We start from the raw sequence: 144179 nt of genomic DNA on the forward strand, positions 1-144179 counted from the left end.
CAACCTCTCCAAACTGCGTCATTTTCTAACCAATGACACCACCAACCTCCTGATTCACTCCCTGGTTATCTCTCGCCTTGACTACTGCAACTCCCTCCTCATTGGCTTACCTTTTAAATAGACTATCCCCCCTTCAGTCCATCATGAATACTGCTGCCAGATTCATCGACCATACAAACCGCTCAGTGTCTGCTACCCCTCTCTGCCAATCCCACCATTGGCTGCCACTCGTCCAACAAAGTAAATTCAAAATACTAACAATAAGTTACAAAGCCATCCACAACTCTGCCCCTAGCTACATCATTAGCCTAGTCTCAAAACACCAGCCTAATGGTTCTCTTCGTTCCTCCAAAGACCTCCTACATTACTAACCTAGTCTCCAAATACCAACCTAATCGTCCTATTTGGTCCTTCCCAAGACCTGCTGCTCTCTATCTCCCTCATCACATACTCGCCTCCAGGACTTCTCCCAAGTCTCTCCCATCCTCTGGATTACCCTGCCCCAATCTGTCAGACTATCTGCAAATCTATCCACTTTTAGGCAATCCCTGAAAACTTTTCAGAGGCGCCTACCCTGCCCCCACCTAACAGCCCACCCCCCACGGTTATTACCCTTCATATCACTTAACCCTCCCTCCTAGACTGTAAGCTCTAACGAGCAGGGCCCATCCGATTCCTCCTGTATTGAATTGTAACTGTACTGTCTGTCCTAATGTTGTAAGGCACTGCGTAAACTGTCAGCACTATATAAATCCAGTATAATAATAAATGAAGCCTTAAAGTGGTGGTAAAGGCAGAAGGTTTTTTTATCTTAGTAGTGCATTCTATGCATTAATATATATAATAAAAAAAAAAAAACCTGTGTGCATCAGCCCCCCTAATACTTGAGTCCATCTTGATCCAGCAATGTTACACAAGAGACTTGGCTGTCTGGACTTTCTTTCCTCATTGGCTGAGAAAGCAGCAAAGCGCCATTGGCTCCCACTGCTGTCAAAGACGGTGAGTTAATAAGGGGAGAAGGGGTGGGGCCTAGCTCCCATAGCAGGCTGCTTGCTATGGAGGCACTCAACAGAAGGGAGGGGCCAGGAGTCCTGAAGAGGAAGTCGAGAAGAGGATCAGGGCTGCTCTGTGCAAAACCACTGCACAGAGCAGGTACGTATAACATGTCTGTTGTTTTTAAAAGAGACTTTACTATCGCTTTAAGCTAATGCTAGCCATAGATGGATCTTCTTTCTTTTTTTTTTTCAGTCAGCCACATGTTCAGGGTGGATAGAATCCTCCCTGCTGCACCGTTGTATTCTGATGGCGGGGACTCCCCTGCTGTCAGAATACACTGATCAGTGATGCAGCCGATTGGCACTGATCGAGTAAAAATTTTCCAACAAGCTCGCCGAGAGTGGTTGGTGCTTAGATCAACTTCTCTGGAAGAGGAACAGCCATAGATTTATTGAAATTCAGCTGGTCTCTGCTGAACCATCCAAATTTCAATCTATCTATGGGCAGCTTAAAGTGATTGTAAACGTTGTAAAACAACCCATTCAGTTAAAAATGAAATGAAACGCAAAACATTTGTGCATAGATATACATTTTATTTTTAAAAAAACAAATACATTTCTCTTTTAGAAGTGATCACATTTCCTCTGTTCTCATCTGCATAAGAGCCCATTCATTGGCAGGCAACAGGAGTGATCGTATATGTCGCAAGGGTGAATGAAAGCATCACAACTGTGACATGTAAGCACCCTCTTCTGCTGCAGCTTAAAGCGGAACTAAACCCAACAATGTAATAGCTTCCCAAAACCATTACATTTAAGGCATAACGTCAATAACTTTCATAGCCACTTCTGCTTTCAACCAAACTGTCAACTGGAGTCATAACTGATCACATGTGCGCCACCATGGCAATTGCAGATCAGACAGAGGCTAAGGCTGGCCATAGACCTATATATTATCTGCAGATGGGCGGACTGACCACTCATGGGGCCCCCAGGCAATCAGAGATTATGGGGCCACACAGTATACACAAACACACACAGTATAAATCACACAGTATACACATACATGTACACACAGTATACACATACATGTTTCTATTGGCTGAGAAGGTACTGGAGAGGTGGGGCAGCTATAATCTCGTGATTTTTAGACTAAAAGGATGTTTGTAAGGGACATTTCAGAGACAGATGTAAAAAAAAAAAACAGAGATTTTTACATACTGTCCCTGGTTTTACTGAGGCTGGCAACCCTGCTGGGGCCCCCGGGCAGTGCCCGAGCGGCCAAATGGTCAGTCCGCCCCTGTCTGCAGATTTTCTATGGCCAGATGGAAAACGTGGAACAGATTCCTCCATCTACGCTAAACTGTGTGGCTGCAAGAATCTCCCACTGGCCCAAGCTTCCATATCTTACTAGTCGGCCTCACAATACCTGAACATTCTGATTGGGTGCAGGCATTGTTTAGGTTGAGAGGTATCAGGGCCAACTAGCAAGATACTCCAGCTTGGCCCAGTGGGAGATTCCTCCATCCACACAGTTTAGCATACATGGAGAAATCTGTTGCATGTTTTCCATCTAACCATAGAAAATCTGCAGATCGTCTATAAGTGTATGGCCAGCTTAAAGCGGAGGGCCGGTTATAAAAAAAAAAAAAAAAAAAAAGTCAGCAGCTGCAAACACTGCAGCTGCTGACTTAATAAACACACTCACCTGTCCAGGGCGCCCGCGATGTCGGCCGCCCAAGGCCGACCCGTCCCTCGGGTCCCGGCGCCGCCATCCCTTGTAAGGGAAACAGGCAGCGGAGCCTTACGGCTTCACTGCCCGTTTCCTACTGCGCATGCGCGAGTCCCGCAGCTACTGCGCATGCGCGAGTCCCGCAGCGCTTTCTGAATGGGACGCGCTGTGTTCTGGAACACACAGTTCCCAGAACACAGCGCGACTCATTACCCAGAAGACGCCGCGATGAAGAGAGAAGACAGAAGATCTCCGCGGAGGAGGAAGAGGAAGATTAGGATAAAGTGCCTAGCAACAGGCATTTCTGGTAAGTAAAAAAAAAAAAATTTTTTTCATTTTTTTTTTTTAGATTTTTTGTAATTTTTAACATTTTTTTGTTTTTCAGGGTGGCCCTCCCCTTTAAGATGGCAGTTTCCTTGGCTGAGAAGGTTATGGGGGTTCAGTTCTGCTTGTGGGGGGGGGTCGAAGGTCTCAATGAGCCCTTTGGGTCTATTCACATTATACCAGCTTACTGCGGTTAATGCACATCGTGCTAATGTGGAAGTAAATGCACCAATTTAATGGTTTCCCAAAACAGTCATGTAATGTGCTTATGTTAACTGTCAAATGAACTGTCAAGCCAGCATATGGCTGATGTCATAACTGATCACATGTATGATACCATGGCTACTACAGATCAAACCGAGGCTAAAATGTCAGCTTCCTTGGCGGTAAAAGATAGGAGGGTTTGGCTCCACTTCAAAACAGCCCATTTAAATAGGATGCCAACATGGCATAATAGACTGATTTTTCTGCCTTGAATCAATGCAGATTACTGCAAGGACACATAGAAAGAAATGGTTTTCTATGTGTCTCATTCTCACACTGTTGTGAACATGTGCATTGCAATAAAATGCAATCTGTCTGCATCCTAATTCAACATGCATGAACGAATGTAAAAACAACGCAACTGATAGTAAAAATATATATAAAAAATAGTTTTAAGTATTTAGACCCTTCCGGGATCTGTCTCTTCACAACAGTTTATATGAAAATACGTGCCAACATGCATAGAAATGTAATTTAAAGCATGTGAAATTCTCATAAACGCAACCCAGGAGTGTTGTAGAGGTGTGTTGGTGCACTATTAAAATGCACACGCTGGTGTAAATTGAGCCCACTCTTCTACAGTCCATTGAGGTGTGTTAAGGCACATGTGTTAATGTGCATTGTAGCATTATGAATAAGGCTGCCAACCCACCTTAATGGACAAATTAACTTACATGTACCATTTTGCCAAGGCACAGTATGGCAGCCATTGTTCTGTGTGCTGGGGTACCATTTACAATGAATGGCATTGTAATACAATGTACACACAAACACATCCAGATCCATAGCCCTGCTCAAAACTGGCCTCTCCTGCACATGGATTACCTGGGTGCTGGGCTATGGCAGTCCATTTTCACTCTTCACTGAAAATAGGGAAAAAAAAATCAGCCGCACTACAATTTGCTCTTCCTGCAGTATTTTTAATAATCTGTGAATTGACTGCACAGAATGATGTCTCCAAACCAAAACCAACCTTCCTTGGTGCTTTTCACCTAGGGCAGGGATATGCAATTAGCGGACCTCCAACTGTTTCAAAACTACAAGTCCCATGAGGCATTGCAAGACTCTAAGAGCCACAAGCATGACACCCAGAGGCATGATGGGACCTGTAGTTTTGTAACAGCTGGAGGTCCGCTAATTGCATATCCCTGACCTAGGGGCTTCCCCTATCTTTTTGTTAGCAAGCCAAGAGTGGTGAAACGCGTCGAAGGTTGGTTTTGGGTTGGAGACATCAATCAATTCACTGATTATTAAAAATACTGCCTCCACTATAGTTGGTTGATATACCATAATATTATACTGATATTAGGCCCCAAATCAGCGGTAGATTAACCATAATGTTCCACTATTGAAAAGAGAATTGAATATACTAGCAACTCTACATACATTTATAGATGGATAGAAGGTAGATACTTGTTTAGATAGATAATTATTTATTTACTGTATTGATCTGTCCTAATTTAATTAACTAAACAATTACATGATGTCATATGCGACTAGAAATATACTTTCCTGTAATAAGATTATCTTAATGTTACAATGTAAAAAAAATTTCTTTACTCATTACATTCAATGTTTTCTGATAATCTTTAATAAAATACTTGAACAAGAAAAATTGTGCATGCACGCAGCCATACATTGATCCATGTTTCTGTAACATGTAAAATGAACGCTGTTAACGCATGTTACTGCAATTCATACATATGAATAGACCTTAGAGCCCTTTCACACTGACAGGGCGGCTGCGTTAGCAGTAAAGTGCCGCTAGTTTTAGCAGCGCTTTACCGTAGTTTTAGAGGTGCTTTTTGGCTGCTCTTTTAACCCCTGCTAGAGGCCAAATAAAGGGTTAAAAGCACCGTTGCCATTGATTTCAATGGGCAAGGGCACTTTAGGAGCGGTGTATACACTGCTCCTAAAGCGCCCCAAAGATGCTGCTTGTAGGACTTTTTTTGTTTTTATTTTTAAAACGTCCTGCCAGCACAGCGCCCCAATGTGAAAGCACTCGGGCTCTCACACTGGGACTGCAGGAGAGGCATTTTTCAGGTAATATTTTGTCATCACCTGCTCAGCGGGGGATCAGCTGACCGATCCCCTGCTGAGAAAAGCAGAGTCCGCTGAGCAGACCGCCCATATGAAAGGACCCATGGGGTTAAACTTTAGGGGACGAGAAGCAAGGTGCAATACTTCTATTCCTCGTCACTCTAGTAATCTGTGTGATTCGACTCCTCTAGCCTATTCCATAAGGCTCTATTGGTCACATAATTCTTTTTTTGTTGTTGTCATTCCTGGAGCTGAGCTTTTAAATAAATGGGCAGTAAGGGCTTGTTCATATGGGGAGCAGTAAAAACAGGTGACTGAACTGTGGATATACTGCTGTTAATTTGGATTAGAGTGAGGAAGGGTTAGAACCCGTCATGTGTTATTACTGTCTGGGGCTTCATTAGAAAGATATTGCCTCATTCACTATCCCACGGACAACCTTTTCACCAGAGGTATGAAAACTCTCCAATAGCAACACAGACAGAAAAAACATGTGCGTTTAAGTTAAGTAGCGGAATACTAGAATCTCTGTCAGCTTTTTATTGTTGTCTGTGTTGACAGGGGTTGTAATCCTTCACAACTTTCTCCAAAAATAAATAAATGGGGGTACGGTTACACTTAAGCAATCAGCCCCCCACTGCTACAATTTAATTGTGTAGAACCATTAGGGATTTATCCCTCTCTCTTCTGTAGAAATGAATGGGCGGAGAGGATAAATTGGTCAAAAATCACAAATTTGTGAGATTGGGTTACAGTTATTCCTTTCAAGTATATGTTAACCTTTTCCTGATCATGTAACATATATATGTGTTAGCAGGAATAGTGGGCCCTAACGCTCAGCTGCCACATATATGCGTCCACGGTGGTCTTCAACCTTCATGCGTTCAAGGTTGTGTCTTGAGAGCACTCTTACAAGCCCACCGACCAAGCTATCTCTGACAGTTCCTAGTCACGGCTTCTGATTTAGAGCCAGCAGAATGGGCTTCTAAATATGCAACTGCTTTGAGAGCAAATCGCAGGGGTCACCTAGTCGCAAAGCCACTCTGCTTCCTGGGATTAAAGCCCCCTTAAAGGGCTGCAAAAAGATGGCGATAAGGGAATAACCCCAATCATGACACTAATAATGATCAAACAATCTTTGACAATTGCATCAAAGGGCAGTTTTTGCACTAGAAGCTTGTTTCAGTCTCTTGTGATTTAGACCCCATTCACTCTTTGGAATAGGGCCACTAAAGATAACATGCGTGAGCCCCAGAAGGGGTTCCTGCAGATTAGCGGTGGGGTGCAGAAGCTTTACTGAAAGCAATGGGAGGCAGACAGCTCCCACAGCTAATTCGTGGCTGTTCACGTCTAATCACTCAAGCAGTGATTATCTTTGAAGGATCAGCCCAGGAGTCTTCACAAGTGTAAATGGGCCCTTACCTGTGTAACCCTTACTTTAACCTAATGACGCTGGCCTAGGAATGCACCTAGCCGGTGAGTCTGCATTAATGGATAATACCCGTGTGCAGGGTTGGAATTAGGTTGTTTGAAACCTTGTGCACACTATTAGTAAGAAATCCCAAGATCCTCCCCGTTTACAAGCACCAAAGCTGACACAAACTATTGGCCTTATGAAAAGCATTCCTCTCTGAGCTTTTATATCCTTATTTTCTACATGCCTATCATTATTCACAGTCCATAAAGAGGCCATGTTCCAAAACAACTTGTAAAAGTCACCGCACTCCCTTGGAAGTTTAATAAGCACTAGGCTGACTGTGCAGCTGGCTTTGTTACAAAAGATGAATAAATACACACAAAATATGATGGCATTACTGGCTTCAGACTTGGGCCTTCTTCACATAAGCCGTTTGGGGGGGTGGTAGCAATGGCCAGTTGAGCCAGGGTTTTACTGCCCCTCTTGTGCCCCAAAGGCAGCCCAATGGGGTTGTACATGGCAAGATCTTGCATAAATGATCAGTGATTTTATTATGGAAACGTGCACATACCTTTACAGTTGCTAACAGACAGTCAGCATCTAACTGCGTGTAACTTCATGCCAAATGTGGGAAGAAGACTTTAGTTTACTTCTTAACAAGCTTCCAAGACAGTGCCCTGAGTATTACAAAGCAGACAGGAAAAGAACAGCAAGGTTCCACAACTGAAAATCTGAGGGGCCCTATGACCATAAGGGTGGAACAATACTGTCATATCAAGCTGCCCTTCACTAATCTTGTCTCAAAATACCAACCAAATCATTCTCTTAGTTCCTCTCAAGACCTCCTGATCTCTAGCTCCCTTGTCTACCTTGCCTTGTTACAACCGCACCTGACAGAGGCGTAACTAGAAACCTCAGGGCCCCATTGCAAGAAATCAGGAAGGGCCGCATGATTTTGATACTATATTTTTTTCCACTGTACAAAAAAGTAAAACATTTCTGTTTCTGATTTCAACTTACTGTAACTATCAAGCGGAAGCTTCTATTAACAACAACTTTATCCGTGCCCAAAAGTGCAACCTGTGTTCCCAATGCAGCCTGTGAAACCTGTGTCCTCAGTGAAACCTGTATCCCTAATGCAGCCCTGTGTCACCAATGCAGTGGTGGTACTGGGGGGGGGGGGGGGGGTGGTACTGGAAGGGGGCGGTGGTACTACTGGCAGGGGACCTCTTACTGATCCCATCCCCCCACTACCACTAGCATTGATCTCATCCCTATCCCCCCATCACCTCTGTTGTAGAGGTGATGGGTGGATAGGGATGAGATCGGTGGTGGTGGTGGGGGGATGGGATCAGTAAGAGGCAGAGCCGCAGAGGTGGTGGAGGTTGGGATCAATCCATTGCAATACAAAATGGTTACTGCCTATCAATCGATCGATTCCCTCTCCTCAGAAATTATCCTTCACTGCATGCCTGGCTGTGGATAGAGAGGCAGCACTCTGGTGCCCCTAATGGACCTAATGGATGGGCCACCACTGCTTTCTATGTTTATTGGACTATTCAGGTGGCATTATCCATTGTGTTTGTATTCCGTAGACAGGTTCTTGTCTAAGAATTAAAAGTGGGAGAAACACTGGCTGTAGCTGCTCTTTGTAGCTGCTGCCCTGCAGTGCTGAACTGTTTAACAGCTATAGTATCTCACAAAAGTGAGTACACCCCTTACATTTTTGTAAAATATTTTATTATATCTTTTCATGTGACAACACTGAAGAAATTACACTTTGCTACAATGTAAAATAGTGAGTGTATAATAGAGTAAATTTGCTGTAACCTCGAAATAACTCAACACACAGCCAGTCTAAACTGCTGGCAACAAAAGTGAATACACCCCTAGGTGAAAATGCCCAAATTGGGCCCAACTAGCCATTTTCCCTCCCCAGTGTCATGCGACTCAGTGTTACAAGGTTTCAGGTGTGAATGGGAAGCAGATATGTTAAATTTGGGCTTATCACTCTCACACTCTCATACTGGTCACTGGAAGTTCAACATGCCACCCCATGGCAAAGAACTCTCTGAGGATCTGAAAAAAAGAATTGTTGCTCTACATAAAGATGGCCTAGGCCAGTGGTGGCGAACCTTGGTACCCCAGATGTTTTGGAACTACATTTCCCATGATGCTCTGGCACTATGCACTGTAGTGGAGCATCATGGGAAATGTAGTTCCAAAACATCTGGGGTGCCAAGGTTCGCCATCACTGACCTAGGCTATAAGAAGATTGCCAAGACCCTGAAACTGAGCTGCAGCACGGTGGCCAAGCCCATACAGCAGTTTAACAGGACAGGTTCCACTCAGAACAGGCCCCGCTATGATCAACCAAAGAAGTTGAGTGCACGTGCTCAGCATCATATTCAGAGGTTGTCTTTGGGAAATAGAGGTATGAGTGCTGCCAGCATTGCTGCAGAGGTTGAAGGTAGGGGGGGGGGGGGGGGTCAGCCTGTCAGTGCTCAGCCCATACGCTGCACACTGCATCAAATTGGTGTGCATGGCTGTCATCCCATAAGGAAGCCTCTTCTAAAGATGATGCACAAGGAAGCCTGCAGTTTGCTGAAGACAAGCAGACTAAGGACATTGATTACTGGAACCATGTCCGGTGGTCTGATGAGACCAAGATAAACTTATTTGGTTCAGATGGTGTCAAGTGTGTGTGGTGGAAACCAGGTGAGGAGTACAAAGACAAGTGTGTCTTGCCTACAGTCAAGTATGGCGGTGGGAGTGTCATGGTCTGGGTCTGCATGAGTGCTGCTGACACTGGGGAGCTACAGTTCATTGAGTGACTCATGAATGCCAACATGACATACTGAAGCAGAACATGATCCCCTCCACTAGAAGACTGGGCCACAGGGCAGGGCACTATTCCAACATGATACCGACCCAAAACACACCTTCAAGCTGACCACCGCCTTGCTAAAGTAGCTGAGGGTAAAGGTGATGGACTGGCCAAGCATGTCTCCAGACCTAAACCCTATTGAGTATCAGTGGGGCATCCTCAAACGGAAGGTGGTGGAGCGGAAGGTCTCCAACATCCATCAGCATCCATTTTGTGATCATGGAGGAGTGGAAGAGGACTCCAGTGACAACCTGTGAAGCTCTGGTGAACTCCATGCCTAAGAGGGTTAAGGCAGTGCTGGAAAATAATGGTGGCCACATAAACTATTCACACTTTGGGCCCACTTTGGACATTTTCACTTAGGGGCGTACTCACTTTGGTGCCAGTGGCTTAGACATTAATGGCTGTGTGTTGAATTATTTTGAAATGGACAGCAAATTTACACTGTTATACAAGCTGTACACTCACTACTTTACATTGTAGTAAAGTGTCATTTCTTCAGTGTTGTCACATGAAAAGATATAATAAAATATTTTCAAAAAAGTGAGGGGTGTACTCACTTTTGTGAGATACTATATATCAGCATTAGGAGGGAGTGGCTGAGCAGGAAGAGTTCAACAGACTGAGTCAGTCAGCTCCGTACTGTAGGAACTGTAGTCCAGAGGAAAGAGACTGTACTATAATCAAGAGCGTGTGAAATGCATTTCACACGGAAATAGATTGCCAGCAGGAGGGGACAGAGCTGCATTTTCCCAGGTTGTACAGGACACAACTTCCTCTTTGCCATGAGGGAACCTGGAGAGCACACATTGCTGTCCTGTGTATGCATAATGGCGGACTGAACAGGATCCAGAGTGCTGAGGTCAGGTTTGCTGACAGTCAGAGTCACCTGGGTGCAGAGCCGAGAGTGGACTACTCGCTGTGTGGGACCAGATGATGAGCTGTAATATGGCTGGGACTGGTGAGCTGCTGCTGTTGGTATTTACTATCTGCTGCTAGAGAGATTGAGCCCTTTAGAAACTGACCATACAACCATCTTGTAGCCTTATTGCTGACTGCAGGATCGACTGAGACCATTCTCATGTGCACCACTGTACAACGCTAGCTGGCTGAAGAGTTAGGACTAAAGTTTGTCCTTTTACAGTTGCTACACAGAGACCTTTACCTATTGCATATGCTAAAAGGTACCCCCTCATGTGACATTGCACCACTCTTGCTGTGCCTTCTGGGAGAGGGCACTTAAGATGCGGATGTCACGTGTTTCAGGGTTCCGGTCCAGAAGTATTTTCTGACTGCATGGTCCTGGTCCTCCTGACCAGCCCCCAGGACGCCTGTGGCCTGGGGTGCGTATCCACCCGACTTTACTTCTCAGGGCTGGCTAGTCCGAGGCAAGGAAACTAAGGGAGGGATTCAGAGCTGGTCCGGTGCCGTCTCAGGTTGTGGAGAGGGCCAGCAACTTTGAAGTTATCCAGGGGAGGACTCTTCTGGAGAAGGCCACGCAAGGGTTGGCTTCTCAACAAGAGCCTGGTAAAGCTGAAGGACCTAAGCGAATCCAATTTTGTGCAGTATCGCCGGACCGGCTGCGAGATAGTGGTACCACACGAGCATTCTACAAGTTTTAAAGTTTCCTTACACGTGTTCTATCAAAGTCTGTGGCAGAGACTTGTTCCTGACTTAAGCACCCTGTTGGCTGCTAGGCCTGGTGAGAGAAGGACTATCCAATTAGAGTGAAGATCCAGCTGTGAACGGCTATTCTCTGTATTTACTCAAAGTAAGAGAGTTCTTCTATACCAGTGATGGCGAACCTTGGCACCCCAGATGTTTTGGAACTACATTTCCCATGATGCTCAAGTACACTTTTGAGTGCATAAGCCTCATGGGAAATGTAGTTCCAAAACATCTGGGGTGCCGAGGTTTGCCATCACTGTTCTATACTGTCTTTGACATTAAGAGTACCTGGACTTTTCACCTAAACCCTCTGATCCTATACTGAGAGACCGTTCGTTAACTATGCTTTTTGCAAATAAAAATCCCTTTAAGCAGATCTGTCGTCAGTCTCTATAGTTCTTGGGCCATCTACCAGGGGAAACCCCTACACGCAAATCGAGATGAAGAAGGTAACGGTAAGCCCATAAAACCAGCTGCTCCTTCGGGGGTAAGAGCTACATACAAATAACTATATAAAATACAATGGTAGTTGTGCAAGGTAAAACACTGGCCCACGGGGGCGTGGCCTGAACATGGAAGAGTAAAGACGTGCCTTGCCTGAGCTCCCGGCCGTCTCTCACCTCCACGGTTACTGCTGCTGCTAAATTGCACTATGCCCGCCTCAAAGAAGAAGTCCTTGCAGAAACTCAACAGAGCTACTCGACCGCCGACTCCCGCATCGCTATCGGGAGATATTGGGAGACTTTTTCAGTCCTCCCAGCACCGCTCCACAGGCCCCAATATGGCGGCGGAGCAGGCCCACGCGGATGCTGACCGGTCCACCTGCTCATCGCCGGATTTGGACTCAGAGACCTCCCAGGCTTACCTACCGGCTCCGCAGCTGGGTACACCCCTGGTGACCCACGGCTTGACACGGGACACTATGGAGACCCCCCGCTCACTACAGCCGATTGATGCGGACCTCCGCCTGCTGCTACAGGCTCTCCCCACGAGAGCAGACATCACCGCCTTAATAGATAGGGTGGAAGAGACACACCGACATGAGATGGCACTCGTCAGAGGGGAGGTGAAAGATCTGGCGGTTAGGGTTGCTGGCGGCGAACATTCTCTGTCGGCCTTGGAGTTGCGGATGGCGGCAATGGAGGCCTCGCAGGAGGCCCATGCGGACATGCTCCTCATGCAGCAATTGAGGTTGGAGGAGATGGAAGACCGCAGCCGCAGAAACAACCTGCGGCTGCGGGGGTTGCCTGAAGCGACTGGAGCAGAGGATTTGGCGGACACGGTTGCTGCAATCTTCCGCGGTATTCCGGGAGTGGAATTGCCCTCTAGACTGGAGTTTGACAGAGTACACCGCGCTCTGGGCCCCAAGTCGACAGATTTAACTCGGCCAAGGGACGTAGTTTGCCGGCTGCACCATTATAGCCTTAAAGAGGAGGTCCTGCGGAAAGCTTGGGAGGCCCCTACCTTAGAATTTGATGGAGCTGAGGTGAAGATCCTCCCGGACATCTCCCGTGCCACCCTCCAGCGACGGGCTTTACTGAAGCCTCTGCTAGATCTTGCACGTCGATGTGGTGCTACCTATCGCTGGGGCTACCCGCTCTCGGTGACGTTTCGTAAGGACCAACACACCTTTTCTCTTCGTACTGTGGATTCGCTACCCGCTCTGTTCGGTTTCCTGGACGTGGAGCCCATCGTTGTTCCGAATTGGCTGGCGTCTCTACCTCGTCCGCAAGGTCCAGAGCCGACCCGGGGACGACGGAATGACTTCCCACCTAGACAACAGCGACAGCGCCGCAGACCTAGAGCGCCCTCGGGGGAGGACTCCCGCGAGCTCTAAGGTACCCCTCCTTTGTTTTTTCTGATTTCTGACCAGCTGCCCCCCCCTCCTCCCTTCGGCTGTCTCCGGGGTTATTACCTCTGTCCTTTGTGATGTCCCGATGTCCCGTTGTTTTACGTTGCGGATGTAGACTTTGTGCATGGTCGCCCCCCCCCATTTCTTATTTTTCCTTAGCTCCCCTTCAGCAACTTTCCGGGCCTCCCCCCCTCCCCCCCCTCATCGTGGAGCCATTGCTGGAGTCGCCTCATTCGCCACCTCCATGTGAAGATGTTCCCCGGGTGCTAACATTTTTTATTTTGGGTTTCGAGCTGGACCTGGACTCTCCACTTCTGAATCTTCTGGGGGGGGTTAATCCCCCGTGCTGCTGTCCTCTTCATAGGGGATAGCGCTGTTAGCTGCCCCGGGGTTGGCACGGGGTAGGACTGCCTGCTAACCTTCGCTGATGTGCCCGCACTCCTCTACGAGCGGACAAGCTGACCGTCGTATTTTCCGACGGTTCCTCTATACCTTTTGGCGGGGACGCCTGGATGTGATCGATCGAACGAACGCTACTACGCTGAGTTCCGCTGCCCTGGCCACCCCTGTGACCCGATCGGATGGGGACTTCTCTTTACATGACCGGAACCGGGGGCTTGAACGTTCGGATATATGATGGCCCTTTTCTCTGCTGACTGGTGCTGGGAACTGATTGCCATGTTTTCTGGGCTTGGGAGGGGGGGCCACATTGCTGATGGGTGTTGCCTGTTGTCCGTGTTGGGAGGGGGGTGTCCGGGACAGAGAGGTTTCTGAGACTTGAGGGGGCGGCGGATTGTATGTACCCAGATGGGCCTCTGTTTACCCTTCTCAGCTGAGAAGAGTCATGTTGACCGCCTTCCCTGGGTCGCTGTTCAGTATTTTATCCTTCTGCTCTGTCTGTTCACTTTATTTGCACATTTGATTTTTGGTTTGATTCTGTATTTTGTTTGTTTTGGTTTTGATGTTTTGAGGTGTTCTGCATAGTGCATCTGTGATCTACTAGAGGTGGGTGGCGAACCTGTGGAGCTGGCTGCCTGGTTCCTGGTCAGTCTCGTCCCCACCATTAGGCTGGCATATCTCGCCGGGGGGTACGGTTTGTTCCCCCGGGGAGCTTATATGCTCATATTTCTATAGTAGGGAGATAGGGGCACTAGGCCCACTCCCGTGTTACGGTTCTTTGTTCTTCTCTTCCTCTCCTCCATTTGGTTCTCCCCTCTTCCTAAACTGGTCCCTGCCTTCTGACTTTCCTGTTCACATCTCTCCTTTCTATCTCTGCTTATTCCTATCTCATCCCTTCTGCTGCTATCTTTTCCCCTCCTCTGCCCTTCCCGCCCCTTCCCCATCCCCACTCTAACCCCGCCCCGGTCCCACCTGAACCCCCCCCCCCTCCCTTCCTATTAACCTTGTCTACCCACCCAGGTGTTCCCCCCCCCTTTCCGATTTGGTGGTTCCCCCCAATTTGATCATGTCAGTATCACATGTGAAGGTCCTCTCCCTTAACGCGAAGGGCCTTAATACGCCCGAAAAGCGTCGTATTCTTTTAGCTGATCTGCGAAGATTCCATGCGGATATCGCCTTTATTCAAGAGACGCATTTTAAACCGACTGCCCTGCCATATCTACGTAATAGACACTACCCGTGGGCGTATCATTCGACCAACCCGCTAGCTAAATCCAAAGGGGTCTCCATACTCCTCTCTGGTCATCTCCCGTGGCGGTGCCAGGGGTCCCTGTTAGACCCCTCAGGCCGATATGTATTTATTAAAGGGCTTCTTGGCCATGTCCAGGTAACTTTGGCGGCCGTTTACGCCCCTAATGAGCTCCAAGCCACTTTTCTAGAGAGGACCATGGACAAATTGCAGGAATTTAAAGAAGGGCAATTGTTGCTGGGGGGTGACTTTAATGTCCCGCTAGTCCCGTCTGTAGACACTTCGTCGGGTCAGACTTCCATGCCGGTTGCACAGCTTAAACGTATCGCAAAGACGCTACATAACTTACAACTCATAGATATTTGGAGACTCCAACACTCGGGTGAGAGAGATTACACGTTTTACTCCCCCATGCACAAGCTCTACACCAGAATTGATTATTTTCTGATCCCCCACTCCCAATTGCATGCGGTTGTTAGCTCCTCCATCGGTGACAGGACGTGGTCGGACCATGCGCCGGTTTTCCTAACCTACAGATTCTCAGATGCTCCCTCTTTGACGAATAGATTTTGGCGGTTGAACGAAAGCCTCTTACAGACCCCGGAAGTCTTGGAGGATGTTACCAACACTTTGCGTTGTTATTTTCAGGAAAATGACCTCCCTGACTGTGCCCCGGGAGTTCTGTGGGAGGCCCACAAAACAGTAGTGCGCGGGGTCCTCATAAAACATGGGGCACGGATAAAACGGGAGCGCGCCAAGCAGTTAGACCAGCTTTTGGCGCAGCTACACGTCTTGGAGGCCAGACACAAACATGCCCCCTCCCAATCCTCTGAAAATGACCTACTGATCGTCCGGAGGAAGATTACGGATATACTTTATTATAGGGCTAAGGCAGCTCTACAATCTTGCCGCAAGCTGACTTATGAGGCAGGCGACAAATGTGGGAAGCTACTGGCGAGACTGGTGCGGGAGCGTAGACTTTTAACTTATGTTCCTCATGTCATGGCGCCGGGGGGCCGGAAGGTCCACTTACCCATGCAAATTACCCGTGAGTTCAGGAATTTTTACTCGGACCTGTATAATTTGCGGGCGCATCACCCTCTTCCGACGGCTTTGGCCGATTACCTAGAGAGATCCCAGATGCCATCTCTGTCACCAGAAGTGCGGGAGGAACTAGATTCGCCCATTACCATGGCCGAAATCCGTAGCGCTATAGGGACGATGAAGCCGGGGAAGGCTCCGGGACCGGACGGCTATACGCTCCAATACTATCGACGATTGCTAGACCTGTTGGGGCAACCCATGCTTGCGCTTTTTAACGCCATAGGGATAGGAGGGGACTTCACTAGAGATTCCTTAGCTGCTCACATCTCAGTGATTCATAAAGAGGGGAAGGACCCGGCATCCTGCGGTAGTTACCGTCCGATTTCTCTCCTAAATGTGGATCTAAAAATTTACACCAAGGTCTTGGCTGCTAGGCTGGCAAGTCATCTCCAGCAATTAGTCCATTTAGACCAGGTCGGCTTCATTCCTTCCCGTGAGGCCCGAGACAGTACCACGAAGGTGCTCAATCTGATTCACGTGGTGAGGTCGGCGGGCACACCGTGTGTGTTGTTGAACACGGATGCTGAAAAGGCCTTTGATCGCGTGAGCTGGCCCTTTCTGTTTGCTGTGCTCCGACATGTGGGATTGGGGGAACGGATGATAGCGCGTATATCGGGGGTTTACTCTGGACCGACTGCGCAAGTTAAAGTCAATGGGACTTTATCAACTCCCTTCCCGATAACCAATGGGACGCGCCAGGGTTGCCCCCTATCTCCTCTCCTGTTCGCGCTATCCTTAGAACCTTTCTTAGCCACGGTGAGACTGAACCCAGACATACAGGGGGTTGTTCTGGGAGACGCGCAATATAAAATTTCGGCTTATGCGGACGATATGCTTTTCACATTGACTAACCCCAGCATTTCCTTACCGAACCTGCTCAGGGAGTTTGAGGTGTACGGCACATTGTCCAACCTAAAGATTAACTTCACCAAATCGGAAGCCATGGGGATACTGGTACCGCCACGGTTACTTCCCACTTTACGCTCTAGCTTTCGTTTTAAGTGGACGACGACCGCCCTGACTTATCTAGGCACTAGCATTTCTCCAGACCTCGCGGATCTGTACGGACGCAATTTCCCCCCCTTACTTACTAAGACGCGGCTGCTTCTGGACTCGTGGCAAAAGGGAACACACTCCTGGTTCGGTAGATGTAATCTACTGAAAATGTGCATTTTACCTAAATTTTTGTATCTGTTTCAGACTTTGCCGATCAAAATCCCCCCTGCCTATTTTAGGCAGGTGCAAGCCCTGTTTACCCGTTTTGTCTGGGCACAGAAGCGGCCTCGAATACCACGATCTCAACTATCCCTTCCGAAACAATGCGGGGGTATAGCGTTACCGGACGTCGGGCGGTATTACAGCGCCTCCCATTTGAGTAGAGTGATTGATTGGGGTCGTAACCCCACCACCAAATTGTGGGTCCAAATTGAGCAACGCCAATGCCCGGCTCCGTTGCAGTCTGCTCTTTGGTGTAGGGCCACGTTGCCGAGAGAGGTGAAGGTTCATCCCCTCATAGGCAATACTCTCTACCAGAGTGAGAAGGTAGCATTGCGATGTTCCCTGACAACCGCGGAGTCGCCGCTAACACCAATCCTGGGTAACCCTGGCTTTTTGCCGGGTCTGCCGACCACGCAATTCAAGAGGTTACGGGACTCCAACCTTACTAGGGCCCCTCAGTTTGTAACACGCGACGGTTGGGTCTCTATTGGTGACCTTATGGACCACGGGGGCCTTTATGGTCTGGATTTCTGGAATGCTGCGCGTCTACATCACTTCCTACAGTCCCTCCCGAACCCTAAGGCTTATTCCAGAGCGCTGACCGTGTTTGAGGAATACATTTCTGGCACGGAACCCATCTCCCGACTTCTCTCTAAGATGTATGCGTTATTGATTACCCCACCTCCTACGCACCGTATCTCTAGTCTCGTGAAATGGGAGGGGGATCTCGATCGCACTTTTACACCCGCGCAAGTTTCGCGGGTTTTACGGTTTACCCTGAAATCCTCAATATGCACTAAAACACAGGAGCTGAACTATAAAATCCTCACGAGATGGTACCTGACTCCCAGCCGACTCCACCTTATCTTCCCGGACGTATCGGCCTGTTGCTGGCGTTGTGGGGAGATGAGGGGTACAGTCCTGCATATCTTTTGGTCCTGCCCCAAGCTTTCTGACTTCTGGACGGCTGTCCGAAACATAGCCCAAAAGTTTACAGAATGGCAGATCCCGCATGACCCGGCGTTCTTCCTCTTACACGTATCGGATGTATCCCCTAAGATATATGCACGATCCATATTGCGTCATCTCACCAATGCAGCCAAATCTTGTATCCCTTTGCTATGGAAGCAACAAACCCCCCCCTCCGTGGCAATGTGGCTGCGGAGGGTGGAGGATATTAACAAAATGGAGGATTTGATTATGACTGCCCAAGATAGGCAAGAAGCATACCAAAGGACCTGGTCGCTTTGGAATACGTTTGTGTACTCGACTGAAGGCAGGAGCCTTCTGGTGCGTTGAGCGGAGAGGTGCGGATTGACGGGTATCCACGGGGGGAACTCTAAATCGCCCCCATTCCTCTTTCCTACTTGATCTCCTATCTTGCCCTCCCTTACTCCCCTCTTCCCACAATCCCCCTTCCTCCCCTCTCTACTGTTCCTCTACCCTATCCCACTCCCCCCCCCCCCAAGTCTCTTGTCTCCCCCTCTTTCTTCTGGGTGTGCGCCCACTTTGTGCCTCTACATGTGGTTGCGACCGAATGCCGGCTCATGTTAGCCTTGACCTCTATCTGTAGACCTGGGTCTGAGCTGTTAAGCGGCTCTGGTGTGTTTTTGGTCCCCCCTCCACACTTGGTTGAGGGAGTGCTACCTGTGGGGTCCACTCATTATTTACACTGTACTGCAGGGTTGGTAATCGCACTTTCTGTTACTGTGTTGTGCACTCAGGGGGCTGCGTCCTTCACTGTACATGTTGTATTTTCTTGTTTAGGGTCTCTACCCTATCTGTGTAAAAAATTTTGAATAAAACTTATATTTGCAAAAAAAAAAAAAAACACTGGCCCACTCCTGGGAAGGTAGTGTTGTGCACACTTCATTTTATGCACATTAGGATACACGCTTCAATTGACACTGGTTATTCTCACAAGCTTCTTTTAATGGCTGACTGCCGTGATTTTCCAAAATAGTGACAGCATATACCAGCAGGGTGGAAGAGTTAAGCCCACCAAGCACGATAGATAGACACTTAGCAAATAGTTGCTAAATGCCACAAATTGTAAGCCTCCAGAATTACCACATAACTGAATCAGCATTTCTATGACTCAGTCTTAGCATTTACTGTACGTAGTCTTAGCATTTACTGTATGTTGGGAGCTTTACAAATCTGGGAAAGAGAGGCCCCTAGGTGTCAGGGCTCCCATGGCACTTTGCAGGCTGACTGCAAGTGCAGACGTGTTGAACCTTCTTTTTAGGATCTCTGATTATTTAACAGCTTTAAAGCATAACTGTAGGCATACAGTATTTAAAGTATATATAGATGCCACCTTTTAACTAAGTAATGTATTTATGACAAAAAAAAAAACTTAAAATATATTGTTGTTGATTAAGTAAAGGGTTGCACTGTAAACCAATCAGGCTTTACAATAATTCTCTGGGTTGAATAGTTGTTTTGCAGCTCCTTCACTTTAAGATAATAGGCTGTTCCCACCAGCTGTACACATACCTGCAGCCACTGGGCTTTAACGCCAAACAGCCTCCCCAACAGTTTTCTGTGGGGAGAGCGCCCTCACAGTGCAGTAACTGAAATGTCATTGTAGCTCCTGATACATACATTGTTATGTACATTCCATGTTACCATTTTTAATCATGTGCTATGAATAAATTAATTTTCTACTCTACTGCTGTTATACGAGTTCAAGTGCCTTCAAAGTCCAAATCCAAGGGGAATTTTTGTCTTTTGCTAATGCATTCTATTGGCCAGAATATTATTAATTTATTCTGGCCATTAGAAAGTATTAACACGTGCGTTTGCACATTTTTTCAGCCCAAAGGTCCTCTTCAGATCAAGTAAGTTTTTTTTCTTCCTCTAAATGCACTTGCTTGTAAACTCCTGTAAGTATGTTATGTGTGACTGGACCAGTGGCGTAGTGTGGGTTGTCAGCGCCCAGGGCAAGGCAAGTAACACGTGGACTTTAAGCACTCAATGAGTCCCTTCGACTAGTACAGTATAAAACCCCTTACCCCCTATGTCACAGATCAGCTGCGGAGCTGATCTGTGTCTTACCTTTACTGCTGTAGGTCAGCTGGCACCTGTGACACTACACTGTCCACTATACTACACTGACCACCATACTACGCTACAATGACCACCATACTACGCTACACTGACCACCATACTACACTGACTGACCACTATACTACACTGTTCTCTCTCTATCTCTCCCCCCCCCACCCCGGCCACCAGTAACACGACTTTCACTCATCTTCTTCTTGTCCACGGTCCTGGCCTGCATCGGTCCGGAATATAGGAGGAGGAGGAGGAGAGTCTCCTCAGAAGACAGCGGCCGCAGCGGCTCACATTTTTTCTTGTCTTCCCTTGTGTTCTGGCTGCTGCCATGTTCAGTGTCTGGCGCACTGTGATTGGGCATATGGGGGGTCAGGTGCAGAGGTGGGACTTCAGGAGCAACCGCAGGACAGGCCAGCCCTACGCCTTACATGACCCCCATATGCCCAATCACAGGGCGCCGAACACTGAACATGGCAGCCAGAGTGAGGGGGACACAGGAACATAAAATTAGGAGGCGGCAGCCAGTGACACATACTGGCGCCCCCCTAAATGTCGTGCCCGGGGGCCACAGCACCCCATGCACCCCCCACGAAGGGTGTCCAAGGTGGACAAGAGCTTGTTTCTACTTCTTCCATCATGAGCTTAGCAGAGGGGTCTAAATGGTTGAGCACTTACACCAGCTGGATCAGCACATAGTCGCTATCCAACCACATCTACCAATATGTACGATAACCATATTAATTACACTAGAAACATTTATATATCTCAGTCATACTCCATTATCTATCTACCCTGATAATCTGTGGTTAGGAGAATGCAGCAACATACATACATACATAGAAATATAGCTCATAACTTATCTATCGCTATGTAGCACGTAACCCAATAACAACAATTCTTACATGAAATATACGCTGCCATGGCTGATGTGTAACATTCTCACACATTGCATGGGGTACAAGAAACTGTACCAGAATATCAATTGTCAGATGCTGGAGGAGGATAAGTGAGTTTGTACAATTTGAGCAATTCCACTTCATTTAGAAGAGGGAAGATTTATCCCTACTGCAGAGATTTCCTAACAAGCTGGTAGAGGTCTGTGAGCTATAACAAGCAATACCATTGTCAAATCATCTGGTTTTATGATGAAAGAATGGATCATGAAAGTAGATTATATACGGTATGTTTAATGCAAAAATAATTTTATTAGGTTGAGGATACTTTAGAAAAAACGTTGGATAAGACTATAACCATAAAATACGATCACAATGGCACTTGGGTAAACATATGCATTGTGGCCCTTTAAGTTTGCAGGGTGGATAAGGCTGTTCCGGAATTGGGTCAATAAGGTTTGGATGCTGGCAGGATAGCATCACTTAAAGTGGGTGTAAAGGCAGAAGATATTTTATCTTAATGCAATCTATGCATTAAGATAAAAACCCTTCTGTGTGCAGAAGCCTCCATCAGCCCACCCTAATACTTACCTGAGCCTCATCTCTATCCATCGATCTGTATGAATTCCTCAGTAATCCGGGACTCTTCCTCCCAATTGGCTGAGACACAGTAGCGGCGCCATTGGCTCCCACTGCTGTCAGTCAAAGTCAGTTAGCCAATCAGGAGAGAGGGAGTGGATGAATGGATACACATAGCTGCGGCTCGGCTCAGGTTCCCCCCATAGCAAGCTGCTTGCTGTGGGTGCACTCAACAGGAGGGCGGAACCAGGAATGCCGACAAGGGACCTGAGAAACCACTGTACAGCGCAGGTAAGTATAAATATTTGTTATTTTTAAAGAAAAACAAAACAAGACTTTAGTATCACTTTAAGGGCCGGTTCACACTGCAGGCGAGGCGACTCCGACTTGCCTCGCCGCGACCTGCCGTGGCCTCAGCGGCGATTTGCAAATGACTTCTGTATAGAAGTCAATGCAAGTCGCCCCGAGGTCGCCCAAAAGTAGTACAGGAACCTTTTTTCTGAGTCGGAGCGACTCGAGTCGCTCCTCTCAGAACGGTTCCATTGTACAGAACGGGGGCGACTTGCGAGAGCGAGGCGAGGCGAGTCGTGTCGCCTCGCCCGCTGTGTGAACCGGCTCAAAGAGATACATGTACGTACTAAAGAAGAGAAGAAAGTAAAAGAGATATTGATATATGGTTTCTAATAATAATAAATAAAGAACTATATTATTTTTTAATTTGGAGATGATGCTCTCGTTATTGGTGTTCTGGCGATGTCAGGTTAAAAAGGGGTAAAGGAATAAGATTATTGTAAAAATAGCTGAATAAATCTGCCTTCATGTTTAGGATGACATCATGTTTATATGTTTATGTAAAACAAAAATGTTTCCTTTTTTCCATTATTTTAGTAGGGGTGGACTTTTATGAAAGGATGTAAATTGATGAAGACATTTGAAACACATATTTTGAAATAGCAGTCTATACATTATCTCACAAAAGTGAGTACACCCCTCACATTTTCTTAAATATTTTATTATATCTTTTCATGTGACAACACTGAAGAAATTACACTTTGCTCCAATGTAAAGTAGTGAGTGTACAGCTTGTATAACAGTGTCAATTTGCTGTCCTCTCAAAATAACTCAACACATGACCATTAATGTCTAAACCACTAGCAACAAAAGTGAGTACACCCCTAAGTGAAAATGTCCAAATTGGGCCCAATTAGTAATTTTACCTCCCCGGTGTCATGTAACTCGTTAGTGTTACATGGTCTCAGGTGTGAATGGAGAGCAGGTGTGTTAAATTTGGTGTTATCACGCTCACTCTCTCATACTGGTCACTGGAAGTTCAACATGGCACCTCATGGCAAAGAACTCTCTGAGGATCTAAAAAAATAATAATTGTTGCTCTACATAAAGATGGCCTAGGCGATAAGAAGATTGCCAAGACCCTGAAACTAAGCTGCAGCATGGTGGCCAAGACCATACAGCAGTTTAACAGGACAGGTTCCACTCAGAACAGGCCTTGCCATGGTCCACCAAAGAAGTTGAGTGCACGTGCTCAGCGTCATATTCAGAGGTTGTCTTTGGGAAATAGATGTATGAGTGCTGCCAGCATTGCTGCAGAGGTTGAAGGGGTGGGGGTCAGCCTGTCAGTACACAGACCATACGCAGCACACTGCATCAAATTGGTCTGCATGGCTGTCATCCCAGAAGGAAGCCTCTTCTAAAGATGATGCACAAGAAAGCCTGCAAACAGTTTGCTGAAGACAAGCAGACTAAGGACATGGATTACTGGAACCATGTCCTGTGGTCTGATGAGACCAAGATAAACTTATTTGGTTCAGACGGTGTCAAGTGTGTGTGGCGGCAACCAGGGGAGGAGTACAAGTGTGTCTTGCCTACAGTCAAGCATGGTGGTCGGGTTGTCATAGTCTGCCGGCTGTATGAGTGCTGCTGGCACTGGGGAGCTACAGTTCATTGAGGGAACCATGACTGCCAACATGTACTGTGACATACTGACAGCGGCATAGCGTGGGGGATGCAGGGGGTGCCGTGGCCCCGGGCGCGACATTTAGGGGACGGCAGTATGTGTCACTACTGGCTGCCTCCTCCTAATTTTAAGTTACTGTGTCCCCCCTGCGCTCCGGCCACCATGTTTAGTATCCAGTGCCCTGTGATTGGGCGTATGGGGGTCATGTGAGGGCTGGCCTGTCCGCGATCGCTCCTGAAGCCTCTGCACATGACCCCCATACGCCCAATCACAGTGGGCCAGCCGGACACTGAACATGGCAGCTAGAGCATGGGGGAGAGAAGCAAAAATGTGAGCCGCTGCTGTCTTCTCCACCTCCTCCTATCTCCAGACTGATGCAGGCCAGGACAAGAAGGTGAGTGAGACTCCCTCCTGAGAGTCTTGGTACTGGCCCCCGGGGGGGGGGGGGGGAGAGACAGACTGTAGGCAGGACAGTATAGTGTAGTATAGTGGATAGTGTAGTATAGTGGACAGTATAGTGTAGTATGGTGGTCAGTATAGTGTAGTATGGTGGTCAGTGTGGTGTAGTATGGTGGTCAGTGTAGTGTAGTATAGTGGACAGTATAGTGTAGTATGGTGGTCAGTGTGGTGTAGTATGGTGGTCAGTGTGGTGTAGTATAGTTTAGTATCCAAGATGACCAGTGCCCTGTTAAAGAAGCTGAGAGTAAAGGTGATGGACTGGCCAAGCATGTCTCCAGACCTAAACCTTATTGAGCATCTGTAGGGCATCCTCAAACGGAAGGTGGAGGAGAGCAAGGTCTCTAACATCCACCAGCTTCATGAAGTCATCATGGAGGAGTGGAAGAGGACTCCAGTGGCAACCTGTGAAGCTCAGGTGAACTCCATGCCCAAGAGGGTTAAGGCAGTGCTGAAAAATAATGGTAGCCACACAAAATATGACACTTTGGGCCAGTAAAGAGCCGCTCCTATCTCTCCAGTGTGAAAGCCCAAGTGCTTTCACACTGGAGCGGTGCGCTTGCAGGACGTTAAAAAAACTCCTGCAAGCAGCATCTTTGGAGTGGTTTATACACCGCTCCTGCAATGGGGCAGTGCGGCTATACTGCCGGCATATTGCTGCTGCAGCAGCGCTTTGCAATGAAGCGCCTTAAAAAATAGCGGCATTTTACCACAGACGCACCCACCACACCAGTGGGTAAGTAGCCTTATACAAGCTGTACACTCACTACTTTACATTGTAGCAAAGTGTAATTTCTTCATTGTTGTCACATGAAAAGCTATAATAAAATATTTTACAAAAATGTGAGAGGTATACTCACTTTTTGAGATACTGTATATATAGGTTAAATGATTGTGGAAATTAACCAATATGAAGGGGAAAAAAGACAGAGGAAAAAAAAAAAAACATTGTCTTGTATTGGCCTTTTCAGTAGTCTGAAGCCTCATACGCATGATTGGATTGTTGGCCAAAACCGTGGACTTTTGTCCAAAGGGTGTTAGCCCAAACTTGTCTTGCATACAAATGGAAATGAATTGTCGGCCAACAAATACGAATGTAGTGACGTACTACATTGTTTTTCATCTCTTTAGAGACACCCTTTGGGCTCCTTCTGCTAATTTCGTGTTAGTAGAAGTTTGGTGAGTGTTGATTCGCCTTTTTATTTCATACTTTTCATTTCACGTTTTTCAGTTTGTTTCTGAACAGCCGTTCGTCAACCAGCCATGTTTCGGGATCGGAGGAGATAACATGTTATTTATTATTGGCTTTGGAGTTATTGCTTTGACATTATTTTTTTGTTTAAATAATGATTTAATTTGGTAGATTGTCTATATTTTTGGATGCATAGAATGCACTTTTTGGTTAAGTTCTATTGACAGATAGCATGTCTAATTTTATTTGTTTTCTTTTTTTAATGCACAATAAAAAAATTGTGGAGAATAATACTTGGCTATGTATTTTATTTTAAATGACAGTTTGGGAGCAGGCAGTTACATTTAAAAAAATACAATGTGAAATTGACACTAACATAGTTGTATCTTTGATCTTAAAAACTACGGGATAATGGTGTTGTGGTAACTTGCACAAATAAAAAATAAAAAAAAGCATATTATTCTTAATATCACTAGAAAAAAAAGCCTTTGAAAATTTGTTTGCAATAACTCCATCAGTATCACTAGAAAAGCAGCTTCATTATAATCCCATTAAAGAAGAGAATGTGCACTGCATTTGCAGATTTCATTATTTGGCATCACAAATGTTAATTCTCCATTACAGACGCTAGTTTACAAGACCGGCAGCTTCTGGCTCGTCCTTGCTTCCGAGCATGCGTGTCTGTACTTTTGACTTTTGTCCGACTGACTTGTGTACACACGCTCGGAAAATCCGACAGACATTTGTCCACGGAAAATTTTAAAGCCTGCAATCCAACAATTGTCAGCGGAAAATCCGACAATTTTCCGATGGAGCGTACACACGGTTGGATTTTCCACCAACAGCCTGTCATCACACATTTCCCATCGGAAAATCCGATTGTGTGTACGAGGCTTAAGTCAGAGGTTCTTCTCAACCTTTTTTCAGTCAAGGCACCCTTTGTGCATAATTTTAATCTCCAGGTACCCCATTATAAAATGTAAAAAACTAGACAAATATTTTTACTTAACACAACAACATCCACACATGGGACACCCAACATTAGAGGTGATTTATTCTCCAAAAGCAAATACACCTTTGCACACTGGTACTGACTAGTATTACTATATTTCTCTCCCTCACTCAGCTAATGTGACCCCAGTGATGATGAAAAGGGGCAGGAGAGGGGGTAAACAAGGATGCTGTGCAGGCGTCCAGCATCTCCCTTATCAACAGATCATGTCAGTGGTTGTTAGGATGCCAGCGGCTGGAAGGTTGTAATGGTCCACAATGAAAACTTGTGGATTTGTGTGACTAAAAGACAGGCTTCATGTCCACACTGGCTTGTATACAATTTTTGGGCAATTTTTAGGCATTTTGCCAAAGCACCCCTGAGGAAACCTGAAGGCACCCTGGTTAGAAAAAAAGGCTGGTCTAGGCCTTTGATGAGTATTCTATTGGGCCATCTTGCATCACTCATGGCCACCCTCTGCCTTATAATCACCATCAACTAAATAAAACCTAATAGCAAGTCTCCATACTGGTTATACATTTGGCACGGGATGGTTATTTTACTAAGGCTGGTGCCAAGTACTGTGCTTTGGCTGTCGCACAGTTGTATGTGTATTTTACGTTTGTTTAACAAACATTAAATGCTGTCCTATAGACTTCTATAAGGTTGTGTTTTTGTCACATTTTCTGGAAGCGCACCAAAGATGCCGCATGCAGGAGTTTTTGGTAAACCGCTCAAACAACTGCCCTGCAGCTGAAACACGGCGCACCAGTGTGAACCCGGCCCCAGTCATAACATCCTGCTGGATGAGAATAAATAATTTATGAGTCACACATACAATTTGTGACACTTGGAATAAAACTTTTCTTTAATCATAAAGGTTCTATTCAGAAACAATGAACTGCAGTAACCGTAATAAATGCATTTTTTAATTTGAGAATAACACAGCTGTAAAAAACCCATTCACTTATTTCTGTGTTTATCATTCATGAACATTAGGCCTTGGACAGTGTCTAACTGGTAGTGCTTTATTGCACAGTGTCCCAAGTTCTGTGAAGTACTCCTACAAATGAAATACTCTATTAATAAGGATCACACATCTCTCTCTGTGCCTCGACTTCCCGCAGCCCGTGAGCTGCTATTGTAAGCGAGACACACATCCTGGCCTGACAAAGGACGCAGTGTACAGCAGGGCGGAAGCTGCTCTTCCTTCCGCAGGTCATTCTGACCTTGTGGGTTCTGCAATCAGATGTTCCCTTCATTAGGCATAGAAGAAGAATTTATTCCAAGGAAAGAGAGGTACATGTTTCTGCAACACAGTATTAACAAAGCTCAAGTAATATTCAGTACAACCACAATGTCACATGCCAGCTGTTTCTATTTTAAGTACAGTCCACATTGTTAATGTGTATAATTGCCAATATTTCCATAAAAAATCATATACTATGTATTGATCTTATCAAGATCCTATACAGCTGTCATATTTACAAAGAATAAATATTGGTAAATCTTGAAAATGTCTATTAAGGCTGGGTTCACACTAGTGCAAATTGGATGCCAGTTTGCCCGCATCCAATTGGCATGACAGGAGATTGTGACCGGCTCTCTATGGAGCTGGTTCACACATCTCTGGGGCAGCTGCGGAGCGGCTTGCACAGGAGTCCTGTGTGTCTTTGGCTCTGTTTTAGGGCTGAATTCAAGCAAAAATTTGGCTCGGATTCATCCCTGAAACAGAGAACAGGGACGCACCAGACTCTTGTTGTCAGCCACATCCGTCTGTAGTGTGAACCCAGCCTAAAACTTAAAGTTATATGTCGCAGCTTACCAATTTTTTTAAAGTGGTGGCTGCATTTTTTTCAGTTTAGTCTTTTTCCCCCCTCTGTTTCACCTGGTGACCTGGCCAGTAACACACCTTCTGTATTATACCGTGCACAGACTGGACTTTCCAGCAGACTAGGTCCGACGGTCTTCCCGACTGACTTTTCAGCCGAGTTCCGACAGACTTTCCGAACTAACGGACTTGGCCACACACAATCACACCAAAGTCTGACGGATTCGACCAGGACGATGTACGACGGGACTAGAATAAGGAAGTTCATAGCCAGTAGCCAATAGCTGCACTAGCGTCGGTTTTCGTCCATCGGACTAGCATACAGACGAACTGATTTTTCGAGTCCGTTGGAAAGATTTGAAGCATGTTCTAAATCTGAAGGCCGTCTGATTTTTTGACAGCAAAAGTCACATGAAGCCCACACACGGCCGAATTGTCCAACGGATTTGTTCCGTCGGACCTTTGCTGTTGAAAAGTCTGGTCGTGTGTACACGGCATTAGAATGCCCCCCACTCTGGATGAAGGAGAAAAGGGGGCATCCCATATTTTACATGTGTAATACATTTCTTTTACTTTAGATTACTTTTAAATTATTGCTGAGCTTTAGTACAGCACCTGCAACAGTTCAGTCTGAATTATTAAAACTTTTAAAAATGTATTTTTTAGGTCGTTTTTTTTGTTATCCAGAGATACTAGGGCTGAATTGAGCAGTGGACGCAGTGGTGTAGCGTGGGGGGGCAGCTGGTCCACTTCCCCCAGGCGCAACATTTTTAGGGGAGCAGAAAGGAGTTTCTGTCCCCGGACAAGCCACAGTTCCATCCACCTGCAGCTCACCTCCAATGGCTGCTGCCGCTCTGTCCTCCTGATCAACCCCAGGTGTCATTGCAGGCAGTTTGCGACAGCCAGCTCGGTGCAGCTGTCCTGGAAGGAGGGGATCCGCACACTGCTAAGTCCACCTCCAGCCTGAGCTTGGCACACGCATCCTTTCTCCCACCCCTCTCTCCCTGCCTGTGTGAAGGAGATCAACAATATATGTGGCACCTTTATCGTGCCAAAGCACCAGAATAGAGCAGGAGAGGTTGTAGGATCTGGTAAGGGTGGAAGGCCAGTAGATGTGGCAGAAGCTGGTAATGGTGGCAGTAGCATGGGGTTTGGAAGGGGTGAAACATCTCCTTTTTAATCATGCCCCAATTCTTCATCCTCATTTTCAGCACCCCAACCCTGCTCCTTCGCTTCCTCAAAGGGATGATGATAGTAGGCAAAGTGTTCTGCAGGCTCTAAAACAGTAGAAAGTCATCTTCTTCCTGGTTTTGTGCCTACAGTGCCCAAAATATTAAACCATATAATGTATGCTCCAGCAGGAACTCCAGGGGGATCATGTTGCTAATCCGAGTCGCATTACGGCTTACCGTTCTGGTCATGTCTTCAAAAATGATTCAATGGCCTGTTTAAAAACACAACCAAGTTGGCAACTTTGATTCAAGAGAAGGAGTTCAAACTAATAACTAGGTGGCATAGGTGCCCCTCTGCTCTCTACCAATTTAACTGTATTGTCCCTGGCACCTATTGGTGGTGTTGCACCTTCAAAGGCACTATGTTTCCTACCTGGTGGGACATTCTGGTCGCGTATCCTTGATCTATATTGCAAACTCATGGCCATCCTCATGCCAAAGTCTCTCACCATTGCTCTCTTCTCCATGATCCCAGGATCCCTCAAGTCCACCAAAAAAGACGTCCTCTGGCATTTCCTAGCCACAGCCAGGACTGTCATCCCCCGCTATTGTAAAATAACCTCTATACCTCCTGTTGTGAAATGGGCAACTGAACTTGTTTCCATCAGAAACTTGGAACATATGCTGTCGTAGGAGAACTGCAGGGAAGAACAGTTTACTAAAACATGGACCTCCTGGTCAATGTTCTGCTATTCTTCTGAATTTCAGGATTGGATCATGGAGGAGGATACTCCTCCGCCCTCCAACTAGCCATGATGGAGTACCCCCTCTTTTCCTTGCCTCTCTATACCCCTTACCACGCTCCCTCACTTCACACGCCCTTTCTCTTCTTCTTTTCTTCTTGCTTAATCGACTGCTACGCTTTACTCTAATTTTCCTATTGGCTATATACCATATGGGTTCTCCTTGGCCACTTTCAATGCCCCCCCCCCCCCCATTTACCTTGTGTCCCTTTCTAGTACACTATCACTGAGAGACACAGCCCACTAAATCTGGCTATAGCCATTTATGTTTCCTCCTAGATACTCTGAGATAGTAATGCTTATTCTCTGAAATGTTATAACTGTCACCATTTGCACTTGAGCCTACCGATCAGTGTTCAATGTGTAAAATTCACCACTTTGTATGTAGTATACTCTACAACCTATGCACCTTTTACCTGTACTTTCCGTTTGAAAAAAAATCGTAAACTAAACTGAAAACACAATCATATATCCAGTTTGAGTCATGCTTTTAACCACAGAATGTTCATGTATGGAAACATTGCAAGAAATTACAAACAATATCCAGCTTTTATACAGGGCTACACAAACAATGCTAAAAGGAAATAACAGCAAATATTTTCTGCCTGATGCATTAACTGACCTCTGACATCACATGCCCTTGTTTACTGATAATGGCAACTGCTGCCTGCATGCCTTTTATCCCAGTCACAGGTGATGACAGAAAGATGTGTGCACAAGCCACACCCAGACTGGCTATAATGGAATATGAATACTGACATGGACATACATAATGCATATAGCATTGAGTCAGCCTCATTCCTAACTTTAGGATCACCCATTCATTCTTCAGCTATACGATTCAGACCTTACCAAAACATCACCAGAAGCAAATGTCCATTTACACATTATTCTTTTTTGGCTTAAACAACAAGTAACGCTATTTGGGCTGCTGTTTGTTATTCCACAGACTACTGGATCAGATTTGTTGAACAGTGATGTGAAGCTGATCTCCAGCCAGCACTAATGCAACACTTACACGGTCAATTAGGAACAAACAGCAGATTCCTGCTGCAAGAATCAGCAAATTCCTGCGGTAGGAATCATAAGTGTATACAAGCAGCTGCGGCCAAAAATCTGTAAAAAAACGAAAAAGGGATTATCAGCTCTGGACGCAATCTTCCTGCATCTAGGGCCAATCATTTGCCTCTAACCACAGGTAATTGCTTCATGTGCGATTACATGCAGAGAGATGCAGCTGCTGTCAGTCCGTCATTCATTTGTACAGGCTTCCTGGCCTTAGATGTTTGCATGCATCTGTGATTCCTGTCCAGTGCTCTAAATTTATTTCTTTATTTCAGTTACTTATATAGAGCCATCAATTTACGCAGCGATTTTACATATACATTTTACATTCACATCAGTCCCTACCCTCAAGGAGTTTATAATCTAAGGTCCCCATCTCATATTCATACATACTAGGGACAATTTAAGTTGGAATCCAATTAACCTAATAACTCAATGTAGCCTAAAAAAAAAAAAAAAACTAGTATACAGCTCCCCACAGCAAGGAATTAAATCACTGATCTTTAGTTAAAGGCAAATATTTCTGCTTATTCCTTACCCTCTAGAACAGGGGTCTCCAAACTTTTTAAACAAAGGGCCAGTTTACTGGTCTTCAGACTTTAGGGGGGCCGGAGTGTGGCCAGCGAGTGTGTAAAATGTCAAGGTACCATTTTGGGTAAACAATGCCCCATCTAAAGTATTAGGCAGAGGAAAAGTGCCCCATCATTGGTGTCAGTGGGAGGAATAGTGCCCTATTTATCATTGGTATCAGTAGGAGGAATAGTGCCCTATTTATCATTGGTATCAGTAGGAGGAATAGTGCCCTATTTATCATTGGTGTTGGTGGGAGGAATAGTGCCCTATTTATCATTGGTTTCAGTGGGAGGAATAGTGCCCTATTTATCATTGGTGTCAGTAGGAGGAATAGTGCCCTATTTATCATTGGTGTCAGTGGGTGGAATAGTGCCCTATTTATCATTGGCTCCCGCTGCTGTCAATTAAATCCAATGACATGGGCGCCAGGGCCAGAGTCCAGCATTCTGTGTCTATGCACGCAAATGCTCAACTCGGGAGCGCGCCCGCAAGGTAATCCCCCGGGAGAGCGCTTCTCCCAGGGGGTTTACAGATGCGGGGAGGAGCCGCAAACGCCACCGGGAGGACCCCAGAAGACGATGCTCGGGGACCACGCTCTGCAAAATGAACTGCACAATGGAGGCAAGTATGATATGTCTGTTATTTAAAAAAAATAAAACAAAGTTTTACAATCACTTTAACGTGTTAAACTAAGCTACTGTGCTTATTATCAATGATGAATAAAAGCAGTAAGGCTGGCTGTACATGCTGCAATTTTATTTCCTTCAATCACAGGTTGACTGTGTTGAAGGGGAATCCCTCCCACAATTGTATTCTGAACACAATGATCTCTGCTGCCGGCTACAGCCAGCAGCAGCGATCATATGAAAAAAACCCAACCCTGCTGAACCAGCCAAAATTCAATCTGTCTACGGCTGTCTTTAAATGTATTGTACAGCGTAGGGCTGGGGAAAAAAATAATTTAAATCTTGAATCAAGTTGAGAGGTCAAAGCGATTCAAAATTTCAGCAAATGGATTTTTTTTTTTTTTTTTCACCAGGACCGGAGCTGACACCGTGCCGGTCCTGAGGTGCTGTGTGCTGGAGTTTTTAGGTGAGGCCGCGGCTTTGGCCTAGTCCGCAAGGCCGAACACCGTGGACTAGGCCAAAGCCACGGCCTCGCCTAAAAACTTCTGCCCGCAGCTCCTCAGGACCGGCACAGTGTCCATAAAAAAAAAAAAAAAACTCAATTCGAATCGTGGATCGAGTTTTCTTTTTTTTTTTTCAGAAAAAATCGGCCAGCTCTAGTACAGCGCTCCTATTGTTGTCTAAACCCCCAACAGTCTCCATAAATTTTATCCAGGCCCCCCTGGTGCTTGCTGGTGTTGTAATGTTGACAATATATTTTGGTCCTGCAAAAGACTGAAACCCTACTGGACTAAGGTCAGAGAATTCTCTCAGAAATGTACTATACCAGATACCCAGCCTTTTTCCTGCTGCACTATTCTTCCATCACCACCAAATCATACAAGTCTATCCTTAAGCACCTCTTGAATGCAGCCAAATTCTGCACCCCCCTAAACTGGAAAGACCACAACCCTCCCTCAAGAGCTCTAAGGCTATGCAGAGTGAATTTTATCAGGTGAATAGAAGATCTTATTCTCTCCTCCCAAAATAAACACGACTTTCACAGAATGACTTGGTTCTACTGGACTGATTTTACGTTTTTTGGAGATAGCCAAATTTCTCTTGTTTGACGATACCTAAGCCAAACTATGCTTAGACTCCCACCTGAGGTGTACACTACCTACTCCTATTTTTTTCCCTCCCGTCCTCCTCCCATCTTCCACGCTGACTGTTGGTTTTCCTCTTTCCCCTTAGTCCTTCCACCACTATCTACACTAGTCCCCTTGCCTGCCCAGACACTTAAACCTTCTTAACCTTTCCCCAGACCCGATCCTTTCCAAATCTCATTCTATCAAGTAGCCTGACCCTACCTTGCCCAACTTCTCCCTATGCCTGTAAACCATGCAAATCATATTTGTTACAGATATGACTAAACAATTGTACAGCTGTTACTTTATCACTTAAGGAGGGTATACACACAGATTTTTTTTTGTTGAACTTGTGGGTTGTAATGAAAAATGAATAGAGCCCCACATCCAAGCAAGCAATGTGGATACAGGGATCTTCCACAACTGTTCTATCGTATTTTAATAGGGGGAACTGTCCCCTGTCAGAATACACTGATCAGTGCTACAGCCATTGGCGGCATGCTTGACTGAATGCTGTTGAACAGACATGACTACACACAGATCAAAATTTGTCAGTTTCTGCAGAACTGGCTGAATTTCAGTACATGTATACCCAGCTTTACTCATTAGACTTGATGCACTTTGCTGTATTGTTTTTGTTCTACTGAAAATACCATATTGCACTACTCTTTTTTCCCCCCAACAGCTGCACCTAGCTGCTCATAGCAGCAGCAAGAATCAGAAGATTTCCGCTGCTGTGATTTGCAGCAACCTATGTTTCCAGTGTGTCTAAAAACTATGAATGTTATAAAAAAAAAAAGCCCATTTTGAAACAGTGTATTTGGAAATATAGTGCCTAATGCAAGATGTTGGTAAACATTTTTTAATGACTATTCTGTGTTCTCCACCAATTTCGTAAATGATTCACCACAGTGCACATCCTAAAAGATTTGCTCTCATCAGATGATTTTGACTATTTATCTGTAAGTTGGTCAACACTCACATTTTAGCTTGATCCACTCGCTTTATTCCTTTATTATAAAAACAACTCACATTCCTATGTACTCTACAGCATTGTTTGACAAACACTTTACTGAACGCCTCTATCGCTATGCATTATGAGCTGGTTAATTCCAGATGGACTTGACGGCGTCACAAACTGCTCCCTTTCAACATGTTTCATCAAACTACGACTTCATCACTAGGGGTGCTTGTACTGCCATTATAGCAACCATATATACAAAAAAACATCCTCCGTCTCTTCATGATTAACCCTTTCAGTCTCTCCACATTATTTAATACCTCTAATCCAAAACATTTTTACAAATATTTGAAATGTATCTTTCACAAATATTGTAATTTCCATTATATTTAAATATAACAAAATAGATTAAAATGTACCCTACTTCATATGAATACACCAAGGATAAAAATGGTCTAAAATCCTAAAACCTATATTATGGTAGTTATGGGTTATACTGCAGGAGATTGATGCTAGACACGAAAAAACAAAGGCCAGCCCCTAAGGCCCATAAACCATTACTCATCCTGCTCAGTTGTAACCAGCTGTATTAAAAACCATGGCAAGCTAGAGCACAGGAGAAAAGGGCAGTGTGTCACTTAATGGAGTCCACACAAGAGATTGTATGGCTAGTACAACAATTCAAATTGAGGGATACAGTGTTTTTATATTTATGAATCATGGCACATCTGCAAGCAGTTCACAAAATAAAACAGAGGGGGGCAGGTAACCCAACAACCACAGAGCCCAAGCAGCAAACTAAGGGGAGGCTCCCTAGCCACCTACTTGCAACCAAACCAACTTCTACAAACATTACTCAGTGGACATCTGGGTCAAGCCCAAGATGCAATCACAGACCCAAAGGTACAGAGGACTGACAGGCCACCCAAGTTTCATCAGTAACTTGACAGTTAGGTCTAATAGGAAGTGGTAAACCTTAAACACTGTATACACCATAATGGATGATGGTGAAGCCACTGAAGAGGAAGTATTAAACCATTTGTGAACTGTAGCAGATAGAGCCCACACCATTAACGCCAAAATCAACCTATGGGCAGCATCCTAGAGAGGAATTAAAACTAGACCAAGAAGGCACCAGTAAGCCTCCTTGTATAGACAATAGGATAAGAAATGGCCCAACCAGACCTGGGAAAAACTGAACAGACTAAACAAAAGGAGAGGACGCAATATAGGCATACCACTAGGTATATTACATACTGAACTGGGAGTTTTAGACAAGGCGCTAAGCCTAAATTGTTGCGATAAACACTTTTCAAATTAAAGGGCCCTAGGAACAAAACCGTGAAGATCAAGAATAAGGTCACCCATTCACAGGTCTACCACATGTAATCAACGATCCTGAACAGCACAGGTGTCCAGAACTCCTCTGCAGGCCTAGGACCTTGTCGACACCATAATTACTTTCCACTTGCAGAAGGAAAAACCTCTGACTATTAGAAAAAGGTTATATGCAACACTTATCACATAGGAATAACCAGACCCAGGAAACCAGCTGACGCACCCTGCAATATTCAATGCAGATTTTTGTACCCTGCAATATCCCATGCAAAGAATGCACCCTGCAATATGCCATGCAGAGAATTTTGGATAGAACTCTCCTGTTCAGAGAGGATAGCCTTGGAGGAGATCGATGTTAAAAAGGATACTCCTGGAACACCACCTAGAATGTATTTAACCAAGTCTTCAAACTTGAGGTCAATGGTTTACTATGAGCTGCTGGAATAAAACGATACCAGCCACAGGGTTTAGGTCTTCTAATGGAAAAACCAATGGTGGCAAAATATGAAACTCGGAGGGCAGGTCAGGGCAGGGCATCCAGTTGTATTCCTTTAGTATCTACAGAGAGATGGACCGCAAGGACGATATCCATTGATGCTTAAAGCTTAAGAAGGCAATCAAGCAGGGAAGCCACCATTCTCATGACCTGAAATCACAGGAGATCCAGTATAGAATCCAACACATCAGAAAACAGCCCAGACAGAAATGGTAGACTGATGAATATAGTCACACGCTGTCTGGACTTGCAAACCACAGGGAGACAGTGACAGTCACTTCTGAAAAGAATACACTATACCACCGAGGTGCACTGGAACCAGAGACTCTCCCTGGAGAAGGGGACCCAATGAAGATGGAGAAGGTTTCTCCCCTAGACTGACCAGTGAAGCACAATTGCAATAACCAGGAATTACAGGAGATTCATTAATGTACCTAACACATTGGCAAACACTCTGAATTGCACTGACACACCAAACGGTCTGGTCACAAGCTGTCTGGACTTGCAAACCACTGGAGTTGGGGACACTGACAACTGGGTAAAATAAGAATGCATTAGTGTATACCTCTATGGAACCACCAGGATCTGATAACACTTTCCTGCTCAAAACAAAGAAAACACACCCAAACTGTGTGAAAACTGTCTGCAGAGGGAACACCTTAGTGGGCTGATGAACTGGGAAATCCTTCAGATTTAAAGTAGTATAAACTGCCTCAGGAGAGAGGCTAGCATGGGTTTCTGGTTGGTTAAGGCAAATAACTGAAAATCAGGCTGTGGGTCATCCTCCCTGAGATGGCGGGGTACAACAGAGAGCTCTGCCATGGGTGTGCCTGTTGCTGATTCAAAGTAGTCAGTCAACGGTGTCTGACTCCACCGAGGAATTGCTGAAAGATAAGCACAACTTTCACAAGCAGATTGTGACAATAGTTGTGTATGCTGCAACATAAAGGCCTAGGTGGCAAAGGAAAGGGCCTCTGCCATATGGAAGTTAGTGATAGGATTTGCAGGAAGCCAGGAGTAGCCTCGGCCAAGGTGAGCACCATGGATAGCACATAACAGAAGTCACAGGATGTACACTTACAGCTGCAAACATCTGTACAATGCTACCGGAGCAATCCAAAAGGAGAATGCTTAGTCTCATCAGCAGTTACATAGCAAACCACCTTCTGTTCAGTACCAGACATAGCAATGTCCAAAGAGGGTACAGAGCCTCAGAAAGTGTCATATCCAACTTCAATGTGGGGTAAGCAAAAAACCTACAGTAAGTGACATTCCAGGCCCACAACCTTAGGGCATGGCAGGACGGTCAGGCTGTGGAGCCATTTTTGCTACAGAAGTGCTGTGTCCTCAGCAACAGAAAAGCCAAACAGTATTGGTCACAGAGAGATGGGTGGAGATGCAACTCAGCCAGTTCCAAGCCAGGCATGCCTCTGCAGGAATCTTATTACTACAAGTCTGTCGCAGTGAGATCACCAAACATTACAACAATTCAGAAAAAAAGTTGCAGTTGGTGGTTGGAGAGACTTCCATTTTTTTACAATCAAACATGAATTTACCTGCGGCTGTTGACTGAAGGAAGAAGAATCCTCACAAGCAAGTTTTGAACAAACAGCAAAGCTGAGAAATACATCCAACTTCCTTGTGGCACCAAGTGAGACTAGACTTGTTTTTTGTGCTTAACATGCTATCTCTTGCAGATGACATTAAAACCCACAGTTCATAAATATAAAACATTGTCACTTAATGCAAGATAAAGAAATTTATTTTACTGATTTTTTTATTTTTTAAAGCACCGTCTTTGCACCAGCATTAAATAAACAAAGCATGTTAATGAGTCTAGAACTGTAAGCCCTTGTACACACGGTCGCAGATTCCGACAACCAAATCCGTCGGATTTTGTCCGACGAATTTTGTCCGAAACTGTTGCATACACACGGTCGGACAAAGTTATCGGAAAATCCGACGTGATTACGTTATTTCGTTAGGACGGGACTACGCTCACGCTAGTAGCCAATAGCTTTGGTCTAGGAATTTGATCTGAGCATGCGTGGCACTTTGTCCGATCGGAATTCTCTACACATGATCGGAGTATGTCCAATCGGAGCATTTTGATGGAAAATTTTACCGGCAAGTTGGAAAAGTTGGTCCGTCGGATACTCCGACGGAAACAGTCCGATGCAGACCACACACAGTCGGAATATCCGACAAAACGGTCCGATCGGACACATTCCGTCGGAATTTCCGACCGTGTGTACAAGGGCTTAGGAATTTCTGTAGGTTCCAACACCAACTGCATTGATTGTCCTCACATCTTTTGTTCTTTTAAAACCATTCCTTATAGTTGAATGAGGAGAGCATAAAAGTATCCAAAAACACCTCTAATCTGGATGTTAGGAAATCAAGCAAGATAAAAAGCTGTGTTTACAAGCCCATGGTGGAAGACTCAGAATTTAGAACACCAATCTACTAAGTGAATCTGCCCTGAATTTATTTAATGTATAACTTGTCATTAGGCAGAGTGCTAAATTACTTACTGCCTACTTCTATACATTCAGGCTGGGTTCACATTAGAACATGCAGTGGCTCACAGCAGGCGTCCGGTGCGTCTCTATTCACCGTTCCAGGTCCGATTTCAAGGCTGGAGAAACCCATGCTGTGCTTAGATGGTCAAATGTTGAGACCTGGAGTTCATATAAAAATCAAATGTTCAAGCTCCTCATGCACAAATACTTTTTGAGGGTAATGTAACAGATTTTGTTTCAATGGGGATAATTGCCAAGTGTATAATAATATGCAGGTGATAAGCAAAGTGCCAAAATCAAACCATAATTTCAGTACACTAAAAAGCGTTAATGAGTGAGTGCTTGTGTAAAAATAGAATTCAAAAAGAAAGCAGAAACTGGATATATACTCCTATAGGATTTTTTGCTCTCCCACAAGTATGTTGCCATGGATTGGCACCAGGTGAAAATTATGGTAAGTAATTTATATACTTTTCTGCTTTCCTGGCACCAACATGGCAGCATACAAGTGGTAGACCGAATCAGCCACACTTTTCTGTTTTAGATGCTTTACACACACATGAACTTTAATGTCATCCCAGTCTTAGTCTGTAGGGTTCAATATTGAGTTGGCCCACCCTTTGCAGCTAGAACAGCTTCAACTCTTCTGGGAAGGCTGTCCGCAAGGTTTAGGAGTGTGTCTATGGGAATGTTTGACCATTCTTCCAGAAGTGCATTTGTGGGGTTAGGTACCCTTGACAAATGCACTCCTGGACTAAAAATATCTAAAAATATCTAAAAAAAAAAAATGTTTTTCCCTCAGTTTAGGCTGATACGTATTCTTCTGCATATATTTTTGGTAAAAAAAAAACGCAATAAGTGATTATTGATTGGTTTGCGCAAAAGTTATAGCGTTTACAAAATAGGGGATAGTTTAATGGCATTTTTATTAATTTTTATTTTTACTAGTAATCGCGCCGATCAGCGATTTTTATTGTGACTGTGACATTATGGCGGACACATCGGACATTTTTGGGACCACTGTTATTTATACAGCAATCAGTGCTATACAAATGTATAGCACTGATTCCTGTGTAAATGACAGTGGCAGTGAAGGGGTTAACCAGGGGGTGGCAGTGTAGGGGTTAAGGGTTTCTAGGGGCCTGTTTCTGTGGGAGGCTGGGCTTTGTTCTGCCAACGTACATAGGCATGCGCCGGTCGGGAAGTGGTTAAAGTTCATGTGCGTGTAATGGCAGACATCCCAAAAGTTTTGGTAATATAGTATGTGTTACACGTCCTGGCCTCCCACCTCTCACATTTTTTATTTAACTTAGCATATTCTTGAATGGCAAACTAAACAACATGCATACTCCATACGTTTGACTGTACATTACATGCTCAAGATCATTACACCCCATGCACTCTGCCACTATCCCATTCCATATGTTGACTGCCTTGTAGATCAATGTTTCTCAACTCCAGTCCTCAAGTACCCCCAACAGGTCATGTTTTCAGGATTTACCTCAGATGAAACGGCTGTGGTAATTACTAAGGCAGATGAAGCTGATAAAATCACCAGTGCAAAATAATGCAAAGCCTGAAAACATGACCTGTTGGGGGTACTTGAGGACTGGAGTTGAGAAACATTGTTGTAGATGACACGCTCTGGACTTCCACAATCCACATTCTGCACTGTATATTACATACTTGAGACTGTCACATTCCATAAGCTGCACACTACATATTCTGGACCAACACACTCCATGCAATGCTCTGTATATTGCATTGGGGGTTATTTACTAAAGGCAAATCCACTTTGCACTGCAAGGGCACTTGGAAGTGCAGTCACTGTAGATCTGAGGGGGACATGCAAAGAAAAAGCAAAGAAAAAACAAACAAACAGCATTTTAGCTTGCGCACGATTGGATGATAAAACCAGCAGAGCTTCCCCTCATTTTAGATATACCCCTTAGATTTAAAGCAACTGCACTTCCAAGCGCACTTGCAATGCAATGTGGATTTGCCTTTAGTAAATAACAACCATAGTCTTCTATTAAATGTCTATTCATTTTAAACAGTCCTTGTAACCCACTAACAGTTAATATAAGTTGGTAACTGGACTCCACAACTTTTCTATACACACAAAAGGAAACAAAATTGGCTTCTCTTTTGGGAATCGTATTTACAAAAAAGGAGAACATATATATAGTCAGCTAAGCATTTTGTATGCTGTAAGGATAACCATTTTTATTTTTATAATTCAGCAGTGTTTCCATTTTTTTTCTTCTAATTTCCCTTATGCTTTACAGTGTTCTGGCAGTGTGTTTGTGAAATGTGCAAGACAACCCCTCCCCCTACCTTTTCCCAACGTCAAGGGTTTTCTCTGAACGTCAGACTGGATACTTTCAGGAAGGTCGGAATTTCAACATCCTGCACTACAGAGAGCTGACATTTACACTAAAAATTCATTTATAGACCTGCCAATCCATCACCTAGGTCAGTGTGACATTTACCAACAAAAATGTGACATGTACCCATTCACCCCTCTAACTTTTAGGCAGAGAAATCCATGTTAGGATACAGCTGTGGTTTACCAAGTTCATCACTGTTTATGTCTATTATAACATAGGGAAAGATTAAATACACACTGAGGGAAATTTACAAAGACTGAAGCAGCAATGCATGGCAACCAATCAGCTTCTAGCTAGTGTCTAGCTACCATAGGTGTGCACAGCCTATTGCGTTAGGGTGTGCACCCCAAAACACACATGCCTTTCTCTGCAGCCTCAGCTGCACAGGACAGTGAATGAACAGGATAGTGCTTGGTGCTGAGCGGCTTCTTGTTCATTTACAAACTAAAACATAGTATACAGTTTACTATTCTTCAGTTATAAATGGACACAGTGAGCGAATGTGTTCACTATATTCATTTAGAAAAGGAAGGTGCTGGTAAATTACATATTTACTAGCCCCTTCCCCCACTCCCCATCCCGAAACATCCCCCTGCAGCAGCAAGGGGAGGAGCAGAGTGGCACTGCAGAGTGGGGGTGCCAAAAGGGGGAAAAGACAGGGCAGTAGGGGGGAATTGGCACCTGGCACACCCATGCTAGCTACAATAGTTCCTAGTTTATTTCCACATTTAGAATTTTTTTTTGTTATAGTTGCTTTCAGGAACGATGGCAAGTTCTCAGGAAGAATCCAACCATGAAACAAAATATACATAAACTGTTTACTGTGTATAGTCTTGTATGTTAAAAAATGAACTTGTAAGGCTTTGAAACAGCACTGTACAGCAAGTTTTACAAAGCATCTGCAAAGCTTTCAGGCAATTTTTTGAAAGCCTTTAAAGCAGTCTTTACTTCCAAACAGAATGCAGGCATACCCCACTTTTAAGTACAAAATGGGGTTTATTTACTAAAGCTGGAAAGTGCAAAATCAGGCTCACTTCTGCATAGAAACCAATGAGCTTCCAGGTTAGAAGCTCATTGGTTTCTATGCAGAAGTGAGCCTGATTCTAAAAAATTCTAAATAAACCCCATTGTGTACTTAAAAGTGGGGTATGCCTGTAGAATGAAACACGTCCTAATGGGATAGGAAAGAGACCCTGTCACCCACTTAAAAAAATTGTAGAAAAAAAAGAAAAGAAAAATCAAGAATTTTAAATGCTCATCTGCAGTGTTTTTTTTTTTCCTTTCTATAGAAAAAAAAATGATTTGATTGTAACCTGCCTTTGAATTTGCTAGTAAATTTGACATCTGCAAGCAGAGTCAATTCACTAGAACAGCCCCCACCCCTCTTCTGGAAGGCTCTAATTATTCTCCATGCAGCTGCTGGACTCAGAGCAACGGGGGATACTATAGTATAGATTGTGACGGAGTGACAGTTCTGATCTCCGTTGGTTCTGATGACATCACATCCGAGATGCTGGCACTTAGAAGCACTCCCAGTCCTTTTGGATGTCCTCACAAGGGAAGCTTTTACAGGTAAATAACATGCAAATATGTTAGAGAGGAACGTCACCCTTACCATAAAGATGAGATAGGCAGTTTTAAACAAGCTTAAAAGAAAAAAGTATGGGTTTGGGGTTTTTCCCCCCATCATACTTACCTAGGTGGATGCTGCATCTGTCCCCCGACACCTCTACACTGACAACCGAGCGATCGAGCATCGCTGACTGTCAATCAGCATCTCTCCGCTCTGCTCCTCCATACTCACTGGAGCGCTGAGCTGTGGAGGGGTGGAGAGCGGCTGTCTTAGATTCTCAGCGGCTCGCTGAGACGGGCATTAGTCCAGGCACCTGGCAGATCCAGACTTCCATTGTCAGGATAATGCGGAGCCTGGACTGGTTTCTTGTGACGTCAATGTACAAATACCATACTGATGAACTTTTCCTAAAATTAATAGAGAGAAGCGGTTTAACCTTAAACTGTTCAGAGGGTTCTTTACTGTAAAGCCTCATACACACGATCGGACTTTGTACAAACTTTCCCGTGGACTTTTGTACAAAAGGTGTTGTCCGTAAATTTGTATTGCAAACACACGATCGGACTTTTTAGGCAACAAACATGAACGTAGTGACATTTCAACGTACTGACAACAAATAAAAAGAGGACGTTCAATTACTCCAGCACCACCCTTTGCTCAACTTCTGTATTGTTGTCCGATCTTTTACATTGGTTCTGAGCATGCGTGTTTGTACTTTGTACAAAAGTCCGATGGTTTTGCGTGCACACAATCGGACTTTGCTCCATTGGACTTGTTGTCAAAAAGTTTGTCTGTTCACACAGCCAACAAAAGTCTGATGAAAACCAAAAAAGTTTGTCCAATGGAGCATACACACAGTTGGATGTTGCCTTAAAACAGCTAATTTGCATATTTGTTGTTAAAAAGTTTGATTGTGTGCCATCGATAATTTCAAAAAATTATTAGATACCTAAACGACCATAACATACAGGGATATACAATGTAATATTGACATAAATAACACACACACAGGTTGGACTTTTTTTCAACCTCACCAACTACGTAACTATGTCAACAGAGACTTCAGTCCGCTCTCTGCTGAAAACGGGTCACAGGAGTGCAAAACAGATTGCACTCCTGTGACCCATAGGAGAAGCCCAGCCAAAGAAGCTTTGGCTGGACTTCTCCTTTAATATTGACAATATACAAACTGATACTTCTAAATAATTCACAGTTTTCCATTATTTGCATACCTTATTTTATTTTTATTTATATCCCCATTCTTCTCATGAAACAGAACAAGGGTACACACACTGCATCAGGCAAAAAATGGACACAACCAATCCACGGTGCTAATCCCGGCTCATCAGCAAAAGCATTATCAAGAAAAGAAAAGATTGATGGCACACTTAAATCCAAAATATGCTGTAGAAATTTCCTATTTGTCATGGGCCATACAAAATTGCAATGATGATCAGTTGACGTGTTTCACACGAAAAGAACCTTTGCTCAATGTATGGCCATAAGCCATACATGGAGCAAATTTCTTTTCTGCAACCACGAGGAAAGATATTTGCTTGACTCCCCAATCAACACAGACAGTGTTGACAGGGGGATTCCTCCCAATGAGCCATTGTATTTAATCTCCCGATGGGAAGCCATCCCCGCCGGAAGAAGACAGTGATTATTACTAGTGGCTATCGCGATAATCCTAAGAATGAATTTCTCATTTAGTCTAGGAGTTGAAGAACTGATTAAAATACGTACCCTATTCCTGCCTCCTGTAGGATTCCTCCCTGAGCACTTGACTGGTTGCGGCTCTACACAATCTATACTATAGTATCCCCCATTGCCATCCCCGCCGGAAGAAGACAGTGATTATTACTAGTGGTTATCGCGATAATCCTAAAAATTAACTTCTCATTTAGTCTAGGAGTTGAAGAACTGATTAAAATACGTACCCTATTCCTGACTCCTGTAGGATTCCTCCCTGAGCACTTGACTGGTTGCGGCTCTACAACTGTTGGGTATGTAATGATGATATCAGTGTTTTTTTGTTCAACCCAGCGGGCTGAATGAAAAAAAAACTGGAAGAGTTCGATAAGGACAACAGTTCTTACAGGGCGACTGCCCCCCTGCAAAATTACACTGGTCAGTGATCACACCCATTGGCTGCCAGCACTGGTCAGATGCTAGTTTTACAGCATGCCCGTTCGCTGGTCGGCTTCTGTTGGACAGGCTGGTGTACACAATGTTGGCTTGCTTCTGTTGAACAGGCCCGTGTGTACCAGGCTATATTTGGGTCAAAGCAGAGCACAAGCGTTTACCTTGCAGTGGGACTCCTCCTGCGAAGCAAGGTTTAAATATTAATGTTGTCTACTCTAGAGGGTTATATATTAAGTGAAATATCTTGTTCCTCACTCTCTGAGGAATAAGGTATTTCACGTTACTCATCACCCCTTTGAATATTTAAACCCTGCATTGCAGAGGAAGTCCCACTGCCAGATAAATTTCTATAGTTGGCTGTTCAACTTTACCAATGCTTTTTAAAAGCCTATTGAAAGCATTGGGGGTTATTTACTAAGGGAAAATTCACTTTACACTGCAAGTGCACTTGGAAGTAAAGTCATTGTAGATCCGAGGGGGACATGCAAGGAAAATAAAAAACAGCATTTTATCTTGCACATGATTGGGTGATAAAATCAGCAGAGCTTCCCCTCATTTCAGATCTACCACTTAGATTTAGAGCGACTGCACTACAAAGTGCACTTGCAGTGCAAAGTGGATTTACCTTTCATAAATAACCCTCATTGTTCTTAAACACACTGAAACGTGTATATACAAGGCCCGAGTGATATTCTGTCCAACTTTCCCAGCTTGGGCAGCCCATCCATTCACAGATCTGGCTCTCCCCCACCATTACCCTTTCAGTAACAAGCGTATACCATACTGGAAGAACACGTCATAAAGTATGAAGAGATTTGTATACCTACATACATATTTATATAGAGTTTTGATAGATTACAAGTTCTTGTCCTTTTAGAAGCACAGTTTAAATGAAGTAAAGTGTCCAGAAACAAAGGTTACTGGTATGGGAAACCATGTATTGAATGTGTGCCAGTCACAAGACACTTCCTAGCTGGAGACATTGCTTACATTTTGTATAGGCACCATCCAATTCCTACAAACTAAGAATATAATGTCCTTATAATGACCACTTCTCCATAGAATGGTCTTTACAGGGTAAAACATTTCTTCAGCCTACACTTACTACTCAATACCAGCTTGTCAGACTAAGCAGACAGCAGATCTGGACATGGTTATAACTTTTGGTTTTTGTGCGTGTGAGAGAAACAAGTAGATTGTCCGGCTGTCATTCTTGGCTTTCATACCAACTCACAACCCTAGAATAAGCATGATGTAAGGGAACTAAATGCCTGACCTGCATAGTAATTTCCAGGGCAGTGGATCGGAAATAACTTCAGGTAAAGGATCAGCAAAACAACCAGGGGGATGGCATTCTCAGGTGGGGATTGCCAATACATGCTTTTCTCCGATTCCCTTGACTAAATGAACAGTTATACAGGTGGTCATGCAAGACAGCACCCTGTATCAGAAGTTATTTTTTTAAGGCATTGTGCATAACTGCCTACCAGCCTCTGAAATTAAGACATGCAGCTGCTCAGGACTGTACACACTCCATGGTGCTGTGCTTGCCGCAAAAATGTAACAGCATGACGCATTTGGCAGGTGTAACTGCCACAGAAAATGCCCCATGCAAGTCTATAGGGCCATGTCACAACTGTCCCGCAACTGCATGCGATTTACAGAGTTAAATCAGGTAGTGAGGAAGCAACAGATCACCTCCTGACCTGTCAAATGCCCTCTGAGGAGTGATTCAACACATCGCTTTTCAAAAGGCACTTCAAATGTGAACGAGCCATTAAAGTGTTACTAAACCCACAACAGTAAAATCAGTCTGTATATGCAGTAAAGCATGCTTGTTCTATTCACTGTGGAACCTAAGGGGTTAATCCTCTGCACTGTGTAAAAAGGCTGTTTGATCCCGTCTCCTCACCTTCTTCCAGTGTCCCCAATTCATCTTTAGAGGGTAGGGGGACAAGCTGCACATGCTCAGTTTGGTGTGTATTGCTAGAGAGGTTTTTCTTTGGAGAATACATGTGATCAGCACAGGGCCAATCAGCACCATCCAGACAGAGGGTCAGGGGTCCTGCTTCCTCATAGGATAGCTAGAGCAGTAACTCCTCATACAAGCTTTAACCAGATACTGATAGAAGGCACAAGGCTGCTATATACTGCTGATGAGAAAAGGTATTTAGCGGTTTATATGTAAGAAAACTATTACATTTCCAGCTGGCTGCTGTTTAGGCTGTAATATACTGTAAAAGCTTGCGCTACGTACAGTATGGCCCCTTTCACACTGGGGTGGTTTTCAGACGCTAGAGCGCTTAAAACAGTGCCTGTGTAGCGCTTGAAAAAAACAGCCCCGTTCACTCCAGTGTGAAAGCCGGAGGGCTTTCACACTGGAGCGGTGCACTAGCAGGACGGTGAAAAAAGTCCTACTAGCCGCATCTTTGGAGTGGTGAAAGGAGCGGTGTATTCACTGCTCCTAAACCGCTCCTACCCATTGAAATCAATGGGGCATCGCGGCTAACCCTATCGCGGCTAACCCTTTTTCGGCCACTAGCGGGGGTTAAAACCGCCCTCCTAGTGGCCGCAGACCGACGGTAAATCGCTGCTATAAATAGAGCCGCTTTACCGCCGACGCCCGCACCACCCCAGTGTGAAAGGGGCCTATGTGCTACGGTGTTCTGGCAGCAGTACAATAGACTTTTCCTCTACTCTGGGATAAAGAGTCAATTATATCTTCACCACTTAGGAGAGTACAGGGCTTCCTCTAAATGGCCAAGGTTAAAAAAAAAAAAAGGGGGGGGGGGTTAGTTTGGCAGGGGAGAGACATCACAATCTCTAACTTGGCCAATCAAAGGAAACCTTGTGTTCTTTGAAAAATGACGAGGCTTCACACAAATGGTGGGGATGCATTACAACCAACTCTCTCTATAATAAGAGTGATGGAGGGATCTATCACACTGTTGCTGAAATACAGCGGCACAGTGGTGTAGTGGTTAGCACTCTCACCTAGCAGTAAAAAGGGTTGCTGGTTCGAATCCCAAGCACAAAACTACCTGCCTGGAGTTTGTATGTTCTCCCTGTGCCTGTGTGGGTTTCCTCTGGATACTGCAGTTTCCTCCCATACTCCAAAGTCATGCACGTAGGTTAATTGGCTTCTGTCCCAAATTGGCCCTAGTATATGAATGGGGACCTTGGATTGTGGACTCCTTGAGGGTAGGGACCAATGAGAGTGTGCAATGTACAGGGATAAGGGCAGGCACTCACTCTGGATGGGCTGGTGTCTTTATTCAACCTTACTAACTATGAAACAGCCTTGCTTACTGTTAATTGCACAAGCTACTACAGTGGATTACAGCAGAAGCTACTCTGTTTTGGCATGAAAATAAATAGTTTGGTCCAGGCTGGACAAATGAAAGTAATGAAATCACGAGGAAATCTAGAATAAATATTTAAATAAAATAGGTTCCAATCATTGGCATCCGATCTGGAATATCTGATTCTAATATAATTGATTTACCAAATATTTCCATGTATGTTTTTTAATTTAGATTACAAGTGAATATACTATGTCCGTTTTATGTGTCATTTGTTCATGGATATCACATTTATCCATAGGCACTCCGTGAGTGAAGATCTATTTTTATTTTTCCTGTGTTCACATAGGTTAAAAAATTCCTAATATTGGTTATTAATCTACATTCATGGCTGACTTATGCCTAGTCAAACTCTTTTAATTCCTCCTTCAACCATATATGGAAATATCCCATCCAAAGAAAAACCAGGGTGGCCAGAGGCCCTGCTCCTGGCTCATAGCTTATAATAAAAGATGAACATTTGACATTAAGTTTTTTGTGTGTGTGTGTAATATTTTTTTTTTTCCCCACTCTGAAAAAGGGATGGAGGTAGTCATCATAGTTCCTTGCAAAAATGCACAAAATAATTTCAAATTGTAAAAAGCTATTTTGTTAACAGATTTAAGTACCAGGGAGTCAGACTCTATAACAAGTTAAAAGCATTATATTCTTTCTGGGAAAAAACTTGATGGCTTACTTTGAGTTGCCCTCTGTATTCACACTGACTTGTTCAGTAAGTGAAAAGCAAATGATATAGAGGGAAGAAAAAGCTCATGTACAAGAAACTGAAGGCTGGTCATAGGTGGTCATCAACAGGCAGATCAGTTCATTGCAGTTTAAATAACTCAATAAATCTCTTCCCAGAATCTTAAAAACATACTAGAAAATGTATCAGTTCCTTCAACATTGCTTGTAGTGTGCGCATACGTATCACTGTAGGACCTTTAACCTGTAAACACGTCCATGGGATGTAAATGGTGTATCTATGGAAATCATTAGTGCTATACTGAAAACAGCAGACAGGAAAGAGGAAACATATCACCATAGTCATCATGTAGCAAATGTTAGGCTAATATTTGAAATATTTGCTCTAAAACAACGTGTAGTGCCAAATTTTATGGGCAATAAAGCTGGGTATGTATGTATCGAAACTCAGCTGGCTCAAAGAGGGGGGGTATCACCACTGTCAGAATAAAATAGCGCAGCATGGGAGATTGCTGCCTCCACATAACTGTGGAAGCAGTTTTGTTTTTTCCGTTCAAACCCTTGGTGAAACAAGAAATAAATAAAAATAAAAACTGTAAATCCGGCTAAAGAAGTAAAATTGTATAGACATGTCGTCTGCTTTGGGTGTAAAAAGGCTGCTTTAGTATGTGTAGGCATATCTACAGCCATGGCTATTGTTCTGCCACAGTATGCAGAGGATCAGTTAAAGCCCCGACTATTGGCCGAAATCAGCCAGTACAGTAGATACCGGTCGACATAAGGCCTGTGTGTACAGGGCCTTGCTTGACCAAAACTGATCTCACGCCAAGCTTCTGTCAAACAAGCATGCTGGAAAAACAGCAGCCGATCGGCATCCGGTCAGCACTCTCTGCCAATAGCTACAAGCGCTGGCTGATGCTCTGGGAGGGGCAAGTCCCCCTGTCAGAAAACAATAGCTGAGCAGGGAGATTGCTGTACCAACATCACATCGTTAATACAGGACCTTCTCACAAGCTCAGTATTTTTTTGCCATGTGTACCAGGCATAAAGGGGTTGTAAACCCTCGTGTTTTTTCACCTTAATGAAAAAACTGACACTGACCAGTCCCCCAATTTTACTCACCTGAGCCTGTTCGTTCCCACGGTGGAGACACGCTCTACCTCTCTGCCCGTTGTCTTGGCTCTTGATTGGATAGATTGATAGCAGCACAGCCATTGGCTACCGCTGCTGTCAATCAAATCCAATGACGTGGGCACTGGGGCCGAGTCCGGCATTCTGTGTCTATGGACACAAAAGCCAGACCCGGGAGCTCACCCATGCGGTAAGCCCCAGGGAGAGCTCTTCTCCTAGGGCAGGGATATGCAATTAGCGGACCTCCAGCTGTTGCTAAACTACAAGTCCCATCATGCCTCTGCCTGTCATGCTTGTGTCTCTAAGAGTCTTGCTATGCCTCATGGAATTGTAGTTCTGCAACAGCTGGAGGTCCGCTAATTGCATATCTTTGTCCTAGGGGGTTTACCAATGCGGGGAGATGATAGAGCTGCCGGGAGACCGCAGAACAGGTGGATAAACAAAACTGTCACTGATCCCTTAAAATATTAGTAAAACATACTCCTGCAAGTTAAGAGTCTCTACAGACAAACGTGACAGTAGCGCAATCCAGTAGTTTTTCATTTTTATTTCTGTGGGTGCCTCTTGAGCCTAATGTGGTGATGAACGTCAATTGGGCAAATTTTAGAGCCTGTGCCAACTGCCATTATTCCCCAGCTGCCAAACCAAGGCCAGGTTTTCTTTTTCTCCTGCCATGGTGAATACTGCAAGCTTGGCAGTGTCCTGCTCTTCCATTCTTTTGGTGTTAAAGCAGTTGGATCATACCTGCAGTTCAAACTGCTCCACTATGTCCATAGATGACTTTAGAGTCAGTAGTTGTACCTTCTACAAAACAGTGGCTAAATGAACCAAAATAAAGAATGGTGTATTGTGTTTATCTTCAGCTGCCCACAGGTATGAGATTACGTACATATGCTCGAACTCCAAATGATCATTCTTTAGGACAGGGGGTCTTCAAACTTTCTAAACAAAGGGCCTGTTTACTGTCCTTCAGGTGGGCTGGAGTGGCGAGTGGAAGGGGAAAAAAAAAAAAAATTACATAGTGCCCTTCGTTGGTATTAGAGGGAGGAATAGTGCCTAATTGTTTATATCAATCGGAGGAACTATGGCCTATTGCTGGTGTCAGTGGGAAAAATAGTGCCCCATCATTGGTACCAGTGGAAGAAAAAACACCCCAATTGTTGGTGTCAATTAGAGCAATAGTGCCCCAAGGGCCAGATAAAGGCAGGCAACAAGCCGCCGTTTGGAGACCATTGCGTTAGAACAATTTGTGACCTAAAACAGACTTGCATTGACTTCATCCTGGAAGAGCAAGAGGCCAGGAAAACAGTCTTGCCGATCAGCCCTCCCCTATATTTATTGATGACAGGCTAAAAATAAAAAATATAATAGCTACTCTGAATAATCAATCATCGGGATGACACAAACAATCAGCCAAGGTCTATGAACACTTTAACAGTCTTCTGCATTTCACATTAAACAGTAAATTTAAAACAAATTTCCATCTTGGCAGGAGGCAGTCTTATTAAGGAGTCATCAGCAGATCCTGTCACCTGTTCAGGTGTGCGCTTCAGGGGTGGGTTATAATGACACACAGGATGTGCACATTCCATATAATGACATAGAAGGCAGGAACAAAATTCCTAAAATCTGGAACTCCCACAGATAAAGGGTGCATCTACATTAACGTGTGTCATGTGTGTAATTATACAGTATCATCTTGGTCATTTTCCTGTACATGTGCCTGGCTAATCCAAAAGCACAGTATGTGCTTGCCTAGTCTGACGAATCATTGCTGTGGAATGGCTTTGCTGTATAAACGTTGGGTGTTGTAGATTTAGCACTTGAGTATTTACACAGGGCAGTTAATACAGGCCACACAGACGTTTGAATGCAGAGACCATTAATGTAAACGGTTAACACTGTGCGTCAGACTCCCCTTTACGCTGTACAGCCTTGTAAGAAAGCTATCTAGCTGTGACGTGGAGGGGTGGGGACTCCTGAGAGGTATGGGCTGGAAGGGAGGGAGGATAATCATAAAAAGGGAAAAACGCAGGGAGGGAGAATGAAGGGGAGGGGGAGATAGCTGGGGGGGAGGCCTTCCAAGAAAAAGCAGAACAGCCTGTAAGGGAGCTAGGACAAAAGGAGGAGAGGAGGGGGGTAGTAGGAGTTAACCTTTTCACTGCAGACTTGTCTGTTCGCATATACCTTGTGCGCCTGTGGTTGAAAAGACCAACAACCTTATTACCAGGAAGAATAAATTAAAGTCTCACTTCGAACAGGAAAGGCTATTGGCAGCCACAAAACCTTGCTGACATATGTGACGGACGGGGGGAGTAGGTTGTTCAGCAAAGAGACTTTGACATACAACTCTTGCCCCATTTTCTTTAGCAGATAAAAAAAAAAAAGGCAAATAATGCTAGTTGGACAACAGAGGAGCTAAAGGGTGTGCCAAAAAGTCTTTGTGAAATTTCAGACGCTCTGAAGCAACACGGAATGAGTTAACTCAAGTTGGGTTTGTCACGGTCATGGCCTGGCTGAGTCACACATGACGTGTACAGGAGGAGTTGGTGACAGAACCTGATATGACCTCAGAGTGACACATGGCATTAGGGCGAGTCTCACCTGTTCCCAAACTTGAGAAACTGCAGAAAGGCATTAAACATTACTGACAAAGCAAGTTAGGCTTGCCAACACATAGATAGATTGTGTAGCTGAGCATCACAATTATTTTTTCCGGTTAGTTGCATATCAAGCAAGTAACAGGAACATAGAGACTGTAGTCAATGAGCAGAGAAACAAAGCTGAGAATGAGTACAAACTAATTTACTGAAATAACTGGACCATAGGAGGAGCAATATTCAGCTCTTGACATTTTTAATTCAATTAAACTTTATGTAGCCCTGGAAAAAATAAAAAGTTTACAGTTGTGCTTAAAGCAGAGCTGTGTTTGATCTCTAGTGTTTTCCCCATGGACACTTATCAGCCATAACTTTATGACCAGTGATAGTTTACGTGAATAACTCATTACAATGGCATCTGAAAGGTCGGTGGGATATACTAGGCAGCATGTTGTCCCTAAACTTGATGCGTTGAAGGTGGGGGGGTATGTGGGCTGTGTAGCCGCAAACTAATCAGTGTGCCCATACTGACCCATGTCCACAGCCAAAAGCACCTAAGCAGCAGAACCAGACCGTGGAGCAATAGAAGAAGGCAAGCCAACAGAGATAGCATGATGCTTCAGGCAAAGTTCTGCTGGGAACCTTGTGTCCTGCCCTTCATGTGGATATTACATTGTCACCACCGGTGGGTTTTGGTAGGAGGTATATGTCAAAGTACACCCCTTTATGGAAACTGTATTCACAGAAGGCAGTGGCCTCTTTCAGCAGGGTAATGGGATCTGCCACACTGCAAGAATCGTTTGAGAAACACAAGGAGTTCAGGTGTTGACTGGCCTCCAAACACTTCAGATCTCAATTCATGAAGCATCTCTGGTGTGTCCGATCCATGGAGTTCCCACCTTGCAACCTACAGGAATTAAAACGGCCCATCAAGGTATGGAAGTATCTAGATCTCTAAAAAGGTATGCTGTGGTAGCTGGCACCAGGGTGTCAGTAGCAGATCCCTTAACAGTGAAGAGGGGGAGGGGCACATACTCAAGATTAGGTAGGTGGTCATAAAGTTATGGCTGAGTGGTCTATATGGAGAATACAGGAGTCAGTGACAAGTAACTTAAGGGAAAAGGTAAGTTCACAGGCTACCACACCTTTTTGAAGATGCACCATTTCCTGCATAACAAGGTGATCTCTTATCACTCCACCCAAAACAGAAGCACCAGCGGGTTTATTTGGTAGAGTACCCTTTAACCCAACTCCTGCATAAAGCATACAAAGCTCAAGCCAATGTCACTAGGAAAAAAAAAAGTGCATGTCCCATATGCCTTTTATAAAATATAACACAGGAGAAGGGGCACGCTGACCTAGTTCTTTACCACAACTCAATTTTATCAAGTGAAAAAGTAACAAGTGAATACGCATTTCAAGCACAGGCATGAAAGAAAGAAGAAAAAAAAAATCTGATGCGACCCCCCTGCAGATACACCATAATCCACTGATGGTATGGGAAGACCTCAGAGCATACAGGAATGGCTGATGAGTTTTGGGGGGTCTAGCTGTCGTCTTCAGAGCCAAACCTTGGCTTTGTTACTTATTCACCTAAAAAAAAAAACTGAGTTATGGTAATGCACTTGGGTCAGTGCACTCTCTTGGGTTTTATAGTTTGCCTAAGGATAAACAGTCCTGAAGGCAACAAGACGGCTGTGTAAGAATAGCCAAGAGGACAGCCCTTTTTTCCTTAAAGTAGAAGTACAGCCATAGCTTGTTTGACTGTATTTCTCCTGTGGATCACAGGAGTGCAGTTCGTTCTGCCCTCGTGTGACCCATTTTCCGCAGACAGCGGGCTGAAGCCTGCTGTCGGCAGATGTCACAGAGCTGATTCAGGCTTGGGTAAGATCGCGACAATTTGTGGATGCGCCCACATGCCTGAACCAGCACTCACCCCCTACTGTGAGCGTGTGGGTGGGTGGATTGCTCTCTGCTCATGGGGCTCTGGGAACAGAGCAATTAGTGGTCTTTGACTGCTCAGTTCTTAGTCTTACAGTCGGCAAGGGAACAAAGTGACATCCACCTAGGTAAGTATGATTTAAAAAAAAAAAAGAAAGAAAAGAAGAAGAAAAACAAACACACAAGCCCAACTTCTTTTAGCACCACGGAGGTTACCGTCTTTAACCACTTCGCGCATGCCCTATAGCCGAAAGACGGCTACAGAGCGGACGCCAACTGCCAGGCCGTCCTCCTGTTTACTTCCCCTCTGCGCGCCGCCGCGAGCGCGCATCGGGGAAGTTCTGTGCTGGCCATGTCCCCCGGACACAGCCAGTCACAGATCGCTGTAAACAGCCAATCACAGTGGCTGTTTACAGCGCGATCGGCGTGCCCAATGAGAGATGATCTCATATGTAAACTTATGAGATCCTCTCTCATCGCCACTCTCCCTCTTCACACAGACAGCGTGTGAGGAAGGAGAGATGGACTGCTGTGAGATCTCACAGCGGTTAGTGTAAAAAAATAAATAAAAAAAGGGAAAATAAAGTGCCCATCTGTCCCCACTGCCACCTGTCAGTGCCATCTTCCCCCACTGCCACCTGTCCTCAGTGCCACCTGTCCTCAGTGCCACCTGTCCTCAGTGCCACCTGTCCTCAGTGCCACCTGTCCTCAGTGCCACCTGTCCTCAGTGCCACCTGTCCTCAGTGCCACCTGTCCTCAGTGCCACCTGTCCTCAGTGCCACCTGTCCTCAGTGCCACATATCAGTGTCATCAGTGCCACGTCGGTGTCATGTGTCATTGTCCTGGTGCTCCAGGGCCTTCAAAAGTGTAATAGGTAGTCAACAAGTTAGATGTGTAATTTATGCTCCTAGAACATGCGACGGTGCTCCCTGCATGTTGGGCCTCTCTGTGTGGTCAGGCTGTGGAAAAATCCCACACATGTGGTATCGTAATACTCAGGAGGAGGAGTAGCAGAATTTATTTTGGGGCATTATTTGTGGTATACACACATTCCACGTGAGAGAAATAACCTATTACAATGACAATTTTGTGGACAAAAATTAAAATAAAAAAATCATTTTGCAAAGAATTGTGGGAAAAAATGACATCAAAAAGCTCACCATGCCTCTTACTAAATATACCTTGGAATGTCTACTTTCAAAAAAGGGGTAATTTGAGGGGTATTTTTACCTTCCTGGCTTGTTTGGGTCACAAGAAATTAGATAGACCACCAGTACATCAGATGTGATCAATTTTGTGCGATTCGCACCACAGCTTGTGGACTCTCCAACTTTCACAAAGACCAAATAATATCCACTCATTTGTGTTATTTTTACCAAAGATGTGTAGCAGTATAAATTGTGGCCAAAAGGACAAAAATTTCATTTGGGTACAGTGTTACATGACTGAGTAATTGTCAAAGTGTGAGAGCACCGAAAGCTGAAAATTGGTCTGGGCAGGAGGGGTGTTTAAGTGCCCAGTAGGCAAGTGGTTAAAACATACACCAGGTTTTTCTACCACTACCAAAAAAAATATATCAAAAACCATCACAGTATGAAAAATAGGAAAACTCTTTAGATGAAAAAAACATAATTGCACAACACTCAATAATGACTCAAGAACTCAACAATTTAGTTTTTTTTATTGTTTGGGGGACGGCAAGTGGAAGCAGTGCTGCTGAAGATTTACAATTCCTGAAAGAGAAAATTAAAATGAATCACAAATCATTTAAAAATATCTCTTTTGGTACATTTGCAGCTACTGACAGACATTAAAGCATTTTTTTTTTATCATATGTAAGCTTGGGGTATTACTGCCACCTTGTGGTATAACGCTATATGAGGATCCTAGTTAAAGGATGCATTGTACTTAAGAGATGCTTTGAGCTGCGATTACAAAAACGGGGTTATCCTGTATAAAATTCTCCATGCCCCCTCCCACCAACAATGCAGTTGAATGTAAAAAAAAAAAAAAAAAAAAAAAAAAAAAAAAAAAAAAAAACACACACTAAAAATGTAAAGCCATTTTCAAAAATAGACATGAGGTCCGTCCCCTTACTACTCTACACTAAAATATGTGAAAAATGAATGTGATGTTGATGTTTTTATCTGGTCTACTTTTCATATGCTACCAGCACACTGTGGTGTAGAACTTAAGATTGTAACTGTATTGAGACTTCCACACGTGCTAGAAAAGCCTTCTCTGTATACTCAGATTCCTCATATGCAGGATGCATATGGGACAAGAATATGTATTCAATCTGGCACATAAAAGACAGAAGGGGGCACATGCACAGAATGTCTGTGTATAAAGGATGCCTGTGAGGGGATGTGGTATGAGCAAAGAGCAGGGATGCCAGATGCAAGGTGGGTGAGTGATGTGTCAGAAGTGGGTGGAAATGCACAGAAAGACTGCCAGAGGTTAAAGCATGTTGTAGAGGAAGTAATCAGAGGGAACTGTTGGAAGGGCGATAGATGGAAAAAAAAAAAACGAAAGTAGTAGAATTAAAAATGGACGACAAAACCAAACAGCATTGTAGGCATCCAGAATATATGTACTACTCTAACATAACAGGTTAATATCAAGTTGCATGCAGGGTAGTGAGCCACAGAAAACAGCAGTGTAAGCAGTATGTGAAATAAAAGCAACCTTGTAACTATAACAAAATTTTGAAGTCAAGGCTTTTTAGAAACAATATAGTTACCATTCCTTCTGCTGCCACTGCAGAACGCCACTTCCATACAGAGAAAATCTTCTGCAGACATCCACAGGGAAACAGCCACCTCCGACAGTTTCAATCTTCGAGGTCCTCCACAGCTCAATGGTTCCTCAATGTCACTAGAGGACACTAATGATATGGCAGTCAGCAGGAAGAACTAGTGAGCTGCAGGGGACCCGGAAGTGTCTGTTTACCTGCAGACTTCTGTAGCAGAGTTCAGTGGTGTGGGCAGCAAAAAAGTTTTACATATATGCCTTGGTTTCAAAGCGAACTGTAGCTACAAACTCACTTTAAAAAAGGAAATTTGAGAAAATATGGGAGGCCACCATTTCTGACCTTTCCTTCTGAAATGCCGATTTACACACCCATAGATTTCTATTAAGCCTGTAGACTGAAAGATCCAACAGATGCCTCCATCCAAACATGGAAGTGTGTGCTCCTGCTGCGGCTATTATTCTTACTTGCACTGGCTTTCAGAATGCCTGAACAGTGCCTGTATCCGATTGGAAGCAGGCACTATTGTGTGGATAAAATTCCGGCTTCGTGGATTTTTTTCAGTCAAAAACCTTATATCCATGCGGAGAGCAGAGACAGACCGCTCTCTCTCTGCAGGTGATCAGATGTAAACAGACCGTCTGCCCATTTACACCCAACCAACATCCAATCTGCTAGACTGATGGGGAACACGTTTGGATTGTATCAGATGTCAGCAATTGTAAGCAGGCACATGTCTGTATACACCCGCCATTCCATAGAGGAGAATGGAGGGTCCAATTCGCTCCACTTGTGTGTAAGGGGACAAAGAACTTTGAGTGGATGGCAACGACAGGGTCACCCACTGATTGAATTTAGCCAGTTGATTAGGAACCAGCTGAAATTTGCTCAGTGTACAGCAGCATAAGCCCAGTTTCAAACTGTTATTTCCAATGCATTCCAGAACACACTACATTGCATGACAAGTAAAAGAACAACTTTTTTGGAGGCCATTCACACACAGCGGGTAAAATAAGTATTGAACACGTCTTTTTCTAGGTAAATATATTTCTCTCTTTTTTTGTAATTCCTTAATTTCTTTTCAAGATGATACAATTTAATAGTCAAAAAAGATGAGTGATTATAATAAAAACAGAAATGTGTAACAGGGTTAGATGTTATATCAGCATTGTCAAATATCGATTCCCCCAGTTAGGCACTCTGTAGAATACATGCGAGGTTGAGGCTGTGTGACGAAACAGTCTGTGCGCTATACCGGGGGGCTTCCAGACTGTTACCTTGATAACCCACTATGGCTAGTATAGCTACCAAGGCCATACAGTAAGAAACATTCACAGCTGTCTGGGACGGTTATCTCCCAAGTACCAGCTGAGCTCAGCCATGTGACACAACAGACGGGTGATGTAAAGTAGGATATTCATATAATCTGACTAAACCGGCCCATGACTGGGAGCACAGGGGGAGTGGAAGGGCGGGGGGGACAGGACTCCCCGGTTGGGGATAGGGGGAAAGGTAGGTAAAAGGGTAGCGCTGTAGAGGAGTGACGAGGGGGGGAGAAAGGAGGAGGATGGTGCCCCCGACTAGGGAGTAATTCGAGCTGCAAGGATTAATCAGGCAGTGCAACCTCTCGGAGGTATGCTTCGGTGTAGATGTAATTTTGCCATGGCCGCCATTGTCTCCCAAAAGGCCTCCTCCCTTCTGTACAAGGTGGCAGTGAGATCCTCCATGTTTCTTAGTTTGTTCACCTTAGGAAACCACAGGGATTTCGTTGGTGGAATCTCCCAATCTCCAGCACAAAGGGATGCATGCCTTGGCGGTATTTAATAGCTGAATGGTAAGGGAGACTTTGTATTTCTTGATGGATCGCTTAGAGAAGTGCAACAAGCAAGCCCCAGGATCCCAGAGTGACATCACTCAGGTGCTTGATATTGTGTGCCACCTCCAGCCAGTAGGGTTTGATTTTGGGGCAATACCACAAGATGTAGAGCATCGTTCCCTCCTCCAAACCACATCGCCAGCAAAGACTGGGGACTTGCGGGAAGATGCGATGCAGAGTAGTAGGCACTCTGTACTATAGGGTCATGATTTTATAGCAGGTCTCTTGGATGCCATGGATGACTTCTGGGCGAAGTGTAGGATCTTCTCCCTATGTGAATCATTGAAAGTAAATAGATTTCTAAAGGCGTCATTGACATGAAATTTTCACCACATGGGCAGTAACAACCCATTCAATCCATACACACAAAGAAACTAAAACAAATAGGTTCAGAAATTAAGTTATGTGTAATAAAATGGAAAGACACAGGGAAAGAATATTGAACATGCTAACTGAAATGTGATACTTCGTACAAAATCCTTGGTAATGACAGCTTCAAGATGCCTCATATATGAAGAAACTAGTCACATGCATTGCTCAGGTGCGATTTTGGCCCATTCTTCCACACAGCCTTCAAATCTTGAACGTTCCGTGGGTCTCTTCTATGCACTCTGATCTTTTAGTTCTTTTCATAGATTTTCTATTGCATTCAAATCAGGCGATTGGCTGGACCTTTCCAGCAGCTTTATTTTCCTTTCTTTGAAAACAATTGAGTTTCCTTTGTGTTTGGGATCATTGTCTTGCTGAAATGTCCACCCTCATTTTATCTTCATCATCCTGGTAGATGGCAGCAGATTTTTATCAAGAATGTCTGAATTTTCCATTCATCCTTCCATCAATGATATAAAAAGTTACGTATGCTGAAAAACAGGCCCACACCATCACCAAATTTGGGTGATGTGCAGCGCCATTTGACCTCCAAAACATGGTGTGTATTATGGCATCCAAAGAGTTAAATTTTGGTCTAGACTATATTCTCCCAGTATTTCATAGGCTTGTCTAAATTTTGTGCAGCAAACTAAGTCTTCATGTACACTGCCGCTGGTAAACGGACATTTAGGAGCAGTTTTTTTTTAGCTGCCCATAAACTCTCCTCTAGGTTATCTTATCAGTACATGTACACACAGTCGTGCATAGTAGTTTCTAAGCAGTTGAGTTTAGAAGCATTTTTTGGAAAGAAAAAATAAATTGCATTCAGGACATACGTTCAGAGGCATTTGATGTGTCAAACGCCTGTAACCGCTTCTAAACGTGGTAACTTGTGTTTTTCCGCATTTAGTCTACTGGCGTATTTTTTTTTTTTTTTTTTTTTTTTAAATGGTCAAAAGTTAACAATGCCTCTAAAACACAAACACGGCTAAAAGGCATGTAAACACTGCAAAACAGACTTTTTTAAACATTAGTTACTATCTGACAAGTTAAATCATTCAGGAGAGGTTGTAAAAAACGTCCTGTGTACAGGACAGAACCGCTTCAGCCCCGGAAGATTTTACCCCCTTCCTGACCAGAGCACTTTTTGCGATTCGGCACTGCGACGCTTTAACTGACAATTGCGCAGTCATGCGACATTGCACCCAAACAAAACTGACGTTTTTTCCCACACAGAGCTTTCTTTAGGTGATATTTGATCACCACTGCGGTTTTAATCTTTTGCGCTATAAACAAAAAAAAAAAAAAAAAAAGCGTCAATTTTGAAAAAAAAGCAAGATTTTTTTACTTTTTGCTATAATAAATATCCCCCAAAAAGATATAAAAAAAAAGTTTTTCCTCAGTTTAGGCCGATATGTATTCTACATATTTTTGGTTTAAAAAAAAAAAAAAAAAAAAAAAAAAAAAAAAAAAAAAAGCTCAATAAGTGTATATTGATTGGTTTGCGCAAAAAAGTTATAGCGTTTACAAAACGGGATAGATTTATAGCATTTTTATTATTCATTTTATTTTTACTAATAATGGAGGTGATGTGCGATTTTTATCGTGACTGACATTATGGCAGACACGGACAATTGACACATTTTTGGGACCATTGGCATTAATACAGCAATCAGTGCGATTAAAAATGCATTGATTACTGTAAAAATGTCACTGGCATGGTTAATGCGTTTCCTAGTTTGTGTTCCAACTGAAGGGGGATGGGGACTGTGCAGGGAAGATAACAGATAGCTGTTCACACTGTATGAACAGACGATCTGTAACTTCTCCCCTCAGAGAACCGGACACTGTTTACACACACAAGTTCTGGGTTCTCCATGTCTCAGCGGTGATCGTAGGAGCCCGGCAGTGATAGAGACCGGTGGGCACTCGCATTGGCTCGGGGAGGGGTGTGTGCTCCCACTAGTGGCCACAGGGCTAAGAGCTATCACACAACGTAGTTTTGCCCAGCCATGCCATTCTGCAGCAGTACAACTGTGATGGCTGGTCGGCAAGTGGTTAAGCTGTACATGCTTTTTCTTCAGCAATGGAGTCTTGCGTGGTGAGCATGTATACAGGCCATAGTGGTTGAATGTATTAATTTGTTTCTTTGAAACAATTGTACCTGCTAATTCCAGGTCTTTCTGAAGTTCTCCACAAGTGGTCCTTGGCTCTTGTGCAACTCTTCTGATATTTTCACTCTGTCAGAAATCTTGTGATGAGCACCTGGTCATGGCCAGTTATTGCGAAATTATGTTCTTTCCAATTCCAGATTATGACCCCAACAGTGCTCACTGGAACAGTCAGAAGTATACAAGTACTTCTGTTACCAATGCCATCAGTATGTTTTGCAACAATAAGGTTGTAAAGGTCTTGAGAGAGCTCTTTGCTTTTACCCATTATGAGATTTTTTTTGTGTGACACCTTAGCAATGAGACACCTTTATATAGGCCATCAGTTGAGACTGAACCAGCTGATATTAATTTGCACTGACAAGGGGCAGGATTGATTTCTAATGACTGAAAGATTTCAGCTGGTGTCTCTGCTTTTCATGTCTTTTTGCACCTCCCTTTCTTCATGCGTTCAGTACTTTTTCCCTGTTTCATTCAATTTTATTACACATAACTTAATAATTTCTGAACATATTTGTTTTGGTGTCTTTGTATGCATGAATTGTTACCCACGAGGTAAAAATTTAAAGTCAATAGCACCTTTAGAAATATATTTACCTAGAAAAATGTTAACGTGTTCAATACTTATTTTACCCGCTGAATACGCAATGCGAATCCAATGCAATTTTTAGACCGGTGTAATTTTTAGCTCTATAGACTTTAATGGTAACTGCATGCAACATGCTTCTCTAACCTCAAGTAGCATCATTCCAGTAAATTTTCTGCAAGTCTTTGCTTTTTTGTTCACCTCCCATCCCTGGACCACGTCCCAACAGAGAGAAAGCGCAAGTCCAGGAAAGAAATTGCAGCTGTCTCCAAATTGCATTAAAAACACATTGCGTCTGAACTGCATCAACTTACACTGCTGCTCCTTCAAATCACACTGCAAAATGGATTCAACTCGCAGTGCATCAGTGTGAACCTAGGCCAAATCACAGTCGCAGAACAAGCATGAAGATCTAAAATTGGAATGTCACTGACGTCTCTAATATGCTTGTTCTGGGTCAGTGAGTCCAAGTAGTAAAAGCCAGAGACAGACCGCCAACTCGAATTGTCAAGATCAGGTTGGCAAACAGCTTCCATATTTCTTAATAACAGGAATTTCAAGATAAATCTATTCAGGAGGTTAGTTCTAGGTCAATATACAGGTTTCAGTTAAGGAAGTTTTATTAAATCATGCATGCTAAATGCAGAAAGTGGGGGCATAATGACATGGATACATACCGGCTTTCATTCCAGGGCTTTAACAATGGCTTCACATGCCTCCACATTAACCAAAGCTTCTGCTTTTGCCACTTCATCTCCCGCACTCTGCAACACTGCCTGTGCTTTTTCCAGGTTTGATTTTGCAATCTGTCAAGAAAAGTTAAAAAGAAGCAACAGTCCTTATGTCTCCAAGTAGCTATATTTGCAGACGATACATGCAGGATAGGGATCGACCAATATCGTTTTTTTCAGGGCCGATAAGATACCAATTTTTAGACTGCCTTTCAGGCCGAAATCGGGTGACGATATTCTGTACATTTAAAAAAAAAAAAAAAATTTTTACACTTTTTTTACATTTTAGCGGTCACAAGGAATGTAAACATCTCGTGACAGTAATAAGCAGTGACAGGTACTCTTTCTGGAGGGATTCAGGGTCTATAAGTCTCCAAGCCCCTCTGCACTTTAAAGTATTCAAAAAACTTTAAGATCGGCATTTTTGAATACTTTCTATTTTTTTAAAACTGGCACCTTAAGATGCCAGTAATCCGGAAGCGACGTCATGACATTGCTTCCAGATTACTAAATCAGAGATGAAGCATTGGCTTTGTTTGGGCCTTCGGATAGCCAGCAGACGGGAGAGCCCGGGTGAGCAGTGGAAAGGAGGTCTATCTGAAAACAATATACTCTTCAGCCTCAAGTGGCATAGCATACTTGCTGCTGATGGCAATGACCTTTCCCAGGAAAATTGATCATTTTTTAGGGTAAAGCAGCCCACCACCACTTAGGTCTAAAGATTTTCAATTATCACAATTTAATTTGGGTTATCTTTTCTAATGCAGCAACCAATTTCAGCTACAAGGTCAGTTGTTTGCAGCATCTGTGTCACCCTAAGCCCCTCAGGCTTCCAAACTCTGGTTCTCTCCTGATGAGCTTATGAAAGGAGCGATGCCAGTAAAGATATTGTTGATGTAGCAGCAGAGGGGCTGAGGGCACAGCAACTGACTTGAGGAACAAAAAAAAAAAAAGAAATTCTATATACACATACGTGTATATAGAATTTTTTTTTTTTTTTTTTTTACACGCAAATGTGACAGTTGGCAATCCCAGCATTCCAGGAGTGGAACTGTTAAATAGATAGGCTTAGTTTTTATGATTTACTGCAGGGGATCTGGGCTTCAGAAAAATGGCAGCCTCCGGCAAGAAGTAGTAGAAATGCTGGAGGCAGTTTACAGCACTCACAAATTTTGGTAGCATAATTATTACTGTGGATCGTATGTTCCTTGCCAAGAAATATTATATTATTAAATTATGGGGAAAGTTCTGCTTTAAATGGTTTGGTTTAACCTTCTACCACTTTTGCTGGACAGTTTGGTCTGTTAAAGAAGGTTGAATGCTCGTATCAGCCAGGGGAGTTTTTTCACATTTTCTGGGCTTGTCCAGCAATTGGGCATTACTGGAAGGAAGTTCTCCAGGTAATAGCCAACATTACTAAGATTAGTATTCCTTATGATCCTAAATGTTGTCTGCTGGGGCTGGTGGAGCAGTTGATAATCCACAGAGCTAGGAAAATACTCATATCCTTACTACTATACTATGCACGCAAGGCCATCACGATGAATTGGAAGCAATCATCTCCCCCCTCTGTCACGTTCTGGAAGGGTCTAGTGAATGCTAGTTTGCCCCTTTATAGAGCTACCTACGAGGGTAGGGGATGCCCAAAAAAATTTGAAAAGGTGTGGACTTGTTGGTTAGCTGATAGCACTACGGCGACTGATGCAGTAACTAACCCTTAGACCAACATTAAGGTCCTGATATGGTAATAGACTGACCCAGGTATTACTTGTACTTCTATGCTTTGACATCGTGTACTTATGCTTTTGAGCACGGATTCTCCTGCTGTTAACCCTCCCCCCCATGGGGGCTTAGATACGTTTAGTTTTGTTTTTATCGGTCTGCCTGGTTGAGGCCTGTTGTTGCCTCAGAGGCAGACCGATCATGTTGTGTTACCTGATATGCCCTGCTGCGGTTGTAGCCGTAGCGGAGAGTTTGCCCCTGCGTGGGTACTGTTGGCCCGGGTGTGGGCGATTTTCTATGCTGTTGAAAAACTCAAAAAAGATTTTACAAAAAAAAAGAAGGTTGAATAATAACAGACTATGCTGGCCATACATTAAGCAATTCTCTTTTCTTCAACCATGGGCTGAAGGAAAGGGAAATCACCCAATTCCCTCATCAACACAACAAGGCTGGGTTCACATTGCTGCAGTGCAGGAACCACAGTGATAGCTGTGCAGGTTTCGCACCGCATCAGAAATCGTGTATAAATCGTGTATAATAATAAATCACAGGCAGTTCACACTGCGCTCTGAACAGCTGTGGGTGTCATTATAAAGTTAATGACGCCTCCAAATCGTATTTGCAGAATGCAGTGCGAACTGTGGAATCAGATTGCATGTGTCTGAACACCCATGCGATTCAATTCCAGTGTGGGGGGGGGGGGGGGGGGCCCTGCACATTGATTTTTTTGGTGTGGATCTAGTGCAAATTGAGCCATACATAAAATGTACATAAAGGAGTTCATTCACGCCCACGGAGCAGCGGATGTCAGCGGTGACATGTCCTAACACCCGCTGCCATCTGATCCTGTCTGTGAAATGCAGACAGATGGTGACCCTGTTTTCCATTCATCTGGCAAATCGGATGAAAACATACAGGCGGTCCGTTTTCATCAGATCTCCCCATAGAGGAGAGCAGAGCTCTGACAGGTACGTCTCAGCACAGTGAGTGTAGACCTGTCATCCACCTGCTCAGCGGATGAATCCTCCACTGAGCAAATGGACAAGCCCGTGTGAAAGGGCCCTTAAGGTGTACGTTTATGAACCGGAGAGCAACTATTGCATCTCATCTTCACTGTGCAGCATTTATGAAATTGTGATATGGACTGGAATTTATGTTTTCCATGTCTCATTGCAGCTCAGAAAGAAGCTGCCAGCTTAATATTTGTATTAATGTCTACATATAAATAAAAACCATTTATAATTGGCTCCTTTAACACAGGACTTTTATTAACTTTACATTTTTTATTTTCTAACCCTTATTTTGTCATCTTTTATACTTTATTTTTCATTCATGAGAATTTGAGCCCCTGATCTTGCAATATACGCTTATTGCGATTTTTTACCAAAATACTTTGCATATGTATTATAGCAGAAAGTAATCTTTTTTTAAATTCCACTTTTTTGTTTATAGCGCAAAAAAAATATCTGCAGAGGTCATCAAATCCCACCAAAAGCTCTATTTGTACATTATTGTGCAGTATCGCAAAAAATGGCCTGGTCATTAAGGGGGTAAATCCTTCCAGTAGTGGTTAATAAATGTATACCTTAATGTGCAGGCAAGCTGTCGGTTTTGGCTGCAATGAGCTGCTGTGAGGGGGCAGCGTGATGTGCATTTTAGCACATTATACAGTTCCCTCTTTCTGTCAAATCTATTTGAAGTGCACAATGCAACATTTCATTCACGTGTCCACAAAACAGCGCAGTAAACTGCGATGTTGTGCAGCAACACGCAGTACCTACCTTAGATCGATTTCATGCTGGGGCATTTTTCAGGGGGTTAAAAGCATCCCGCTTCTGCCCAAATAGCAAAGCCAGTTTACTTCGTAACATAGGAATTACGAATGCAAACAGTATTTTATTGTCCACATGTGTGCCTTTCACTCTATTTGCATCTGATGTTGTATAATGTATGCTGGTTTAACAGTCCATGTTTTTATAATTTTTTTTAACATGGTTTCACAATCCATGCCTATAAAGTCCCACCCTAAGGGGGAAAATCGTATTCGAATAGTGGCAAAGTGCCGCAATAACAGCAGTAAAGTGCCATTAAAACTTGCGGCGCTTTACCGCTACCGCCCCAGTGTGAAAGGGCTCCAAGTACTGTGATAAAACGTATGTCCGCATTTAATTGCAAGTCCCTGCACCAAATGTCTGGGTTGCATTGCAAACAGTACACTAGCATTGAGTGCCATTCATCCACTGTGAAAAAAAAAAAAATAGGATTTCTGTACTCACCGTAAAATCCTTTTCTCTGAAGTTCAATGACGGACACAGCATCTTCATCTTGACCTTAGGGTTATAAAATCTCCCCTTTAGGAGAGGACTAGGCAGAAAGTGTTAAAAACAGCAACACTTGCACAGTACCGCCCAGGGGGCAATCCTACTGGCTATAACCCCTCACACTGCATCCAGCAGCTCAGTTAGTCAAAAGCAGTACAAACAGGAGGGGTGGGTGCTGTGTCCATTAATGAGTACAAAAATCCTATTTACTCTTTCATTCATTGATGGACACAGCATCTTCATCGTGACCTTAGGGACGTCCCCAGTGTGGAAAAACAAAAAAAACACGAGGGGTGGGAATAGCAAGAAAATAACTCCACCCATAACTAGAGCTCCTCGACGGACATGTTGCAACCTTAAACAGTGCAAGCATCCGAAGATGCGCTAACATCAAACTTGTAAAATTTTGTGAATGTGTGAATGGACGACCAGGTCGCCTCCTTACACATCTGAGAAACGGAAGCTTGATGTTGGAAAGCCCAAGAGGCACCAATTGCCCTGGTAGAATGTGCCATGACAGGAAAGGGAGGCGCCCGCCCCCTTATGGCATAAGCCTGAACCACAATCTGTCTGATCCCCTGAGAAATGGTGGCCGACAAGACCACCAGTCCCTTCTTCGGACCAGCCACCGATACAAACAGCGAGTCCGACCTCCGAAAAGGAGCCATAGCAGACAAATACACCCACAGAGCCCGGATCATGTCCAAGGAATGCAAAGCCACCTCTTTGGGGTGTGGCGGCCAAGGACATAAGGACGGAAGCACAATGCCCTCATTTAGATGAAAGGCCGAAACAACCTTTGGAAGAAAGGCTGCGGGCGCAGCACCACTTTATCCTTGTAGAGCATCAAGTAGGGAGACTTGCAAGACAAGGTCGCCAACCCAGAAACCCTCCTGCCAGATGTAATAGCCACTAGAAAGACTACTTTCTGAGTGTGTCAATAAGGGAATCTCCCTAATGTTTTCAAACAGCGGTTTCTGAAGCACAGAGCACCAGATTCAAATCCTACGGGAGGTAGTGGTGGTCGAACTGGAGGGGCCACATGTCTAACCCCCTGAACAAACGTACTCAATGAATGAGTCGCCAAGGGTTGCTGAACAAAAAAAAAAAAAAAAAAAGACAGCCAAAGCGGATATCTGCCCCTTACTGGTGCTTAAAGCAAGTTTCTGATCCACTCCTTGCTGCAAAAACAGCAGGATCCTGGAAACCAAGTACGTGCGTGGACACCACCCCATCTCCTCAAACATGGAGATGTAGGCCTTCCACATACGATAAATCTCCTGAGAAGAGGAGTTCCGTGCCTTCAGCATAGTGGATATTACCGAATCCGACAGACCTCGATCCCTTAGTACTTGGCTTTCAACCGCCATGCTGTTAAAGCCAGTGACGGTGAAGCAGGATGAAGCATTGGACCTTGCAACCAAAGGTCCTCTTGCATAGTCAGCCATCAAGGAACATCCGCCAGCATTCGCACTATGTCGGCATACCACGGACGCTGAGGCCAATCTGGGGCAATCAGAATTACCAGAATCCCCTCGGCCTCCACTCTGTGAAGCAGACGTGGTAGAAGTTTGAGTGGGGGAAAGCATAAATCGGCAAATAATGTCCCCATGAAGCCACCACCAGGGATCTTTTGACCTGGCCACAAACATCTGTACCTTCCAATTGAGTCGAGAAGCCAGGAGATCCACATCTGGCGTGCCCCACCTTATGCAAAGGAGCCGTAATACATCCGGATGTAGCAACCATTCCCCTTGGTCCAGCATCTGACAGCTTAGGTAGTCCGCTTGCCAGTTTTCTACACCCGGAATGTACGCGGCCAACAGAGCCGGCACGTGCCACTCTGCCCACCGCAGGATGTGAGCGACCTCCAGTGCTGCAGCCCAGCTCCTTGTTCCTCCATGATGGTTGACATATGCCACCACGTCCTGACCAGACGTTCCTGCAACCTCTGTGACCAAGTGGAGAGGCACCGCCTGACATTCCAGGACGTTGATCAGCAGGCGGGATTCTTCCTGGGTCCAGCGACCTTGGACCGACTGTACACCCCAAACGGCAGCCCAACTGGTCAGGCTGGCGTTCATTGTGATCACCGTCCAATGAAGAGGAAGAACGACTTCCCAGACCGAAGGGCCGGCGACCTCAGCCACCAGAGCAGGGAATCCCTGACTAGCTGGCTCACCCCAATTTGACAATCCAGGAACAGAGATTTGTCCCATTAGGACAGGATCTCCTTTTGCAAGACTCGAGTGTGGAATTGAGCATACGGTACCGCCTCGAAAGTGGCTATCATGAGACCCAGGATGCAAAAACGCAGCAGCGACGACCACCTGCGGGACACCAACAACTCCACCGCAGCTTGTCCGAAGGGAGAAAGACTCTCGCCTCTTTGGAGTCCAGAAGCAGGCCCAGGTACTCCAGGCGTTGAGTCGGCACAAACACCGACTTCTGAACCAAACTCCCGAAGAGTTTGCATGGCGATTGCCACATCCTCCCTTAATTCTGAGGTGGAAACTGTCCTCAGAAGGAGGTTGTCCAGGTAACCCACAATTGCGATCCCTCGCTGCCTTAGCAAAGCCAACATTGGGGCTAGAACCTTGGTGAAGGGCCTCGGTGACAACGCCAGGACAAAAAGGGAGAGCTACAAATTGGTAGTGCTCGTCCTCGACAGAAAATCGCAGAAACCTCTGATGCTTGATGCATATGGAGACATGTATGCATATGGGGACATGTATGTATGCATCCTTGATGTCCAGGGATGCCAGAAAATCCCCCTGATGGAGTACAGCAACCAATGAGCGAACCGATTCCATCCAGTACCTTTGTACTTTCACAAAGCTGCTGAGGGCCTTGAGGTCCAGGACCGGACAGACCCCTTTCTTCTTTGGGACTACAAACAGATTGAAGTAGAAACCCTGAAACCTTTCCAGCGTCGGTAAAGGCACTATCACCCTGCGCAACAGCAGGTCCTGTACTGCCCCAAACAGGGCTTCCCGACAAGCCGGAAGATGATGAAGGTTGAAGGGGAAAAAAAAATCAAAAATCAGTTTGGCGGCCTAGAAACCAGTTCGCAGACCCACTGGTCGGAAAGCAGGGAGGTCCACCGGGCTGCAAACTCCCAAAGGTGACCCCCTAGCCGAGAGTTGGGCAGGGGCAAACCTTCATGTGGTAACAAATTTGCTTGCAGGCTTGTGAAACCAGGGATGCCTTTGTCCCTCAGCAGGCACCTTGTCGGACTGGGAACGCTCATCTGCCGACCTGGGCAGACAAAAAAAATAAAAAATCAGCTTCTGAGCGGAAAAGGAGGGCCCTTGCCTACGCCCCAGAAACATTCTTAATGTTGTCATCCAGTGAGGCTCTAAATAGCCTCTCTCCCTGAAAGGGCAAGTCCGCCAGCGCTTTCTTAGATGCCTGGTCCACAGACCAGCGTTTCAGCCAAATCAGGCGACGTAGCACTACTGCTGACACTGGCCGCAATGCTGACCCCACCACGTAAACATGGGCCAGGCAACCGCCTCTGGCCCTTCTGTCGGTAGGGTCCTTGAAAGCAGGAGTCCCTTGCACCGGAATTGTGGTCAACTTATTTAACCTGGATACCGAGGGGGGGATGTCAGTAATCGGAGGAGACATCCATTTCTTCAGGAAACTCTCCTCAAAGGGGTAATGCGTTTTGGGTCTGAAAATGCCAGCTGCGGGTTTCCCCACTCCTTGTAAATAAATTTATCAAAAAAAAAAAAAAAAATGGCCGCGACCCCAAGAAAAATGGCTGTGGATCGTACGACAGCCTCCGCACATTGCAGACACACCACAAGCACCCCCCTGGACCCAGAAACTGGGAGGACGACGAGCGGACCCCTAGCCAGGACCCAGAGCCCCCCCCCCCCCCCCCCCAGAGGACTCCCGGCCAGGTATGTGCACCGCACCCCCATGTGCCCAGTCACATAGCAGCCCATAGCATGGGGGGAGGGAAGGGACAGTGAGAGAAGAAAGGGAGAGAGAGACCCCCTAGTCGACCTCCCAGCTGCTCCATCCTGCTGAGACAGGTGGAACCACACTTACCCCTCCTGCAGGGACTGCTGGACGCATTCCACAGACAGACCCATCACCCGAGCAGTACGGGGTGGCTGTCGGCCATGGCACACTGACACAGACAGAAGTAGCCTGGTCATATGTGTGCCCCGGAGCATATAGCTCACCGGCCGTCCCTGAATCAGACAGGGCATGTTGTGGCCGACCCAGAGCATAGCTAAGGTCTGCTCGCGCTCGATGGCCAGGCTGGGGAGACTATCAGGATCTATATTGTCCAGCCTGTCACCCAGCCCGACTGTTGATTGTAGATCACAGGAATCAAAAATGCAGAAAAAAAAAACAATTCCCAGGTCCCACTGGGAGCCAAGCCCTTCTACTCTAGGCAGGAAAAAAACTGCACTGCTGGATGCAGTGAGGGGTTATAGCTAGTAGGACTGCCCCCTGGGTGGTACTGTGCAAGTGTTGCTGTTTTTAACACTTTCTGCCTAGTCCTCTCCTAAAGGGGTGATATAACCCTAAGTTCAAGATGAAGATGCTGTGCGTTAACAGGCCGTAAACGGAACTGAAGATGGTGATGTAAACTCATGTAACCTTAATCAGCTTTCATTATTTTTTTCTTGTGAAAGGTCCCCCATTTCCTTGAATTCTGTGCCACATATGCACGATGCCCTGTGGGAAAATGCTGCTTTGCCACACATTTCACAGAGCCTGCCTTCTGAGCTACATAGGAGTTAAAGTGTTTGTATGTAAAGGTTCCTTTAAAAAAAAAAAACATGGTATACTTACCTGCTCTGTGCAAGGGTTTTGCACAAAGTGGCCCCAATCCTCCTTTTCTGGTGTCCTCCGGCAGCACTCCTGGTCCCTCCTCTTTGAGTGCCCCCACGAAGAGTCGCATTCCATGGGGACCCATGTAGGCACGCTCCCAAGTCCTGCTGCTGTGTCCATCGACGCAGACGGGACTTGGCTCCGTCCCCGGCTCACATGTCACTGGAATTGATTGACAGCAGCGGGAGTCAATGGTCCTGCTGCTATGAATCTATCCAATGAGAACCCGAGACAGCGGCTGGAGCTGCTGGGCTCATGCTCGTCACTGGAACGAAAGGGAGGCAGCTGCAGCACAGAAGATTTTTTACCTTAATGCATAGAATGTATTAAGGTGAAAAACCATGAGACTTTACAACTCCTTCAAGGAGCAGTTTCGGGAGGCGGAGTCAGCACAGGATTTAATACTTGCAGTCAGCAACATACCTAGAAATCAAATCATAAACAGCAGAGGAAAAGCTGCAAAACATGCAGCGAATACAAAAAAAATAAAAAATTGTAGAACAATGGGCCAGCAGATAGGCAGCACTCATAACATGAAGATTTCTCAAGAAAGATTACATTGGATTGTCACACTGTTTTATAATGTTGATGTTACAGAAAGAGTGTATGCTGTGACCATAGAACTCTATTATACAGCGTAGTTCTTCTCAAAGCTTCATTAGGGCTGCAGAACCTGTCTCCCTATCTGCCAGAGAAGTGTTTGATCATTTATCCATGTAATAGCACAGCTTTGTACTTCGCTTTGTACTTACACTTGGATCCAACATGTCCAGTTTTACTGCTTCCTCAGCCAGCAACTGTACAGAGGAGTCGGCATTCACTGTCACAGACCCACTGCTCACTAAGACAAAAGAAGAGAATGATACAGTTATTATACTCCTATATGTATTCTGCTTCAACTCATCTATCATTTCATTGTCATTGTGGTACTTGCAGAGATCAGTACTTTTTAGATCTATCTAAATAAATGTAGTGGAATTAACCGATTTTCTGCAGTAATTTCTCATAAAATATGGTGTGACCCACATCCAAGTCACAGCAATAGACAAACACAATGTGCTTAAGCTGATAACACAAATGCTAATTTCTGGTGTCTTTACTGAACGCACCCATTAAACATTCACAATGCTGGTGGAAAAAGTGAACCTGTAGACTAGTTACTTCAAAGGAAAAACTAGTCAGAGTCCAATTAAAGAAATGATTTTGGAGGTGTGATTTAGAGCTAGTTTGATTGATAAGAAGCACTCAAACATTTTAACATTGCTGTTCATAAGAAGCATGAGCTGATATATACCATGCATCACAAAAAGGAGCTCTCTGAAGACATACAATCGAGAGTAGTTAATCAGCTTACAGCTGGAAAGGGATACAAAGCAATCTTAAAGTGTTTAGGCATTCATTAGTCCAGGGCTCGACAAACCCTGGGCGCCAGGTTGCATTTGCGACTTGAAGTAGCGACCTGGCACCTGGAGTGGCACAGCTGGGGAATTCAGACCCCCCCCCCCGGCGCGATCGCATTGAGGCACGCCAGTAATTGAGGCCGCGGCCTTCTGCAGTCCTATGGTTCCTGCTCGAATATGGCGCCCGCTTGTGGTGGCCATCGGTATGACAAGACAACCACCAATGCTAATGGAGCTTCCCCTGCCTGTTTTCACTGCCCGCCCATCTCCTTCCCTTTACTTAGAACTCCCAAACATTACATATATATTTTTTATTCTAACACCCTAGAGAATAAAATGGCAGTCGTTGCAATACTTTGTTACACCGAATTTGTGCAGCGTACTTACAAGGGCACTTATTTTTGAAAAAATATTTTTAAATGAAAAACTAAAAACAGTAAAGTTAGCCCAATTTTTTTTTCATATTGTGAAAGATAATGTTACGCCGAGAAAATTGATAACCAACATGTCATGCTTCAAAATTGCATCTGCTTGTGGAATGGCAAAAAACTTTTACCCTTTAAAATTTCCATAGGAGACGGTAAAAAAAATAAATAAAATCTACAGGGTGCATGTTTTAAGTTACAGAGGTGGTCTAGGGCTAGAATTATTGATCTTGCCCTACCAATTGTAGCCATACCTCACATGTGTGGTTTGAACACTGCTTTCATATGCGGGCACTACTCATGTATGCATTCACTTCTGCACGCGTGCTCGGCGGGACGGGGCGCGTTGAAAAAAATAATATATTTATTTTAACTTATTTTTTATTTTTTCATGTTCTTTAAAAAAAAAAAAAAAAAAAAGCGTAAAAATAAAAAATTGTCATTTGAAAAGAATAAAATAAAATGTCCCTTTTAAGAGCTATGGGTGGAAGTAAAGATTTGACGTTGCTTCCATCCTGCAATGACTTGGATACAGGCGGGGGGGGGGGGCATCTCCCCCCTCACTCATCTCCATGTCAGGCCAGGGACAGGTGAGGATCACCTCCGCCATTACCGACGGCCACGGTAAGCAGTAAAGGGCACCGGATCGCAGCAGGAGGGGGCGTTTTGTCGGTCATAAATAAAAAAAAAAAGCAAAATTTGTCAAGCCCTGCATTAGTCAACATTTAGACAAATGGTTTCAACATTTAGACAAATTGTCTAAAAAAAGAAAAAAAAAAAAAAAAGGACAGTTTCGTTACTGTGACTACTCTTCCTAAAAGTGCCCAGCCAAGATAACGCCAAGGCACAACACAAAATACTCAATTAGGTAAAGAAGGCACGCATTAACAGCTAAAGAGTTGAACACATCACTAAAACAAACATCCGTGTACATAAGTCTACCATATGCAAGTCTTTGAACAGGCAAGATGTCCATGGCAGAACACTAAGGCAGAAAGCACTGCTCAACTAAAAAACAAGCAAAAAACAAAACAAAAAAACAAATACACGGCAGCATACCTGAAGTTTGGCAAACTGCAAAGCTACTGGAAAAACATTGTGTTCTGAAGAAACAAAAGTTTAAATTGTTGGGGAAGAATATTCAACACTATATCTGTTCATCTGTCTAATGCCTCGTACACACGTTCCGATTATCAGACCACAAAAGTCGCTTTCGGACAGATCGTGCGATAATCTGATCGTTAGTACGCAGCTTTCGACAGCCGATCGCAACAGTCCGTCCAACCAAATCCGAAGGGACAAACAGGAAAACTTTGGTCGGATGACAGCCCGTCGTACGACAATCGTATAGCCAGTACAGTATGCATCCGATAAATGTCATTCGACAAACACCACGCATGATCGGAAGCACGAAAATAAACCAGAAGGACACACAGGTCACACGTATTTGACATCATTTAAAATACGTAGCTACGCACGACGGAAGATTGTTCCAGAATCGTACGACAAAAATCTTACACACATTTTGCACTGTTGTATTCGATCTTAGTTGTATGCAACAAAATGTGAACGATCGGTCTTACGATAATCGGAACGTGTGTACGAGGCATTAGGCTGTCCATCAGCTGAAGCTTATGTGATGAAGCAGGATGACCCCAAGCATCAAAGTAAATCCACCACAGACTAGTTTCAGAAAAATAAAATGCGCATTTTGGAGTGGCTCAGTCAGAGCCCAGACCCCAACTCCAGGGAGAAGCTGTGGAATGACCTGAAGAGAGCTGTTCACAACAGAAATCTTTCAAATATGTTGGAGCTGAAGCAGTTTTGTAAAGCAGAAGGGTAAAAAAAATTCCTGAATGTTGTGCAGGTCTGATCCAGAGCTACTGAAAGAGCTTGCTGGAAGTTACTGCTGCCAAAGAAAGTTAAACCAGCTATTAAAGAGGAAGTAAACCCTGATGAGTTTACTTCCTCTTTTTCCCTGCAAAGGTAAAGCATAATGGACTACTATGCATCGCATAGTAGCCCATTATGTGTCACTTACCTGACACAGGAACCAGCGAAGTCGCCGCTGTCCCCTGTAGTCCGCTGCATCCATCTTGCTGGTAGCGTCTCGCAGCTCCGCCGCTGTCATTCGGCGAAGCCGCGATGACGTCACTCCCGCGCATGCGCACGGGAGTCGACAAATGCGGCAGCTCCATTTTTGGAACTCCCGTGCTCAGTGCGCCTGCGCGCACAATATCTCCTAAACCATATAGGTTTAGGAGATATTGCTTTGACCTACAGGTAAGCCTTAATCTAGGCTTACCTGTAGGTCAAAGTGGTTTGTAAGGGTTTACAACCACTTTAACTGCAAGGATTCACTTTTTCCTCCAGCACGGTGAATGTTTAACAACTCGCCGCCTGCCCACAGTCAAATGACAGCTGGGCGGTGTGGCTTTCGTTATGGGTGGACGTCATGACAGCTTCCCAGAACGACCGCTCTCGCCCATCACTGCTGCCCATCCGTGCCCATAAGTGTGGCATATTCATGACCCATCAGTGCCCATCAGTGAAGGAGAAGAATTACTGTCAGTAAATTTTGTAAGAAAAACTTTTCCACTTTTTTAGGAAAAAATAAAAAACCCAGGATTAAATACCACCAAAAGAAAGCTCCATTTGTGTGAAGAAAATTATAACAATTTCACATGGTTACAGTGTAGCATGACCGTGCAATTGTCATTCAAAGTGCGACAGCTGAAATGTGGCCTGGGCAAGAAGTGGGTGCAGGTGCCCTGTATTGGGTGGGTAATGGGTGTGTTCAATAAATGCATGAGATGTGTGTGTGCCATCAGCTTAAGCACATTGGGTGTCAGTTTTGGCTGCAATGAGCCACTGTGAAAGGACAGTGTGATGTGCATTTCAGCACATTATACTGTCCCCTTGAAATTTTCCACATTTTGTCATGTTACAATCAAAAAACCTAAAATTTTATTGGGATTTTATGTGATAGACCAGTGTTGGCGAACATTGGCACCCCAGATGTTTTGGAACTACATTTCCCATGATGCTCATGCACTCTGCAGTGTAGTTGAGCACCATGGGAAATGTAGTTACAAAACATCTGGGGTGCCAAGGTTCGCCATCACTGTGATAGACCAACACAAAGTGGCACATAATTGTGAAGTGAAAGAAAAACGATAAATGTTTTTCACATTTTTTTGCAAATAAATATCTGGAAATACTTTGTAGAACCACCTTTCTCTAACAGCTTTGCCCATTCTTCTTTGCAAAATAGCTCAAGCTCTGTCAGATTGGATGGAGAGCGTCTGAACAGCAATTTTCAAGTCTTGCCACAGATTCTCAATTGGGATTTAGGTCTGGACTTTGACTGGGCCATTCTAACAGATGAATACGCTTTGATATAAACCATTACATTGTAGCTCTGGCTGTGTTTAGGGTCGTTGTCATGCTGGAAGGTGAACCTCCACCCCAGTCTCAAGTTATTTGCAGACTAACAGGTTTTCTTTTACAGATTGCCCTGTATTTAGCTCCATCTATCATATTATACAGGATTTATATAGCGCCAACAGTTTACGTCGCCCTTTACATTTCTGGCGACGTCATATGGAAGTCCGGTCAGGATATCGCAACCACTCTGCTGGCATCATTTTGCTATATGGTGGGCGGCAAGCAGTTAAGGTAAAAAAATTAATTATAGCACGCCCCCCCTAAATACTCATCTTAGCCCAAGTCTGGATCCAGTGCTGTGCATGCTTGTGGCAGCTCTTCTCCCTCTCCCATTGGCTCCTGTTGCTGTCAGTCAAAAACCTGTGAGCAGAGAATGGGGGGTGGTGCCAAACCAGGCTGCGTGTCTGAATAGATGCAAACAGCCTGACTCGAGCGAGCCCATACAAGTACCCCCGTAGGAAGCAACTCCTATAGTGAGCACTCGGGGGGGGGGGGGGGGGGGGGAATAAGCCTCCTTCCACCAAGTTCTGGACAGAGGAGGGCAGATCGGGCACGGCAGGGACCACCTACTTCCCGGAGACCCGCCAGCCCAAGATGGTGGCGGGAAAGAAGGCCACAAAACAGCATGCGTTCCAGCAAGGACGGCATCTCCGATTCTATTGCCAAGAACAGTGAGTGATTTGCACCCCCCCCCCCCCCCCCCCCGGGCTTAGACTCCTCACTCGATCACTGCTCTGAGTCCGCAGATATGCTGGGAGACGGTGATCTCAAACGCTACATGGGGTCTCTTCCCACTAGGGAGTGTTTCACAGCCCGGATTGAATAAGCTTTCACTCAGGATATTGCACAATTGAAAGCTGATACCACACACCTGTGGGGGGCAAACTAGAGACTCTGGAGCAACATTCTGATGACACCCTGCCCCACATTGCCAGGCTGCAGGAGAGATGTGCTCCACAGAATGGAGGCCCCGATTTCCCAGCTTAATGATTATGAGAACCGCAGTAGGCGGGCCAACATACGCATCCGCTGCTTGCCAGAGGCCACTGCGAGGCCATGAGATATCATTCCATCACTGGTTGGGGTGTTCAGGGAAATTTTAGGTCTGCCTGACAGTGCGCAGATAGAAATTGATGGGGCACATAGATCCCTGAAACCACCGTCACAGGACCCTGAAGCCCCTCGGGATATTATCTGTAAACTCCATAAGTAAACCTTGAAAGATCGCATAATGCAGAAAACAGAGAGAGAACAAGCCATACTTCGACTGATGGTGCAAAGCTATTTTTCTACCAAGACCTCTCCAGGTGCATCCCAATACATCTCAGAGCCCTGCGCCCCTTACTGACGGCAATTCAAGAAGCGGGCCTCACCTCCCATTGGGGGTTCCCCTTTAGCAAGTATCGCACAAAGGGCGTCAGGTTACACTGTGCAATAAGGACGATCTGCCACATTTCCTTTCTACTCTGCAGCTTGGTGATGTGGACTTTTTCTGGATTGGCGTGGAAACTTGGACTTGCCTGCTGTATCCCTTCCCCAGCCATGGCAGACTGCGAGAGTCAAGGGTTGCTCCAAGGGCAACAGACGTTGTGCACAAAGTACCCCCTCAGACCAGCTCGCCGCTAGAGACCGAGGATCCCTTCCATCTACATGCCTTTTGGAAGCCTGATTGGACCTAGCCTGATGGCTTTGACGTGGGAAGCCTTGCTTTTTGACTCAGGTCCATTGCTGAGATAGGACTGCTGCTGCCCCCCTTAGATTTCAGGCATATTTTTGTTATCAGGGCTGAGAGTGATGGTGCAAAGCTATTTTTGATGAGACTCCGGGATGCAATCCCCTGGTACCCTCCCGGGGGGATTATTAGCACCCTGTAGGGGGGGTGGGAGCGGGACCTAGGAAAGGAATTCACTGGGGAACAGCTGACTCGTGTACCGGCTAACGCACTCTAGCACTATTGAGTCTAGAATGCAAGAAACTAACTACAAGCTACTGACACGCTGGTACAGGATGACGGCTGCCCTATCCCGGATATATCACACAATGTCTGACCATTGCTGGAGATAATGTGGCCACAGGGGCACCTTACTTCACATATGGTGGGAGTGCCCAAAAATTAAGCCATTCTGGGAGGAAATTAAAACTCAGATACAGGATATATTGGGCACCGACGTTCCCTCTCTCGCCTGCACTTCCCTTTTCATGTTCATCCTATGCAGGTCAGTCAATACTGGAAGAGTGCTTTGCCACACTTCCTAAAATGCAGCTAAACGCCTGCTCCCCTCTTACTGGAAGCAGACACATGTTCCCGGCAGGGAGGAGTGGATCCGGAAGGTGAGGGAGATTAGAGAAGCTGAGGAAAGGGTAGCAACCTATAATGGCTCCAAGGAGAAGTTTGACGCTATTTGGGCCCCTTGGCTACAGCACATGTCAGACGAGAGATAAGTCGCCTCCAGCTTGGACACTTCCCTGCTGGAGCTGGCTGAGCCTGCCCTTGGGGGACGTATTGGTCGGCAATATCAAAACATCTAGAATAGGGACCACAATGCGGGTGGGGTCACCGCTTGTACAGCATCTGGGCCCCTTCTGAAATGTGGGCTACCGGCCGGACATCACCCCAAACATTTTATGAGTAGGAACATGGGCGCGTGCTAGGAGGAGAGAGCTTCTTTCCCACCCTTCTTTCCCCCTCCCCCCAACCTCTCTATTCTCTTTACCTGTCTGGTTTCTGTGTTATGGAATCTTATGACAATCGGGTCCAGGCTACCTAGCAAAATTGGATATCGTTCTGCGAATGGGATCACTCACTACATTATCTGTTGCCTCCTCTCCATGTTATAGAGGAGGCAGGGACCATAACAGAATGTTGTCTTCCTCATGTTTGCCCTCGGGCCGCATGTTGGCCGGAGAGGGGCAGATGGAGGTTCCCGGAACCCACCCCCCCCTCTCCCATGAGGGCGGACAGGGGCAGGCTTCTTAGTGAAACATTGGGCAGTAGCATGTATCTGCCTAGTTATGCCAGCGCAATCCAAAGTGACCTTTAAACAAGTGGGGTAGCTTACCCCCCCCCACCCCCTTCCCTGGGGAGGACGAAAATTTAGACTTAGAAGAACTAATATGGTTTGTTACCATCTGAATTGCCATTTGTATTGAGATTTTGTCTTATTCTCATGGAATCCATGTCCATTATTCTTTTCCTTTTTCTCCATTATAAGATTATACAAAAAAAAAAAAAAAAAGTGATATTCCAGTTTTGTATAGTTACAGACAAGCTGATTGACATGATGAATATTACACTTTTGTGCTTTTCACGGGGTGCAGTTTCGGTGTTGTACATTTTACATGCCTTACCATTCATTCCCATACAAAGTGTTGCTGAAAAAATGCAGCAAGGTTTGTTCTTTTTTAAGACACTGAATCCACAACCGCTAAAAGCGGCAGACTGCTCACAAGCTCCAGCGGTAAGGCATAACCATTTTTACAGTACCACTTATCTATTATGACAAAAGGATGGTGTCACACACTTCCTCGATGCATTTTTAACAAAATTAACAAATAAGAGGGGACTGAGCTGTAAAGCAAGTGACACCTTAATGGCCTTGTGCAAATATTGCTAACTAAATATACAAGATATTGGATGTAACAGCTTGTACTTATCCCAAACCCCATGAGTTTAAGCTGAAGATTTTCAATGATAGCCAAAAAAATAAATCTATAAAAAATTATGAACATCTGGCATACAAAATGTAATACTAAAGCAGAACAGTTTAACAGTTTCCCAAAAACGTAAAATTCAAAGCATGCTGTGAATTTTAACAGTCACAGTTGCCTGTGCTCCGAAGGAACTGTCAGGCTATCAAATGGCTGGTTTCATAATTGATCACAAGTGCAGCACCATGGCAACCACAGATCAAACAGAGGCTAAGATGGCAGCTTCCCTGGCTGTAAAGGATAGAAAGGTTTAGTTCCACTTTAACTACATACTTCGTGAGGCAGTGCTTTGTTTTTCAGAGACACTCACCAAAGTACTTGGTTGCAGATCCATCATCAGCAAACACTGTGACAAGTCCAGGTCTGAGAACTTGCAATGTTGGGACATGACTTGCTAGGATACCAAACATTCCCGTAGTTGTAGGAACATCCACTTGTTTCACATTGGATCCATTGTAAAAGACCTAAGCCAGGAAAGACTAGTTATAGCTACTGCCTTGGCAAAGTGTTTTATTACTTTCATGCATTACGAAAAAAAACATTTAATTGTATTTTTCACAAACTTCAAGAAATCACATTTGAGAGTGGATATGTCCACTTAACCACTTGACCCCCCGGAAGGTTTTACATCATGTATGACCAGGCCATTTTTTGCTATTCGGCACTGTGCTATTTTAACTGGCAGTTGCACGGTCATGCAACACTGTACCCAAACAAAGTTTATATCATGTTTTTTCCCACACAAATAGAGCTTTCTTTTGGTGGTATTTGATCACCACTGGGATTTTTTTTATTATATAAAAAGAAAAATGCTTAAGGGGAAAAAAATAAAATAAAAAAAATAAATAAATCACACAACTTTCTGCTATACAACATATCCAAAAATAAAATTGTATATATATATATATATATATATATATATATATATATATATTCAAATTTCTTATTGAAATTTTTCTTATATTATATTCTTATTTCTATTGTGCCTGTAGGAGCTGCCCTTCTGCAATACAATGCAGGCAGTTCTAAAGTGGTTATAAATGGACAGCACACAAGCCAAAACAAAATGGCCATAGCTGATCTGAAAAACACCAATCACCCACTTCGCAGATGGATTACCATTGATGACTAGCAAGAATATTCCCTATGAATGTATTCAGCATATCAAAAGTACAAAAACATGTAACATGACATTTCAGAGGCAACATTCCCCCTTGCCATACGTATACAATGACACCAGCTTTATGGATCTGTTCTCAGTACTGATCACCCTTACAGCACAACAGGCATAAAAGTATGGCATGTTATCATTGTGACATACCTCAACCTCTGCAACCACATCCCTTTTGTTCATTGGCAGTACAGAAATCTTATATTTCACAAATACAAATATACCTAGCAACAGATATTTTTTGCGATAAGCACACACCAAGCAATGTGTGGGTGTAACTTCCAAGTTATATTTTACCTCTCACAAAGATGACTTCCTCCGACAATGCTTTTATCTGCTTTGTTCTCTAGGATGGAGCTATATCTTTGATGGGTCATTAACCTGGGGGTTTGTTTGCTGCCGCCCCCCAAAAAAGGAGCACCAGCCACCACTGTTACAAAGTCTGACAAAAATAAGCTGTGGTGCTGCACTAAAAATCCAACAGTTCTTTCCCTTCCCCACCCTATCCAAACTAATAAAAAAGAAAGTTTGTTTGACATACACTTTAGGGCCTCATGCACACTGGGTGTCCGGAATGCTGCTTTTAAGGGCATTTGACTAGGGCTGCAACTAACGATTATTTTCATAATCAATTAGTTAGCCGATTATTGTTTCGATTAATCGATTAATCAGTTAATAACCTTAAAAATAAAAAAGTGGGTCAAATTGACATTCATTTTCAACCACAGTGACAGGAAAATTTGGAAATAGAAAACGTCCTAGTCAAAGGAATTTTCAGACAGTATGTGGTTTTCGTTCAGAAATTACATTCATTTTAAAAACAGAATGTTTGAAAATTTCACTTGTTTTTAACAAAATTCTTTCATTCAGCGAATGTACAAAGATTTTTCGTCTGAATATTCTCATCTGAAAACTGATCTGTGTGGCCAGCATAAGGCTCGGTACACACCTATGCAGTTTGCTTTGGATGGGTTTCTGCAGTGCGTTTTGATTTTTGCGCACATGATTTTACTGCAATTTGTATTTTTGCATTTTTTTGGACAGATTAAAAAACACAAATTGATGCAAAAACGCATTACACGCTTTTCTGCAGCTTCTCCATTTAAGTATATTGAACCAATAAAGCACCATTTTGCGTTAAAAGTCCCCGACCCTTTCAGATGTGAACGTGTCCCATAGGAAACCATGTAAATGAACTGTAGTGCATTTCTGTAAAAAGCACCAATAAACATATAGATGTGAACCAGGTCTAAGACGTTTAGTAACATAATGGGGTTAGAAAAATAAATGAAAATTAGCCCTTTATAGTAGAAAAAAAGCAGATAATCACTACTGTAAGGGGTTCAATTTACTGTAGAACAGTCAGTAATATTTACAGTAGCAATTTTCTCTTTTTGTACTATAAATGGCTAATTTTTTTTTCTTTAACCCCATTATGTGACTAGCCAATTAATGGATTATGAAAATAGTAATCGATTAATTTCATAATCGATTAGTTGTTGATCGATTAGTTGTTTCAGCCCTACATTTGACTATTTTTCTGCCTCAAAACACCCCTCTGTGTTAGCCAACATGCCTGTGCACACATAGGTGCTTACAGGGGGGTTTAGAGGCACCCCCCCCCCCCAAATCACTAGCAAGTTCAGGCAAGGAAAGTTTCAGCAGAAAAAACACCAGACGCACCTAAATGCTAGGCGTTTAGAGCTCAATATTATGGCAAATGGAATGAATGAATGCCCAAACGCTTGATGCACCTGAACATATTTTAAAAAACAGGGCCTTCAGGGTGTTCTTTATGCCCCTTTGATATGGGTGCTTCTAAGTGGAATCTGGTTACTCAGCAGGGAATCCCTCGCTATGCAGAGCAGACAGTCTTGCTCTCCTCTATGGGGAGGTCGGATGAAGACGGAACGTAGAGTCCGTCGTCACTAGATCCGATGACAGATGGAAAAGTAGGTTTTTCCTCCGCCACACTTTTCTGGATTGGAGCAGGTCGGATGTCAGCAGACATGTCACCGCTGACATCCGTCCCTCCATAGACCTCTATGGAGAGTCTGTTCATGTCTGCCTAAAAAACTGACAGGTAGACCTGAATGAATCATCCTTGTGAAAGGGGCCCAATACTTGCCTCCTCTGTGCAGTCCGGAAGCTCCTCCTCTTGTGTCCCTCTTTGGTGCTCATGCTCCTGCCCCTCCCCCCCTTCCAGTGTCCTGGATGGCTTAGACATTTGTGGTCATCGCTGGAGAGAGATTGGGCTCAGGTAAGTAATTAGGGGGCTACTACACAGAAAAGATTTCTACTTTTACAACTTCTTTAACTGCTTGCTGCCCACCCATCGTCAAATGACGGTGGGGCGGTGTGGCTCTCGTTCTGGAACGACGCCATGACTCTCGTGCACCTGTGCAGTGCGACAATCGTGGCTGCGCCATGTCCTAGCAACCCGATCTCTGTAGAGAGCAGTGTCCGTGGCACTTTAACCACTTGCCGACCGCCGCACGACGATGTACATCGACAGAATGGCACGGGCAGGCATATGGGCATACCTGTACGTCCCTGCCTTCCCGCGGGTGGGGGGCCCGATTGGGCCCCCCCCCCCCGGTGCCAGCGGCGGTCGGTTTTCGTTCAGAAGCGATCCGGGATGAGGGGGCGGCCATTCATTCATGGCCACCCCCTCTCGATCGCTCCTGACGAATGGAAGTGAGGCGTGACATCACTTCCTCTCCTGTAATGTAAACACAGGAGAGGAAGTGATGTAATCTCTCCTCCGTGTCGGTATTTTTCATTCCGGCACCGAGGAGAGAGAATCGGTGAGTTGCACCAACACGACACTTCACAGTAGAACATGCCAGGCACGCTCACACCCCTCCTTCACCCCCCGATCACCCCCCCAATCACCCCTGCCCCCCCAGTCACAGTGACACCAATAGCATTTTTTTTTTTTTTGCATTGGTGTCATTTGTGACTGTAATAACTGTTAGGGCAGTTAGGGTTTGTCCCTTTAGCTCTAGGGTACCCCCCTTACCCCCCCAATAAAGGTTTAACCCCGTGATCACCCCCCGTCGCCAGTGTCACTAAGGCTGGGTTCACATTGCAGCGGTTTATAAGAACGGATGTGATTCGCACCGCACTGCAGTGCAAATCACATCCGATCTCTGTGCGATTCGAGTTCAGCCATACAGATAGTATGGCTGAATTCGCGCCGCACCCGCCGCAAATTCGCACGGGACCCTTTTTTTGGTCCGCAGCAGAATCGGATCACATGGGTGTTCACACCATGCGATCCGAGTTTGCAGATCGCACTGCGATATGCGAACTGATCTGGGGGTGTCATTAACATTTCACTGACACTCCCAGCAGTTCGCATAGGGCAGTGAGAACTGCCGCCGGGAGGCATGCGATGCTGGAACCCACCGCGATTCGTGGCGTTCCCGCATCGCTCCAGTGTGAACCCAGCCTAATAAGCGATCGTTTTTCTGATCGCTGTATTAGTGTCACAGGTGACGCTAGTTAGGCAGGTAGGTATTTAGGTTCGCTGCAGCTTTTTATAGCGCCAGGGACCCCCATATACTACTGCATAAAGCCCCCTGATTGCCCCCTAGTTAACCCTTTCACCAGTGATCACCATATAACTGTTACAGGTGACGCTGGTTGGTTAGTTATTTTTTTATATAGTTTCAGGGCACCCGCCATTTATTACCTAGTCTCACTAGTGTACCCCTAAATTTAGGGGTGTCTACTTTCCAAAATGGGGTCATTGGGGGGGGGGGGGGTTTGTGCCATCTTGGCATTTTATGGCCTTCAAAACTGCAACGCCCTTAGACATGCGTGAGAAATATATCATTTAGTGACAACTTTGTGAAAAAAAAAAATAAAAAAGTTTGTAATTTTCCCGCAACTTCTGGCAAAATATAAAATATTCCATGGACTCAACATGCCTCTCAGCAAATAGCTTGGGGTGTCTACTTTCTAAAATGGGGTCATTTGTGGGGGTTTTGTGCCATCTTGGCATTTTATGGCCTTCAAAACTAATAGGTAGTGAGAAGTGAAATCAAAAATTTACGCCCTTAGAAAGCCTGAAGGCGGTGCTTGGTTTTCGGGGCCCCGTACGCGGCTAGGCTCCCAAAAAATCCAACATATGTGGTATCCCCGTACTCAGGAGAAGCAGCAGAATTTATTTTGGGGTGTCATTTCACATATGCCCATAGCATGTGTGAGCAATATATCATTTAGTGACAACTTTGTGTAAAAAAATATTCAATGGGCTCAACATGCCACTTATCAATTTCCTTAGGGGGTCTACTTTCCAAAATGGGGTCATTTGGGGGGGTTTTGTACTGCCCTGCCATTTTAGCACCTCAAGAAATGAGATAGGCAGTCGTAAACTAAAAGCTGCGTAAATTCCAGAAAACGTACCTTAGTTTGTAGATGTGACAACTTTTGCGCAAACCAATAAATATACAGTTATTGACTTTTTTTTTACCAAAGACATGTGGCTGAATACATTTTGGCCTAAATGTATGACTAAAATTGAGTTTATTGGATTTTTCTAACAACAAAAAAAAGAAAATATCATTTTTTTTCAAAATTTGCGGTCTTTTTACGTTTATATCGCAAAAAATAAAAATCGAAGAGGCAATCAAATACCATCAAAAGAAAGCTCTATTTGTGGGAAGAAAAGGACGCAAATTTTGTTTGGGTACAACATTGCATGACCGCGCAATTACCAGTTAAAGCAGCGCAGTGCCAAATTGTAAAAAGACCTCTGGTCATTGACCAGCAAAATGGTCCGGTCTGAAAGTGGTTAACCATGTGATCGGCTGTGTCCAATCATAGCCAGTCACATGTAAATAAGGAAGTGACGGTAATCGTCGCTCCTCGCTTCCAACTGACGGTGCATATGGCAAGGAGAGCCAATCAGTGGCATCTCCACGCAGGGGGACATCTAAGAATGCAATCAGGGCACTAATCAGTGCCCCAATTACAATAATGGCGGCAAAAAATGACTTAGTTCCAAAATTTACCGACAGAAAAAAAAAGAAATTTTTTTTCCCCATAGATTAAAAAAAATAAAAATAAAAAATAAATAAAAATAACCCCAGCAGTGATTAAATACCACAAAAAGAAAGCTCTATTTGTGTGAAGAAAACAATGACAACTTTCTTTGGGCACAGTGTAGCACGACTGCACAATTGTCGTTCAAAGCTCTGAAAGCTGAAAAATGGCCTGGGAAGGAAGGGGGTGTAAGTGTAGGCAAGTGGTTAAGTTGCTTTTCTCCTGCCAGGAGAAAAGGAGTTCAGAAGAGCTGGGCAAACACCCAGTGTACACGAGGCCTAAAACAGAACTAAAATCTATAAAAATAAATTTAATTTATAAGCAACGCGCTTTGTCTCCGCCAATAAAAAAAAAAAAACTTCTCTGCTTGTTTGCAGTCTTCTGTAGAACGTAATAATGGGGGTTATGCCATCCAATGCCAACCATTTACGACAGCCAAAGAAACGGCATCAAGAAGAGTGAAGGAGAAAATGCATTAGATCATTGGAGCATTGCAAACTTTAGCTCCACTTTCATGGCCCGAATTGCATTTGTGCGTTCCTGAAAACATGCATCCTGCTTGTGGTGCCATTATTTCTTAATGACAACCCAAACGGGGCTAGCAGACGTGTTTTTGCGTAACAAACCACGGCAAAACACACAGTACAAAAACGTGCAAGGCTCACAGCCAAAAAAGGTGCAGGAGCTATTTTTGCATTTATCCATTCCAGTGTACGGGCTTTCCTATGCTGTCACGCAAAAAAAAAAAAAACACATGGAAAAAATGTGCATAAGCACATCATGCAGGTGTGAATGGAGCCTCAGGCTTTCAAAACAGAGTATACTTCTGGTCATTCCGTGCATCTCCAAATGAGTTGGTGCTTTCCCCAAATTCATTTACCTGAGGGACAGCATGTGACAGTGCACAGGTCTAGCAGCCAATTACTAGACCAAGCACCATTGCATGGCAGAGGGAGCATCACTCCCTAGCATCTAAAATAAGCAGACCCTGAGGATTTAGGTTCAGGCCACAGCGACTGAAGAGGATCAAATTTACTTTGCATTCACCTATCACTTCCTGTAACATCGACTTTCTTGAAGCATTTACCCTTTTTCACTGCTACCCCAACTATTACAGGGGTGGCAGTCCCAGCATGTAAAAACACTGCCAGATGCTACAGCAGCTAGGGGGTTGTTTACATGTTTAATACTGGCTGCCAGCTTTTAAGCAATTTTAAAAAAGGTGTTGTGACCCTTGCCTTGAACACCCCTCGCCATGTCTCCTGGGCGCCCTTAAACAATAATGAGGTGTCAAGATAAAGAGACATCTTTTCGCTAATCTCTGCAGTGAAACCAGCACTCCTATTAAGAATCATGTTTAACCACTTAACCTCCAGAAAGGTTTTACCCCCTTCATGACCAGGGCATTTTTAGCTATTCAACACTTGGCTACTTTAATTAGCAATTGCACCGTAATAATATATTGTACTCAAATGACATTTTTTCACATAAATAGACCTCTCTTTTGGTGGTATTTGATCATTGTTTTTTTTTGCTATACAAGACAAATACTGAAAATTGTGCAAACAAATAATCATTTTTAAAAAATTGATTCTGCTACATTTCTTAGGTAAAAAAAAAATATATATATATATATAGTACATTATTTAGTTGGTCTGAAAGTTATAGCATCTACAAACAATGGTATAATTAAAAAAAAGTATACATGTCCAACCATTTCTTGAGGCCCTAAAATGGCAGGACAGTACAAACACCCCCGCCCCCCCCCCCCCCACACACACACACATTTTGACAAGTAGACAATCCAAGGAATTTAGTAAGTAATCATTTTGTCACAATTTTTTGGAAAATGAATTAAATAAAAATAAATTTTCCACACTAACATACGGTTACCAGTGCAGTACATTGTCATCAAATCACTGGCGTCGAAGTGAACAGGGATACTAACTGGTGACAGTTTGCAAAAAATAAAAATAAATTACTTTTTTTTTTTCTTTTACTCCCCCCCATTTTAAATTCTTGCATTTTGTTCTTACTTCCTGTCATCACAGTAGTTCCGTGTCAGCATAGTGACACCGTACTACTTTGTGGGGGTGATAAGGGATTTTTATTTTTTGTACACTCCTTGTGGGTTACAGTGATGATCACTGTAACAGCAATCATTTGAACTGTCATGCATGGCGTTCATTCATAATGCATTGTTCACGATCGTGATGCTGTGATTGGTCCACAGCTATCACAAGGTGCTGTGATTGGCCCAAGTAAAATGCGATCACTGATGACCAACCACAGATTACACACAATAGTAAACAACGATATCCTGAATTGATTGCATTCTGGACTATAATTTACCATTGATCTCACAGAGATCACGCGGTATCTGGGCTATTCACATCAGCCCGATATGGATCACGCCACCATGAACCCCAGGAGGCACATGCAGTGCACATAACAGTGGCGTACAGTTACATCGCAGTGCCAGGGGGAAGCCACCCACCACCAGTAAATGTCCTGTTAAAGCAGACCTTCACCTGAAAGTCAAATCATTCTGTTTCTGCCCTACCAGGCTGCTCCATTCCCCCTACCCAAGAACCTTGAAACAACCTTCCAAGGAGGCTAAAGACCAGTCTGTGCAGTGAGGGACTGGCTGTGGGTAATCAGGAAGTGACAGCTGGCTCTGAATGCAAGATGGCAGTGAGGAAGACCAGAAGCCATGCCCTGTGTGGAAGACAGAGCTAGACTTCAAGGGCTAGAATTAATTTTTAAAAGCCAGCAACTTATTTGCATAAAAATTAGATAAAGTGTTGCATGACAGAAATTCTCAAACTATCACAGCACTAAAAACACAGGATTGCCCTGGTAAGGAAGGGGGTGTATACAGGATAGTACTCAAGTGGTTAAAGAAAAACCGTTGAGAAATACAGGGGTTGCTATTACTAAACTCTTTCCAAAAAAATGCTAGTTGACTGCTACGTGGAGCCAAAAACTGACCAAGCACAAGTAGAACACAGTTCAGTGTAGAAGAGCTTGGTTTTTGACATCAGCTTAAAAGCGATTGTAAAGCTTTGAGTTGTTTCTTTTTTTTTTTTAAATAACAAACATGTCATACTTACCTCCACTGTGCAGTTCGTTTTCCACAGAGTGGCCCCGATCCTCCTCTTCTGGGGTCCTTTGGTGGCGCTGGTAGCTCCTCCTTGCATCGTATAAACGCCTAGGAGAAGCGCTCTCCTGGGGGGGGGGGGGGGTTACCTTGCGGGTGCGCTCCCAAGTCCATCATTCAGTCATTCAGCCCCGCCCTCAGCGCAGTGTCATTGAATTTGATTGACAGCAGCAGGAGCCAATGGCTGCGCTGCTATCAATCGAATTAAGAGCTGAGAACCCCAGGCAGAGGAAGAGCATGTCTCCGCCATGGGAAATTCCAGAGCTCAGGTATGTATAACGGGGGGGTGGGGGGGGCACGGTCAGTGACAGATTCGCGGGCCGCATCATTGGATGCGATTGACAGTAGCGCGCCAATGGCTGTGCCGCTATCAATCTATCCCATCTATCCAATCAACAGCCAGACTCCGTGGAGAAGAGGACGCCGGGGGACGTGCACAGCAGGTGAACGGGCTCAGGTAAGTAAACGGGGGGTGCTGTCCTTGGCAGGTGTATTTCCACCTTAATACACAGGATGCATTAAGCTGAAAAAACACCTGGCATCGACAGCCGTTTACTTACCTGAGCCCGTTCACCTGTTGCGCACGTTCCCTGGTGTCCTCTTCTCCACGGAGTCTGGCCATTGATTGGATAGATAGGATAGATTGATAGCAGCGCAGCCATTGGCTCGCGTTACTGTCAATCACATCCAATGCCCGCGTCATACACACTGTCTATGGACGCAACACTCATAACAGGGAGCACGCCTGTGAGCTAACCCCCTCGGGATAGAGCTTCCCAGAGGGGGGTTAGCTATTGCAGGGAGGAGCCGACACAGCCGCAGAGGGACCCCAGAACAGGAGGATCAGGGCCACTCTGCAAAATGAACTGCACAGTGGAGGCAAGTATAACATGCTTGTTATTTAAAAAATAAATAAATAATAAAAAAACCCATACAAGCCCTTTAAGATGCTTCTGAGATCAATTAAAATTAATTGTAGTTGAACTGCATTTGACATGATTCAAGTTGCTTCTGCAGGTGTATAAGGAGATAAGTAGCTCTGATAGGAAGAGCAAAAACATCAGTACTGGAAAAGTCCTGATCATTATGCATGTTCCAGCAAAGCGACTCAATGTATGGAAGCAAGAGCTGTTTAAAATTCCAGAAGAGGTCAGCAATGGCAGCCCCCATGTTTCTGTCATGACAAAGCTGCAGTATATGCAAGGGCAGACTGGCAGGTATGCAACTCCAGCCAGTTTGCCCTTTTGTAGGCCTAAAGCAAAGCCAATCAAACCACCGCCAATAAGGGGCAGAAATTGTGACATTCAGTACAACGTTTTTTAGGTCACCTACATTTTTACATTGCTGAAACTAGTGAGAAAAGGCAGATCTGCAGCCAGTTGAGAACCAACTTTTAGGCAACAATCCTCACTTCTGTATTTTTTTACTTAGGCTTCATGTACACGGGACGTTGTTTAACCTCTCCTGAACAATTTAAAGTCCATTTAGCCGCGTTTGCGTCGAGAAGTGTTCGTAAAAAAAATAAAACATTTTGTTAAAATTAAAAACTTCCGTCAACAAAACACTGCTAAACGCCAGTTAACACGTTTAGCAGTGTTTACAAGCTGTTACAAACATTTGGCATTTCAAATGCCTCTGAACATCCATCTGAATCCATTTTTTTTGCATTCCAAAAAATGCATCTAAACTCACCTGCCTAGAAACTATAAAGGACCCTGTGTACATGTACTGATAAGATAACAGAGGAGAGTTCAGGGGCAGGTGAAAAAAAACTGCCCAATTGCTTCTAAACGTCTGTTTACCAGCAGCAGTGTACATGAGGCCTTAGATAACTCATGATCAAGTCTGAACATGGTGTAAAATAACACAAAAGTGGATACGTTCTAGGGGTCACGTCAATAACGTTCCCTAAAGCAACACCATTTGACCTTTGAAGACAATGGAAATCTTGGGCTTAGGGTGGCCATCCTTGGATAGAAATTTGGCAGGTTCAGCAGGGACCTACATATATGTGCAGACTGATTGTACAGCAGTCGATCTACAGATCAACTGCTGTACAACCAGTAGTCAGATTTTTCCTGAATGAGCAGTGCCGTCAGCACGGATCACTGTATTCTGACAGCGAGGAAGGCTCCTCACTGTCAGAACACAATAATTCATCAGGTGCGTGTGGATGGGGGGAATCAAATCATTTGTTTTTTTTTTAAAGAAAAACAAAAAGGATTAATATGGCCTGCTTTAGGCTAATGATACACGGGCGATTAATTTGCAGCAATTAAAGTGGTTGTAAACCCTTACAAACCACTTTGACCTACAGGTAAGCCTAGATTAAGGCTTACCTGTAGGTCCAAGAAATATCTCCCAAACCTATACGGTTTAGGAGATATTTGCCTGAAGACGGGCACCGCTGTCTACGGCGCATGCGTCGTAGATAGCTGCGCGCAGGCGCACTGAGCGTGACATCCTCGATGAAGATGCCGTGTGTCTCGGCTCCCGTGCGCATGTGTGGGAGTGACGTCATCGCGGCTTCGCCGAATGACAGCGGCGGAGCTGCGAGACCCCACCGAGAAGATGGATGCGCCGAACTACAGGGGACAGCGGTGACTTCGCTGGCTCCTGTGTCAGGTAAGTGACACATAATGGGCTACTATGCGATGTATAGTAGTCCATTATGCTTTGCCTTTGCAGGGAATGAAAGAGGAAGTAAACTCATCAGGGTTTACTTCCTCTTTAAGACTGATACAGTGATTTGTCACTAATAATAATTATTATTTTCTATGAGATCACTAAAGATGACACATAGGTGACTCTGCTTCCAACGATCTTACCACTGACAATTTGTCAAATCCCCAGCAGCAGGTTTGAATGCTCCTTGTGTAGCTGACGCAGGGAGATATTGCTTCCATTACATCTAGCAAATGAGATCGAGCAGCTTATGGACCAGTTACAGACCTCTTGCTGCAAATGCCTACAAGGAAAGCAATTCCACAGGAACACACTGTTGGTAATTTGTCGCTAGGAGTAAAATCACCCCCCCCCCCCCCCCATATATCACACACCTTGTTAAGCCAGCCATAGATAGATCAAATATTGGCTGGTTTAGCAGGGGCCGGTCGAAATCCATCTATGGGCAGGCTGGTTGTACTGATGTCATTCCATCGATCAATTCAGTAAAACCAGCCTGTCGGATCTTGTGCATGCTATAGCTGCCAGCAGTGACCATTGTGTTCTGTCAGCAGGGAAGGCTCCCCACTGGCACACCACGATAGCACTGCAGTAGGGATTCCCCCCCATTAACACTGGCTGTGTTGATGGGAAAAATCAAGCAACTTTTTTCTCCTTACACCCTATGGCTTGCTTTACAGTGATTTGGCACTAAGAACACCATAACGATTTTCTAAGGGATTGCTACCAGTGACATTTTTTTAAGACCCCTTTCACACTGGGGTGCTTTGCAGGAGCTACAGTGCTAGAAATAGCGCCTGCAAAGCACCCTGAAAGAGCCTCTCTTCACACTGGAGCGGTGCGCTGACAGTACGGTAAAAAAAGTCCTGCTAGCAGCATCTTTGGAGCACCGGTATACACAGTGTATACTCCACTCCTGCCCATTGAAATCAAAGGGGCAGTGTGGCTATACCGCCAGCAAAGCGCTGCTGCAGCGCTTTGCAGTGGTTTTAAACATTACTCGGCCGCTAGCAGGGGGGGCAAAACTGCCCCGCTACTGGCTGAATACCGCCACTGAAACTATGGTAAAGAGGTGCTAAAAATAGCGCAGTTTTATCATCGCCACCCGCACCATCCCAGTGTGAAAGGGGCCTAAATATTTTGCTGCTCAGTGATCGAGATTCATCAGTGTTTCAGCTTGATGGCAAAATTTCTAGCGACAATCGCTTTTACAGTAGTCAAAACATTTTTCACCTCAACATATTCCCTGCATTAGGGTAAAAACCATCCCAATACTTGTTATGCCTACTACTCCATCCTTAAACACTGATCTGTGTCCTCTCACTGATCCAGAGCCACCCTGGCTCCAACCCTGCTCTCCCAGGAGACAGAGCAGCAGGAGCTATAGGTTCCTGCTGCTGTCAAACACCTGCAAGGTGGGAGCGGGGGCGGACCTGAGTAGGGCTGAAACTACTAATCGATTAATCAACTAATCGATTATGAAATCAATTACCATTTTCATAATCGATTAATCGGCCAATAACAAAATGGGGTTAAAGTTAATGAGTCTGATATTTACCAGATTGACCCTTTAATAGTATATCCCCTCCTCTAATGGTACATGCAGTATATCTCCCCTCTAATGGTACATGCAGTATATCTCCCCTCTAATGGTACATGCAGTATATCTCCCCTCTAATGGTACATGCAGTATATCTCCCCTCTAATGGTACATGCAGTATATCTCCCCTCTAATGGTACATGCAGTATATCTCCCCTCTAATGGTACATGCAGTATATCTCCCCTCTAATGGTACATACAGTATATCTCCCCTCTAATGGTATATACAGTATATCTCCCCTCTAATATATACAGTATATCTCCCCTCTAATATATACAGTATATCTCCCCTCTAATATATACAGTATATCTCTTCTGTCTGTTATTCTCAGAGTGGATTAGATATTTTGCTCCCTAACCATATAGTTGGTTATTTATATTTACCACTGCATATAGAGATATTTAAGAATAGATTTCCTTTTTTTATTATACACCACACTTTTTTTTTTTAAGGTTATTAACCGATCGAAACAATAATCGGCCAACTAATCGATTATGAAAATAATCGTTAGTTACAGCCCTAGACCTGAGCCACGCTATGTGCGTCTATGGACACACACAGACCAGCTTGAGCGCACACAAGCATGACTGTTCCCTAAGCACACACCATGTGAAGGGGGAACCCAGAGGAAAAAGGAGGGGGGGGGGTTAAAAGGTTTGGGGCCATTCCATCCAATATCGTTATGCAGAGCAGGCAAATATAACTTTTTTTAAAATTAAAATTAAAGAGTCTTTATTATTGCTTTAAAGCAGAACTAAACCCTCCTATTCTATACAGCCAAGGAAGCTGCCACCTTGGCTTCTGTTTGATCTAGAACTGCCATGGTGATCAGTTATGGGACCAGCCATTTGATGGCTTTGAAATTTAGTTGAGGGCACAAGCAAATGTGACAGCATGCTGGGAATGTAACTGTTTTTTGAAGCCATTAAATCAATGGGTTTAGTTCCACTCTAAGCCCTCGCTCGCATTGATGCGACTTGTCATGCGATTTGACCTGTCACAAGTCACATCATATCGTCTGCAATGGCAACGCTCAAATCGGTGCGACGCTAACTTTGCAGTGCTGCATCGATCTGAAAAAGCAGTTCCTGCGCTACTTTTGGCGATTTCGGTTGCCATTTGCATAGACATCTGTGCATGAAGCCGCACAGACGTCTTCAAAGTCACATTGACGTGCAGCTTTGAAATTGTGCGATTTCAGATAAAGTCCCATGATCTCAAAGCAGCACTCAATGTGAACGAGGCATAATGCTTTTCAATGAAACGTTGCGGTAAATCGCTGTTACAAAACATGAAGGCAAGCGATCGGTAGCAGCACACAACCCTGCGACTCTTAACCAATAAATTGTTAGCTACAAACCGCTATTAGTGACTTGAAGCAGTGCAGCGATTAAGGTCACCCATGTGTCATCAAGCTAAACTGATTAGGAGGACATCAGAAGCCAGATAATAAGCATTTCCCCACGGCGAGCCTAGAATATGATGGTCTCTCCTTCCACAAGTTGAATGGTCACTAGGATGAAAAATACCAGGTCCCCATTGGTGTCTCTACAATGACCCACACCTCCATACAGGAAACCCATACTCCATACGATACAACCTGGCTAGGGGAGGCGAATGTGAAACTCATAGCCGACGTCCCACCAGGTGCAGCTTCAGCATAGCTTCGTACATGACGGGGTACAGCAGAACGGACAAACCGGAGAGCCCGAGAGGACAGCATGGTGGAGACAAGAAATTACTCTGACCGAAGCCAAGGGCACCGGATACCAAGACAGGCCGCCGCGCGGGAGCTCACGGGAGTTGTAGTGTGACCCTGAGCCTCACAGCACCGCCCACTGCCTGATGCAAACTACATGTCCCGGCATGCAATGGGTAACGCTGTTGAAGCGAAACTCAGGTTGCCTGTCAGGAGTGGACAGTCTATTGTGCGGACTTTAGCACATAAATAAAGGTTTATTGAAAGTACCGCTTACAGCAGCTTGTTTTGTTTTTTTCTAAGGTGAAAACACCTGAATTTTTGCTGTATATTTTTGAAGACTGGAAATTATTGAAAAGTTTCTTATCTGGAAAAAAGTACCGGTAATAGCACTTCCTGTGACGGCGCTAAGACACTGCTTGTTAAAGAGGAAGTAAAAAATCTACCCTGCAAGGCAAAGGCGTAATGAGCTAGTATGCATATCATACTAGCTCATTATGAAGTACTTACTAAACGCAAAAAGTTGTGCAAATACAAATAGTGAACATGTGTGTATAAAAACACCCTTGAAATAATTAATGTCATTTTATAAAAATCGTGATAAAAATACAAAAAATGATTTATGTGTAAGAATTCAAAAAATCTATATAAAAATTGAAAAGACTGTGAAAAAAATAATAAATGGTCACATATGTTGTCACATAAAGTCACATATGTTGCATGTGAATTAATGACAGTGAAAAAAACTTCTGAAACACCAACCTACAGACAAAAATAGATAATCACCAATTCAACAGACAAGTGCATATAAAAATGTCTGTATAATGATAAAACCTCAAAAAAGTCCAAAAACAAAAAATATATAGATATAAAAAATATATATTAGGGCTGTGGAAATGAAAGATTAATTCCTCGATTAATCAATTAATGTTTTTGATCGATCAAAACTCTTTTGATCGGTACTCACCTTTCCGCCGGGTCTTCAGGGAGTTCCGTCAGAGATCTGGTGACATCACTGGACTCCTCCCCCCCTTCACCGAGTGCCCCCGTTTGCTAACGAAGGGAAGGGGGAGGAGTCGGGTGACTTCGAAGTCCTGATTGAACTTAACGCATATGGGGGAGGAGCTACACGTCGTCACCCGCTGCTGCCCTACGGAACTAACACGATTGTCAGCTTTACATGCTGTGTTTTTATCATCTTTATGTTAGTAGTTTGTGTTTAAACACATAAATTAAATCTTATACTTAAGCGATGAGCACTTGGATCTGTTCTTTCTACCCCATGTCGGGTGATTGTTTAACCGCTTAAGGACCGCCTCCTGCAAATATACGTCGGTAGAATGGCACGGCTGGGCACAAGCACGTACCTGTACGTTGCTCTTTAAGTGCCTAGCCGTGGGTCGGGAGCGCGCCACTGGCGGCACGCTCCCGACCCGGTCCTGAGCTCCGTGACCATGACCGTGGCCGCAGGACCAGCGGACCCGATCGCTGCTGGTGTCCCGCGATCGGGTCACAGAGCTGAAGAATGAGGAGAGGTCTGTGTAAACAAACCTCTCCTCGTGCTTCCTACTGAGCCTGTCACTGATCGTCTGTTCCCTGTTATAGGGAAAGACGATCAGTGACGTCAAACGCCAAGCCACGTCCCCCTACAGTTAAAAAAAAACACATAACGTCACCCTTAACCCCTCCCCACCCCCTAGTGGTTAACTGCTTCACTGCCAGTGTCATTTACACAGTAATCAGTGCATTTAAATAGCACTGATTGCTGTATAAATGACAGTGGTCCCAAAAATGTCCGATGTGTCCGCCATAATGTCGCTGTCACAATAAAAATCGCTGATCACTGCCATTACTAGTAAAAAAAATTAATAAAAATGCTATAAAACTATCCCCTATTTTGTAAATGCTATAACTTTTGCACAAACCAATCAATAATCACTAATTGTGATTTTTTTTTACCACAAATATGTAGAAGAATACATATCAGCCTAAACTGAGGGAAAAAAAATGTTTTTTTTATATATTTTTGGGGGATATTTATTATAGCAAAAAGTAAAAAATATTGCATTTTTTTTCAAAATTGTCGCTCTATTTTTGTTTATAGCGCAAAAAAAACAAAAAAACACAGAGGTGATCAAATACCACCAAAAGAAAGCTCTATTTGTGGGAAAAAAAGGATGCCAATTTTGTTTGGGAGTCACGTCGCACGACCGCGCAATTGTCAATTAAAGCGACGAAGTGCCAAATCGCAAAAAGGGGCCTGGTGCTTTGGCTGCAAATTGGTCCGGGGCTTAAGTGGATATAGTGTATAGCACATTTACCACTGACTAATGCAGAGTTGCAATGCAAGGAGATCAGCTAAAAGTAGTTGGATCTGTATGCGAGTTATAATTAATCGAAATTAGTCGACTAAAAAAAAAAAATAAAAAAAAAAAAATCGATTAGTCGGACACAAAAATTTTAATCAGTAACAGCCCTAATATATATATATATATATATATATATATGTGTGTGTGTATAGAAAAAAAGTCCAGAACAGGGAGATGAAAACAGCTAGCATGATCCTACAGACTCTGTGGCCGTATCATATTCATCCTACACAGGTATATCAGATATTGCACATTGATCCTGGCAGGGGGACAAAACAAGCAGTCAGATGGCTTCTTACCAGCTCCGATGGACTCCTAATTACGGGAGTCATTCTCACAAAAGTGACTGAAGGATTCAGCTTCTGGTCTCCAGCTCTCCAGTAATCTGCATATACACCTCCTGTGTTTCTCCTCAATCAAGGGGCTGTTTTCCTGGATGGTGAGCCACAGGTCTCACAACTATTTCCATAGAGTGTTTTAAAAAAAAAATAAAGCGATTCTTTATTTTATCAGCTGAGCTCAGAGGTTCCATTCAGGAATTATAAAAGGAGAAAAAACAGAGGGGAACTCGTACGGTAAATTTAAAAGGATAATATAAAAAAAAAAACACTCAGCAGCAAAAAAAATTGTATTCACATTGCCTGCTGGTGTGTGTTGACTACGAATGAGCTCAGGCGTGTTCACATGGTCCATGTGCAGAGCCCGCCAGGAAGTCGGCGCAGCGTTGCGCTAATCACAGGCAGTGAGACATTTCACGATGTGCAGCTGCAGAGATTGGGCAATGTCTCACTGCCTGTGATTAGCGCAGCGCTGCGCCGACTTCCTGGTGGGCTCTGCACGTGGACCATGCAAACGCTCCTGAGCTCATCCCTAGTTGTGATGTCACGGACAGCTCTCCTACCGACCGGTTTCCTTGTAAAAAATATCGACTGGGAATGGAGATATGAATTATGAATTACTTACCTGACATCGAAGTCCTGGCATCGGCCCTCATTCGCCTCCTCCGCCATCTATCCCGGAGTGACTTCCGGGTATCGCAGTTCCAGCGCTGGGACTGGCCGGAGCCGCAAAGACGTCACTCCAGTGCATGCGTGCTGGTGCCGCCACTAACGACATGATAGCCGCTAGAAACCTCATGCTCAGTTCTTCTTTGCCCAATGTCTACGGCGCATGCGCCATAGACATCGGTGGCGCTTAGGGTTGCCACATCATCCCTTTAATTCAGGACACACATTCATTACACAGGCTCTGCGGCTGATTAAGGTGATAATTAAACTCACTTGGTACCTTATCTGCATTAAATCAGCCTCAGAACCTGTGTAATTGATATGTGTCCTGGATTAAAGGGATCATGTGGCAACCCTAGTGCCCCTATTCCTGAAAATATCTCCTAAACCTTTTGGGTTTGGGAGATATTTCTTGCACCTACAGCTAAGCCTTAACCTAGGCTTACCTCTAGGTTAAAGTGGTTGTAATTGGTTTACAACTACTTTAATTAGGCCCCGTTCATATGAGGTGTACTAAAGCATGGTGGCTTATTCAATTTCATTGCAGGCCGCATCAGTTTTGGTCACCCTCAAAGGGAAGGTTGGATGCATAAGACTAAATGTCCAAAGCACCCCTCCTTACATCAGATGTCAAGAGTCCCCCCACTCTCCTTTACATCACAGTTCACCCCCTTACCTTGCGTCACTGACAGGAAGAAGCTGGGTGTGGAGCTGGGAAGAAGAAACTGCAGGGTCTGGAGGAGTACCAGATAGGGTTGCCACCTGTCCAGGATTCACCCGGACAGTTCGGGTTTGGAATCGTGCGTCCGGGTTTCAGACTGCCTGAAACCCGGACACATTATTTAGACTGGACTATGGCTTCCCAGCAGGGTTGCTGGCTGCAGTTGTCTAAGCTGAAAGTGTCTGTTACACTCTTTCACACTGCTCAAAGCCAGCATTAACCACCTCCCCCCCCCCCCCCCCCCCCCGAAACACACACACACAGATGGGAAAGGAGAGAGAGCTCGAGCACCTCTTCCCCCCACCCCTACCCCTCTGGGTCTGCCCACACTCCAATCCCCAGTGCTGTGCCTCAGAAAAGGAAAGTTGGGGCTGGAAAAATTTGAATTCAGCAACCTCAGATACATCTGGATGAGAGGTGCTGACTGCCAAGGGGTGAGTGAGCTCACCATCCATCCCTGTCTGTGACTGAAGTCTCCCCCCTTCTCTCTCCTGCCTCTGTACACTAAGGTATATCAGGGTTCTCAGAGCACCCCTTACATCAGATTTCCCCTTTAAACCAGAGGCCACAGTGTTCCCCCTTACATTAGAGTACTCTCCATACATCAGAGTTCTCAGTGTTCCCCCTTACATCAGGGTTCCCAGAGCATCCCTTATGTTAGAGTGCACAGAGTTTTCCCTTACATCAGAGTCTGCAGAGTCCCCCCTTACAGTGAAAGGGAACTCAGCGTGTTCAGATGTAAAAAGGGGAACTCTGTGGGCTCTGATGTAAAGGGGGACTCTTGTTATTAAGGTCATATGATTAGAAATGTCATTTAATAGCAAAATATATGTATAGTTTATACTATAAAAAAAAAAATTGGTGTGCTCCGCTAAAGTGTTCGGGTTTGACTTGAACAAAAGGTGGCAACCCTAGTACCAGAGGAGGGCTGAATGTTGAGACTATGAGAGATGGAAAGGATGTGGTGCTGACACTGCACAGAGAGGTACAGGATCTGTAGGAGCAGTTCTGTTTTCCTCTCTGCTGCCAACTGCTGGTGAGGGGGCAGATACGAGCCTCTTTATGGCTGCACGGAGAAGCGCAGGATCTGGTGGAGGAGCTGTGTCCTCCTCTCTGCTGCTGAATACCGAGACAAAGTGGGAACATGAAATGGACTGGAGGGCCAGATTTGACGCTGGGGCCTTGTATTTGACACATGTGAGATACACCAAAGAAGAACCATGTTTACCCATACGGGGATGCATAGGTATTCTGTGCATTTCTATGCAGGCTGTCCAGTTTGTACAAATTATGATGCAGTGGCTGTGCAGACACAGATGCTGCTCCATGTCTGACACAGGTGCAGGTCCATGTCCCATACAGAACCATGTTTTAGCAGCATAGGGATGCATATGTGTTATCCCAGTCCTATTCATGTCTATTGAGACACAGCTGCTGCTCCCAATCTAACATCTGCATAGGTGCATGGTCCAGTAGGCACTCAGGGGGAGTTCAGGGACACGCACCCTCAAGGATATCATATTGGAACAAAGTGGCTGTTTCCATGCAGCTGCCTTGTCCCAATAGACATGAACAGAAGTGCATGGGGCATGAATGTGAAAGAGGCCAAATGTAGACAGTGTGGGGTTGATTTACTAAAGGCAAATAGACTGTGAATTTAGCAAAGTACAGTTATGCTCTGCAAGTGCAGTTGCTCCAGAGCTTAGTAAATTAGGTAATCTTCACTTTGCAAATAATACCCACATGCAAGGGCAACTAAAAAAACAGCATTTTTGCTTGCACATGATTGGATGATGGAGGTCTGCTACCAAGCACAGTCTATTTGCCTTTAGTAAATCAACCCCTGTGTGTTGAAGGCCATACACCTGCACCAACGTCAGATTGGGAGCAGCATCTGTGGCTGTGCAGCCACTGCATCCCAAGGGACATTAATGGGACAGGATGCACTAAACACCTGTGCATCCCATTCCGGGTATATATAGTCCTCCACTGGTGTACACTTTGTATGCCCTGTGTGAACGAGGCCTTAGAAGCAGTCTGGTCAGCTTGCTATGTGCACAGGCCATTGGGCTGCTTGTAGGGGTTAGGCAGGTGGTACCTCTTCCATGTTCCCCTCCTCATTTGGAGTCACTGCATTACACATGGGATACTTTTGCTTGAACAGGTGACTGAACTCTAGTAAACTCTCTTGATGTTAGTATACACCACCATGGTCACTATTGCATTTAGGAGGGACACACAGAGCCGATGCCTTCTCCACTTGTCCAGCGTATCTATGCTGCCTCACTCCCAGTGTCTAACGTGGACTCCATGCACGCGCTTCCTTAACTCTTGCTCTTCCGTACCTGTGCACAGGCTGAGGACCTCTGCAGAGTTGATCTGCTCCCATTGCTATAAGAGAAGGACAGCTCAAGGAAAGATTGCCAACAACAACCCTAACTGCAAGAGGCTATCCCACCCGCGATATGTAAACACAACAGGCTGCATGTGAAATCTTGGTAAAAACGTGCTGTTTTTCTGTACCACATTAACGCTTGTACGGCTGTCCTCATACACCAGTGTGTTTCAACTGACCCAACTGTAAACTATGTGTGCCCGTTACTTGCATTACACCTCTTTAGTAACTTCAGAGAAGGCAAGGACAACATTGCAAAAGCTTTATTTAAATAACTTGGCATGACAGTGAAACCGAGGCAACAGTATTTTCCTACACTAATCCCTAACTTAGGTTTGTGGCTGCCATAGCGTACCTGCAAAGGGAAGAGTCTATACAAGGCAGAGTCCATTGTGGCAGATCTCCAGAACTGGTGTATTCAGGTAGAACTGCAAGTCCAGGTCCCCAGGTGGAACTGCCCTGTCTCTCTTCTCTATAAGCAGTTGAAGATTACATTATTAGATGCTGTGGCTTGTCTGTATCTTTTTTCCCATGCAGCAAGATCTTGTGTTTGAGCAGAGGCGTCTATATAACCCAACAACCAACTGAAAAAGCACCTATAACAGACTGACAACACATTCGTGACCACTGTATGCCATAGTTGGCAAGTGTCCCAGATCCCACTGGATAGAGTAGATGCAGAGTCGTAGTTGGTACGGTACAGAGAGATAGAATGCTCTCCTCTTTCCAACAGCATTGCATATTGCCAGCATCTGAACCCAGGACCTCCGTTGTGAGGGCAATAGCCCTTCTTACTGTGCCACCTGAGATGCTGGATAGCTCCATGACCAATCCCTTGGATAACCTTACTTTATATCTTGTTTCTCATGAACCTTGAAATCCTTGCTCCTGTCATTAACTTTAAATTTAAGCCATGTCCTTGTACTTCCTTTTTGTCAGATAATTGTGCTCTTCTCCACTAAAAAAACTGCTGCCATCCATATCTCTACTACCGCTGGTTACTGACCTTTGGCTCTTTCCTTGACTATGCTTTTGCATGACCCAACCTACAAGCACTTGTTACCGACCTTTGGCTTGTTTACCAACTACGCTTCTGGTTAAACCCTACCTGCTACATTTGCTACCAAACTTGCCTTGCTCGTCTCCAGGAGGGGTGATCCTGAGGACCACAACCTCGCATTAGCATGCTGCACAGCCTATTTCTAACATCAAGAGCTCTGGCAAAGGCAAGATAGTTCTTAGACTCCATGCCGCAGGTGGCCTCTGAGCTTGACCACGGATTATGACAGTCAGGTAAATTGATGCCCGACTGACTGTGACAGCATAGTTTCAGCCCAACAGGGATGTCAGGGCAATGGCACGGCACAGGAGTGGAGCAAGTGGCACATAACCGCTGAACGCCAATGCAATTGCTAATTGTATTTGTTTTCTTTTTTTTTTCTTTTTTTAATGCATAATAACATTTTTTGGGAGAATTATACTTGGCTATATGGCATATGTAGAGGAGGAGCAGGGGATTTTGACGGTGCTTTCAATTTCAGATAACAATAAATATATAGTTACATAGTTACATAATTAGCCAGGTTGAAAAAAGACACAAGTCCATCCAGTTCAACCACAAAAAAGAGTAAGGCAAAAAAAAACAGCAGAGCATGATCCAATTTGCTAAAGCAGGGGAAAAAATTCCTTCCTGATCCCCCGAGAGGCAGTCAGATTTTCCCCGGATCAACTTTACCTATAAATGTTAGTACCCAGTTATATTATGTACACTTAGGAAATAATCCAGGCCCTTCTTAAAGCAATCCACTGAGCTGCCCAGAACCACCTTTGCAGGGAGTCTATTCCACATTTTCACAGCTCTTACTGTGAAGAAACCTTTCCGTATTTGGAGATGAAATCTCTTTTCCTCTAGACGTAAAGAGTGCCCCTTGTCCTCTTTGTTGACTGTAAAGTGAATAACTCGACACCAAGTTCACTATATGGACCCCTTATATATCTGTACATGTTGATCATATCCCCCCTTAATCCCCTCTTATCAAGAGTGAATAAATTCAGTTCCTCTAATCTTTCCTCATAGCTGAGTTACTCCATGCCTCTTATCAGTTTGGTTGCCCTTCTCTGCACTTTCTCCAGTTCCCCGATATCCTTTTTGAGAACTGGTGCCCAAAACTGAACTGCATATTCCAGATGAGGTCTTACTAATGATTTGAACAGGGGCAAAATGATATCTCTCTCTCTGGAGTCCATACCTCTCTTAATACAGGAAAGGACTTTGCTCGCTTTGGAAACCGCAGCTTGGCATTGCATGCTATTATTGAGCTTATGATCTACCAAAACCTCCAGATCCTTCTCCACTGTGGATTCCTCCAGTTGTACTCCCTCTAGCATGTATGATGCATGCATATTCTTAGCGACCAAGTGCATAACTTTACATTTCTCAACATTAAACCTCATCTGCCACATAGTCGCCCAATTAGACAGAGCATTGAGGTTGGCTTGTAAATTGGAGACATCCTGTAAGGAACGTTATTCCACTGCATAGCTTGGTGTCATCTGCAAAGACGGAAATGTTACTTTTGATCCCAGACCCTATATCATTTATAAAGATATTAAAAAGTAAGGGTCCCAGCACTGAACCTTGGGGTACACCACTAATAACCTTAGACCATTCAGAGTAAGCCCTTGTACACACGGTCTGGGATGTGTCTGATCTGAGTGTTTTGTCGGATATTCCGACTGTGTGTGGTATGCATCGGACTGTTTCCGTCGGAATATCCGTCGGACCAAATTTCCCAACTTGCCGGAAATATTTTCTGACAAACTGCTCCGATCGGACATACTCCGATCATGTGTAGCCTACTCCAACGGACAAGGTGCCACGCATGCACACATTCAAATTCCGACACGGAAGCGCTCGTTCAGGTAAAACTACTGCTCGTAATCAATATAGCACATTCGTCACGCTGCAGTGTAAAAAAATCTTTCATGAAGCGCATTCTCTTGTTCTTAACAATGCTGCAAGAAGGAACTTCTTTTGATGCTCATAGTCACACACACTTCTCCCGAAAATATTTCCTGACTCTTTTTTAACCATTTCGGCAATACAATTTTTGATCTACACAATTTTATATTTTGTTTTTGTTTTTTGGATGCATTTTTTTTTGTTTTTCCTAAACATCTCCTTTTTTGACAGTTTGCTAATTTCTCCATTTTTTGGGGCGTGTTTTGTGTGTAAACTTACCACAACAACATTATTATATTTTTTAGATTTTCTTTTTTAATCTACAGGAGGTTGTTTAGTGCTGGTACCCCTTGTTATTAATTTCACCTTTTTTTGGTGAAATGTACCTGCCTGCTCACAAATAAACTGGCCTTTTGGAAGGAAAACACATACGCAAGTATTTCATCAAACAAAAAAAAAACTTTATTTTGGTCGCAATAAAATAAAAAGAGAAAGGCAGCGCTGAAGAAACTTGTTACTTTGGTGCAGCCTTTGGCCCCCAGGGCAGACATGAACAAATTAGAATAAGAAAAATTGGTGGCCTGAGGAGTACATATCTCAGGGAGAGAAGTCTGGTCCACAAGTCCTAGAGATCAGGAAAATCAGATGCCATCTATGTCCCCAGGATGTGGTTCTTCAAGAGGCTGCATCTTCTGGCAGACCAGACTGAACCCAGGCCATCACTCTCTCGTCTTCCTTAGGCACTTCCCGCCAGGCATCCTTTGAGGCTGTGGCTGGGCTCCTGTAGTTGGGGCAGGAGGAGAAGGAGGGCGTTGGTTTACCTCCTGGCTGCCACTTGCCACAGCCTCCCCCCGACTGAGGTCTTCCTGTGTATGAAAATGGGACATAGTTTTAGTTTTTGGCTCATCAATCACACCATTTTGAGCTCCTGACTTTTGCAAATTGAATGTTACCAAATAGAACAGACTATCATTCTGAGCCCAGCATTTTTCATTCTCCTCCCAATCAATTTTGGTCACTACTGTCTATTGATAAGTAAACCACTTTGTTAAATCACAACTTACTGATCACTAAGAACATCTAGTTAACATCATTAAATGTACCACAAGAAATATGTTCAACAATGCAATACCTGTCTCAAGCTGGGCCCCACCACATGTTGCTGCCTGGAAGGCCCAGGTTGGACGTTGGAAGCCTCAGCTGGGGGTGAAGGATGCCTTGAAGGAAGACGGTCGAGTGGTGGCCGGGGTACCCCCTGGTCTACCAGAAAATGTAGCCTCTGGAAGTAATCTCCGGATCTCAAGGACTCCAGGTGCTTCTTTCTCTCCCTGAGATATATAATCTTCATGTCCCAATTTTCCTAGTCATATAGGCCATGTCTGCCGTGGGGACCATGATCCGCACCAAAGAAAGAAGTTTCTCCAGCGCTGCCTTCCTCTTTCTTCTGTCGTAATAAAACGTTGTTGATCTGCCACTGGCAGGGCATCTCCTTGTACAGTTGGAGGAATAGCCCCATAAAATTGGGGTTTTGGAATGGATCCGTCTTGTCTGCAAGACACAACACAAGACAAACCCTAAAATACGAATAATGCCATGAAAAACCCTCGTAATCTTGTCGCAACATCGGCCTAGATAGAAGCAGTCTAGTCTAGTGATGCACCAAGTTAAAATGTTTACCTTCGTTTGCACGATCGTCGCGTCCGCGCCTTACTCTGTTCCCAGATCGTACGTACGACACACGCGTGTTGCGTTTTATATACAGTGCGCATGCGTGAAACTCCGGCAGCCCCTGACGTTCTTTCTAGACTATTCCCCGCCCTTTCGGCGCAGTGGGGAGAGCACATGGCGGAGAGAACACAGGTGCACAATCACAGTTCCACTAACGAGGAGGAGGGTGAGGAAAGCCCAGAGCCTGAAACGTCCCGATCCAGGAAGAGAAGATTTAAGGCCTCAAATATGTCTTTTGGAGAGATGTTGGAGATGGTGGACATATTGAACAGGACCGACTATGATGGGAAGTATGGACCTTACCCAAACCCAAATATCAGAAAGGCCAAGATCATGACTAAAGTTGTGAAGAGTCTTCAGAAGAATTTTGGGGTACGCCGATCCAAGGATCAACTGAGAAAATGCTGGTCAGACCTGAAACTGAGGGAGCACAAGCAGTACATAAGGATCAAGCGTGTTCTTAAAAAAAAGTAAGTAGTTGTCATGTGTTCATATGATTATTTTTGCTTGCATACTGCTCCATGTGCTTTGATTTCCCATCCTTCATATGGGCAGTCAGTCCTATGTCTGATACCTATTAAAGATCCATTTGCTCAGGTAGGTATTTAAAGACCCATGCAATACTTTCTTTCAGCTACTCAGCCCTTACTCGGGGCCAAATGGACCTCATATATTCCAATATTAGTGGGCAACTGTCCATTTTATTTATCCCCTGCAGCCACCAGTTGGGGATTTTCTAATTGGTCCGCTTCCCATGTCCAAAAGGCTTCTCTAATCGATTGCCGTGGCAGGACCCCTGGTTAGGGGTAGGTACACATATAGATTTTCAATTATATAAAAAGTCTCTTTAAATTCATCCTATCTTTTTAATAACAAGCTCTGTCTTAATTTCCTAATCCATTGTCAATATGGAGGGTTTGGGCTGCACTAGGTTTTGAGACTCATCTCACAGTTTTGTTTTGCTTTGTCCACAGTGAATTTTTAATTTGTTGTAACCACTTCACGTTAATTATTGGCTCCCCTGAAGAAGCCTTTGTTTAGGCGAAACATGTTGGGACTCCATCTGATTAGCCAAATGCAACTTCAATTGAATTGAACGATTGAATGTGGATACCCAATTCTGAATCATCAAAGTGGTTTATTTGCTACCTCGAATACTTGTTCTGTATTTTAAAGAATTATGTTCAATTAATGAATAAATAAATACATTTTTCTACTTTTATTATAAGTCATACTATCTGTGTTTTTGCACCCCCCAATTGGGGTCTTCTTTAAAAATAAGTGACTAGCACCGTAATAATCCCGTTCTGTCCTCCTTTATCTTTTTATCTAACCACTTTGGGATGAGGTGCCTTGATAATTTTTTGCTCTGCCTGATTTTTTCTCTTTTTTTCTCTTTCTTTTTGCTTTGATTTCATGTTGTGCATTTTAAAATGGCCACTTTCAAGTTCATGGTTTCATTCGTTCGTAAGAAACATAGTTCTGCAGGTAAGTATTCCAGCTTAACAAAGTGTCCACAATAATTTTCTCACCTTGGAACTCGGCCAAAAAACACAATTGTACAACACTTCCAAGCAATGTTTCATATTCCTATTTCTGCCCTCTGTGTGCTAATTATTCTTTTTTTACATTCTCATAGGGGAGTGAAGACTCGGCAAGTATGAGGACACCAGGGTCCACACCCCTCCCAAAGAAGGGCAAATTCAAAAACCAGAAGCAGAGGAGCAGGAGGAGGAGGAGGAGGAAGGAGAGATCGTTGAGGTTGGGCAAATTGTCACCACAACAGGTGAGTGTCGGAGAACACAGCTTCCGGTAAGCTCATCAATGTATCTCACCATATTTTTATTACATGGTGTGTTTTTTTGCTTTGTTTTGTAGGTGATGTGGAAGAAGATTCCCGTTTTACCAGTGAAAGTGCCCAGATCCTGATTGGGGAGATAATGGTGTGCAATCGGGATTTGGAAAATATACAGCAAAACATCAATGATGTTAAAAATAAAATGAAGAACATCATTGATGTTTTGGGGAGAGTGTGAAACACCAAAAACTAGCAAGGGTTTTAGTTTTGCTATTTTAAAACACAACTTTTGTATTTTTAGAAAATCCAAATTTGGAAGATGCACAGAGTGTGTAAACATGTGCTATCTCCCATAATGGGGGATCAATGTACGCGTTTTGTGTAAAGTGGCTGAGATGAAGGGGTTGCAGCCCCAAAACATGTACATTGATCCCCCATGATGGGATATAGCACATGTTGACACACTGTGTGCATCTTCCAAATTTGTATTTTCCAGGGTTGACACCCCATGTGATGAAGGCAATATCAGCCCAGTTTGTACATACTCATGTCTGATATTGTCTTCACTTTTCAAAGTTGAACTTTGTAAGTTCCTGTGTTCTGTATTTTACTCTTTGATACATGCCTGTTTACACAAAAACACCAAGTAAACAAAAATTAGCTGAAAGTCTGTTTTTGATACACACAATTTCTTGGTTTGTTGTAAAAACCCTTTCTAAACTCATATGTGAATGTGCTTGGATTAAAAAGTTAAATTATCAACAATGTGTGGCTTCCTTTTTCATTGCGCCAAAAATGTATTTGGAGTAAAAATGTAGTTTGCGGTGAGAATGGGTGTTATTTACTAAAAGAAACTCCACTTTGCACTCCAAGTGCAGTTTCAGGTGCACTTTTGCAGTGCACTTGTAGTGCATAGTGGATGTGCCTTTAGTAAAAAACACCCACAGTGATGTGTAAATTTGGACAATAATGCCATTTTCCTGGCATGGTGCTAAAAATGAGCACAAATTTGGTCAGTAATGCACTACATACATTAGTTACCAAAAACAAGGTGTGTGTGTAGCAGACCCACAACATAATAAAATTATCTGAAGAAGAGACTGTCCCCTCATCTCACTCTGAAATTGGGTTTGCACTGTTGGTGAAAAAGGCACAACAAGAAAAAACCTAAATATACCTAGGAGACACCTAAAACCAAGCTAAGCAGTAAATGAAGGAGTTTTAAAGAAAAATGTATTTGGAAAATGCCGCTCAGACATTGTCTGGCATATCAATGGCCCCCCTACCCACAAAGTAGTCCATGTATTGGGTTCTAACCCCACGGGCGCTTTGGGGGGGCAAGCCAGGATGAGCAGGTTCAAGGCCCGTGAGGTTCTCATCATTTTCAAGCAAGTCTGCTTCTTGTTGGCCAACTGAGACCACATAGTTCGCAGAAACTTTTTTAAGAAAATTGTGCAGAACACAGCACGCCAGCACTATATGATTGAGTTTGTATTCCGCCATGTGAATAGGCGTTAGAAAAAGGTGGAACCAGCTTGCCAGTATACCAAAAGTGTTCTCCACCACTCTTCGGGCTATGGACAGGCGGAAATTAAAAATCCTCTGGTCTGGGGTGAGGGTCCTCATCGGGAAAGGCCGCATCAGATGGTTCGCCAGGGCAAACGCCTCATCCGTGACGAAGACGAACGGGAGTCCTTCCTGATTCTCCTCTGGGGGTGGCAAGCCCAGACTGCCACTCTGGAAACGCCAGCAGAACTCCGTCCGTGTGAAGACTCCACCATCCGACATCCGTCCATTTTGCCCCACGTCCACATACAAAAACTCATATGTCGCAGACACCACCGCCAACATCACGATACTATGAAACCCCTTATAGTTATAATAGTACGACCCCGAGTTGGGTGGTGGGACGATGCGGACGTGCTTCTCATCTATTGCTCCTCCACAATTGGGAAAGTCCCAACGACTGGCAAAGTGGGAGGCCACAGTCTGCCATTCCTGTGGTGTTGAAGGACACTGTGGAGTGAAACAAGAACCAAAATTAGTAATTTAAATAATCAACATTGCCAGCAGATTAGACATCAACATTTTTGGCCAAGATTAGTATAACATTTTGGGAACTGAGTATTTAAAGCCTAAAGTATAAGGTCCCCTTATGAGAGTCATCACCCCCCCCATCCCCCCCATCTGATGGGCCCTTGCTAAAAAAATGAGGGGGGGGGATTTTGGACAGGTAACCCTCTCCACTTGATTGAGAGCTGAATGCCTAAATAATGAATGTGTGATACTTTGGAAGCCCCTCCTTACTTACACTATTGGCAGCCCACCGGACAGGTAAGTAGTGTCATAATACCAAAAATAGAAAATAAATGGAAGTACATTTTGACATTCTGCTATCACATATCAAGATAATTAATAGGGGAAAAAACTAAAAAAACAAAAAAACATTTGAAAGTATTGAGGCAGGTCCTTGCACTACATGCTTTGGTGAACTCGTCCATAAATGTGACCATCAAAAAGGTAGGTAGAGTGTGTATTGGGTTTGGTAAAGTCATCAGATAGAAGATTGCTATCAGCTGAGCTAGCAGTTGGGGAGAGGGGGGTTCCTAATGAGTTTGGCACAACCAAAAAAAAAAGCACTCTGCATGAATTGAAGCACACACATCACATTTGTAGACATTTTAGGGGGTGTTTAGGGGAAAGCAATACTATGGAGCTGACAAAAGACATTGGTAAGGGGTGTGGCCTGGACATGGCCGAGTGAGGAGGTGTTTTACCTGAGCTCCTGGCCACCCTGCACCCACCTTGGCAATACCACACTAATTCACCGGACATGCCATCTTCTAAGAAGCGGGCAAGCCAGCGGACGAGACACGGGACTACCCTGGCCACCGACAACCAGGCTATCGGAGACCTACAGAGACTTTTTAGCCGCTCGGGCCAGAGCGCCTCGGGATCCAAGATGGCGGAGCCTCGTGGCACGAGCTCCCCAGTCCCGACACAGGCGAACGTTCTGGCAGCCTCTGAGGGTTCACAAAGCCCGACTTTATATCCGAGCTCCCCGGCGGCCCCATCGGCGGACCCGGGTGGATCTCCTCACCTGCCGCTGCTTTACCGCACGGACCCGGAGTTAAAGGCCATCCTGCAAGCCCTCCCGACGGAAACGGACATTGAGACCATTGTTGGGAGAGTGGAGGCCGCCCATAGAAAGGAGATCGCCGCGATTCGCCAGGAGGTTCATTCCCTAGGCACACGCCTCACAACGGAGGAACTGTCGGTGACTTCCTTAGAGCGGAGAGTCTCCGCGCTTGAGTCCCAACATGGAGCTCACTCCCTAGCAGCGGTGGAACTGCAGCTCCGTATGGAAGAAATCGAGGACCGGAGCCGCCGGAATAATTTGCGGCTCCGCGGCCTCCCGGAGGCTACCGGCCCCGCGGATCTCCTAGCCACGGTCACCGCAATTTTTCGGCAAGTGGCGGGTGAGCAGCTACCGGAACGGTTCGAGATCGACAGAGTGCACAGAACCCTGGGCCCAAGACCGTCTGATCCAGCTCGGCCAAGAGATGTCCTCTGTCGCCTGCACCACTACACCCACAAGGAGATTGTTGCCCGAAGGTCGTGGGAAACGGGTGAAGTGGACTTCGACGGCGCCAGTGTGAAGATCCTCCCTGATGTTTCCAGACCGACTCTACACCACCGAGCCCTTCTCAAGCCCCTCCTGGATCTGGCCAGGCGCTGTAATGCTACCTATCGCTGGGGCTATCCTCTCTCTGCCACCTTCACCAGAAATCAGAGATCTTTTCTGCTGAAATCGCCGGAGGCTCTTCCAGAGTTGTTCACCTTCCTGGATACGGATCCGATTGCTGTGCCCAATTGGCTGGCCTACCTACCGCGTTTGCAGGGCCGCCCAACTACCTCGGGAATGCCCATGCCGCGGCCGCAGAGACGGCAGAGAGAGGGCCGTCGTCCGCGAACCCTCTCCCGCGAAAACGATCGGGAAGGATAGGTGATAGTAACTGATTTGCCTGACATCCCTTTGGCATCGCCTTGCACATCCCCCCCCCTCTCCCCCCCTTTTTATTTTACTTTTTTGTTTTTTAACTGCTGTTGTTCTGGTCTTTTCCTCCACCCCGAGGCGCCCAGGCCCCGAGATCATCGCCTGCTGCTCTCTGCAAAGGAGACTTTCTGACATAATGGAAGAACACCCCCCCTTTACTGTGGCGCTTGAGCGATCTAGACATTTTCTACACTGCAGCCAGCGGTGCTCGCTACTTGCCAGGTCCCCTCCTTCTCGGCCCCCCAGCTTCAACCCTATTACGGGGTCATACCGGAAGCCCCCTGCTTCTATTCGGAGCCCCCCGCCAGCTGGATACCAACAGTGATGTCTGGGTAGCCTACGGGCTTGCCCGCTGGCACGACTACCCATCCTCCCGCCGATGCTGCTGCCTTTCTGCACGGACAGGTACTTTATTTATTCCCTTTATTTAATCTTTTTTTTCTTCCTCCTTGCCTGTGGGGGGTTGCCCTCAGTTCCCCAGCGGTGCACTGTTGCCTAGCGAGGAGAGAAATCTGTCACTTCTACTATGGAGCTCCTGCCTGGTGGGGGTCGTTGACCTGTCCTGCTGGCGTTAGGTCTAGACGTGCTGTTCCTTTGGAGACTTTGGGGTTTTATGCGGGGTGTCCCCATGAGAGGCATGGTCTGTAGGGATTCGGTTGTTAATTCCCTTCCCTACTTTTGGGCGAACCGCTCTGTGTTACCAGGGATGAGAGACCAGCTCCTGGCTGATGTTCTCGTACTCTGTGGCCTCCACGTTCGACGCAGCAGGAGACTGTCGGGTGGGATCCCCTCTCGCCCGCTTAGGCTATTTTACCACTTCATTATGCTGTTCACCGCCCCTCAGGGGTTGTTCCTGGATGATGATAGAGCTGTTCTTTAAACGCGGCAGAGGGACCCCCATGGCTCATTTATGTTTTTTTTTTTTTTTTTTTTTTTTGGGGGGGGGGGGGGTTTATATGATGTGCTTAATGTGATGACTGCCAGGTTTCTGTTCAATGTGCTGTAGCGGTGCTACGGCTGGGTTTCTGTACATATGTCTAGGCCCAGGTCATCACATTTAGTGACTGCAATAATGCAATATCTTACATGTTTTCCTTTAGTGGTGGGATCAGAGGGATGGTGATGATCAGAGACAGAAGGATGGAGGTGGGGTGGGGAGTTGGATCAGTGGTGGGTGGGATGGGATCAGGGACAGAGGGATGGATCAGGGACAGAGGGATGGATCAGGGACAGAGGGATGGATCAGGGACAGAGGGGTGGATCAGGGACAGAGAGATGGTGGGTGGGATGGACCAGGGACAGAGAGATGGTAGGTGTGATGGATCAGGGACAGAAGGACGGTGGGATGGATCAGGGAAAGAGAGATGGTGGGTGGGATGGACCAGGGACAGAGAGATGGTAGGTGGGATGGATCAGGGACAGAAGGACGGTGGGATGGATCAGGGACAGAGAGATGGTGGGTGGGATGGATCAGGGAGAGAAGAAGGACGGTGGGACGGATCAGGGACAGAGAGCTGGTGGGTGGGATGAATCAGGGACAGAGGGATGGTGGGTGGGTGGGATGGATCAGGGATCAGGGACAGAGAGCTGGTGGGTGGGATGAATCAGGGACAGAGGGATGGTGGGTGGGATGGATCAGGGATCAGGGACAGAGAGCTGGTGGTTGGGATGAATCAGGGACAGAGGGATGGGTGGGTGGGGGGAGGCTTCATATGGGCTGTGTGTTTCACAAGAGCCTCCACTGGTATAGACTACATTAAAAGGCTAAACATTTTGAACTGGCATACAAATTGTTCTTTAGGTTTAAAGGCAGGAGAAATTGGCTTAAAGCTCACAAAAAAATCAAAGGCAGTGAGCAAATCTTCAATATTACATATCGATAAAGATTTACTACTACATACTAAAGGGACAGAAGTCATCAGATGATACACAGAATGCAAGCACGATGCGGAGAATATTTGGCAACTACTAAAAAGGCTTCTATTGAAACCACAGCTACAGGAGGTAAAGCTGAACAGCAACCACAACCATGCAGACATAGCAGCGGGACCTAGGCATTCACATCCAGATGCAATACACTGTCACTCTGTCAGGGTTTGATGAGTATATTTTAGTGAAGCAGTGGGGAACTTTTGCTAAAGGTAATGTTATCCTGGGGTGTTGGGGGAGGGGGGGGGGGTAAAACACTGGAAGGAGTGTTGGTTTCCGAATGGCCAACAAGTGCCTATACTAGATGTCACTGTCTGCAGTAGACAGGCTTTTGGAGAGATTCAGGTCTGACTGCCAAACCGAGACACAGCAAAACCACTGAGTGGAGATAATAGAAGTGCTGATCGTCAGTGCTGCCCGTGTAAAGCCTCCCCCTCCATCCATCCTGTAGCTCTGCCCCCCTCCTGTGGATTTCCAGCAATGCTACCTTGTTGTTTCATAGTGCAGCAGGCCATCAGCAGTTCACATTCCTCTGCTCCTCCGCTCGGCGCACTGATCCGACAGGGGAAGACCGGAAGTGACGGCTAACTAGTCTGTCACTCAAACCCATAGCATTGTAAACCTATGGGCGCCGGGCGGATGCAGATCGGCATTTGTACTTGCGCCACAAGGCGGGTTAAAACCCCGCAAAGGAAGCGCCGCGTCTGCAATCTTGTGATTGCGTTGACGTGGCGTCTTCACATAGTGCACTGTGTCCAGCGCTGCACTGTGTCCGGCGCTCGTACACAGTGCACTTAAGGACTTTTTTTCATTTTTTTTTTTTTAAAGGGCCATTTCCAAAAAAAAAAAATTTTTTTTTTTTTTTTTTGTGACTGCCTGGAGGGGGGGCGGCGCCCGGGCGCCCCCTATGGACGGGCCGCCACTGGTGCCTATACTGCTTTTACACACCCCCCCTTCTGAGACATGGCGGTGGCCTCCATCACGGTAGTTTCTCTGAATGCTAAGGGATTGAACACCCCCGAGAAGAGACGCATGCTTCTCCATGACCTTAAGAACTCCCGTGCGGACATAGCCTTCATCCAAGAGACACATTTTAGGAATGACAAGCTCCCACTGCTCCAGAATAGGCATTACTCCAAGGTCTATCATTCCACTAACCCTCTCTCTAAATCCAAAGGTGTGTCAATTCTGATCTCCAGCAGATTACCTTGGCAGTGTCAGGTGGTTACGGCTGACCCTGCTGGGCGGTTTCTATTTTTAGTGGGACTGATTGGGGACGTGCAATTTACCTTAGCCTCACTTTATTCCCCCAATGACCACCAAGATAGTTTCATCAGCCGCACCTTAGACAAATTGATGGATGTTAAGACGGGCCAATTAATCCTAGGTGGCGACCTTAATGTCCCATTGTCCCCCACATCAGACACCTCTTCCGGTCACTCCTCTATCTCATCTACCTGCAGGAAGCGCATAACACAAATTTTACATGACACCCAATTGATGGACATATGGCGGCTTCAACACCCTGGTGAGAGGGATTACACCTTCTATTCCGCCCCCCATAAGGTTTATTCCAGGATTGACCTCTTCCTAATCCCGCACGACCAACTCCACTTGATCTCCTCTACCTCCTTGGGTCGGATTACTTGGTCGGATCATGCCCCCATCTATTTAACCTATACCCTTAGCGACCACCCCTCGCCCCGATCCCTCTTTTGGCGGTTAAACGAAAGCCTCTTGCAAACTCCTGAAGTTCTCGTGGATGTGACTAGGGAACTTAACCTGTACTTTCGGGACAATGATACGCAGGGCTGTGACCCCGGGATACTCTGGGAAGCCCACAAGACGGTGATCCGAGGGACTCTTATTAAACACGGAGCCGCCATTAAAAAGAAAAGAAGTGCACACATTGCCCTCTTACTTACCAAGCTAGCCTCTGTAGAATCCAAACATAAACATGCCCCTACACAGCCCTTGGAAGCGGAACTTCTCACTCTTCGCACGCAAATAACCGAAGCGCTTCAATACAAGGCCAAAGCGGCGATACAGTTTTCCCGTCGATTATCATACGAAACGGGAGATAAATGCGGGAAGACGCTGGCCAAATCGGTCAAAGCTATCAAATCGGCGTCCTTTATCCCCCACGTGATCAACATGCAGGGTCAGCGGGTCTCCACCCCGCAACAAATCGCCGCGACTTTTGGCGATTTCTACTCCGGCCTATATAACCTGCCGAGCCCCTCCCACAATCAATCGCAGATAGACCAGTATATTGCCGACTCCCAGCTCCCCTCGCTCCCATCAGAATCACGGGTTCTATTGGAAAAACCGATAACTTTAGAAGAGCTACAAATGGCAGTGACTGCTATGAAGGCAGATAAGGCCCCGGGCCCAGACGGCTTCACCGCCCAATACTATAAGGCTCTATTCCCGATACTGGGTCCACGTCTGGTGTCTTTCTTTAATGCACTAGGAGCTGGAGCCGACTTTCCGCGGGACACTTTGAGAGCCCATATTTCTCTGATCCCTAAGGAAGGGAAGGACCCAAACCAGTGTGGCAGCTATAGACCGATCTCCCTGTTGAATTTAGATTTAAAACTGTTTTCCAAAATACTTGCCTCCAGACTAGCACACCATCTCCAGACCCTTGTACATTTGGATCAGGTGGGGTTCATACCCCATAGAGAAGCAAGAGATAATACTATAAAGGTCTTGAATCTACTCCATGCCGCGCATTCCCGCAAAATCCCATGTCTTTTAGTTAACACTGATGCCGAAAAGGCATTTGACAGGGTCAATTGGAATTATATGTTTTCTGTTCTCCGCCACATTGGCCTGGGTGAAAAGATGATGAGATGGATCACCAGCATCTATTCGTCCCCCTCGGCTCAAGTCAAGGCAAATGGAGTCCTCTCGAGTCCTGTCCCTATTGGGAATGGGACGAGACAGGGCTGCCCCCTGTCCCCTTTACTCTTCGCCCTGTCCCTTGAACCGTTCCTTTGCACCGTTAGACTTAACCCAGATATCTCAGGGCTCCAGTTTGGCAACTCGCACTGTAAAATCTCTGCATACGCAGACGACCTCATGTTCTCCCTGACGAATCCCACAATCTCCTTGCCGAATCTTCTTAACGAGTTTAAGCATTATGGGGCTCTCTCTCACCTGAAAATCAATTTCACTAAATCGGAAGCCATGGGAATAGCGATCCCTTCCCGGACCTTGTCCGACTTGCAGGCCGGGTTTAGCTTCAGATGGACCGACACTGCCCTAACATATCTAGGCACAAAAATCCCAGCTGACATTTCCCGGACGTTTGAACTTAACTTCCCGCCACTACTGACCAAAACCCGACTGCTCCTAGAGAAATGGCATGGAGGCCTCCATTCCTGGTTCGGAAGGTGTAACCTCCTTAAAATGAGCATCCTGCCCAAATTTATTTACCTCATCCAAGCATTACCCATACATATACCCCCATTTTTTTTTAAGCAAGTACAATCTCTTTTCACCAGATTTGTCTATGCGCATAAAAAACCTAGGCTGCGCCACTCACAACTGATACTTCCCAAACAGTGGGGTGGTCTCGCACTTCCTGACATACGCTCCTACTACCTGGCTTCTCATCTTGGGCGGATACTTGACTGGAGGCGAAATAGTGCCTCTAAACTCTGGATCCATATAGAACAGTCCCAGGTCCGCATACCCTTACGCGGAGCACTGTGGTGCTACAAAGACCTCCCGACAGATATGAAGACACACCCCCTGATAGGGACGACATTGAAACATAGCCACCACGCCACTGCTCAAAAGTTCCTTCGGTCAAATATGTCCCTTTTACTTCCAATCCTGGGGCACCCAAAGTTCGAACCGGGTCTACGCTGCGTTGAGTACGCACCCCTTAGAGAAGCTGGCCACGATTATGCGGCTAAATTTATGACCGAGGGACGCTGGCCTTCAATTTCCGAACTTTCTGAACCGTCAGGTATGTATCGGCTCCCCTTCTGGAAGGCCTTACCACTGCATCATTTCCTTCACTCTCTGTCTCGTCCCCGGGACTTCACGCAAACTTTAACCCCATTTGAGGCTTTATGCTCAGGTACAGACCCGTTGACACACGTCCTCTCACAGACGTACGCGTTGTTATCCACACCGCGGAATCCCCCGCGCTTACCCTGTCTGTCTAAATGGGAGGGTGACCTTAATTGTACGTTCTCGGAAACGCAATCTCAACGCATTATTACTCTAGCCCTTAGGTCCTCTCCCTGTACTAAGATTCAGGAAACAAACTTTAAGGTACTTAACCGCTGGTATCTGACCCCCTCACGATTGAGCAGGTGCTTCCCTTCCTCGTCGGACCAGTGTTGGCGGTGTGGGGAGGAAAGAGGTACCCTGCTCCATGTTTTCTGGTCCTGCCCGCAGCTGCGTGGGTTCTGGGGCGAGGTTCGCCGCATCACCCAGAAATTTACGGAGCATGCTGTCCCGGAAGAGGCGGCCTTTTTTCTGCTTCATCATTCTACAACCCCCGTTAAAAGATACAGGAGATCACTGATCTGCCACCTCCTCAATGCAGCTAAAGCATGTATTCCTCTTCACTGGAAACAGCGTTCTCCCCCGACTGTGGCACATTGGCTGCGGAAAGTGGAAGAAGTACGCAAACTAGAAGATTTAATCCTCACGGCCCAACATAAACAGGAGGTCTTTAAGAAGACCTGGGATATATGGTGTATGTTTATATTTTCAGACGAAGGTCAACGTCTGTTGACGACCTGACCCTACCACATCATCCCTGCAGGGTTGGTATCTCAGGCCACCGCCATGTCCACGCACATCCGCTTGACTCTCCCTAGCCCGCCTTCTCTACTTTCTCACCACCCCCCCCCTTTTTCCTCTTTTTTTTTTTTTTTTCTTTTCTTCTCTTTTTTTTTCTTGATTCTTCTTCTCCCCCTCCCTCTTTCCTCTTGTCATCCCTCTTCCCTTCACTCCTTCTTTTTGACAGCCCTGGATGCCCCCCCTCACACTGTGCGGGGGGGCGCAGGGGTCGACCCCCATTTCAAAATCGTCTACCTGAGCTATGACGTAGGTTGCTGTTGCTTTTGATCTGAGCAGTGACCGATCGTTTATTTGATTGTTCTCTCATGACTTGTACACTGCTCTGTTATATTTGATGTCATACTGATATTTGTAGTCATAGCTCTGTATGTTTTCCTGTATGTATCATGGGGCACCGCCCCTTCTGGAGTTGAATAAATAAAGATTATATTTGAAAAAAAAAAAAAGACATTGGTAAGTGACTAGACTATAGTTTTATGGGCCAAGAAGAGCATGGTGGGGAAGTTAGTGAGGCAAATATGCCTTAGGACAAAGGGGCAGAGCATATGAATTAGAGCATATTGCAATGATGGTAATTAGGGAAGGAGGAAAGAAATGCAAGACATTAGCAATCATGAAATACATAAAATGGGATGTTAAAGGAGAAAACTTACCTTCATATAGTCCTTCTGCAGGACCTGAATGATGGCAGAACAGGTCTCTGGAATAATGATCCCCAGAGCCTGGGGGGAGATGCCTGTAGAGAACTTGAGGTCCTGAAGGCTTCTCCCTGTCGCCAAGTAGCGCAACGTGGCGATGAGCCTCTGCTCCGGAGTGATGGCTTGCCACATGCAGGTATCCTGCCTGCTGATATAAGGGGTCAGCAAAGCCAGCAGACGGTGAAAAACGGGGTCCGTCATCCAGAGATAATTCCTGAAATCATCAGGATTATTCTCCCGGATCTCACGGAGCAAAGGCATGTGCGAGAACTGGTCACGCTGGCGCAACCAATTCTTGGTCCACAAACGCCTCCCCTCCCTGTTCATGGACCGGGCTTGTGTCAAAGTAACAACCCCAACACGAAGCCCCTGCACAGCACAAACTCTACGAAGAGTACGTAGACGAAACATGTTTTGAAAACGGTCGGCTCGTCAGAACGGACAACAGAAAGCACCGATAAACAGCAATGCCTGAAAGAACGAACTGAATAGCAGAAGCAAGCAGACAATAAGAAATGCAAATCAAAGTGTACTATACCAAGATATAGTCCACAATGAGAAAAAAATACTTACTGACTGCATGCACTGATTATCAGATACGCAAAGACAAGCACAAACCGAAGAGCAGTAGCGATCTGAATCACAAATCTGAAAAGCGCGAATCGTCTCTCACCAAACTTCTACTAACACTTGATAGACACGAGATCAGCAGAAGGAGCCCAAAGGGTGCCGGACGTGGTGCTGAACTTCCCTTTTGTAGGCCCGCCGTACGCGGCTTACGTCACTGCGTTCTTGGCAACCGCAAATTCCGACAACTTGGTCCGACCGTGTGTATGCAACATCACTTCCGGACCTCCTCCAGAATTAATCCGTCGGAATAACTCAAACGGATTTGGGCGTCGGAATCTCCGACCGTGTGTACAAGGGCTTAGAATCATTAACCGCTACTCTCTGAATTCTGTCTTTTAGCCAGTTTTCTATCCATTTACAAACTGATATTTCCAAACCTGTAGACTTTACCTTACACATGAGCCGTGTGTGCGGAACTGTATCGAGCGCTTTTGCAAAATCCAAGTATACCACATCCACCGCCACCCCTCTGTCCAAGGCTTTACTTACCACCTCATAAAAAGAAATCAGGTTTGTCTGACAACTTCTGTCTTTCATGAATCCATGCTGTCTTTTGCTTAAAATATTTTTTTCCTGCAAGAACTCATCTATGTGGTCTTTTATTAATCCCTCCAGTATTTTCCCAATTATAGAAGTTAAACTAACAGGTCTATAGTTACTTGGTAAAGACTTTGTTCCCTTTTTAAATATAGGCACCACATTGGCCCTGCGCCAATTCAGTGGTACTATTCATGTCATTAATGAGTCCCTAAAAATTAGATAGAATGGCTTTGAAATTACAGAGCTCAATTCTTTTAGGATCCTTGGGTGGATGCCATCAGGTCTAGGTGCTTTATCCACCTTTATTCTGTCCAAATATTTCTGGACCATATCACTTTTGAGCCATTGTGGATTTGGGGCTGTGTCACTACCACCCCCATTATGGACATGAGCTCCCCCATGCTCCCTTGTATACACAGAGCTGAAGAAAGTATTTAATAAGTTAGCCTTCTCTTTGTCCCCAGTCACCCACTCCAGATTATTTTGTAAAGGACCTAAATGCTCAGACTTGACCTTTTTACTATTAATATATTTGAAGAATTTTTGGGGGTTTGTCCTACTATCTTTTGCAATCTGTCTTTCATTTTGAATTTTTGCATCCTTGATTTCCTTTTTACATATTCTGTTATATTCTTTGTAACATTTAAATGACACTAGCGTTCCTTCATTTTTATATTTTTTTTAAATTCCTTTTTTATAATTTATAGCTTTTTTTACTTTGGCCGTGAGCCACATCGGTTTTATTTTTAGCCTTTTAAACTTATTTCCCATGGAAATATACTTTGCAGTGAGATCACAAACAGTTCTGTTCTGTGCCCATTGATGCCAATATTCTCTCCCAGTCTAGGTCCTGGAGAGCAGCCCTCATCCTTGGAAAATTTGCTCTCTTGAAATTAAGTGTTTTTATCTTTCCCATATGTGATTTTTGCTTACAGCTAACATCAAATGAAATAATATTATGGTCACTGCTACCCAGGTGTTCCTTTATCTGAACATTATCTGAACATTATCTGAACATTAGTAATACGTTCTGTATGATTTGAGATTACCAAGCATCATTCCTAGTTGGGGCCTCAATAAACTGGACCATACAATTGTCCTGTAATAGGTTTATAAACTTTTGACCTTTAACTTTCCCAGCAGTGCCATTACCCCAGTCAATTTCTGGGTAGTTAAAATCCCCCATTATTATCACTGTCCCAGCCCTTGCAGCCCTTTCTATCTATAACCATGTTAAAAATAAATTGTTTATTTAAATCACAATTTAAAAACCATTCACTTAAAAAAGTGCTAATGTTTTGACAAGGAAATTAACATTCGAGGTCCAAGAACATAGTAACAAAGAGACTCATTGCACACTATGCCGACATGTTTCGCTGGTACGCTTCCTCAGGGGATGTGCAAGCTACTACAAAAAACAAAGAAAAAGAAAAACAATGAAACTACCGTGAATAAAAATACAAGAAAAGTAGAATACATAAATATAAATTTCTTTCTACATCTGTATGACAGCGCATTAAGAAGCCAACATCAAACATAAAATTCTTACCCTCAACCAAATAACCAAATAGGGGGGAACCTCTACTAGATGGATTTAACTTGCCGATGAAAACCTCAAAGAACATGTGCGCCCAAAGGGTCATAGGGAAGGGTAAAGACCAGGCTGAAAAAAGGAAGAAAAAATATAATAAAAAATAAAAAATAAATAAAAAAACAAAAATATGAAAAAAAAATTATTAAATAAGTATATATTATAAACTGCTATGCAGTCGTATTCAACTAGGGGGCACCGCCTCCATAGCATACCATTATATTTTTAATCTCCTCAACAGATATAAAAGAGGTGCTGTTGAGGCAATTCATCCGAAAGTAAATTCATATTCATATAAATAAATAATATAAAATACTACATAAATGAATAATATTTATAAGAAAATATACTCACTTATATAGTATATAAAATAACTAAATTTGGAAAACGGAATAACAAATTGTCAAAACTGCACGATCCGAACCAACTGGACTATTTGGGTCTAAAAATATGATATCGAAAAAAGCCCATCGTTAAAACGAGTGAGAGAAAAAGGAGGGGACATAGTAATATATAAATAATAAATTATGAGAAAGGAACCGTTATGGTCCAATACAGAGCCATTATGGTCCAATATAGAAGCCTTCTGTGACTAAAATCTAGTTAGAGCAGAGAAGGTCATTCACAAAGTGAAGCTTAATACTATAAAAAGAAAGGGGAGATCACATCGTTTGGACTTTAAGAAACGGAAAGAAGGCTTACCAATGGCTAGAGCAATTCAGAGCGTGGTGCAGACCCTCCGGCTGTGGACGTGAGGGATAGCAATGAATTGGCCTGCCTTTAAACCCCCTCCATCGAGCCGGCGTCTGACGTCACCGGCTTGATGCAGACACACAGGCGCCATTGCGCATGCCCCGGGGACAGAGGGGATATAGAGACTACATTACCCATAAGTCAAAATGGCCAGAGGAGGAGCCTAAGCCCAGATGGCGATAATAACTCGCAGACCGGACTCAGGACTAAACTCCGCTCGTGAAAACGTAACGGGCATACATCAAATGGCGGAGTTAAGTCCTGAGTCCCAGTACTTCTTTCCGGCGCCGCGGTGCCCCAGGAGGAAGTGGGAGCTGGATCCCTCTAAAAAGAGGGTATCCGCTCCCCCCCCAAAAAAAATGACATGCCAAATGTGGCATATCAGGGGGTCACCTGCACTTAAAGCAGAAGTACCATTTTTGGGTGGAACTCCTCTTTAACTTTAACAGCCCTTTTAAAAAATAATAATAATATTTTTTTTATTTACCTTTCCCCTTTCCCTCTTCCCCTCCCTCTCTCATCTCCTCCCTCCCACCAATTGCCCCTTCACCCTCCCTCCCCTCTCATATCTGTTCCATCAACTGGTTGGAAAAAAAAACTTTCACATGTGGGGTTTCTCATACTAAAATAAATTAACCATTAACTAATAACTAATAACAGGTGTACCTAAGGGGAAAATCTACTGTCATATATAATTTAACCAATCTAAGGGGATCACTAGTAACCATAGTCAGCTGATATTTCTCTTAAGTAATACATCCAATCTGCCCATATATCTTTAAACTTATCCTTTTGATCCTTAACTGTAAATACCCATTGTTCTGCCTCCATTATTGCATTAACCTCCTTTTTCCATTCCATCAAGGTGGGGCCTCTCTCCTGCTTCCAGAGCCATGCTATTATTGATTTTGCTGTATTCAACAGATAAGGTGTAATGCTTTTTTTGGTATTCCATGAAACGGTGTAAAGGAGTAACTTCTATGGGTCTAATTGTCAGTTGTTTAATCCATGGTGCAATTGATTCCCAAAATGGTTTAATCTTGGGGCACGTAAACCATATATGTACGTGCCCCGTTGTCCATAACCTCTCCAGCATCGATCATCTCTTGTCGGGTATATCTGTGCAAGGCATGCGGGAGTCTGATGCCATCTGGTTAGGAATTTATATGGCATCTCCTGTATTTGGGAACTTATAGAGAAGGAGTAAGTCCCTTTAATCAATCTCTTAACTTGTGAAGATGTGAAATTACACCCCAGCTTTCTCTCCCATTCTCTAATAAAATATGGAGTTGAGGTGTATTGCCAGCTAAGGACCAGTCTATATATTTGAGCTAATAGGCATCCAGATTCCGAGAACACATAACACTTCAAATGCAGTTAACAAGCTTAAAGCGGGATTCCACTGCCGTTTTTTTTTTTTAACCTGTGTCACTGTTGGGCGATTCTTACGGTGTCTTTGCAGCCACGATCGGCGTCTTTTTAACCCCCGGCGTGACGATTTCATTGCTAAGGAAAACTTTTAAAAAAGCAGTCCGGCGGTTTCCATTTTCACTGTGGGCGTTTGAAGCCCACAGGCATTTACTTCCTGGATGCGATGACACTGAGCTCCCAGCATCCACCGCTCCATCTCGCACATGCTCATTGAGTGTCCTCTTTGTTTTCCTTCCTTTTGCCTCATGTGCTATAGTGGTAATGGCTGATAGAGCTGCCTGCCCACTTTCAAAATGGCAATTTCGGCTTGACTGTGTCCCCCACGGATTCCTGGGAAATAGCTAAAAAAAGTTCCCAGGGACCATTGCAAAGCCGATAAACACGCCTACTCCCACGGGAGGAGAGCCCGGAAGTCGGCATAAACATTAAAAATAAAAGGTAAATACTGCATATTATTTTATTTCAATGGTCATAACTGCATCTATGTTCCAAAGCCATTTGAATAAGATGAACTTGCAATTTTCTGTACCAAACCGCTTTAAAGATCTTACTCTAGGTTTCAATTTATCAAAGAAATCTGTCATTTGGCGAATTCTCCCTTAAGCTAAAGGTATCCCAAGAGATGATGTCAGGTCCAAGAGGGGGGACAATTTACCCCTTGGGGTGAACTTCGAACAAGTCGTGTTCCGATCTGTACCCCATATTCCCAGTATTCTAAGTCCTTCCCCTGGGGACAACCAAGGATATCCTCCCATTGGGGCCAAAGGAGACATCTGCTGGGCCAGTTTACCTGTTATATTTATTCTATCCCATATCGACAAAGATGTCAACGTTAAGGGAGATCTCCATTCTGAAAGACCCCTTGACACTCTCGGAATCCAAGGTACCCCTGCCAAGTTCCTACCTGCCATTGTTTTCTCCAAAGACACGCATATTTTATTTGTTGTGTCATGACACCAATTTAAGATAGGTACTATGGACATGGCCTTATAGTAGAGCGATATCAGGAAGCCCCGACCCCTCCCTCCCACTTAAGTCTGCGCATAATATCATAAGCCAGTTTGGGATGTTTGTCATTCCATACAAAAGTCTGAAAGGCTCTGCACATATGTTTAAAATAGCTTTGTGGGATTGCAATTGGTATTGTATATAGGGTATATATTAACCTAGGTAATATTATCATTTTAAGAGCATTCACCCTTTCAAACCATGTCATTTTATGTCCCTTCCATCCCTGCAATTCCTTCATTATTCCTGTCAGCAAAGTACTATAGTTAATGTCGTATAAAAGCCTTAGATCTGGGGTAATATAAACTCCCAGATACAATAAATAGTCTAGACGCCAAAAAAAGGGAAAGGAACATTGCAGGGATGTTGCCACACCCCGGGGGGGGGGGGCACATGAATTGGCAAGAGCACAGATTTCTCAAAACTTATGTTCAAGTCAGACATAACCTCAGACATCAAAGCGGCTAAAGACGCAGAGGGTCGGAAGAGATAAAATAATAAATCATTTGTATAAGCTGACACCTTATGTTCCACTGCCCCAATACAAATTCCCGAGATCTCCTCCCTTCCCCTGACCACAAAAAGAAAGGGCTCCAGGCCAAGGCAAACAACAATGGGGACAAGGGACACCCCTGTCTAGTCCCATTGCATATGCCAAAATAGTCCAAAAGGGTACCGTTCACCTTTACTCTTGCTCTAGGGCCACTATATAGTGCTGAAACCCAACCCATCATCCTGTCCCCTAGTCCCATCCCTTTTAATACCTCTCTCAAGGCCCAATTTATCCTATCAAATGCTTTCTCAGCATCCATTGATATTACCGCTTGTAGAGTTTGTTCGGGTCCATTTTGAGCCCAGTGAAGAATATGAATTAAAGCAGTTAGTTTTAAAGCAGAAATATACTCCAAAAATACCTCCGCTCCAACAATGCAAGGTCCCTCCCTGGTGTCAACTTCTTCTTCCTGGATTCTTCTGAGATCTAGGTTGACAGCTGTTTGTTTGGCTGGCTGGGGAATGATGAAGCTCCCAAGCATGCATGTGGGAGTTCATTGTGGTGCTAAGGTGTTCCAAGGATAAACACTGAGCTGTGTGTGCACAGCACAGTGTACAGTCTACAAGCCTGTGCCCCCTCTTTGTGTTTTACCTCGGCTATCCAGAGATGTACTAAAATGTTTTTTGTTTGTTTTTTTGTTCTCAAATGCCAGAGTCTACATAGCAACCAACAACAATTGAGACAATGATACTCAGATCAGGAAAATGTAATGTACAGAATGCAACTGTCAAGAATATGTAATGTCCAGGCATAGGTGTATGCATAGCTTCCAACTGTCCCTGATTTTGAGGGACTGACCCTGATTTGGAACAATGTCCTTCTGTCCCATTTTCCTCCTCATTTGTCCCTCCTTTTGGAGTGATCTATATGGTTGTAAATAAAATGCATATTTTGTTTTTTAAAAAGTGTTCCCCAATGATAAACTTTTCATCCAATTTCTAAATTGTTGCATCTGTAAATTTCCAAAGCCAGTATAATGGAATAGTAGTGGTAAAAACAAAAGCATATTTTTTTTTGCATAACTCTCTATTAAGGGGGCGTTACAAGGTGTGGTCCCATGCCTACATACTTTTGCTAATAGGTGTCCCTCCTTCCCATCTCAAATTGTTGGGAGGTATGTGTATGTACCATACAGCATTGCGGAGAACCCCAAACATCACCAAAGAGCCACATATAAAATTCTGTAAATATTCAGTGCCAGAGACAGCAGACACACAACAGGATATAGTCAAAGACTATGGGCATGATCATAGTTCCCAATTGTCCCTGATCTCAAGGGACTGTCCCTGATTTGGAGCAATGTCCCTCTGTCCCTCGTTCCCCCTCATTTGTCCCTCACTTTGGTCTGATCTATGTAGTTGCATAGAAAATGCACTATTTATCTTTTAAAATGTGTTTCCCTGTGCTAAACCTTGCATCCAAATTCTGCATTTGTAAATTTTAAAAGCCAATATAAAGGAATAGTAGTAGTAAAAAAAAAAAAGTCCTTGTGGATTTAATTAACCTTTCATTGGTTAAGTCTCCTTTAAGGGGGCGTGGCAGGGGGCATGTCCTATGCCTACATACTTTTGCTAATAAGCGTCCCTCATTCGCATCTCAAAATGTTGGGAGGTATGCAAGAGATTGTCATAGACTGTAGACATGATACAAGAGATGGTCAGAGTCTACAGACATGATAAATTAGATAGTCAGAGACTGCAGACATTATACAAGAGATGGTCAGAGACTGAAAACATGATACAAGAGATGGCCAGGGACTGCAGAAATAATACAAGAGGTGTGTAGAGACTGTAGACATGATACAAGAGATGACCAGTGACTGCGAACATGATACAAGAGATGGTCAGGGACTGCAGAAATAATACAAGCGATGTTTAGAGACTGTAGACATGATACAAGACATGACCAGTGACTGCAGACATGATACAAGAGATGGCCAGTGACTGCAGACATGATACAAGAGATGGCCAGTGACTGCGGACATAATGCAAAAGATGGTCAGAGACTGTGTACAGGAGGCAAGAGATGGACAGAGACTGTGGCCAGGATGCAGAGGATTGTCAGAGACTGTGGACAGGATGCAAGAGAAGGTCAGAGACTGTGGACATGGTATAGGAAATGGTCAGAGATGGCAAATATGGTACAGGATATGATCAGAGACTGTGGGCATAGTATAGGTGTAGTTGAAGACTGGGAACATTCTTCAGGAAACAGTCACAGAATAAAAACATAATATATGAGACTGCTAGACACCACAGCTATAACAGGGCCATAGGCAAAAACAGATTAGTGTCTGCAGGGGTCTTGTGGGCTGCAGAGAAGTGCCAGTAGGCTGGAGTTTGGGCACCAGGGGTATAAAAAGTTCAGGGGTTAGGAGTATGTAAGATATGGCCCCTTGCCAGTGATTGGGAACAAATACAAGCCACTTGCCTGGTTGTCAGTGAGAGTAAAAATAGCCCCATTGTTGGTGTCGGTGGGAGGAGAATAAAGCACAGGGAAAAAAAATAAAAAAATAGTTTGTTTTGAACCATAGCACATATAAATGTCAGAACAGTATAAAAAAAATTATATATATATATATATATATATATATATATATATATATATATATATATATATATATATATACAACTTTTTGGAAATGTCTCTTCTGCAATAAAACCTGCCTGCTCATAGTTTTTATTTATTTTTGATTTTGATTTTGATTTTAGTTACACTTTTTGCAGTGGTCATGAGACACTTCAGTTTAGATTCTTCTTATGAAATAAATAGATTGGAGAAATGGGACTTTAAAGGTACATCACATAGATAACCACTCAAATTTTAACATAAAACTACATACATTTTTTATTTAGGAAAACATTAAAAGAGTAAGGAGTACAGTTTCGATCATAGTCATAGGTATACACACATTTTCTATCCCTGACAATGAGAGTACTGTAATCAAATACAATATGATCTCATGTCCAAAAGTTTCAACATGTTTCACTGAGACGGCTTCATCAGAAAAGGACGTAAGTATTTAATTAATATTTATAAAGAAGCATAATACATTCAACCTCATAAATGGGCATTGGAGTGAGTGTAATTGGGAGAATTCCTGAATGGCCCCATTACCCTGCATCCAAGACCAGTTCAGCCAAGGATGAGCTGAGTGTTCGAGTCAAACCCATGTTCGACTCGAACACCAGCTGTTCGCCCGTTTGGCAAAATCAGAACATTATGGGCCGCTTGCGCCAAATTCGAGTGGCATTCATGGCCCATAATTCACTGCGACATCACAGTGCATTGCTGGCTGATGATTGGCCAAGCCTGCACTATGAGCCACATGCTTGGCCAATCACAGAGCCATCAGCGAAGATAGCCATAATTGGCCACAGGCAGGATGCATGAATGGATAATAAAATCAGCAGAGCTTCCCCTCATTTCAGATCTACCCCTCAGATTTACAGCGACTGCACTTCCAAGTGCACTTTCAGTGCAATTTCAAGTGCACTTTACACTTGTAGTGCAAAGTGGATTTGCCTTTCATAAATAACCCCCATTGTCTCACCTTTGATGTTCTTTTTGTATCTCTCTGAGAGATACACTGGATATAGATAATGCGTTTGCAAATGCGTGCGGACTAAACCCCTGTTTTTAACGCATACTGTTAGACAGGTTAATTTGGTTGTCTGCGAGCTGGTGGTAAGTAGGCTTTGGTTTTTCCCTGGGCATTCCCCAGACCTTGTTGTTACCTGTTGTTTAGCCTTCCAAAGCCACTTACTGCGATAGCCAGCTATAGATGAGGGCGGTGGGCAAGTTCTTGATAACACGGTAGTGTTTGCATTGGTCCAGCAGTGCACCAACACCTTTGCTGCCATTGTGCTCTTGCTGGGTGTTTGGTGTGTTCCTGTACCTTTAAGGAGGGGTGGCTCCCCTTCAGTCCACCTGCCCTCATCTAACCATCAGAATGCATGTGCCTCCACTGCGGGGACACCATGTTAGTGTTAGGACCACAGATACCGGGGTGCCTTGACGTGGCTCTGTGGCTCACGCATGCGTTTGCAAATGCGTGCGGACTAAACCCCTGTTTTTAACGCATACTGTTAGACAGGTTAATTTGGTTGTCTGCGAGCTGGTGGTAAGTAGGCTTTGGTTTTTCCCTGGGCATTCCCCAGACTTTGTTGTTACCTGTTGTTTAGCCTTCCAAAGCCACTTACTGCGATAGCCAGCTATAGATGAGGGCGGTGGGCAAGTTCTTGATAACACGGTAGTGTTTGCATTGGTCCAGCAGTGCACCAACACCTTTGCTGCCATTGTGCTCTTGCTGGGTGTTTGGTGTGTTCCTGTACCTTTAAGGAGGGGTGGCTCCCCTTCAGTCCACCTGCCCTCATCTAACCATCAGAATGCATGTGCCTCCACTGCGGGGACACCATGTAAGGCCGCGTACACACGCGCGGACTGTTGGCCCAACTTTGTCCGTCCAACAGTTTGAGCGAACAGTCCGCTCAAACTTAGCATGGACGGACATGGCCACACACGACGGACGAACAGTTTGCTGAAACCGTGCGCGATGACGTGAACGGCACGTACGACGGGACGAAAAATACGACGTCCTATACACTGCAATGCAACCTTCCGACGTGGAAATCCTTTCTGAGCATGCGCGAGACTTAGTTGGCCGAACAAGCCTACACACGAGCGAACAGTCCGCTGAAACCTTGTTTCAGCGGACAGTTTTTCGGAATTTCCGTAAGACCTTGTTCGGCCAACTGTCCGCTGAAACTGTCCGCTGAAGCCCCACACACGAGCGGACTGTCCGCCCAAACACTGTTCAGCGGACAAGGTTGGGCGAACAGTCCGCGCGTGTGTACGCGGCCTTAGTGTTAGGACCACAGATACCGGGGTGCCTTGACGTGGCTCTGTGGCTCACGCATGCGTTTGCAAATGCGTGCGGACTAAACCCCTGTTTTTAACGCATACTGTTAGACAGGTTAATTTGGTTGTCTGCGAGCTGGTGGTAAGTAGGCTTTGGTTTTTCCCTGGGCATTCCCCAGACCTTGTTGTTACCTGTTGTTTAGCCTTCCAAAGCCACTTACTGCGATAGCCAGCTATAGATGAGGGCGGTGGGCAAGTTCTTGATAACACGGTAGTGTTTGCATTGGTCCAGCAGTGCACCAACACCTTTGCTGCCATTGTGCTCTTGCTGGGTGTTTGGTGTGTTCCTGTACCTTTAAGGAGGGGTGGCTCCCCTTCAGTCCACCTGCCCTCATCTAACCATCAGAATGCATGTGCCTCCACTGCGGGGACACCATGTTAGTGTTAGGACCACAGATACCGGGGTGCCTTGACGTGGCTCTGTGGCTCACGCATGCGTTTGCAAATGCGTGCGGACTAAACCCCTGTTTTTAACGCATACTGTTAGACAGGTTAATTTGGTTGTCTGCGAGCTGGTGGTAAGTAGGCTTTGGTTTTTCCCTGGGCATTCCCCAGACCTTGTTGTTACCTGTTGTTTAGCCTTCCAAAGCCACTTACTGCGATAGCCAGCTATAGATGAGGGCGGTGGGCAAGTTCTTGATAACACGGTAGTGTTTGCATTGGTCCAGCAGTGCACCAACACCTTTGCTGCCATTGTGCTCTTGCTGGGTGTTTGGTGTGTTCCTGTACCTTTAAGGAGGGGTGGCTCCCCTTCAGTCCACCTGCCCTCATCTAACCATCAGAATGCATGTGCCTCCACTGCGGGGACACCATGTTAGTGTTAGGACCACAGATACCGGGGTGCCTTGACGTGGCTCTGTGGCTCACGCATGCGTTTGCAAATGCGTGCGGACTAAACCCCTGTTTTTAACGCATACTGTTAGACAGGTTAATTTGGTTGTCTGCGAGCTGGTGGTAAGTAGGCTTTGGTTTTTCCCTGGGCATTCCCCAGACCTTGTTGTTACATATAGATAATGAGGACTAGTCTGACATCTGGGATATGCCATTCAAGTATGCTAGGAAATCAATCACGATGCACTGGAAGAAAGTGACCCCTCCCTTTATCACTTTCTGGAAATGCTTACTCAACTCAAATCTTCCGTTATATCAAGATTCCTACGAAAATTGGAGCAGAAAGAAAAAATTTCACACTGTGTGGGCTTGCTAGAGGATCCTTCCACTGCGGTGAATATAGGCCCTTTGTTCTGTTCCCCTCTGTTATTAAGAGTCAAATCCAAGCCCTTGCATTTTCTGTTATCTAGTGTTTTTGGTGTCTTAGCTATGAGGAGACACATTGGACACTAGAGTGTTGTGGACTGTTACATGGGCCAACCATCTAGTTCTGGATTATGTATAAGTAATTCCGCGTACACACGACCAGACTTTCCGGCAGAAAAGGTCCGACAGACTTTCAACGGAGTTACGATGGACTTTCAACGGAGTTACAATGGACTTCCGACCGAACGAACTTGCCCACACACGAATGTTTGAACGTGATGACGTATGACGGGACTAGAAAGGGAAGTTCAATAGACAGTAGTCAATAGCTGCCCTAGTGTCGTATTTGGTCCGTCAGACCAGCATACAGAGGAACGGTTTTCCCGATAGAAATTGATTCCGTTGGACAGACTTGAAACATATTCTATTTGTAGGTCTGTCTGAATTTTTGGAGAAAAAAGTCAGATGAAGCCCACACACGATCGTAATATTTTCTGCTGGAAAGTTCGGTCGTGTGTACGCGGCAAAAATGTTTCCTACACAAAAAAAAAAATCTATAAAAACAGATATGTAAAAAATAAAGTACATGAGCCATATCATGTATCCTAGTAACGTTTTAACATAGCAGAGTCAAGAAAAATTTCTGTCCTTGACCATTGATGTATAAATACCTACCACAGAACATCCATTATTTTCATATATTGCTAGAATGGCTTATGATATTGTATTCATTCTTGCGTGTCACCTCATATACTGTACAGTGGCTGCAAAATAGAGAAATGGCTCATCCACCTATGCAGGCTACTTCTAGTCTTTAACCACTTGCCTACAGGGCACTTAAAATAGGGTGACTAGATGTCCCCGGTTTCAGGGGACAGTCCCCAGATTGAGGACACTGTCCCTGGACCAAGTCTGTCCCAAGTTTTGTCCCCGAATTTGACTTCAACAGGAGCTGGGGCAATTTTCAAAGCCAGTCAGTGCAGAATAAAAAACTAAATCTGAATTACGCACCCCCGCTCCTACTAGCTTAGGGGGGTTGTATTTTTTCAATTACCTGTGTCCCTTTCTGATGATGATGTGCTGGTCTGGACTATTTCTCCAGTCTCCGGCACATGCCCATTCAGCTCCGCTCACATGTTCTTCTGCCTTGGCTCAAATCCCGGCCAGCCGCCTGCCTGCTTATCTCCTCCTTGCCTTTCCTGGCAGGGTCATTTTCCTCCGCTCCCCACCCAATAGTAGCCGGGGGCCCGGATTGATTTCCCTAGATGTTATCCCCTTCCAGCCAGTGTCATTAGTACAGTGACAGTACATATTTTTAGCACTGATCACTGTATTAGTGTCACTGGTTCCCACAAAGTGTCAAAAGTGTCACTTAGTGTCCGATTTGTCCACAGCAATATCGTAGTCCCTCTACGAGTCACTGATTGCTGCCATTACTAGTAAAAAAAAAAAAAAAAAAAATATGTCCCCGGATTTCATTTTAAAAATCTGGTCACCTTAACTTAAAACCCTTTCCTGCCAGGGCCGGATTAACATAGGGGCTATTGGAGCTGCAGCTCCAGGCCCCTTAGGCCCATTTGCCCCAAAAAATCACAAAAAACAAAACAAAAATAGATTTCTCTTCCCAGCCTGTCCCCACACACCCTCTCACCTGCTGACCTGTGGATGGGGGAATCACTCCCACAGTGTTATTGTGTTCAGCCAGTGGGAAGGCTTCACTAGCCAACAGAAAACAGTGATCAGTGTTGCTAGCTATAGCTGGTAGCACTGATTGTTTTGGGAAAAACCTGACAGGCTGGTTGTACTCAAGTCGATTAATAGATTGACTTGTGTACAACCGACTAGCCCATACATGGCTGGTCTTTGCTTAATTTCAATCCATGTAACCACTACGCAGTCCCTAAACATCCTTCCACAACCCTTTACATTTTCCCTTCCCAGATTCCTTTATCCTCCTCACCTGTACATAGTGCCCACTGTCATACCCTCCACACTCCTCTCCTGTACACACTGTCCACTGTCATACCCTCCACACTCCTCTCCTATACATAGTGCCCTTTGTCATACCCCCCCACAATCCTCTCCTGTACATACTGCCCACTGTCATACACTTCTCTCCTATATATAGTGCCCGCTGTCCTACCCTCTACACTCCTATACATAGTGCCCCCTGTTATACTCCCCACAATCCTCTCCCGTACATAGTGCCTGCTGTCATACCTGCCACATTCCTCTCCTGTGCATATTGCTCACTGTCATACCCTCCAAGTTCCTCTCCTGTACATACTGCCCACTGTCATACCCTCCACACTCTTTCTCCTGTACATACTGCCCACTGTCTTATCCTCCACACTCCTCTCCTGTACATACTGCCCACTGTCATACACTTCTCTCCTGTACACAATGCCCCCATAAAACCTTCCACACTCCTCTCCTGTACATACTGCCAACTGTCATACCCTCCACACTCCTCTCCTGTACATACTGCCAACTGTATTTCTCTCCACATTCCTCTCCTGTACATACTGCCCTCATAAAACCCTCCTCACTCCTCTCCTGTACATACTGCCCCCATCATACCCTCCACACTCCTTCTGTACATACTGCCAACTTGCATACCCTCCACACTCCTCTCCTGTACATATTGCCCACTGTAATACCCCCCACACTCCTCTCCTGTACATAGTGCCCACTGCCATACCCTCCACACTCCTCTCCTGTACATACTGCCCACTGGCATACCCTCCACACCCCTCTGCTGTGCATACTGCCCACTGTCATACCCTGCACACTCATCTCCTGTACATAGTGCCCACTGTTATACCATTCATACTCCTCCCATATGCCTCTTACCCACAAAAACAGTTCTTTAAAATTATATTAAATATCCAGTTACCAGCTCTTGATTGGGCACAAATATTCTCAGTCCTCATATTTGTTCTGCCCATTAGTAGTGTCCCTGAAAACATTTTTTAAATGTTGGCAACTATGCACCTGGTCACTGCCTAAGGGCCATTGAGTCAGTAGGGGGCTCCATGAGAGGCTCCTGGGATCCTGTGATATTAAAGCGGTAGTAACATTACTACTTTTTAGAGGCGCTGAGGTAGCTTATGACATAATGTACTATTATGCACAGCATATTAGCACATTACGGTAACTTACCTGTCAGACTGAACCCTCCAGCACTGTGATCAATCCAGCGCTTCCATCTTCACCCGGTCTTCCTTCCAGGTTCCGTGCCTTCAGTCACTTGCCTTGGCCGGGCTGCGTTGCTGTCTCTCCCACTCATGCTCAAGCGCATCCTCTCTCTCACCCCCCTCCTTTACCCCTCACCCTCTCTCATCCCCTCTCTCTCTCTCTCATCCTCCCTCTCTCTATTTAATTGAATTTGTTATAACAAAAATTAGTTTGCATATTTATTTATTTATTTATAAAAAGCCCTACCAAAATCCTCAGCACCAGCCCCATGATGTTCTTAATCTGGCCCTGCTTCCTGCCCAAGCTGCTTTCAGCGCTCTCGCACTTTGAATGACAATTGCGCAGTCATGCTACACTGTAGCCAAACTAATTTTTTATCATTTTCTTCACTCAAATAGAGCTTTCCTTTTATGGTATTTAATCACTGCTGGGTTTTTTATTTTTTACAAAAAAATAAAATAAAATAAAAAGGACCAACATTTTTTAAAATAATTGTTTTTTTTACTTAGTTTTTGTCAGTAAATTTTGTAACTAAGTATAAAAAAGTAAGTTTTCTCCTTCACTGATGAGGCAGCACTGATGGGCACTGATAGGCTGAACTGGTGAGCATTTATGAGGTGGCACTTATGGGCACTGATTAGGTGGCACTGATATGTGGCACTGATGAGCACTGATAGGCAGCACTGATGGGCACTAATAGGTGGCACGGATAGGCAGTACTGATGGGCACTGATGGATGACACTGATGGGCATTGATCTTTAGCAGTAATGGGCATTGATGGGCAGCACTGATAGCCAGCACTGACTGGCATCGCTAATGGGCACTGATTGGGGGCAATTGTGGGCAGTGGTGGGCACTGATTGTTGCCTCTGGTGGGCACTGATTGCTGCCACTGGTGGGCAATGGTGAGCACTGATTGGTGACACTGTTGGCCCTATATTGTAATCAGGGCACTGATGATCAGTGTCCTGATTACATGTGTAGATGTCCCCCTGCGTGGAGATGCCATTGATCGGCTCTCCTTGCCATACACTCTGTCAGTGTGAGGCAAGGAGCGCCGATTACCATGTTTACTTGTGATTGGCTGTGATTGGACACAGCTGATCACATGGTTAAAGAGCCGCAGATGCGGCTCTTTACAGAGATCGGGGTCGTGCCGTGTTGCTAGGACACGGCGTGGGACGCGATAGCGTGTGAGAGAGGCCGCTCTGGTGCACCGTCCCAGAACGAGAGCCGCACCACCCTGCTGTCATTTGATGGTGGGCAGGCGGCAAATAGTTAATGGAGTAGTCCAGCCTGGGCTCATTCAGCCGGGCAATTTGTTTTGCACTCCTGTAAACCATTTTCAGCAGAGAGCGGTCTGAAGTCTGCTCTCTGCTGACGTCACCAGGATCAGTCCAGGCACTGCATCATCCCAACTTCGGGAGTCTGGATCTGCTAGATGCCTGGACTGATAGGCGTCTCAGCCTCTCAGCGAGCTGCTGTGATGCTGAGAGGGTCACTCCCGCCCCTCCACAGCTCAGCTCTCCAGTGAGCGTGGAGGAGCAGAACAGGAGAGATGCTGACTGACAGGCAGCAGCTCTCCGCTCATGGAGGTGAGAGAACTGAGCCATCGGCGGTATTCGGTGGCTCAGTCCTCAGTGAAGAGGCGGCGGGGGACAGGAGCAGCATTGGACCGATGCTGCATCCACCTAGGTAAGTATGAATATGGGATAAAAAAATTGCATACTTCTCTTTTAAGAGCTGTGTCCAAGTTATCTGAATAGATACATTTGTGTCATGTTAAAGAAGAACTACAGGGAAACTTTTCTTTTTTCATTTAGACCCCTTTCACACTAACCTAATAAATAGGTTCACCCTAATTAGACTTCACAGGTGCTGGCTCTGCTCAGAGTGAAGGCGAAAAAGAAGTTCCTGGATGGCCACACTTCAAAAAGGCATCTTTATTTAATCTAATAAAATCCAAATACAGTTACATCATCAAATCATGGTAGACAGGATAGATAGCTAACGCGTTTCACGCCTCATGCGGCGCTTAATTATAGCTATGATTAAGCGCCACATGAGGCGCGAAACACGTTAGATATATATCCTGGCTTTAATTGAATAATGGGAAGGTAGGGGAGAAAGCCCTGAAAAGTTCTCAGGAGAAAAGGTTCCACAACTGACCCACCAGTGGGCTCCTCATCATAGGTCACTGAGCAGATCTGATTAAAATTAAAACCTTCAGAAAATGCTGGGGGCAGTTTGATAGGCTGTAAAGTCTCCCGGTGTCCCAGCGATTTCTCCGCCTAACAGCGAGCAGACGCGATACTACGGCAGGGATTGGCCGGGTTACCTGTCCATCATCTGCAGTTTTCGCGGGTATCCGGAGCCATTGGAGGATAGGGACAATCCACAAGTGAGTTCCCAGGTTGCCGTGGAGGAAAAGGACATACACGGGGGATCTGTCCACCCCCGGAGAGGGTATCTTCATACACGTTGCTGACTCCGCTTGTCAGGGGGTCCACCGGTTCTGGTAAGGACCCACATGTATTAAAATACCAAGGAAAGGTGTTTTTCAAGATTTGTGATAAAAACATTTGATCCGATAAATGAATTGAGATTTTTATTTACTATTTTTTCACTATTTTTTAAAAATTTTTGCTTTTTTCACATTAATAAGCTTTCTGTTATTATCATCGGACTGGTATAGGATTAATTTCTTTTCTGGTTGGTTGTGCAGTTCATGGACTGTTTACAAAGATATATGAGAGTTTATATAGTTTATTGATTACTCACATGGTCTATGTAGGTTCATGTATCACTATATGTATCACTATAATTAAGCTCATTTGGGAGTGTTCACAAATATTTAGCGCAGCAATATTATTATTTTTATTATTCCTGTAGTAGAAGAAAGTTCCCTGAGGGCAAGATGGTATCTGGAGGTGTGGCTTCTTTGAAGTCATTGAACATACGGGACAGCACGTCAGGTTTTGTGTTCTCTGACCCAGGCCTGTAAGTAATATGGAAGGAAAATCTGGCAAAGAATAATGCCCATCTGGCCTGATGTGGTTTTAATCTTTTTACATTCCTCGGGTACTCCAGATTTTTATGATCCATATAGATCAAACTTGGATGTGCTGCCCCTTCTAATAAATATCGCCACTCCTTCAGTGCAGCTTTGAGTGCCAAAAGTTCTCAATCCCCAAAATTGTAGTTCCTTTCTGTTGCTGACAATTTACCGGAAAATAATGCAACTGGATGTAATAAAGCTTTGGATCCTTGTCGTTGGGAGAGTACTGCCCCAACTGCTGTTTCAGATGCATCAACTTCTAGAACAAATAGCAGAGCTGAATCCGGATGCCTTAAGACAGATGCGGAAGTGAACAGTCTCTTAACCCCGCCTGACGGTATTCCCGAGTGTGGCTCGGGGTGGATTTTCAGCACCAAAAGGGGTAACCCCGAGCCACACTTGGGATTGCATCGCAGGATCCAGGTACAGCTTACTTACCTTGTCCCCAGGATCCTATGATGTCTCCCGCACTGTGTGCGAGCCATCCTCCACTCAATCTTGCAACTCACAGAGATGGAGAACGGTGCCAAATTCAAAAAGTGAATTACTGTATCAATTTGTTTCACATCCCTTTTGGCCCTAGTGGTCTGTCCAGTGACCTGCATGCAGTTTTATATTATGGGAACAGAGGGGCGCCAGACTGAGTGCAGTATAAATCATATATTTAATAAAAACAAGTAGTAACTCACAGGTTAAATTAGATGAGTTCAGTATGCAGTGAAAATCGCCAGTCCTGGAGTCTCATAAAAGTCTTCCCTTTGCAGCCTGGGGCACTGGTGTGATCTTACAGGGATCCAGATAATGCTGGGAACCAGGAGGCAGGAAACAAGAAGCAGCTGGTCGTGACTTCACAGGAACAGGAAGTGTGATTATTCACAGTGGCAAGGAATGGTAATGCATTTCGAAGCAACAGCTTCTTCATCAGAAGCTGTTGCTTCGAAATGCATTACCATTCCTTGCCACTGTGAATAATCACACTTCCTGTTCCTGTGAAGTCACGACCAGCTGCTTCTTGTTTCCTGCCTCCTGGTTCCCAGCATTATCTGGATCCCTGTAAGATCACACCAGTGCCCCAGGCTGCAAAGGGAAGACTTTTATGAGACTCCAGGACTGGCGATTTTCACTGCATACTGAACTCATCTAATTTAACCTGTGAGTTACTACTTGTTTTTATTAAATATATGATTTATACTGCACTCAGTCTGGCGCCCCTCTGTTCCCATTTCTACACAGAGCTCATCGCTTCACTCTAAGGGAGCTGCCTCCAGGTGCTAATCATACAAGATCTCGGATCATTTATGGACATTATGTTTTAAACAAATGTTTTAATATCATGTGTGCTTATTCACACACATTTTATGTATACCTATATTCCAGTTGTTATATAATTTTATGTTATCACCATATCTAGCGCCGCTGTTCACCCCTGTTTTTACAGTTTTAAATTATAAATACTGTTCTTTCTGCCTGGAAACTGAAGATTGTCCATAGCAACCTAAACCATCCCTTTACATCAAAAGTGGTTTTAGACCAGCTAGAAAACAGCGATAATAAATTAGAATCACATGCAGAATTGAGCGATAGTGATTTGTGGGGAAATCTGTCATCAAACACTGAAAGTAATGACAGCGACGATTCTGCAACTGAGCAAATTTCTGTGTTTTTGATTTGATTGCATTATTGAATAATTTTTATTATTATTATATTACTATTTGTTATAATTATTTATAGTAATTTATTATATTATAATTTATGATTTCATTTTTCAAACTTTATCATACCAGGGATGTCTACTAGACTCTTGTTTGGACAGATTTAAGTGAGTTATTCCTAAGAATTACAGGCCTACAATATAAAATGCCAAATTTCCATGTAAAATAATTGTATCGCTTTCAGCATCAAAAATCTGAAATAATCGTACCGCCAGGGAGGTTAAGAGTCTCAAAGACAGCCTGAGCTTTAGGGGACCAGTGGAACCGGACACCTTGGCTGGCTAACTGCATGGCAAAAGGGCATCCCTTTTTTTTTGCAATTTGTTTCGTAACTAATCAAAATTTGGCTGTTAAAAGAATAACGAATTTTAACTAATACGACAGAAATTATAGCGGATATAACAAATGAATTTGACATGATGCGGTAACTCATTAAAGATCTAATGAAACAAAAGGTCAACTAAAAGTAAATCTTACAGTCCAATCAGCTGATTAATTTTGTGTTGGAGGTTGGATTACTGGCAAAGTGCATTCCTTAGAACTGAGTGAGAAGGGTGTTGTATTGTATTTGAGCAGAGGAGAAGAAATATTGTCATTGTGTGTGTTCAATAAACAAACAACTTTCAAAACTACCAATCATTATCATGAATATATATACATACATAAATATCGAATTTCAATTAATACAAACTAAATTAACAAATAACAAATTAAAGGGGTTGTGAAGTAAAATTTTTTATTTTTTTAAAATAACAAACATGTCATACTTACCTCCACTGTGCAGCTCGTTTTGCACAGAGTGGCCCCGAACCTGCTCTTCTGGGGTCCCTCGGCGGCTGTCTCTGCTTCCTCCCGCAGGTGCTTCTCACGTTAATGCGAGCTCGCTCGCATTGGTGAGAAGCACTGCGGGCGCGCTCCCGTGATACAGCCGGCGGCTATAGCCGCTCGCTGTATCACAAGGCCCCGCCCCCCGGCGCGCTGCGTCATTGGATGTGATTGACAGCAGCGCGAGCCAATGGCTGCGCTGCTTTCAATCCATCCACTCCAGCCAATCAGCGGCCAGGCTGAGCGGCGAAGAGGACGGCGGGGGCGAGCGCGGGATTTTCGAGGGGTCAGGTAAGTAAAACGGGGGGACTGGGGGCGCCGGCAGTGTGAGATGTTTTTTCACCTTAATGCATAGAATGCATTAAGGTGAAAAAACATTTACCTTTACAACCCCTTTAATTCGACATGATTAAAGATTCAGTATAATGAATATCGACAGAAATAACAAATTATCCGAAAATGCATTAACGTAACATAAGGAGTATAACACAACAAAATTATGTATTTTACAAATGACAACGAACCAAAACGAAACAAAATTTTCCATTGTGCACAAGTCTAGCAATTACCTTGGAGAAATTCCTTATGAATCTTCTGTAAAAGTTAGCAAATCCAACAAATCCTTATGTTTCCTTAACATTCCTAGGGACAGGCCAATTCACCCCTGCTTTAAACTTATGGGGATCCATGCTCACTCCTTCACGAGAAATGCTCTATCCCAAGAACTGGATCTGAGTTTGTCAAACCCGCATTTCTCTAGTCTGATGTAAAGTTGATTCTGCCTTAATCTCTCAAAGACAATACATACATGCTCCAAATTATCAGAAAAAATTTGAATATCATCCAAATGTGCTATTACAAACTGATCCAACAAATCTCAAAAACATCATTAATGAAATGTTGAAAAGTTATGGGAGCATTGCAAAGTCCAAATCGCATGACCAAAGATTTAAAATGTCCATATCTGGTTCTGAAAGCAGTTTTTCATTAGTCTCTGGGACAAATGTGAACAAGGTTGTATGCCCCTCATAAATCTAATTTGGTACAGAGCTTAGCAGAGCGGAGTCTCTCAAGCATTTCTGTAATCAGTGGGAGTGAATAGCGATTTTTAATTGTGATCTTGTTTAAGTCTCTCTAGCTGATATATGGACAAAGTTTGGAGTCCTTTTTCTTGGCGAAAAATAAGGCTGCCCTAGCAAGAGAGGTTGAATGTCTGATAAAACTTCTCTAAATTCTCATCAAGCCACTCCCTGAGCACCTTCAGTTCAGGATTTGATAGAGAATAAAAGTGGGTAAAGTGTATTTCTGCCCCTGGAAGCAATTTATTAGGACTATCGTATGAGTGATAAGGAGGCAGCCAATCAGCATTCTTTTTATCACAAACATCCCAGAACTCAAGATATTGTGGAGGCAGCTTGTTGTATGACTGGGTAGTTACCATAACTGCTTGTGAATCCTGGGTTGGTGGAGGGCCTATTTAATAAGATTCTTTGCAGTGGTCAGATGTAAAATTTATAGACTGTGCCTCCCAATTGATGGAGGGGTTATGGATAGAGAACCAAGGTATGCCCAGGATGATAGGGAACTTGGGTGAGGTGATCAGCTGAAAGCTGATAATATCCTGATGGTCAGCCTCAATTTGGAGTTCAAGTGGGGCGGTCTAGTGGGCAACAGGTCCTGAAGATAAAGGTGAGCCATCCACAGTTTCCATATCAATAGGGGCAAGTTTATTTCTTAGTTGAATGTTTTTATTTTGAGCAAATTCAGTGTCCAATATGCTTCCCCCCAGCCCCAGAATCCAGCATAGCAGAGCAAGGGATTTCTCTGCATTTAATGATAAGCT

The 144179-nt window shown here is 44.6% G+C and overlaps 1 protein-coding gene across 1 annotated transcript; it reads right to left on the reverse strand.

Moving 5' to 3' along the window:
* Nucleotides 1–56300: 56300 nt before the first annotated feature.
* Nucleotides 56301–96461, reverse strand: ATP5F1D (ATP synthase F1 subunit delta). The gene is made up of 5 exons (XM_077476048.1): nucleotides 96270–96461; nucleotides 81311–81464; nucleotides 72773–72861; nucleotides 63070–63198; nucleotides 56301–56371 (listed from the first exon to the last, which is right to left on the reverse strand). Exons 1-4 carry the CDS (start codon nucleotides 96390–96392, stop codon nucleotides 63076–63078), a joined length of 489 nt encoding a protein of 162 aa, XP_077332174.1. The 5' UTR covers nucleotides 96393–96461; the 3' UTR covers nucleotides 56301–56371; nucleotides 63070–63075.
* Between the last annotated feature and the right edge of the window lie 47718 nt (nucleotides 96462–144179).

The sequence above is a fragment of the Lithobates pipiens genome, unplaced genomic scaffold (assembly GCF_037356315.1).
Source record: "Lithobates pipiens isolate NorthernLeopardFrog02 unplaced genomic scaffold, aLitPip1_a1.2 Scaffold_13, whole genome shotgun sequence".
Lineage (NCBI taxonomy): Eukaryota > Metazoa > Chordata > Amphibia > Anura > Ranidae > Lithobates > Lithobates pipiens.

What these genes read in the sequence shown, in the direction of transcription:
- ATP5F1D (XM_077476048.1), bottom strand. Translation starts at nt 96,392, where the DNA reads ATGCTGTCCTCTCGGGCTCTCCGGTTTGTCCGTTCTGCTGTACCCCGT. An exon ending in CATTCGCCTCCCCTAGCCAG is followed by an intron (nt 81,465 to 96,269) that starts GTTGTATCGTAT and finishes TTCCTGGCTTAG; the next exon opens with GTCTTTTACAATGGATCCAA. An exon ending in ATCTGCAACCAAGTACTTTG is followed by an intron (nt 72,862 to 81,310) that starts GTGAGTGTCTCT and finishes CTTTTGTCTTAG; the next exon opens with TGAGCAGTGGGTCTGTGACA.